Source organism: Eutrigla gurnardus, assembly GCF_963514095.1.
Source record: "Eutrigla gurnardus genome assembly, chromosome: 22".
Lineage (NCBI taxonomy): Eukaryota > Metazoa > Chordata > Actinopteri > Perciformes > Triglidae > Eutrigla > Eutrigla gurnardus.
The window spans coordinates 10,520,967-10,643,955 of record NC_139933.1 but is presented as its reverse complement, the minus strand read 5'-3'; the positions used below and the strand labels follow the sequence as shown (position 1 = coordinate 10,643,955).

At 45.2% G+C, this 122,989-nt stretch overlaps 1 protein-coding gene across 1 annotated transcript; it reads right to left on the bottom strand.

The window, feature by feature from the left end:
• Positions 1 to 15,024: 15,024 nt before the first annotated feature.
• ankfn1b (ankyrin repeat and fibronectin type III domain containing 1b) lies at positions 15,025 to 114,016 on the bottom strand. The gene is made up of 23 exons (XM_084040228.1): positions 113,614 to 114,016; positions 105,472 to 105,653; positions 101,699 to 101,937; positions 62,783 to 62,823; positions 47,495 to 47,617; positions 34,589 to 34,808; positions 34,178 to 34,385; positions 31,024 to 31,221; positions 30,210 to 30,323; positions 29,719 to 29,816; positions 28,588 to 28,678; positions 25,009 to 25,116; positions 22,530 to 22,629; positions 22,221 to 22,353; positions 21,956 to 22,075; positions 21,617 to 21,832; positions 20,410 to 20,576; positions 20,141 to 20,291; positions 19,099 to 19,267; positions 18,829 to 18,995; positions 18,530 to 18,737; positions 17,721 to 18,439; positions 15,025 to 17,634 (listed from the first exon to the last, which is right to left on the bottom strand). Exons 1-23 carry the CDS (start codon positions 113,730 to 113,732, stop codon positions 17,326 to 17,328), a joined length of 4,200 nt encoding a protein of 1,399 aa, XP_083896354.1. The 5' UTR covers positions 113,733 to 114,016; the 3' UTR covers positions 15,025 to 17,325.
• Positions 114,017 to 122,989: the final 8,973 nt, after the last annotated feature.

The following is a 122,989-nucleotide window of genomic DNA, read 5'->3' as shown; positions in this document are numbered from 1 at the left end:
TCTCACGCGCACTTTGAAGGTTGTTTTTTTTCTTCTCCCCCCCAGCAGAGTGTCCGCGATGCACTAATAGGTTCAATACGCTGTCAATATTTAAAAAAAACGTTTCCTCGGCTTGAACTTTCCCATGAAAATTGATGGGAAGCGTTTAGTAGCCTGTCTGCGGGGAAAAAAAGGGGCATCGCATTCCACCTTTGTTCGTCCGCGTTTGGGTCCACACAGGAATTGGCCCGTTGAACTCAGGGGTCACAAAATAGGCGCGTAATTAAGGGGCTATAAATGGCCACGGATCACTAAGCGGTACCTTTCCCATGCTAAGCAGTCATTAGGCCATTGCTGGACTATTCCTCTCATAAACGCCACTTAAAATAATCCAGTCAAGTTTCATTTATTGACAATCAAGTTCACCTATTAAAGGTGTTTAAACAGTCATTTTTTGTGCTTGTGGTGAAGTTGACCCTCAAAAAAATGTAAGTAATGTAAGCTTTTTTTTTTTTTTTAATCATACATTTCATTCATTATTTTAATAAACTCACACTGTGGTTAGACTAAATGGCTCCCATTCATTTTGCCCCAGGCTCTAGGCTGCTCCACTTCTCCTGGCTGACCAGGGTTTGTTGGGGCATTTCGACTTGTCATTGTGCTTGTCTTTTGTAGTGGTCACTAGAGGGCGTCGATCCAGCACGGTGTGGACCTGCAGCGAGGGTGCTCCCCAGACTCTCCCTTACTGTTTGACTACTCATGTTTGAGTGCATGGGGAAGGAATGTGCGCTCATACATAGTTATGGTGCAGCTCCAGTGAAATTGCTCGCCGGCTTCGTGATCAAAGATCTTCAAAAAAAAAGCCAATGCTGGAGCCATTACCGCCCAAAATGAAGTGATTAACCTGAATCAGCCTCAGTGTGAGTATAAAATAAAACCTCTCTCCGGGTGGGAAGATGGAAGAACCTTCATCACAAGAAGTGCTCTGGTTTTGGTGTCTTTTAGGAGATGGCATTAACCAATTTTGATTGCATTAACCGCATCAAAATGGTTGCCAGGAGTCTTTTTTTTGCATCCTATGAGTCAATTCCTGCTGACCCCCTCCCAACATGCACGCACACAGGCAAAGTCATAATGTGGTTAATGATTAGGGTGCCGGTGCAGACGGAGCTCAGTGGGCAGCGGGGACAGTAAGGCTGAGCCGGCTACTGTAGAACCGGCCGTTTCCATTGTCTTCCTCCACAGGTCTCGGGGTGCCGGACTGAGAGAGAAAACCCCATGTGGAGGAGAGACACCTCCCTTCCTCCCCGTCTCAAGCACTAATACCGTTGAGCAACGGGGCAATGGAGTCCAACCCCCCCATCCCTGGCTAATTACTGGAGATAAAGACAAGGAGAGGAGAGAGAGGAGGGAACCGGTGAGCACAGTGGGGAGGGGTGGCGGTGGTGATGATGTTGCGTAAGTGGGGGTGAAGAGGTGGCGGTGGTGGTGGCTTCAGCATAGAGAAGAGGATGGGGTGTGTGTGTGTGTGGGGGGGCGGGGGGGGGGGGGGGGGTAGTGGTGGTGCCGGATGGCAGTTTGCTGTGGAATGGCTAATTAAATAACGCCATAAAAGGACCCGGCTCGCTTTAACGAAGCCCATCAACCTCTGACGAGTGGGGCTGGGGGGGCGGGGGGGGTCTGGGGGTGCCGGGACGGGGGTGGGACGCACCATCAGGAGGAGAGAGGTAGGGCTGGTGCTGATTGGGCTTGTATAACAAGGGGACTTAGCTCTTTGGTTTTGCAGTGATTGTTCACGCTCCCTTAGGTCTCAATAGGGCGCATGGTGAGGGTGCGTTGGGGGGCAGCCCTAGGCACAGATAGGACCCCCTTCTCCCCTTGGGCTGTGAATGCTATACACACATACACACCGACACGTAACACATACACAAACACATGCACACACTATGACACCCCCACGGCTCTGCACAAAAGGCCTCCACCCAAGGTCCAGGCTTATCCAGCGCAGGGGCACAGCAAGGGGTGGGCCCGGCCAGACTGGCTGACTGTGCCCACTGGGGACTGGTAGAATGGCACAGTGGGGGGGGTCGGACGGAGACGGACAGCTTTGAGAGGAGATAGGGGAGTAAACAGGGGAGAGACTCACAGACCAAGATGGAAAACGGCACAGAGCGGGAGCCGGACCGACAAAATCAACATTGTTTTTGCGTTTCATATCTTTGTTTTCTCGCTGCATTAAATGTCAGGTGATAAGGAGAGCGGAGGAATTTGGCAATGTGCTGTGGCCATTTGGAAATAGTCTTGAGTGGCAGAAAAATCCCCCCCTGAGCCCCCCACTCCCTTCAAATCAACAGATATGCCTGGAGCATGTCTCCTAATTAGTTTTGTGTTGTGGCGTCTCCAGCAGAACACTCACTGTTGGATCTTTGGCAGGCTGACAGATTTCAGAACCGACCAGAGGCGTCACACAGGGGGGGGGTCCTGCATACGCCATGCCACAATAACTCATAATGGAGGTTAAAAATGCAGATAAATAGCATTCCATGACTAAATATTGTATTCCCTCTATTCCCGGCTGCCCTCACCATCTTCTCCAGTCTTACTCCCCTCTTCTCTCCTCTCCATATTCGACTCTGTCTCCGAGCCTTAACCCAAAGCAGATGGCTTGGGAAGCATGTCAAAAATCTGTCTCCCGTTAACGCTACTTTTGAAGCCCCCTCTTACACTTTTTTTTTTCTCTCCCCTAAAATTCATCATAAAGTTATTTTTTGCAAAATACCCAGTAAACAGCATCAAAGTGATATCCCCCCCCCCCCCTTCGTCCTCTGATGACAAGAAGAAAAGAACACAACACTTAGCGTTTAGCTTGTCGCCGTTATTGAAAGAACGCCGCGCCGCTCTGATGTGCAATCTGAAGCCAATCTGAGCACGGACCGCGTCCTTTGTTTCTACTACGGCATTCCAGTTGCGACGGAGAAAATGCTGCTTGATGCCGGATCGCAAGCTGTGATTAATGGTAATCATATCGCAGACGCTCTGCGGCTTTGAACTCAGGGTCTGATGAACTCTGGAAAAAAAACACCGCCGTCGCACACTCACACTCTTTAGATTTGGTTTGTATGTTCAGTCACAGCTCAGGCTGGTAGGAATGTCAATTTAGCAAGTATTTAGTCATTAACCAAAGAAGGTAGTGGTGAATTGACATTTAGACTTTACTAAAGTGATAGAATTCATCCCCGTTCACCCTGCTGCCTTCTGGCAAACAGAAGTATGAGCTGCCATACCACCAGACTTCAAACAAGCTTTTGGGTTTTTCCTTAACTGGCCATGTTCGGAGTGTCTAAATGTATACAAGGGGGGAAATAAAGATAACCGAGGGAAGGAACTAACTTAGGGACCAACACTAACACCTGGGGAACACCCAATTTAATAAAGGGCACAGAGTTGAGACTGATGAGGCAGAGAGAGATAAATGGAACAAATGTTTTTTATTATTGCTGTAAAAGAAAACCTAAAAAGGAAAACTGTTGAATTGCAAACAGAGTTCAAGAAAATATAATTTATTAACAGAACACAATCAAAAAGCCAACTACAATTAAATGAGTATAATAAATTAAAATCAGTGGGATGGGGCCTTAATGGGGCCAGACTACTGGAAGGAACCACCATCTCACTACTCTGGAGGAAACACTTCCAACATAACAAAACATGCACTAAAAAAGAGCCTCAGAGCCAACTTGCATGCAACAGGAGTGAGGTTCCCCCACGGTGCCCAGCCTCCCACCTGAGGACACCCAGGCCACCCTGAAAATCAAGGAAACAAGACAAAAATAAAATCAAAAGTTAACGAAAAACCAACAACCCAGGTGATAATTAAACAATCACACGTGCAAAAGATAAAATGTATTCACAGAAAGCAAATTTAATCTGGAAAGAAAAAGTCAAACCTAACAAAGAAATCCGAACAGCAGCAGGTGAACCTAAAACACACAGAGGAACACGTTAGTGGAGGAGACAACTTTAAACCACCTGGAAATAAAACAGAGGCCCTACTCACCACCGTCAGCAAGCAACCACCACCAGGGACCAGCAAGAGGCTGAACTGAGCCAGCCGAGGCCTTTTATACTGCACCTGGGCAGGGGGAGGAGCTAAGGGAGGAGTTTGGCTGGACTACCTGGAAGCACTCACCGTGCTTCACTACACTTATGTGGCCAAATGGGACGATAAACTGCATTTTGTTGCACAACCCTGTTGTACAATGACGATGAATGTACCTTGTACACGTTCTGTCTTTTCTGCTAGATGTTGAGATATTTCACAGGAAACGTGAAAACTGACCTACTGAGTATCCAAGATCAGTAGGATTCCTTCTCTTCGGACCAACAGTCATCCCGAGGTTCATTCTTCCAAAAAAAAAAATCATAATAATCTGGAATTTTCCTTTAAAAATTGTACCACTATTATTGCAAACTACTTCACTACATTGTGCCCCACCTTTGGGGCGAACAACAATCCATCACTGACCCGTCAATTACAAAAGACACCTTTTAAAATAATCAAACCCATAGGATCTAACCACTGCAAATATACAACAACACGAGACAGAACTCCTCAGCTAAGCAGCAGCTAGACCTGCACCAGAGGTGCAGCTCGTTGTAGGATTCAGCTCACCTGTGCAGAGTCACTGGAGGGGAAAAGGGACAGGAGCACAGGGAAACAGGGACCTTTGGTTTCTTTCTTCATGAATCACTTCCATTCTTCTGCCCGGCAACTTTTAATGTTTTAAAGTGTGACCTCTCATTATTATATCCTTACGCAGTTAAACATTTAAAAACAACAGCTTCATCAGCTCGGCCCATCCGGTGCACTCCATTTTTTCCTCTCCTTTCGGTTTATTTGGTCGAGCGCCCAATCCCTTTTCTATTCTCTGCATCTCCTCCTCCTCTCGCTCACCCTCCTCCCCTCCTTACCCCCCCCCCCCCCCTCTCCCTCCCCCTCCCCGTGGCAGGGAGTGATGAGGAATTAAATTGATCACCGCCTTCCGGAAAACAACAGGAAAAAATAGTGCATTCCGAACGCCAGGAGGGCGTTCCCCCACGGTCTTCCCTATGGCAGGATGACATCATTGGCCCGCTGCCCAATTCCCACCGTTCACAATAGGGTCACTGTTGCCTTCTCCACGGTGGCACAACAGCCAAGAGAGGAAGAGAGACAGGGAGAGCAAGACAGAGAGGGAGATAGAGAAAGCAGGGGAAAAAGAAAAAGGATGCCAGCTATGTTAAGACCTAAAGGCCTACGCTTTGCACACTAGAGCACAAACACACAAGCGTCTCCAGAAAGCCATGCTGACCAGCCCTCCACTCCACGCTCTTCTGCACAGATTTGGGCGGATTGAAGACATCGAGCGGCGTTTTTGAATGGAAGTCACAACGGAGTGCACGGCATATCGCCGTTTGTTTGGACGGTTGAGTCATGTGTTTTCACTGCTCGCTGCTCCTCAAAGATCCAATCTGTCATTCTAATCTGCTCTCTCATCAGTGAAATCATCGTTGGCGCGCCGTATCGATCCCACTCGGCATGCCTGTTGTTATGACATTACTTCCAGTTCTCGTGGTTTTTGCACAAGGATGACAAATGGAAAAGTAACTACAATGGAATAAAGACTTCAGACGCAAAAAACACAATTTGGAATGAATACGTTACTTCAAACTCCACGGCTCCACTTGAAACGATTACATTTTCAAACACAAAATGTGTCAAGACAATGTCATTACGCTTTTTTTTTTTCTTTTTTTATATCCCGAACTAAAGAGTGATTTCATGTAAAATGTGACCACATGTCTTTCAGAAGCTCCGTCCAACTTAGGTAAACCCTGACCGCAAGTACTGGCAATTCGGTCGTTCTCCCGAACCACTAAGCCATTGTGTTGCCGCAGGCCATCTTGTCGAAATGAAACAGTTTGCCCGCAGCCACTGACCACAACAGATGTTCCCTTGCCTGACACTCTCCTCAGCATGTGTGTTCTGTTGAGTCTAGAGCCAAGATACTTTCACAGACTGGCACTGCGTAACGAAAACAAAGGGAGGGGAAACTCGACGATGGCGTCTTCATCGGCCTGTGACAGGATTCAGATCGTGGCCCCCGTGTAAAACCTGGCAGCCCTGTTAAAACCGCATTAACCCGCGTCCCGGTATGGAATGCAGTCAAATAAGCACCGCAGGTTGCACAGACACGACGGAGCGTATCGGTGTCGCGACCCGAACGAGGACCCGCCGCCCCTGACCCTCCATCGAGCGTGTCGGCGAACGGGGGGGTCCGGCCCCCGCTGCCCTCTGGTATGTTTGTGGAACACACGGGGAGGGTAGGAAGGTGACGGCCCGCCGAGATGCCAGGAGGACTGGGATGGCTGTGGGGAATGTCTCGCCCGTGTGTGAGCGCACACTGCCGCCCGGGTGGGTGGGTCGGGGGGGGCTGCCTGCTTGGGAACCGGATGGAAAAGGACGGGGGTTTGACAACAGGCCGAGTGTGCGCTCAGAGAGATAGTTTGTCTAAGGGATGTACCAGATGTTGACTCACACTGGTTTGCTAATCGGGAGCCACAAGCCCCTGGAGCCATGAGTAAACAGGAGCGTCTGCCTTTCTCTGTCACCACAGGGAAATAGAACCAGCCTTAAAGGGGAGGGGGGGGGGGGGGGGGGGGGGTACATATGAAAACTGAAGGAGAGTAATGACGTGACAGTGTCATGAGAAATTGAAGTGGTGCTGTGGTTAAAGAGCAGCCGAATAATAAAGGCCTACAGCCCCTTTAGAGCTCGACCTCAAACTGCTCACGTCTCAATCAAGGATTACGGTGGTTTTTTTAACAGTGGGAACAGGGAACACCCATCCCCACCCACCTGTCACTGTGATGCTGTGAGTAAGAATCTCCTCTTAATTGACTGCGATAGACAGAGACAGCGTAATTACAGTGACTAACAGGTTCCTACGAAGCCGAACAGTAGAAAACCATCATAGATTTTCTTTTTCTTCTCAAAGAATTCTCTTTTCTGTGATGCTGGCGTAAAAAAAATGGATGTGAAAGCGTCCAGATTGTTTCTTAAAAATGGTTTGAAATTTCCTCCCAGCATCTTCTCTCAGAGGTCCGCCGCGATCTTATTCGATTAGATCAATTAGAATAATCAGATTACTTAATTGAACTAATCCCTACTTGATTGAACAGGAAACGTACGGCTACTGACACGGATTACTACGAGGCAGGAAGCAAACACAAAGTGCTCTCCGTACGCGGGGCAGTAGACAGAGGCTGTTAAACGCATTTACACTCCAATAACTTTCACAAGTTATAGAGCGAGAGAGAGGGAGCGAGAGAGAGGGAGAGAGAGGAGAGAGAGAGACGGCGAGCTGCCTGGCCAAGTGGATCAACAAGGAGCTATTGATACCAAGAGAGATCTGTGCCGGTGTCAGTCTGAGAGCCAAACAGGTCACAATTGTGGTTTTGTGCCGGTAACCTTGTTGACCTTATTTAACCTTGGATTTGGCCAGATGAGAGCTCAGACGACAAATATCCATTCAAAAGAGAAAATTGGGGGAATCCATGTTTGTGTGAGAGCTCTCTGAATCTAACTATTCAGACACACTTTATCCAGTTTATCATGGTTAGGCCTCCTAGATCCAATTAAGGGCAATCTCATTGTATATAAAACTATTTTAGAAGAACTGTGTGCATCCAATTTTGTTGCCCAAACAAGTTTGGTAAAAAAAAAAAACCTTAACCGGCTGCACATCATCCTGACCTCAGCCTTGTCCAACGCCTTTGGGAGGAAATGGAAGGCCGACTGTGAGCCTTATCATCCAACATCAGTGTGTGACTGAATCCACACCAACAACGATGATCAAACATAAAAAAAAAACACTTTTATTGATCACAATCTGGCTTTTTGCAATAATCGCCCTACATCAATGTTCTGGCCTGGCCGTCGGGCTGAATGGCAGCCAGGTTAGAAATCTCAACACTCACACGTGTGGGCGTACTGTTCGCGTGTGCACATGTTATTTTGGCGGCTTCTTAGCCATTTTTTTTTTTTCCGGGTAACCGATCTGAACCGGCTTGTAAATGTAGTTCTGAGGCGGTTCAGGTATGTGATGGAGGATGTCACAGCGCACATAAAACTATAATGAGACATAGAGACAGAATTCAGGAGCCGGGGCACCTTTTTCTCAGTCTGTCTGCTAACAGTGTGTGTACATGCATGAATGTGTGTGTGTGTGTGTGTGTGTGTGTGTGTGGTGTAATTACAGCCAGGTCCCCGGCGTGGAGCCCAGTAGAAGTATCGTCAGTCTGTCTGTGGCATGCGGTGGTGCTGACCTTCCCTCTCTCCTCTCCTCTCCTCAGGCCTGGTGACTCTCTGACTGGCTCTGGCTCCACCGGTCACCCCCCCACCCCCACCACCCCACCCCACCTCTCACACACAGGTGCCATCAGGACAGCTGGCTGCTCGCTCTGTGCGTAACATGTCCGGTGCACGCATCGGTCATCAATCATACTGACTTGTGTGCAGGCGTTTAGTAAATGACAGTCTGCTCTAGCCTAAACAGAGTGGCTGATACCTTCATTGTTTTGTAAACTTGAAGGCGATCATTTTCCCTTAAAAATGTGTTCATATCAGTTCCCAGACGTGAGCGTCCACCGAGCCGCTATAGCACAATATGAAGCTGGTGATCCGGCTCCAGACGCTGTTTACTTCTCTGTTTGTCTAATATTTGGTCAGTTCGTCCAACTAACTTTACATCTTCATGCTGGGCTGTTGGCACACACACACACACACACACACACACACACACACACACACACACACACACACACACACACGCAGCATCATAATGAGTGAGTCTGACAGTAATCCGTAAGGGTTTGGTCCTCAGCAGGGCAGGGCTCAAGGCCTTGAAGATGAAGCCGAGCTGGACATGTGTGATATAACACCAGAGAAGAAGAATGGGGGAGGATGGCGATGATCAAACACTCGGGTTTGGGGTGAGTCACGAAGATCCCGTAAGGAAAGCCATCAAGTCAGAACTCGCTTGTGCTATATAAGTGTGAGCACGGCGCTCAGAGCCTATCAGTCACCATATCAGAGAGTTCTTGAATGTCTCACGACATTATGAGGCGCAGACTTCTGTGCAGTTGAGATGAGGCCCCAAATACAGCTGTTTACCATTTATTTAGGGAGTATAGTTTGGCTCGTGGCATTAATATTAATTCCTATGTGCCGTTCTGCTAAATGAATAAAATGTCATCACATCAGTGAAGTGAAATTGTTAGCAGCACCGACAGGATTGCAGTGCACATTCAAAACTTGAAGTGTCTATTTGATGAAAAGATGAAAAAACACACACTTTAAAAAAAAAAGCAGACCTGCGGTGTCAGTTGAAACAGAAGCACACGAGGCAACTTGAGTGTCGGTGAAAGTGGAAGTGCTGGAAGCGAAGAGCTGAATGGAGGAGATTCAAAAATAGTTTTAATAGCCAGACAAGGTCACGTAGACAAACTATCTATCCAGCTATCCATCTAAATGCGAACACGAGATAGCTCAGATAAACATGCTCGGAGAGTGTGTGTGAGTGTGTGTGAGTGTGTGTGCCCGCATGTATGCCTGCAACCCCCCCCCGCCTCCTCACTGCATCCAGGGGGATTTATTTGACCCCTTATTGCCAGCGGTGAGCCTGTGGTGGAGATGAAAGCATGCCTTCCCAGTGTGGCCCCAGTTTCTATAGCTATGGACACAGACTCACACTGGTCGGGGACAATAGAGGGGCCCTGCCACTCGCCCCTGCCAGAGCCCTCTCCTCTCCCCACCCCATCCGTCACCGCAATCATATTTTCAAAACAATAACACAGCCGGGGGGGTGGGCATGATTGAAGTGTGTGCGTGTTTGATCTGTTGGTATGCAAGTGTGTGTGTGTGTGTGTGTGTTATTTTTAGGCACACGTTTGTTTCATCTGAGTGTGAACACGCTCGTTTGACTTGTGTCAGAGTGTCTGTAGGTCCGAGCAGTCGGGGAAGCAACTGTGTGCATGCATACCTTTGTGTGTGCAGATGCAAGTGTGTGTGTGTGTGTGTGTGTGTGTGTGTGTGTGAGCCGGGCCTTTGATGGCGTGGCCGGAGCGTGCCTAATGTGACTGCTTGCTGGGGTGGGTGGGTGATGGTTGGGGGGTGGGGGGGTGGCAGCGTTGAGCCTCCTGCCCTCGTACTGTCTACCCCACCGTGGCCCAAGGCTCCCCCTGCAAACTTGAAAGGACCAAAGGAATCCCCCCTAAACCCCCCGACGCTGCCCCCCCCCCCCCCCCCCACATGTTTTCAGAAGGCATGACATCATCCTTTGCACAAAGGGGGCTGGAGGTGGGGGTAATATGGATGTGTGTGTGTGTGTGAGTGTGTGTGTGTGTGTCCCATCAGTCACAGCTTTGGGCTGAAACAGAAGATTTGTCCTTTTTCTTTTATTTCCTCCTGTTTTCTGACTCCACTAGCATTCCGACTCCTTTTCCAAACATTGCCTCCTTTTATTCTGAGGTACCTGAAGTCCACACACACACACACACACACACACACACACACACACACACACACACACACACACACACACACACACACACACACACACACACACACACACACACACACATCAAGCCAAGCTGGTGTTTTTTCCTCCTTCCTCTTTCCTTTCTTTTTCAAGTCCCTTTAATGTCAATGACTAACGTGGATTTGATCCTCAATGTCTGGGGAAGAAAATAAATTGCTTTCAGGTTGTTTGCCAGGCGCAGGAATAGACCGAACACAGAATACCCTCGGCCCGGTCCTTCCTTCTCTCATCTTTGGCTGCTTCTTACGTTTCTTTTTTTTTCTTTCTTTTTGGCATCGGCGTTGGCTCCGTTCGGACCAAAAACCCTCCGGCTCCTCTGCCTGCACCCGACTTTCACTGCAGAACCAAGCTGTTGTTTTGCCCCGGCGTTCACAACACGGGGGGGAGTTTGGAGCACTTTCAAACATTCGGCTTCATAACTGTGCAAGTGGTCGACAAGAAAGGACTCCCTTTCTACTTTATGTGGAAAGTGGACTTTCTGGGTGTTTCGTCAAATGATCAGATAACACATAAATGGGCATAAACCTCAGCAACGGACAGCTGGAATTAATACACAAACAAGCGATTGAATCAGACCCTATTTACTACCTTCTACTCAAGCAAGTAATCAACGGTGGGTTTCCAAACCAGGGCCAGATGACGTGTCAGAAAATAAGATATTTTCCTGCAAGTGTCCTTGATTGGGAGGTGAGAACGCACACCTTCGTGAGTACGGGGGCGAGGCCACCAGCATGGCTAATGTCACGGCCACTGACTTGTAACTGCCCCTCCCAACACACACACACACACACACACACACACACAGAAATCTGCACTCATACTCGCAGGCTTAAGAGTTAAGAAGCCGTCAGCTTTTGCATTCATGAACACATGAATTCCACATTTCTTGATTACTTTTATCTCCTCCCTCCCTCCCTCTCTCTCTCTGCTCCTACAAGTGTTGCTTAGAGGTGAGGGCTCGTCGCCCTCGCCTGTTTAATGGGCCGTCCGTTTGCCAACTGTTCCTTTGAGGGGGCCGGTGTGTCGGGCGTCGGAGCCGGGATTTGGGAGGGAGGGCCGGTGCCGCTGGATCAGACAGATGGAGGGGGGTCCGGCTCCATTCATTTAGCTCCATGAGAACAACAGAGCCCCACTTCAAACAACAAGGACGCAACCTGCTGGCCCCATTGTCTGCGAACGCATACACAGACACACACATGCTACGGCACACGCGTGCTCGTGTTCCAACACATGTGCTTTTTTAAATTTTTTTTATTAGAACTTCTCTTCGCTTCCATTCAAGTCGACGCGTCTTAAATCCACCTCGGGGGGGACGTAAACTCGACACCCGCAGATAAAGTTGTCACCGTTGCTTGTTCACACTGCATCTGCAGCTCATCTGACGCCCCGACACACACACACACACACACACACACACACACATGCATGCGCACATATGCACCACACACACTACACACATATGCACATGGGGGCAAAAAAAAAAAAAAAAAGCACAGGCTCCACAGTGCCCACCCCCATTCCCAGCCCTTCTTTCCCCGGGACTCCCTCTTCTGCTACCACACAGCCCCCCCTCCTGAATTCACTGGCACTTCTAGAAAGCTCTGAGGCGCCAGCGGAGCGGGGCTCATCTCTTGGGAACAATAAAGCCAGATCTTCATAAAAACTTCAAAAAGGCCTCGCCAAGTGTTTTATAGGTGCTTTAAAGGTTTATGGGCCCTGGGGAGGGAGGGAGAGAGAAGGGGAGAGAGAATGAGAGAGAAATGAGTGATGCAGTAGTGGCAGGCTTCACTTTTCCCACCCACTGCACACACACACATACACAGAAACACACACATGTCAGCGTACACACACATGTACGCCACTGCTAATCTGCCAGTAAGAGTCCGGCTGAGATGGGCCGGACGGGTGGAGGGGTTTGGGTGGGGGAGGGGGGGGTAACAGGTGATCAGTCGGTGCAGATATGGAAAGGAAGAGGAAAGAGGGATGTCACCGTGGCTGCTCGCATTTGAACCTGCATGGTGAGACGTTCAAGCACGTGGGGTGCGTGGGCGGCGCATGTGTGCGTGTTTGCAAGGTTATCTGGACCCGCCCTTTAGCCCGTAATCCCAAACGACCTCAGGGAAGGGTCAAGTTGAAGAGCGGCGGAGAGGTGGAGCGCTCCGTGACGGAGGAGATTAGGGCACCGAAGCCTGCTCGCTTACAAGATGCATCGGTTGCTGTTTTGCAGGCGGATCCCGGGGCAGCTTCCTGTTAACAGCCCGCCGCCTCGTTGCCAGGGGGGAGGTGCTGACGAAATCACCTATCAAATGATCCTCCAACGTGCGCCACTTGACTTTGTCGCTGCAGGTATTTTGATGAGTCACACAAGTGGCGGTGCCCGCACGCCCCACTTTTGAGCCTCTTTTAAAGAGCATGAATAGCCACTATTCAGGCGTTTTGGGAATGTTTTCTTTTTAGGCATTCAGATATATGCCAGGGTTTATATTTAGCTCAGGTCCTCCTGGAGTCAGAAGGTTTAAAATTAGGAGGTGTCAGAATTCCAGTACAATTCTTAAGTTACTGTCAATAAACGGTAAAGGGCTGCTCTTAAAGGCGTAGTGTGTTGGCAAGGACGCCTCGCGGCGTGATTTGCGTGCGATAAGCTGCTCGGGAGCGCGTGCGTGAATTTGTCTCGATATAGTACAAAAGTGTAAATCCTCGACATGGTACCGCATGTGCATTTGCACGTCTAAATATCAAGATTCCCGCGCGCGTGTCCCGCCTGCGTGCACGAATGTGTGTTTGCGCGTGTGTTTGTGCGTCCATCTGCACATTAGTGTTTGTAGGATCTGTTGACAGGGAAGCATGCAGCATTTTATTTGCTCAAGGGCTGAAAAAACACATGGCGCTAGCAAGGGAGCGGTGTGATATGAGTCCGCTGAAAGCAACCTGGCCGGCCAGATTTCAACCCCGGGATCACGATTCAACGGAACATAAAATCCATCTGAGTTGTGCAACATGAAGCTTTATTAAGGAAAATGTTTATATATATATATATATATATATATATTTATATATGAACCAGTGAGCGTCTAGCGTTCAACAGTAAATGTACACTGTAAACAGATTAAGTATGTAAACAGGCTGTTATTTTTAATGGTTAATTTAAAACTGGATTAAACACCAGAAATTTTTCAAAGTTATTGAGATATTTTTGTTAATCGTTCTGAAACCCATTACTTCTGATAATTAGGAAAATGAACGTAGTAAGATCTTTATGTCAATGAACGCTGGTTTGTACACCTTGCTGCAATGATGCGCAGGTGTACCCTAGTGCACCGTGACATCACAGCTGGGTGTGGTCACACCCAAACACACACATACTGGCTTAAATCCGAGGGGAAACTTTCACATCTGTCTGTGGATGGAGGCCTAGATTGGCTGAAGATAAACATCTGGAACATCTTCAAGATAATATGATAGTTCGTTCTGACAAGAACATATAATTCATCTGATAAAGGAGTCGGTTTACAACAAACGTGCATTTCTTCAAGCAGAACACATACATCATCTGCCTCTAATTGTATCATTTCATCTTCATGAACAGCTTACAGACGGCGAAGTCTTTGATGACATGGAAACTATATTTCGACATCTAGATCTTATTTTTACGAATGTTGTCCTACAAACATGCACATGTCATGTGGACAGTACTGCATTGAGAAGGTAAAAGTGACGTAACACCCTGAAACTGGTGTAGGGGATGTCATTATGTATATATTTTCCTAATGCTAAACCTATAGCTCTATTCAAACCTGTTACAAAAAAAAAAAAAACACCCCACTCCATCAACATGGGAAATAGTAACATCATTGTTCATCCCTGGCGGGTGAACGCTGCAGGCTTCACGTGGCCGTGCCCTCCACTCACACTGTGAGATTCTGTCTGCAGCTGCCCACCATTCAGTTTTCATCAACTGAGCGGCGAACGCCGATGAGGTCATTGCAATATAGCATCTGTAGGAACAAGTGCCCTCTATTTGTCATTTACTGTCATTCGCATGAGACGAACGAGCAGCTTTTGGCCGTTTATTATACGTGTGGATGGAACTCAACGAATAAGCCCCAAACAAAATACGATCCACACGCACTTGAAATCTAAGCTCGTGACGCTCCTCGCAGCAGATGAGGCATGCCAAAAATATATCATGAATCCCAGGGAAAAATGTTCAGCCCTTGACCGAAGACAATTTTAACGTGTGTTCTATAGCTCTCAAACAGGAAGTGTAAAAAGGTCAATATCACATAAAAGATGTTGTTATTGCTGAGTGGGACTCACATGAAGGTTAGAAAGCTTCCTACACTCGTGTGCAGCGATCTGTTAAAAGAGAAGAAACCCTCATAAACAACCGAGGCTTTTATTTTGTAATATTCATTTATTGTTCAATAAAAATAGATTTTAAAAAAGTGACGTGATGTCTCCTTCATGACTTCGCCTGATGGATCTGCCAACAGCTCCTTGTAAACACGGGGCTTTGCTTTATTTTTCAACTGGAAAGGGAACTCAACCCCCTTTCCCCTTTAGCTTAATCTTACGACAGACTCCTGCCAATAACTTCGCTGACCTTTGACCTCAGTAGTGATGACAGCCCCCACATTCTCTCTGCTTTCACATTTTGGGCAGATACAGTACATTCATCCCCCTGGTCTTTGTCTGTCTATGTACATGTTCAGTTTCTGGTTGTGTGATTTGTTTTTGCAGTTGGCCCTCGTAAAAAAAAAAGGAAAAAAAAAAAACGCTTTTAACAATGTGAATAAAGAAGACATCTAAGCGCTAACACAACAGTTCAAGCCATTAGTAAAACCAATTACAACTTATAACATCAGTTTGTCTTAAGACATCTTTATACAGTAGTTGCACGTAAACACATCTTTGAAAGTGGAAGGAAACTAGTCTGTAAACACTTTGAGAGACGCCGCCGTTCACTCGCCCCGTGACGGGTTCGATCCCGTCCCGTGAACCTGGAATGCTACAGTAACCAGGTCCTGCCGACGCCACCCAGCAAACTCTCCTCTTTTGGACCTTTTTCTGGTGCTACATTTGGAAATGCTGCAAAAAAAAAAAAAAACCCCAGCCGCATCATAATGCTGTTATTATAACAGTTTTGATGTTGCTGAGCCTGTTTGACATTTTTATAGCTGGAAAACAATATTTATCATACACTGAAAAAGAGTCAGTGGGAACAAAAACAGCTCGGAGTTTGAGGGTTCGAGGTAAACAACGCAAAGACGGTTCTGTTTTAAATGTGAAGTTATGAGCTTTCACGGACTGCAGAGACTTGGCACAGCTTCCCCCCAAAAAAAAGAAAGAAAAAAGGATGGTTTGGATTGTTAAGAGGCCTTCATTATTGTGTATTAAGTTACAATGAATGTGGTTTGGTCAAAAAGTATAAAACCTGCATCATCCACATATTAGAGATTCTTGACTGAATGCTTGGGTTTGCAAGGCGAGGGTCCCAAAGACCTTCAGGGGCAGACATGCTAGCACCACCGCTCACGAGCTAATCTGCTAGCATGGCTACTGCAGTTGAGCACAAATTGGCTATAACAGTTTCCTAAACAACCACCGGGCCTCTTAACAAGCGGAGCCATCCCGTTTTCACTAGAATCCCTTTGGGAGACCCCGCTCTAGACTGGCGGGCACCATTTCCTGATGCATCCGGGAACACCACTGAACCACAACGAAACACTGAACTGGTTTTTTTTTTACTTTGAGCACGGCATGAACTACAGTACTTCAGATGCACTCGGCACAACTCTGGAAGGTTAACATGCTTTTTTCGCCATCTATAAGAAAAACAGAAGTCACATATTGCTTGTCTTTTCTCTGCTGTGAAAATCCAAATGAGCTGGTTTCATTTTGTGTTACTTACACGAGATGTGTGTTTGTCAGCTACGCTACGACTGAGTCTACTGTACAGGGAGAAAAAGAGCACCAGAGAGGCAGTGCCAGGTTCTGAAAGATGCAGCCTCCACCCTCCTCCTCCTCTCTCTCTCCTTCCCCATCAACTTCTCCCTCCATTGCTTGGCTGCTTCGCCACCAGACACGTACAGTGGCCAAGAGCTGTTGAGTGACAGGCTGACGGGCCAAATCGTCGGGCCGATTGCGTCCCCAAGCGGAGACGCCAGCCCCCCTCTGTACTTCTTCCCTTCCTTCCTGCCCTCTGGGCCGGGTCCAGAGCCCACATCCTGGGAACATGGGGCCAGGCGGCTGCAGCCGACAGCTCTTTGGGAATGACACAATGAGAGAGTTCATAGGAAAAGCCGTGTCCGCGTGTGGCTCGGGGAGAATGATGCTGCCTATGTCGTTTTGGCAACCGGCGCGGCCCAATGTGCCGGCTTCGATCACGCCAGAAGTCAACGTGACGCTCCATTAATCTCGCCCCTGCATCACAATCCTTTTTCCCCAAATGATTTCGCTCGGCACGAAAAAACATTTTTTCCCCCTTCTTTGTTCCATTTTGTTCATCAGTCATGAGAATCTCTGAAAAAAGTCCTACGTATGGGAGAACACATGAGATGACGAGAACACTGGAAATATGACATAGCTGCAGTGCAGATAACGCAGTCCGTCTGTACAAATGTAACAGTTCCTTCATTTCCTTACACGTTTATCCAAAGATGCACTCTTAAATCATGTCTTTATCCCATTCTCTCCCGTGGAAGTGTCACACCGTGGTTGCCCGGCTGTGTTTGAGCGCTAGCGGCGAGTACTCCTTAATGCGAACGCAGAGTTTCCCCCTGAGCCAGGGGTTTTGGAGCTCCAGGGGACAGAAATCATCCTGAAGCCACTTTTCTCTGTTGTCCACGACCAGCACGAGGCCAAAGTGCTTCAACTGTTCAGGACTGTAGTACACGCAGGGCTCCTGGTCGCCGCCGCCTCCCCCGCTACCAAGCAGGCGGCGCGACAGGACGTTCATCTCCTGGACCACCAGCTGGACCATCTCCCGTGCCGACGTCCCCGGAGTTACGCAAAGCTGAAACACAGGACAAACAGACCAGTGTCACCAACGCCACAACAACTTAAAGGTGAACTGCTTCAAAGGTCAAACTGTGTGGACACCTTAACGCTGGTCTCCTTTGGCAGCCCGGTGTGATACTGCGGGTACACTCGGAGCGTGGCGTGGCAGCCTTTCCTGAGGGCTACGGGTGATGGCGAGGAGAGTCTTTGCGTGCCGCTGTCCTCCGATAACGTACGCGCCGGCGGGAGCTGAGGTAAGCAGCGCTCGGCCGAGCAGCAGCGCTCCACTGACGAGGGCCTGTGCCATCTCCGGCGTGGCGAGGTGGAGAGCGAGGGGCAGGTGGTGTGGTGGGAGTAAGGCTGGTGGGCCGAGGTGTTGGAAGGGAACTCCAGGCTGCTGGTTCTCACGCAAAAGGCCTGCCTCTTCTCTGTGATGTGCAACAACTCGATCTGCCTGCTGGGCAGGATGAAGTCACTGTCAAACAGCTCCGGGCCCCCCCTCCGCCTTTCCCCTCCACACCGGACTCCTCCGCTACACCGCTCGCCTTCCCTCAAGTGCTGCGGCTCGGCGGCCTGGAGGACATCCGGCGTGGAATCCCTTAGTGCGCCGCCCGCGCGACCGCCCCCACCGAGACACATCCCTCCTCCCGAGCTGCCGCCGTCACCGCGCAGGAAACCGCAGGGCTCAAGCGGCGCAGAAGAGGGTGAGGGGGGCAACAGGTCCAGCTCACGGGGACTCTGGGCCCGGCTGGAGTCGTAGTCACTGTCGGTGGTGAGGAAAACCTCGGAGGAGCCCTCCTCGTCTGATAGTCCGGCAAAATCTGCAGAATGTGAGAAAAAATTCAGATACACATGAATTCTACGCTTAACGCAGAATCTGACGTGTTTCTGTCGCGAGCGTCGATTCTGACCTGAGTGCTTGCGGCAGGGTTCGGGTGAAGGCATGGGGGAGGGCATGAAGTCCGGCTGAGAGGAGGTGGAGGGAGGCTTGTCCGGCAACACTTCCTTGGAGAAGTCAATCATGCAGCTAATGGAGATGCCTCCCGTTGGCTGCTTGTAGCGGGCGTACTGCAGGGCGTCCATGATCCACCTCGCGTCACGCCACACCTCCTCCATTTGCTGTCAACAAGACCATAATAGTCAATCTCAGGAACAATCAAATGTATTACTGGGATATATATAGAGAGAGTTTATCTTCCAGGTGCATCACCTGTATGTGATCCTGGACCTGCTGGTGTTTCTTCTTGGCAGCGAGGAGCTCGTCCTCAGAGAAGGCCTCCCTTAAGGCCTGCTGGGACATGAGCGACTCCAGTTCCAGCAAAGCCGATACTCGGCAGTACTGGCCGATGAAACTGGGACAATAGGCATTAAAGTGGACTGTGGGAAGAAAGGGAATCCAACAAGAAAAAAAAATAACATGTAAAATGCTGTGCTAGTTACAGGAGGAACATACAGATTTGGTCAAATGTGATGTACTGACCAAGTTCAAAGATCTGCAGTGGCAGGGTGAGGAAGCCGGAGCGGGGCGAGTATGGGTTATTCTGACCAGGAGCTGTGCACACTTCATCTGAAGGTGGCATGAGGAGCAGGAAGGACACTTTCTCCCCAAACTCCACCACTTCCTGGCTGTAGATACGGAAGTCCTGCACCTAGACACGCGGGGACAGATGATCTCAGTGGGCCTTAGTAGAGTAGTAACTCTCCCTTTAAAGCAGTGACAGAACGCTGACCTTTTTCCGTTTTAAAACATATTCATTTTAAAGGTTGTTTCAGCCTTTCTATGAAAGACAGAAGTGAAGGATGAACCCCTGGTTGCACTCAGCACAGTTACAGGGTATGGATCGCACTGCTAGGCCACCATGAAGCCAATCTTTCACTCATTTAAATATCTTGAAAGTAGAACCAGAGGCTCCAATAGTGGAACGAGAAGTTGGGAATATGGCTACTGCATGGTTTGCTGTAATTAGAGGTTATTTTAGACCACTAAAACACTGTTGGGCTCTCTCGTGGAGCAGGTCAAGGTTAGAACGATCGTATTGCTTGTTGTTTTTAAACACCATCTCCTCTGGAACAAACGTATCTAAGGTTTCAATCTTTCATTCCGATGGTAGTCTAATCTATAGATACATATATTCACAAGCGTATATATTGAAGTGACTTTGAAAAGTGCAGTCGTAGCAGTCTGCACAGTTCTCTCCAGCTGCTGGGAACGGTGGGTGGTAAAAGGTTAAAGTCAAACGGACAATGATTGCCATTGTGCTGGAATTCAAACCATGTTCTTTTACAGAAATCATGTAGAATTAGTGGTCTAACCAGAACTGGCTGAATATCCGTTGGAATCGTGTTCATTGCTTTGAGCTCTTGCTACTGCCTGCCTCTGGAACTTGGCTGGATATCTTTTTCGCAGAGTTTCATCTGGTTCCATGATATCAGTCAAAATCAGTCTTCACAAAATCCTTTTTTTTTGCATCAGGTAAAGAAATGGTTTGTAAAGTCGAACTTATGGACGGATTGACTCTGACCTGATTGCCAGGGACATTTATGTGTGCCATCAGGTCTTTGATTGCGCCACGCAGGTCCTGTAGGAGGCGATGTGGAGCGCTCTGTTCTTCGCTGTCCATTTCCAACGACTCCTCCAGAGAGCTGAGAGCCTGCAGCCACTGCCACTCCTCTCTACAATCAACAGGTAGAACACACACTCACAGTGATGCTGTAAAGGTTGCCTCCATCCGCCTCACAGGTATCTTTGTCATTGTGTTGCCACTATATTCAGGTGGCATATGATCCCTACCTGGACACGTTGCTGTTGTCCCGAATCTTGGTGTGACAGAGGACATTGGGCAGTTTCTGGGGCACCAGCGCTCTGATCTGCTCCACCGACGTACACAGCTTCAAGTAGCCCAGGTACAACCCCGGAGACAACATCTTCCTGCTCCGCCTGTGATACGCCAGCTTCTCCTGGGAACGGCAGGTGGAGAGACAGTCAGAGGTGTGGGTCTCACATTCATTAAAACGATGCTATTTTCATGTTTTGCTGTCGTGAGCCCGATGAGACCTTCAGTCTACAGCTTTAAAGTGGACTTCAGAGTGGCAACAAAAGCCCCGTCAGCACATTTTGATGCATTTCATCATACAATTTGTTCATAACTGGCCACAAGACAAATATTTCAGTCAACTGCGGTTTTGCCAAAGGGAGTCTCCACCATTGTTTCTGGAACCACAAGGCCAAACCGACTCACACTGGAGACGAAACAGAATTGCAACAATGGTATCAAGTTAACAGGGCTGTATAGACAAAATCAACTTGTGGTTTGGTTCCAGATTTGCAGTGGCATTGAACCGAGCAGCCACACAGCGTGAGATACAGAACACAAAACAAATTGAAACAATTACCGAGATCATCATCGTCAAGAAATTCACATTTAACCTTCCAATTTCTTCTAATATCTGTTAAAAATAGTGAACATTCATGTCGGGTTGGCACGGGTCCAAGATTTGACCTGAAATCTGGCTTTTAATGAATTTAAAAGCCAGATTTAAGCCGGTTCAATATATTCACAGAGAAGGCGACAAGTGAAGGAGAGTCATGATGATTAACGTTTGTAGGGATAAAAGTGTCTGCATAAGCAGCGCTCGTAATTGGAAGCACATTTTTAATTTACAGTCCTATTGTTTCAGCCTTGGAGCCTCATGTTTACTGGTTTTGGTGAATGAGAGTTTAAAAAGCATTAGAGCGATACCAATAGATAAATGTTTTCCATTGTTTTTGGGGTCACTTGGTTGTTGACAAAGTGCCTCACACTACTCTATCTTGCTAAATTTCTGGGGCAACAAAGAATGAAAAGTACGAGCCCGATAAAAACCACAACCACAGCTGATGAACCCTCCTCCCATTCCTCGCTGTTTGTGGAAGCAGCCTGTCTCCAAAAACAAACGCAGAAATAACAAATTCCCCCAAATGGACCGATCGCAGGCCCGCCCATTCCCGTGAGACTCACGTGGAGCGTGATGAGGAGCATGTCCAAGGCGGTGGGCTCTTCGGGGGACGAGACGGACTTGCGTTGGAGCTGGAGTTTGCAGAGCTGCGTCCAGCGGACCCCGTCCAGGTTGGGACAGGCGTTCATGTCCTTGAGGAGCACCAGCAGGGCGTTCCCATGCTTGTCTTTGATTGGTTCAAAATACACCTGGCCAAGATCCTGTGTTCCCAGCATTCCCTGATGGAAAAAACACCAGATGATAACTCTACTGCTGTTCAGTGCTTTTTCTCTCTGTTTAGAGCCCCGCCACAGTTAAAGTTAGACAACCATAGTATAATAGAGTAGTGGACATGGCACTACCTGCAGAATGGAGACAGCCTGCAGCATCTTGAGGCGTGTCTGAAGAGTACAGGAACAGGAAGTCTGGGAAGGACTGAGACACTGCTGCAGCCAGGGAATCTCTTCCCATAGATAGGATACCTGGCAGAACATCAGCATACGATTAAGTATTAATAACCAGATAGCCAGACTGGATTATGTAATAATATATATGTTTATGTAAATTAGTAGTTTATTAACAGGTTTGCTATTAATTATCTGAGATCAAAGTTACTTCTTGGTTTACCTTGGTGAACCAGAGGAAGTCCTGCATTAAAGAGCTGGAGTAGGAATCTTCAACCTCCACGATAGGAATCTGGTCCTCTGGAGTCACCAACACATTGTCATCTCTGTAGAATATGGATGTCAGATACAGACCTCTGGAGAGAAACAGAAAAAGCACGTGTGTTATGGAAGAAATAATAGCAAAATGAGATGAAATGCTATTAAACACCAGTGTCATACATACACACTGCTAATTACAAATCCTTTCATATGTAAGATTTATTTTTACGAACCATTTCATGAAGGAAAGCCGGACAAAAAGAGCATCTACCTTTTCAAGCTTTTAACAAATTTGCTGGCGGGTTGGAAGAGGTGGCGCAGGCTTTTGGATACCGAGTGCTTCCTCCCTTGCGGCGGAGCTTTGCACTGTTCTGTGTGTGGAAGAAAGAGACAAGGAAAAAAATGGTTAATTCCACCGCAACAGAACAAATTTGATTACTTTTGAATTGAATATTCCATGATCCCGCTTAATGCTTAAACTGCGGCATGACTGATCGATTGTCTGGTTTTTCTTGTTAACGCCGATGAATACCTCCGTCCTGACAAACTCTAGACACATCTCTTCCAGTGGCAGGCCGTTACCTAATTGACAACAAACCTGACACGTCCAACAACACGGTCAGGAGTGGAATGTTTTTTTCGAGATTTCATGCGCTCCAGCGGCGCGCCACCATTTGACTGGCATGCTGGCTGCCAACAGCAGACTATGGGCCTTGAGGGAACCACTAGCTCTCCGGGTCCCAGAGGGACACTAACTGTGTGTATATGTATGTGTGCGTGTGTTTACCTGCACATACTAAAGCTGCTGGAGCATGGCATGTCTTGAACTACAGCCATACGAGTGGAGCCAAGGAGCTGTAGTAATTTGTGTGTGTGTGTGTGTGTGTCTGTATGTGTCTTAACCCTTTGCCACTCACTGACAGGGAGGTCAGTTAAGTCTGTGGGGACATGTTTATTTTTAGTGGGCCTGGAGGGGGTTAGAGGCGAGAGAGGGAGGTGTGTGTATATATGCATGTGTGTGTGTTTGTGTGGGCGCCTGTTGGTGAGATAACGCACCTCCCAACTCATTAGAAACCCTGAGTCCCAAACCCCTTCACCGAGTCCCTCTCCTCCCCTCCCAGGCGATCTCACTCCAGCCCCAGGCCACTTAAAGTCAATAAATCCCCCCATTCAGGACCCGAAAAGAACTAATTTTCTCTTCAGGTGGACGAGCCGAGGTGGAGTAACGAGAAAAAAAAAAAAAACAGCAACCCCTCGACCCCTCTCACCTCCCCGAAATTTCTCTTTACTCTCGAGCATGTTTGGCCCCTGGTCCCTCCCGGTCTCAGTCCGTGTTTGACACTGAGTAAGACAGACAAGTAGGGCTGACTGCTGGGGTGCCTGTGTTAGTCAAGGCCTCTTTCACAGTTTAATTAATAGTGTTTGGACAAGAGGGAGAATGTGGCGTGGGGCTATAAGCTGGGCTGCGATGGGGGTGCGTACATGGACATGTGGGAGAGTCGGACCGGAGCGAGGGAGAACATGTACTTGAATATTTGTGTCTGTTTCGTGTACATGTGTATCTATGCGTGTGCCTGTCTATCTTGACGTGTGTGTGTGTATATGTATGGACAGTAGACAGGACGACTGGCGGGCTGTGGGGGGTGAAGGGGGGGGGGGGGGGGGGGGGGGCAGCAGTAGTCAGTGTTAATTTATGCCCTCTCCCGACTCCAGCCCAGGACTCGTCTCTTACAGGAATAACAAACATGACCCCGGGACACGCCACCTTGGCTACCGTGCCTGAACCCTCCAGCTCAATCAGTCGCCGTCTGAAGAACCCGAGAGCCACTCAATACTGACTATTATATTGCGTCTCGCCCCGTTGCAAATATGGTCTGGCCCACATTGGACAATGGTAAGTGGGCGAGTGTGTTTAGGCGTGTGCGAGAAAGAAAAAAAAGAGAGAGAGAGACAACTTGCTCGACGCTAAATGCAGTTTGCCGTCGTGTAAAAGAGTCAGTGTGGACAGGTTTTGACACTTATGGGACCGGCTTACAGCCTGCAGTGTTTGGGGATATAAACAGCCTGAGTGTGAGAGAAGTTGATCTGCATTTTGTCACAGAGAGAGAGAGAGGTATTCAGCAGAGGAAGGGCTGAGTCATGGAAAGATGTATAAAGGAGTGAAGGGGGGGTTCGGTCGGTTGTTGAGACAGAGGGGAGGGTATTATTTTTGAGGTGGCAGCCGTTTTAGGGGTGTAAAGGCCCCCAAAGTACTTGTCGTGCCTGAGATTGTAAAGTGTCTGTCAAGGTGAGATGAAACACAGCAGCTCGGCGAGACGTGTTACACCTGCGAGCCGAACCGTTCATTGCTCAAGTTCAGTGTTTGTTTACGCCGAGAATATTTCTGAACCACGGACTACTAGACGGTGGCTGAAAATTCTGATGTGTTTGTTTAAAATACGACGGCCTGCAGTGAAAACGACAGAAGCTCCGGTTAATGTCATAGCATTTCAGCTTCTACTACCATGAACTGGCCTTCCAAGTTGTGTTCTACATGAGAGATTGCTGCGTTTAATTCCACAGACAGTTTAAAACATCCAGTGTGGTATAACATGTGCTCATATGTTGAGTACATCGAGTCGCTATCGCCACCAGGTTTGTGGGTTTGGGTTTCACCAGGGGTCAGCTATGCAAACCGTTAAAGCGCTCATATTACTGTTGGGCCTGTTAGGTGAACACGCCCACCAAATCGATCAAAATGTTGTTGATACCGTGGCAGACACAGTGGCGGTGAGCTTCTTTTATCTGGCCCAGTAGCTGGTCTAGCGCCTCCTTCTGGCCTCTCTGGCGTGGAGCGCGGCCATCGATATCCCTCCAACCTGCAGACAAGAGGTGAGGAAGACAATATGAGAAAAGCGACCACGCCATGTTCTGCATTTGTCGAGAGTCATAGTGCTGATGCAGGATCTCTACACAAGTCTTTCCGTGATATATATACAGTGCATTAATGGTGGAGAAGCAAAGCTGATGAAATGAGGGGGGCTCGTCTTTTAAAGGAATTGTCATAAAACATTTGTAGAAACATTTGTGGTCTCCAGAGAATGAATCAATAACCTGTTTGGCAAACGAAGAAAAGCTCCAGTTCTGATGACAACGCAGCATCTTCACTAACTTCTTTTGGAGCCGCCATTGTTGTTCCCATTGAACAAACAGTCACCTTGTCGCGTCGCAAACACACCCAAGCCTTTGCATACAGGGTCGTCCATAAAGTTGGAATAATTAGCAAATGTCTTGTCTTTTATAGAGCGAAACAAATGTTACGCATGAACTCATTTCACCTGGGTAATTGGGATGTAATCATTGCACCTGGTCAAAAGTGATTACTGATGCATTTAAATAGGAATAAACAGAGGATTGTGTCTGGAAACAAAATATTCCAACTTTATGCTCAAAAGTGTACATGATCCCCTGACTTTTCCTCTCACACCACCATGAGGTTGATCATTTTTGAAAGGTTATTGCGAAATGTCTTGACAACTATTGAATAGATTGTCATGAAATTGGCGACAGACATTCATATTCCCCTCATGTTGAATGGTAATGACTTTGTTAATCCCTTAAATAAGAAAAAAGAAAAATTCAGCAAATCGCTGTAATGACAGCTATGCTTTGTGTTCAGGTTCACGGTGAACATGATAAACAATATACCTGCTAAACGTTTCCTTGTTAACATTGTCATTGTGTTACATGCTGATGTTAGCATTTAGCTCAAAGCACTGCTGTGCCTAAATAAAGCCTGACAGAGCCTCCCGCATGGCTGTAGACTCTTCGTCTACTGCATATGCTGAAAGACATTTTTAACATGGGTTTGCAGAGATGAGCTGACATATAGGATTGCCTGCTGTATATTTGGTTCTGCAAAATAGGTACTTAGGCATATCAGCTACCTTCAGGTATAGTCTTCTAACATTCCCAAATGGTAGTTTGAAGATAAGACATCTGTCTTTGTGGATGTTCTCAGAGAATCTTCATTTACACAACAGTCCAGAAGTCTGTTCTTTTTCTATTAGGATCAAATGTTTACTACTGTCAGTTGTTTCCTTCTTTTTGGTTGCCAGCCTTTTTATTAAGGACAGGTTGATACTGGGGAAGTGTACAGATTTTGTTCACGGTGGAATGTAACTAACATTATTTGGTTTATTTGAAGCAGGTGAACCTGGATCTGCTGACCGTTCCCTATTGTTTGAACATACAGTTCTGACACATACGTCATTAAGACTCTATTCGAAGTCAGTCTGGGAGGGGGGGAGGGTTGATCAAATTCTGCTCAGGACCCCAAAACTCCTTGGGCTGGCCCTGGTCCTGAGGCTTCCAATAGTAGGAGTGTGAGATGGTCTGCCCCTCTAACAGGACTCGTGTGTATGCTATAGGAAACAGCACCCACCCCAGTGTGAGAAAGCTGTGGTTGGCTGACAGACAGACCTACTGAGCCCCGGTGCTACCGGCTGCCCTGCACATATTTGGGCTCAGAACAGTCAGTATGCACACACGATATGAAGAGCGACGCACAAACGTGGTGCGGCTGCCCCAGTGACAGAGAGTTACACACCACACGTCCCGCTATGCCTCCAACAGCAACAGACTCTGAATGTACAGTTATTGTAATACAACTGTTTCTAATGTGTTTTTCTTCCCCAATCATATAGACACACACACACACGCTTTCCCTTCCCTCCTCGTAGATTACCATCTCTGCAGAACACAATCCTTCAGGACCTTCTGCCTACTGTGGTAGTAGGCCAGCATCGTTGCTTGCTCACTGGAGGATGTGTCAGCGATAACCTCCCCCCCCTACCACCATCAACCACCACCCACCTCCCCATCAACCCCACCCCAACTCCCTCTCCCGGAGCCCCCCGGAGGGTGCGTGGGGCTTAAACACGGTGAGCTCTATTCCCGGAAAGGTGCCTGTCCCGGCAGGACAAGCGGGCCCTTTAATGGGCGTCCACGGCCCGGTATAAGGCCCCCACTGTTGGGGCCGCGCCGCGTGCTACAGCACAGACATGCAAATATTTCCAGTGGTAGGCCCAAATGGAAAACACAAACACGCAACATCGAAATTAGCTCCGAGAGAGGGAGGGAGGTGGACAGTAGAAAAAAAAAGGAGAGGGAAAGCCCAGTCTCCTAAAACGAAGACGCACACACACACACACACACACACACGCACGCACACACACACACACACACACACACACACACACACACACACACACACACACACACACACACACGCGCACTTGCTGAAAAACACTGTGTGCTGATGAGGACAAACATGTTCATGTGTTCCCCAGATGTGCCCTTAGTGTGCCAACACACCCACAGTACCTATGTTCACTCTGCTACAGTAGGTGTGTACTGACTGCACAGGTTGTACATGCTGCACTCAAACTACAAGCTACAGTATCAAGAAACTCACCTCAGAAATCAATACCCTGAATTAATCCCTCCACACGGATTCATTAATTCATTTACTGACAAATCAACAAATTATATGTGATATATGATACTATTTGGCCAGACGTAAAGGAGCAAAGAAAACGTTTTAAAGTATAGAATTAGAAAAACAGAAAATAGAGACAGACAGATAGACAGATAGATAGATAGATAGATAGATAGATAGATAGATAGATAGATAGATAGATAGATAGATAGATAGATAGATAGATAAAGATAGATAGATAGATAGAAAGGAAGAAAGAGGGTCCGAGCTGCTCTGGTGAGTCAACACCTCAGCTGTTGTTGCACATGACTTCACGGTTAACTTCTTGGCTGAACCCGGGCAGCTTCTTCTGCCAGCCAGCCCCAAACGCCATCCTGAGGCTATGGTTACACACTCTGACGTCCACAGAGGGGGTCCCAAAACCCGTCCAGCCTGCTGGCCCTGGAGAGTCCAGCTGTCACCCTCCCCCCCCCCCGTCCACCCACCCACACCAATGATGTCAAAGCAATGTCGAAATGACGTAGGAATAACCAAATCAATTTATGTGAAAGGATGCCAAGTCCAAGTCCCTTTATGTGTGGGAAAGCTTTGAAAGATTGTGTCATTCATGCAACACACACACACACACACACACACACACACACACACACACACACACACACACACACACACACACACACACACACACACATCTTGCAGCTAAGTTCTGTGTGAAAACAATTTTTCAGTGGTGGTTAATTTAGCGAGGGCAGCCAAAAGCCTTCAGGGCTCTTGTTTGGAGCCGTTGTTAACTGGAAGTTTTATGTTTTGCTTTATGTAAAACTTAAGACACACAAGTGAACGGACTTACTGGAAGGTGCAGCGCAGGCAGGGGTGGACACCAGTGGAGGCCCCCAGCCCTTCATGTTGTAGGCCGACACCTGGACGTAGTAGTGGGTCCCCTGGAAGGACAGGACACATGACAGTTAAGGCACCGTGTACATATGTATGTGTGGTTCAGTGCATGGGTTTATCTCTTGCTAGGTTGTTCTCTGTATTCATTTCAGTGTGTGTGTGTGTGTGTGTGTGTGTATCGAGAAGCCCTGTCTGTCTCTTTGCCCAGTCTGCAGACAGCAGGCCTCTGTCTCTCCTTTCTCAGCCAGATCAATCAAACCAGCCGCCGACACTTCCTGACCTCGCCTTGACCCCTGTCATGTGACAGGAGTGAGCTTTGGCTGGCAGCAGGGGTCTTAAATGGGGGGTGTGGGGTGGGGGGGGGGACACTTCTCTCACACAATAACAAACAACCAGTGGAGCGTCCATTTGTCTACATGCCCGCTTAAAAATGCCAAACATAAATCAGGTGGCAGGCAACCAAGCTGCTCTTTCCATCATTTTGGAGGCTGTTTTGCAACTGTTGCTTATGAGCGCTCAGGAGCCAAGACTTTCAACAAATAAACTGTGTTTTCCAACTGTGCTTTTAAGCGCGGCCATAAGTCTTTCACCCCCATCGTTTTGGAATTGATGGTGATTGCAACTTGTGTGTGGAGTTTGATGTATGTGATAAAAAGAAGAGCCACTTGGGAAAATGCTTTCAAATGTCACCAAAGCAAAGTTTGCATGTAAATAATATCAGGGGGGGGGGGGCCCTTCGTGTGGAAGAATAGACTCTCAGTGTTCCATCAGTCAGCATCAACAGCTGGAGGAGCGAGAGCTTACTGGTTCTTTGTGTTGCTTTGTGTCACCCATAAACTCCCAGATAATGTGCGATTGCATCCTTCTTATCCGGCAGTTCTTGGGGACTGAGGGTTGGCGCAGAGGAAGTAGGAAAATGGTGCGATGTGCACGACAGATGTTCCGTCCAAACCCTCGCAAAACAGAGCAGCGGCACGCATGATTTAGTTCCGTTATTTTGGATTCGTCCCGATTCCTATCGATTGAGTCATCGCCACGAATAACAGTCGATTGCATTGCGGAGACGGAGAGTCTTGCCGAAACTTACAGAAGTGAGTCCAGTGATGTTGCACTGCAGCAGGGTGGTGTCCTCCACCACCGCCTCACCCAGCAGAGGACTTAATGATGGGGCACTGCTCCAGCTCACTGCAAATACACACAAACACACAATATATACCATGTAGCAGAGGTCTTCAATGTTTTCAGGCCAAGGACCCCCAAGGCTTATAGTGACCCATATTTATACAAAATTACATATCGTATACATTTGATGTTAGGGTGTATTTTTTGGACATATATAAAGTTTTGGAAGAAAAAAAGTTTGGGATCAAATAATTTCAGGGACCCCCTGCAGTAACTCTGCAGGGGGTCTCCCTGTTGAAGATCTCTGCCATATACCATAAGAAAAAAAGACGTATTGAAAATTTTAAAACATTTCTGTATTTACTAACATCTACATCTCCTTTAGAACCAATACGTTACAGGTGAAACTGAGTGGTTGGTTATAAAAGAAGCAGCGGAACGGGCCCGGTGGCTGACCTTTGTACTTGGTAACCACAGCAGAGTTGACACAGAGAGGTTCCTGGAAGTCCACCCTTAGACTGGTGCTGCTGCTGACAGACAGGTGGACGACGCCGGGGGCGTCTGGAGGACCTGGGCAGGCAGACGGAAAGATGCCGAGTAAATAAGTGGAGAGACAGGCAGGTAAACACAATGACTCTTCACTGCATGTCATCACCATTAGAATGGAATACAATTGGCAGCTTATTTAAATGACATCATTTAGTCGTCCCGGTCGGTTGCACGAGGCATTGTTCAGTCTTTAGAAAATGGGAAAAAAGTCAGTACTGGAATCTGTGAGCCGCCGTCTTCACAAACGAACGTTGAAACTGAGAAGAAGCGAGGATGGTCAGGGATGGTGAACGTAACCAAGTAAACATTCGTTTTGATGCGAAGTTACAAAGAGGGAACCATCTTTTTCTGCATCAAAGTGCAGATCCGGGTGGAAGGGAGGAGTGTGCGTGCGTGTGACTGGGTCTGCGTTCGGGGGTGGCTGTCTACTCTGCCACTAAGCGTGTCATGAAATGCCTATAAAAAATTAAAGCAAGAATACAGGCGTGTTATGTTTGCACACACACAAACACACACAAACACACACAGACACACACACACAGTCGTTCGCTGGGCTTTTAGTGTGGAAGCCATTAACTCGGCCCAGACAGAATGCCAGCAGACAGAAAAGTTGCAAGAATGAAAACCAAAAGACGACTTCTTGTATGATCCGAGGGGAAAATGTCCCTCGAACGGTTCAGCGTTTAAAAAGAAATCTCTGTAGCAACAATCAAAGGCTTACTAGCATGCTCGAAGCCTGTCTGCATGCGTCGGAAGAGCCGGAGCCTCCACTCCCAAGCCTTAAGCTGCCTGTCCCGGTCCGATCCCTCCCGATCACCGGGACCCTCGCTTCCCACCTGGGCCTGGAGCTCGGACACCCGCTGCTCAGCCTCCTGCACCAAGGTGGCCAAATGCACCGCTCGGCCCTCCAGGCTCACGACTGAAACATGCGAGAAAAGACAGCGAGAGAGAGAAAAAGTCAAAAACCTGTATAATGTATTAAAGTATTTATAATCACACATAAATAAGACGGTCGGCAAAACAGCTCAAAGCTGAGCAATGGACTATAAATTTAAGAGGGCTTTTTTTTTCTCCAACCAAGATTCCGAGAGCAAATGCAAAATACTGTGAATTGACGATTGTGAAAATTCTTAATTAAAAGCAAATTCTCCCAAAACATCACTTTTTTTTTTCGTAGCTCAACTATACCATTGTGGAAGTTTTCAGGAACAAAACATGTGTTCATCACAAAATTATTTACTAGCTCAATTACAGAAGTAAATTTCGTGTCGGTTTGACTTTGATCAAGTATACTGATATTGCAGTGGCCTGCAAAAGTGGCCTACAAAAGCGACTGAAATTGCTTTTGCGGGAACTCGTTTTTAATGTCTTTGTTTGCCAAAATGCTGCGGCAGATTCCTCAATAAACTTCATTTAACTAAGCAGTCCCTCTTTAGGGATGACATCACCTCCAAAATGACAGAAAATGTGGCAATGAAAAGTGAGAGGGGCAAGAGAGGGAGGAGTATTCTTCTTTTTGCGGTCGCGAGGCAACACAAAATGGTGGGAACGTGCATAGGCAATCGTTTTAAACTGCCATTGTAAAAGTATTTTTCTGCAAAACTTGTGGAAAAATGTGCATAACTCATCTATTTATATCATATACCACAGCCTTGCACAGCCTCCATCGGAGGAATGTTTTTTCTGAGAGGGGGTAGTGTGTTGCTAAAATGTGAACACTGATGGTGGATGCGATGCTCAATTAAAAATATTGGAATTGTGATAGTGGCTGGAACAGATAGAGCAACTTTTGCAATAAAAGTATAGAAGAGGTAATGTAAAGCTGTGGAGGTCACACAGGACAGTAGCACACTGTACTGTACTTCGTCTTTGGTGGCTGGTCATCCTGGGAGTGTTTGGGACTGGTGTGTGTCTGTGTTTAGTCTGTGTGGTCTGTGTTTGTTCGTTGTAGATTCCACTGTTGAGCGTTAGATTCCACTGTTGACAGTAAGTTTAAAGCTCCGTGTCAAAATGTCCATCTGGGTGTTTAATTCTGCAGCTCTCTCTGTGTCTCCTCGGCGGCTGGGAGCTTCTCTTTGAATCCCGGCGTCTCTTCTGGGTGTCAGTTTGGTCGTCCTCTTCAGCCACTCGTGTGAAGACTTAGAGGCCATTTGTCACTTTGACAAAACAGGTAACGAGGACTTTTGGACTCTTGCGGGGATGAAAATAACTGTCAAAGGTCCATTTTGATTTACATTCCCAGCCCTTCTAGTGCTAGAAACAGGTCCAGATGCTGTCGCCAGTGTGTACGTGTGTCTTGATTTGTCCTTACTTCACATCAAGGCCCGGGATCCTTCTAGAGCACATTAAAGTGCCGTCGTCAATATTGAAAGTCACCGAGGGGGATTTATAATGTGAATATGAAGTTGCTTTGGAGAACATGTTTGATTGTCTTCGTCTGCTTTCGTCTCTCTGGTAACCGCACACTGTGAAGTCGAGCGTGTCAATATCAATGAGGATCAGAGTCGATTCCTTTCAAAAGTCGAGGAGAAGTCTGCAGCCTCTTTGATGTCAATTCTCCTCAGATGGAGTTTGATTAGTACGTACGTATAAAAATAGAAACCCTTTACATTCCTTATGTGCTGTATTTCCCTCTCTTTCTTCGTCCTTTGTCTCTCTCTCTCTCTCTCTCTCTCTCACACACACACACACTCTCTCATGAGTTATTTGAGTTCTGCCGTACAATCAAAGAGCACACTTCAGTAAACATCACTTTCCATTCAAGTGTTTTCAATTTAATGATACCTTTATAAGACGCCTGGCTCAGCTCTGGAGTAGTGTGTGTGTGTGTGTGTGTGTGTGTGTGTGTGTGTGTGTGTGTGTGTGTACAAAGTACAAACACAAACAGCCTAGGAGCCGTACTGGCGAGTTCTAATCATTAACAGAGGAAGGGAGCAGAGGCTCAGCAGATCACAGACAGTGAAAAGTGCTTATGAAGATGACTAATATTGCATCATGATTACCACCCCTTCATCCCTTTTAATATGTTTTCACTGCCAGCGCACAACAAAAGGAGATGTGCCGGGTTTGTGTGCCGATGAATGCATTACTGCTAACGCACGCCGTTTTCTTTGGGCGACACCTGCGGTTGCTTTTGGTGGCAGCTGACGTTGCCATGGCAGCGGGATCGGTGTCCACGACGACAGTCGTGTGGCTGTCGAAAGCCCAAACAAACTCGGTCTGGTATCAGTTCTGAGCCACACTAAGGATTGAAATCTACATAGGAAAAAAAAAAAGGAGAACCGATCCGTCAGTGAGTGACAGATGCGGTTCGGGTCCTCGCTGCTTTTCCACATATCGCACAGGATTTGATTGGCGAAGGGATCGGGGTAAATCAACTTGCCTCCTGCTCAAAGCCAAGGAAGCATTTGCTATGGTATGATTCATCTGTACGCCAGCCAAACTCCAAAATAAGTAAAGAGATGTCAGATTTTTACAAGGAAAAAATCTGATTAAATACTGAATAGAAAATAGAAGAACTGCTCTTATCAAAGACATTGTGGTAACCAAAGAAAAGATCATGGGGGTTTTTTTTTGACAGAAAAAGAGAAATAGAGCTACTTTAGTCAATTTACTAGAATTATCTCTGTATGTATGGACTGTAACAGCGGGCTTTGCATTACCTCCCTTTCAATCAGTCACAGTGAATGAACACAATCCAGCGAGTGGGTGTTTGTGATATGCAGTAAAATAAAGAAAAAAACCTGCAGCTGCCATTATTGTGGCATTCGCTGTAGGTGCTGTCTATTGTGCTCCAACGATGGTTCGGTCCCGTTAACATTGAAAAGCTCCACATGTGTCTGGGTGTTACAGGTACGTGGTGTTCCTCTACTCACAGTGGGGACTCTCCTTGGCTCCGGCTCGCAGGAGCAGCTTGGCCATGGGCACGTTGTTGGTCATGATGGCGATATCGAGGGGCAGGAGGCCCTCACTGTTTGGGGTGTTGTGGTCTAGCTCCTCCAGACTGTACTGGGACAGAAGCAGCTGCACCAAGTCCAACTCCTGGTGCTCCACTGCCTCAAACAGCGCTTCGTTACTCTGGAACTGGGAGAAAAATCAGCTAATATCAGTGAATCCCTGCACACAACACCGTCCACATACATAATGTTTCTCGCAATACTACAATACTGAGATGGGTGGGCGTATGATGTTACTATTTGGTGCTCTTACTATCCAATTTTATATCGATATGGCTATTTTTAGACTACAATATTCCTGGGCTTATTATTTTTTCCTCCCCGACTTACTATGGTGGTTTTGCGCTGCCTCTCTTTGTCTCCTCCCCGTCCTGACACCACACTGTCCTCGAGGGCAGGGGGGTTCGTGCCCACACGGAACTTTCCAGACAAGTTGCGGTATAGGCGGCGAGCCGCGCTTGGCGAGGACAGGCTGGCCGACTTGCGGGCTGGGGCCGGCGGGTGGGCCTGGTCCCCCTTCATGGGCTGCGTCATCTTGGCAGAGTCGGCCCTGGAGGAGAGACGGATGGTAAGAGACAGTGGGGGATACTGTGAGCGAGAGAAAAGGGCGGACTACAACAGTACATGGAACGCCGTGAGGCTCGATCGCTTCTGGAATCCAAAGAGCTTTTACACAGACAAAAGGTGCAACAGAGGATGGTTCACACTTAAGTTCAGAAGAAGTCAGCCCTTTCCTCAGCTTTATAGCTTTCCAGTTTATCGCCATAAAACAATTAAATGTGCATTAAATGAATGCAGTTTGTAATCTACAGGAAACAAGTTTAGATTCTGGCTCTGGCTGGAAATTCATCAATTCAATCCCTTCATAACCACAAGCAAAAAATGATTGTCAACCCCCTGGGAGGGGGGTTCCAAACAGCTGGTTCTACAACATGGTGATAAATGACACGATTCTGCCAGATGGGCACAAAGCTGACATTATCATTCGTCTGAGTCATCCTGCACCGGCGACGCCAACCTGGTCGCCGGCTTTCCGGTGCTGCTTCTGTCCCGTCATATCTTTCTGATAGGTTCCAGAAGATCAGCATCTCTTGCCACTGGTGTCTTGGCATCACTGGTATGACGAATATGTCTCCCCCCCCCCCTCCATTCCGCCATGGGAACCGTGGCGATGACAGTGTGTTTCTGGGGTGAGTCTGGTACGTGGTGTTCACACACCCTCGACTGCTGAAGGAAATGTCAGCAGGACCGCACAGGCGATGGTGACAGACTCCGTGACGGGTCCCACCAAACAGAGGCGGGGAGATAAATGAATTCCTCAAGGACGCACTTTCAACAGCTTTCTTTCCTTTTTTTCCTCCTCCCTCGTCTCCTAACTTCTTATGGTTCCCTTCTTAACATCTCTTCCCTTATTTCGCTGCTCCGTTCCGTCCCTTGGCTCTTGACCTTTCGCTCTTTCACCGTATCTCCTTATTGCCTCTCATTTCCCTCCCACCATCTCCCACATTCTCTTCTCCCCCCTTCCCTATCTCCCTAATGCCTCTCCTCTCTCCTTGATTCAACTCTGAATCACCTTTTTATCGCAAAGGCAGTAATTAGCTGTAATTAGGTAATAAGTAAGAAGATTTATGTTCCGAAAGAGCGACATAAAGATGATAACCTACTGGATTTGATTGGGAGCAGTTACATCTATTGGCCGGGCCGAAAAAAAAAGAGTTCATAATTTCAATCTCTGCAGCAGTCAACATGTTTGTCTCGAGCCGCGTGTGCCGTTCAAGTCCTTGAGAAATTGCTTGCTTATTATCAGTCACTCTGGCAAACATCATCAGTTAAACACCGCAAAGGTAAATGTTGTTCTTAAAAAGCAATGGTTTGAACAGGGGCAAGGAGAGGTTGAGGAAAGTAAATAAAGGTTGAGTTACGTTGGTCCATCACGCCATATGCCAAGAAGTATCACCCGGGCCAAGAACAGATTTGTCAAGGTGAGAACATCTGTAGGAAAAATGTTATTTATACTCCCGCTCCGCTATGGACGTGTGAGCCACACACACACACACACACACACACACACACACACACACACGCACATAGACCCTCCCCCAACACATGCAGTTTGTACAACAGCTGACGGCAGCCCACATAGTAGACTTTAAAGCAGCTTCAAGCCCCCGCAACAAGCCCTTTTTCACAGGGCCGATACACCTAAAATACCCACGATCCCCGTCCCTTCCCGCTCCGTCCCATCCATCTCCACTCCATCCCGTAATAGAGGCCTTATTTTAGGCATCCTCGTGTTCCCGGCCGGGCCTAACCTATTCCAGGGTTCCAGATAAAGCGCGGCAGGTATTTGGAATAATTTTTCCATGGGCCTGGCCCGGAAGATAAAACAAGAGATATATTTGTAATGCGTGTGCCGGTATCCCATTTCAAAGAGAAAGCCCGTTGGAATCCGGCCCCGGGCTTATTGTTATTTGCCTGAGATGGAACAGACAACTTTTTTTTGCTGTCGGCAGGACGGTGCCCCATCACTCTCTGACGACATTAGGGAGTGTGTAACGTGGTGTAGGGTGTGTGTGTGTGTGTGTATTTACTGTCAAAGAGATGCTGCATCCTACACGTGATATTAGGGTGTCTTTTCCCAATGACATGCCCCCTACTACCCCAGGGAAAGATGAAAGACAATCATAACACAATAACAAATACAATCCAAAATGTAAAAAAGGATCACATTTGTCCATACTGTTGTTGTGTGTGTCTGCTGTCAATACGTGCTGACACTGACCACGTCTTGTAGTCGCATATTTGGTGAACAACCCGTGGTTAGTGCTTAACCTCAGTAACAAATCCATATGACTCCCTCGTGCTTAGGTAGGACATTTGAATGCAGACAGAGGTTCTTATAGAATATACATTCAATTTGCTATCAAAAATACAAAAACCTGGATAAATGACTAGAGATTCAAAAGCTCAAAGACATCACGCACGCTTTAACCAAGTTTGGGAAACAGGAAGCAGTTCTGGGAAACCAAAGTCTCCACCAAAAGCCAGGCTTCATGTTTGGCCCCCAATCAATCCCACATCAAATACACCCAGTCTGCTACAATGAGACTGCATCAGTGCCGACAAACAATCAACACCCCAAAAACTGCGAGCACACAAACACTCAGCATTGGCTTTATTAGTTGTTTCGGCTTGTTTACACAAACAGCTCAGTCCTCCAGACAGTGAGTCACATGTAAACAAAGACTACATATAAAACACGCAGACGAGAGTCCAGACAATTACTGACTCAACGTCGAGATGGGAAAAACCTGTTATTTAAGAAAACGTAGAAACAAATAAAGGTTAATTCCAGCGTCTTAGAATTTCCAAGATTTTTGGTGCGAGCTCAAATGCAGCCACAAGTATGCACATAACAGCTCATAACAGTTTGCAGAAGGAAATCTCGGAAAACACTTCAAAGCAAATCTGCAACATATAAATGACACTGTCAGCACCGAGCTAGCAATGAATTCCTTCACAGCTACTTGACACGAGTCCCGTTCCATTTGATTGATTTTATTGTCAGGTAAGAATGAGGTTACATCGAACTCAAATCACTGTTTTACAACAAGCCCTACTACGTAATGCTGAAATGGCTCAGACTAATGGGAACCTGAATGTGAGCAAAAAAAAATTTCTTGGCCAGAGCCTATTGCTTATATAAATATAGATAACATTCATCTAAACTATAATAAAATGGAAAATGTCTTCACAACACAGGCACAAAGAGTCTAAAGCAACACATTTTGTTGCGTAGTGGGATACCTCCAGGCGTGGGCTTTTATGTGTGTATGCACGTGTGCACTAGTAAAAAAAATGAAATTCATCAGAGCTACTGACCGCAGCGTATACATGCGCTGTCATTGGCGTAGAAACCAACTGTTAAAAGTAACATAATCACGCAACACCACCTTCAGAAACCTACATGGTTATATTTGTCCCTAAGAGGTTCAAGGAATGGAGCTTTTACAACAATGCTCTCGGCCAAAACGTGTTTAATCAGTTTAATTCTTTATTCCATAACACCTCCCGCCTCCGTCTGGTCTCCCCCACATTTCTCCTTCTACCAGTGCCTCTGATCCACCACCTTCCCCCGACTCCATCCCCTGCCATCCCATCACAGTGTGTCACAAGGTCTTTTACTGGTAGGCTGTGGGACCTGATCTTCAAACTTCTCACCGGTGCTTTAGTTTACTGTCACAAGAACACGTTGGTGTGTCAAATCATGGTTATTACACACAAGTCCCTACAACAACAAACAAAGAACCGGAGGAAGGTTATAGGTGGAGAGAGAGATAGAGAGAGATGAAGAAGAAAAGGCAAAGAGCGGCACCAGAAAGACAGTGCTCGCTGAAAACAGGGTGGTGGGGGTCAGAGAGACAGACAGTGAGAGGAGAAAGTTGCGCACACACACACACACACACACACACACACACACACACACACACACACACACACACACACACAGAGTACGCTGGCTGCTCTAAATGTGGCTTGTAGAAGGAAATTCTGAAATCTGAGTCTTGGCACCAGACAGGCTGGAAGCAGGCAGGCTGAGGGAGAGAGAGAGGGAGAGCAAGGGAGAGAGAGAGAGGGATGGGGGGGGGGGGGGGGGGGTATTACTAGAATTCATATAGCCATCCCCTCTGTTTGGCTCTTATCAGCTTATAGGCAGCATAAGGCCACGCCAACACTGTGACCTACGGCCCCTAATGCACACTAAGTTGGCATGGCAACACAACAAATGCAGACATACACACCCGCGCTCACATATTAAAACATACGCATGCACATGTGCAGCCCTGTGTGTCGAGATCTCCCTGGCTTTTACAGCCGAGGAGACAATCGGAGGGACTCTTACAGGTCTTTGGGGGTAACGTTTTACGGGTGAAATTTTTATGGAGGGATGCATCAGGTGTGTGCATGGATGGAATGATGTTTCAGCAGGACACATTTGCTAAAAAACATCCCCTTTTAGGGGTCTAAAGGGTGAGACGCAGATGGATTATGATACCAGATGTGCATTTTGAAAAGTGGCAGACAGGACACAATACCTGATCATCAGCCAGATTATTATATGATTATTAACATGGACGGTGGTTTTTAAATGGTGTTCTTACATCACCTAGCCTGTTGCTCCACAGACAGCAGACAACATAACTGATAGCAGACAGGACGAAGCCATGGGCCCTTTTGTTTACACCAGGTTTACACCATCATCAATGCGATATTTTCCCACCGTTGACTCATCCACTCTAGACTCAACTTCCTTTCTTTGATGAGCTGTTCTGAGACGGTGGCGTTTCATATCATTTTTCTAAGGTGATATTTATCTTTTGTGAGCTTTAATCATTTGCGTGACACATTCAGCATAATCAAAGAATGTTGCCTGTGATGTCGGAGCTGGGTTTGTTCACATCTGCTGTTAGTCACAGTTAGTCAAAAAAGTTACTGAACTGGAAAACCCTGAAGGCATTCTGTTTTTTTTTTTTTTACGTATGCTTTCAATTCATACGTGACTCACTTTGAAGTGTGAGCTGTGGGCATAATTGGGGAGCAAACTGTGGACGCCAGGTATATACGATACCATGCCGCATGCTCCCACATGAACGTGCTCCCACCGCCCTTTATAGCTCTCCCATTTACACAGTCCCTTTTCTGTCTCCCCTATTATCTTATCCCCTTCTTCTCACTTTCTCTCTCCCTTGGGAGAACGGCAGAGAAAGAGTGAGCGCTCCGCTGTATGTTTAACCTTTGAAGTGGGCCTGCTGTGCCGAGCAAGGCCTGCCACCTGTTGACTGTGTGTGTGTGCATGTGTTGCGTGTGCACGCAGAGGTAAATCTCTCTAATTTTGATGAGCAGAGACAACAGCGGAGTCACCATGGGGATGTGGTGGCGGGCTGCAGCCAGCGTTCTCAGGAGGGGGGAGGTGGGGGGGTGGTGCTTCCAAGGTGGGATCACACACACACACAAACATACACACAACCCCTCCTCTGTCAGAGGCTTGGTGACACCATGTCTCCCATGGCGATCGTGGGCCCAGCCTGGGTGGCTCCAGGCCTTCTGTGTGTCTCTCTCCGAGTGAGTGTGTGTGTGTGTCACACCAAAGGGGTCCCTGCCTGGGCCGCCATATGCCACCCACCCAGCCAGGCAGAGGAGAGGGGCGGGGGCGACCCCTGGCCACTGAAGCCACCAGTTGGCCCATTCTCTCAGTCACACGCCGGCCGGGCGCCATGTTTAAAGTCCCACGGCTGTTTATGTGGGATGGGGATGGAGGGAGGTGCTCGGGGAGGGTTAGTCTCCTGACTATGATAAATCCTTTGTAAAAAGGGATAACGTGAATGCTCACACGCAAATATGTACACTCCTGTTTGAGGATATATGGGTGGATGGAGGGATAATAAAGAGTGTGTGATGCATGATAACAAACTCATGACATCAGTGTGTGTGTACACTGGATGGCAGACATGTAGGAGCTAGTTTCATGTTTGGTCCCCTGACTTCAATCAGGAAAATTAAAGAAAGCTGTAGAAAGTTATTAATAAAATAAACGCACTTGACATCAATGGCGATTAGACCCAGTTAAGACATTGCTGTTTGGAGGGAGTCGCATCACGAGTCTAGGTTTGTGAGGTGGTGATCATTTAAGGTTGAGGCTTCAGATAAAGATTTAGATGCACGAGACCTGGAATGAGTTCCTGTTGGACCCAAATCTGGAAACACTGAGAGTCGTGCAGGTGGAAGTCAACAATTTGATCGTGGCGCCAGGATCAGCTGATTTAAAAAATAAATCATAAATGAGTGAGAGAAAGTGCAATTCCTCTGGATTGTCATCCGAAGGTCGGTAAGTCAAAGTCTTTACCGGCTCTCGCAGTGCTTCTGTTCTATTTGTCGAGCACGCTGACGTGGGTCTGGAGGTCTGTACTACCTGAGCTCCCTATCACAATCTGTAAACCATTTTCTCAAGACTAGTTTCAAACCACAAACCTCTCGGGGTCCCCAACCGATTTTCTTTCTGCCTCTGACCCTGAATACAACCCTCACACAGACACGAACCCTCACACACACACACACACACACACACAGACACACACACACACACACACACACACACACACACACACACACACACACACACACACACACACACACACGTGCAGAAAGTAGGCAGAGGGGTGTAGTTTCCCCGGCTTTGGTTGTCTTTTATCAGCTTATAAGCAACACATGGAGCCACGCTAACCCTCTGACCCACGGGCTGTCTGTCTCTGCACACACACACACACACACACACACACACACACACACACACACACACAGAAAAAAAACACACACAGACACACTACATTAACTGGCTCTTTTTCCCCCATGCTCTTTATTTCGAAACCTCTCTCTTCCCAACTCCACAGTCCCATTTAAAGAGCTCTTCGTCACTCACTCTAGCTGTCGCTCTTCATCATCTTTTCAATCTGCCATTTCATCTACTTCACTCTCAATCATTCTCACTCTCTCCCTCCTCTTCTTACCTATTCCAGTCTTCTCTGACATCCCCCTTTTCCCTCCTCCTCACCACCTACTTCTCTCTTTCAGTCTACCTACCTACCTCCCTCCCTCCCTCCCTCCCGCCCTCCCCACTCTGTCTCTCTGTGTCTGTGTGCTGAGTTGAGGTTTGGAGTGGAAACCAGAGTATCAAGCCGGAGACACACAGGACAAGAGGGAGCCAGCCTCATAAATCTCCCTTAGAGCGGCCCACAGCATCCAGAGTCCAGAAGATGGTGTGTGTACATATTTCAGCGAATGCATTTGTGTGTGAGAGTGCATGCATGTCTGAAGTGTGCATGTAGGTGATTGTACGTATGAGTGTGTGTGTGTGTGTACTTGATGTACTTAATTTGTGTGTATGTAATGTGTCTGTATTTGTTTATGTGTGTGTGTGAGAAAGAATAACCCAGGACTTATCCAAAAGCAGAAACTCTGCTCCCTGGAATCTATAGTCTCTCATCTTGCCAACAACTCAGTCTCAACAAATTAATATTGCAGGCCAAGAAGCCGGAGAAGTCCAAACCCGACAGGACAGCTGACACGGCGCAAATACACAGTTTTTGTTCTGGGAGGAAAATGTTTCCTCATATGCTCGTTGTCAATAAAAACGTGTTTCTATTAGCGTCTTTGTCACGGACGCGTTCAAAATAGTTCTGAAAACAACCTCACCGCAAGGTCCATCTAGTGCTGTAGCTATACGGAGGCTTTCAATCATATTGCATGATCTTCATCTGCTTGCTCAGTTGTTGTGGGATCGCAGAGGTTTCTACTTTTTTTCCTGAGCACTTTGAGGACTCCTCGTCCGTGTGGCCTTAAAAAATAAAAGCATCTCAGGATTGAAGGCCGCAGACAAGAACAAGGTGTATATTTTCTGTGATGAACAGAGTACCACCTGCACACTGACAAAAATATTTTCATTTCTAAAAGCCTACATGTGATGTGTGTATAAATATGTTATTCTTATTGTATTATCAGTAAAGCTGTGGAGAAAAAAATGCTTTCGCAGCACAATATTGCATCCAGTTTATATAATGAATCTATCTCTAACTTGTCTAACCGTGTTACTCTTGTGTGTCGAAGCTTTGAGGGGTCAAAACAATCTAAGAATAATGTTATTTCACTGCAAGTAAGTCGACAACTTAGCAGAACGAGGATCAGTTCCCTCCTGTCACCATCTTTAACAGCGCGTTCTGAGCGGAATTTCTAAAAAAAGAGAAATTATAGGGATCTATAACCTTTTTTGTCCCTCTTGTTTGAACTGACGGCTCTCAGCCACAGAAGAAAGGAGGGAATCTAAAGAGAGGCTGAAAAAGAAAGAGCGGGGGAATATTAAATCAAATTAGAACCAAATGAGGCGAGTGGCACACTGTCTAAAACCACTTTACACCCGGGCCCCTTGAGCATTGCCCTCCTTTTTTCCACTAAGACTTTGGTGATTTCTCTATGTTCTTTTTATTCCCTTTGTGCACAATTCACAAGGATTAGCACTTGGTAACCCCCGTTCCCCCCTTTACACACCAACTCAACACAGTGTTAACTATTACAATGTGTGGTTGCTCATGTATGTGTGTGAGCATGAATATCAAGGAGAAAAATCAGACACGCATGAGTTTCTACCACTGTGTGTGTGTGTGTGTGTGTGTGTTAATATATCGACTACGGGAAGGGGAGGCTGGTTTCTCTCCTGGCATCGAAATTAGGACGTCATCCTAAGAGTGCTGTCAGCTCCGAGTTATTCCTGAAGACAGGGTGGCACCAGGCAGAGCGGAGAGGCCTTCAGGGGATGGTGAGGGTTTTAAACCCTCCGGTGCACACACACTGCACAACCACACACATCACAATAAAACAATAATGGAGTAGTACCAACTTCAAATTTTGTGTTCATTTATGAAGTGAATACGGTTCGAGCACCGAATGCTAGTATACGTTGATGTTTAAGTACTTATGTATAGAGTTTCCTCTCCAGGCGAACTGCGGGGGAACTGCTATGGGAAATAAAAAACTGCTTGGCCGACATACATGGCTGCCTCTCCATTGTACTCAGGGGTTTTGGCAAAGGGCTGGAACTGCCTCTCTGTCACCATGAGAGGATATGGAAATAAAGACTTATTTACTGGCCCTGTGCTGGAACAGAACCAGTGTCCCTTTATAGCCCCAGTATTGACTCTCAGACGCTATTGGATGTCTCCCGGGTCCACGTCATGCACAAGAAACAAGGCAGCAAATACACACGGCAGGGGGAAAGTGTATTAGTTTAGATATTTAACTTAATGTTCGCATAATGCAAACGATCCCCTTCAGTGGCATGCAGTATCAACAGCAGTGTTCAAAATAATTAAGTTCTCACATGGCTTTTAGAGAAACAGAATTAAAATCGTCTTTTTATTCAGAAAAACAAAATAGGAATCTCACAAGGCCACTGTTTTCACCCCGCCAAAAAACTCACGGATCTAGATTGTAATTATTTATACTAATGGTTTCCTGGAAAATACCAAAACTTATCAATATTTTTCCAGAAATCTTAACAGGCAGCCATAACCTCTTATTTCCCCTTCACCACTCGCTCTCACCCCCTCTTTCCCCCCCCACCCATACCCTAGAGGCCATTTACTATGATTACCAATAACAATAACACTCCCATTATCTTTTATTATCGCATTTTCCCAAGGCCCTGCCAGCTCTCATGGACTTTGATAAAGCTACAAAACGGCTCCTGTTTCAGGCGTGTATATGGGCTGCCTTGGCGAAGAATTCCCTTAATAGTCACAGTTTGTTTAGGTATCTGACTTGAATCGACATAAACGGCAATGGTCCACTAAATAGATAGTAAAGTTTTCAGCCACCTGAGACTGCTTTACTGCGGGAGGGCTGCTGGTTTCCAGCATGGTATTTAATATAACCCTCGTGTTACTTTACAGGATTGGATTTACAGAGCGAAAGAAGATAAACATAATTGAATTTTACTTTAAAAGTGTATATAGGTGCATAATGCACCTACATGGTTCTATTACTGGCTCTCTGGTATATTTATTATTTTTGTTGTACCCACAATAAGATCTGGAGCTGGTAAAGGTGCTTTTAGTTACTGTGGACCTGCCCTCTGGAATGCTTTGCCTGATGAGCAATGAACTATAAAAACTGTGTGTGTGTGTGTGTGTGTGTGTGTGTTTATGTGTGTGCGTGTGTGTGTGTGTGTGAGAGAGAGAGGGAGAGAGAGACTAAAGCATGTGTGTGTGCATGTAAGTGTATGTGTAGGTATTGGGTGTATGTATAAATATTTGTATTTCTTTTTCATTGCTTTGTATACCACTGTGATACACATGCTTGATGTTTATTTGATTTTATTTATTATTTATCTCTTTATTCTTTTCTTTTTCATTTAAATGTGAAGCACATTGGGTTCCTTTGTAATGAAATGTGCTGTATAAATAAAGCTGCCTACATGTCAACGTTTCACATTCATACTGGCAAACACATTCCAGTGCTTTTACAGCCTCTTTTATCGAGACACAGAAAACTCACTGAGGCACCATCTGAACTAGGGATGTTGATAAATAACCGTTTAACTGAAAACAAAGACAGATGAATGCTATCAGAAAAGAAATATAAAAAAAATCAGAGGAGAATCTTGTAACTTATTGGCTGGTCCCCCAAAAAGCAGAGATGCACTAATACTGATACTGATATTGGTCCGACACCGAAATTCCTGTATGGAAACAATGGGTTGATCTGGTATCGGATAGCATTATCTAAATAAATATCAATTCAGTCAATTTTTATCTGTTTTAATTTATTTAATTTTGAACTACAAAGTAAGGAACTATCCCGATCTGGATTTCTTTTTCTTCTTTCAAGAATGAGAGGACCACAGAATATTCCTCACAGCTGGATGACTGGGTTTTATTTATGCTTTGTGAATTTTCTCAACGAATATGTATAAAAAACGCATCGGACTCAGTGTGCAAGGTTTCTGTGCATGACAAATTTTCCCGTTACTGGATGCATGTGTCCAAGACAATGCACGCAAAAATGTGTCTTTCTGTCCAGGACAGGTGAGCTGAGGACAGTTGACTGTTTTGCTCTACTAGGCAGATGGCTGTAAATGATGGGTGACCTGTTTCTATCGCTTGCAGTTGGATGGCTTGTTAGCACTTTAACCACAGCACCCCTGCATGCAAGGAACTGTTATCGTCGGTTAATGATTGGTTAACGAGGGTCGGTGATGAGTCATTTACAATTAACAATTACCTGTTAGCCAATCAATTATACAGATTGATTACAGGAAATGCTTTAAGTGTTGAACTATTCCAAAAATGCGACTGATTCATGTTTTTTTTTTAAGACGCTACTAGCACATGTGTTTTCCTTCCGCGTTGATGACTGTGCATTCCAGACGAGCCGTGCCGGTCTCGTCAGGAGCTGGACCGACCTCGTTTCACCTCCCGGTAGCATGACTCAGCCCTCGACCTTGAATCTCTGGGGTCCCTTGTTTATGATGTCAAAAAAAAGACCAGTCACACTCCTGTATCGGCGCCTCGCCCCGGAGAAAGTCAGAATCCAGCTGTAGCCGAGCCCCCCTCATCCCTCTCGTAAATGAGCATGTCCAATCTACCCACTGTGTTTCATTAAAAACAGACTACATCAATCAGGGCCTGAACTTTAAAGGCCAGGTCCCCTCTCCGGCAACATGGGAGAAAAACACGAAGCTGTTAAAGTAAAGGACCTCACACTGCACATACACTCCAAACGCTCGTACACTTAACACCACATTTCTGCCGGCGGACCACACATCGCAGCATCAGTCCGAGACCACACAGCGGGTCTCGTAAGGCCGACAAAAGACCTCGTAAGACCTCACACCGGGCCCGGGCGCGATGCGATAGGACCTCAGAGGATCCCACACCTGCAACTCCGCAAACCGCAAAGTAACTCCATTGAACAGCTACTGTAGTCCCCGCGCAGCAATTAGAAACCTGGAAACTGTTTAGACCCGTGACTGTTTGGACATTTTTTTACTTGATAAAATGAAGTGCAAAGGAAGTGTAAGATCCGCTCTAGCCTGGGGCTATTTCCCCAATGGTGAGAGAAGTATAATGGAAAAGCCAAGAATACATAGCAGGGAGCTCAGGGGGGGGATGCCAGATGGACAGACGGCAGGATGGATGGGTAGATAAATGAGCGGAGGCCGCGCAACAAGAGGGGAAGACTGGGAAGGAGTCCCATGGGTGGGGAAAGGAAAGCAGCTCCGTGATGGAAAGCTTTCAAACTCCTTTCATCGGCTGCCTGAGGACTGGAGCTTTACAAGAGCAAGATGAGCCGGCGCCACTGGAGCTGCTTGGCGCGCTTCAACGAAACCCAGACGCAGAGACGGAGCAAGACCCTATCAGCACTCCGCCCACTCCCTGCCCCCGCCCCCAAACACCATTCGCCCAATTGCAATCGACCTCAGCCTTGATACACACACAGTTGCAGTTGTCTCTTGTTAGTTGTCCTTGGATTTCGGTTGTGAAATCTGCATCTGATACCAGTTTAGGAAGTCTAATTTCATAATCTTCACATTCTGATAACCTAAAAGCCTGAAGCAGTTAAGGCCAATTACTCTATCGCAACCTTAGAATGTGACTAAGCAGATTAAGAGATGGTCTTTGGGCTTACCAGTCCACACTGAGGGATCGTCTCCTGTAGGACGCTGGTCGGTCCGTACAAGTCTTCTCTGCTTTGCCCACACGCTCTTTGAGGGACAGACGATGGGTGAATTTGGAGATCCCAGACTCTGACCTTGGGGACAGAACAAGAATACATGGATCAGGATCAGATCTATGGACTGGTTTAGACATGGCCCCATTGCGTGGATAATCTTTGAGAAACCTCCTGTCTTGCACTACATCCCTTGTCATACATTCTTCACATTCTTTTGCATTCTTGCAGAGAAGTTTAGGAGCAGTTAACATCAGTGCCGTTTTCCTCAGCTCTCAGTATAAAACAATGCAAATAAGAAAAGACAGGAGTGATATTTGTACTGTGGATTTATCGTCTCCACGACTCCAATAAATGATATCTGCCCCAAACAAAGGTTAAATGATGCTGGTGAAAACAAATGGGTTCTCTCATGCCTAAAATTAAACTCCATTTTTTGCAAAAATCACAATACTCAGTGGAAATGTAGTTTGTGAAGTTGATAAACAGCGTAACAAAGACGCAGCTCCCACAGGAAACATTAGGTTTCAGGGAAAGCCGCACACTTCCTGTCTAATTTTCTTCAAATCTTTTTTCATAGAAAAAAAAAGTGAAGTCACACACATTTTAATCTCCTCTACTGGGCAGCCAATGTCCCAGTTCAACCTTTTGTTCAAAATTAAATACAGGAAATGTAATATTTCTTCCATTCCGGCGCAGGATACATTTGATGAGACTCATGCAATATTGCTGCGGTAGCAGTGGGGACTAATCAAAATGTAATAATATTCTCTACCGAAGAGCCGAGCTCACAGAGCCACATTGCCGGAGCACATACAAATATGTGGTGTAAATATTCGCAAGACTTATTAAGCAAAGGTTTATATGAATATAGTGAAAATGAATAAATATCAAAGTACTGTAGGGCAAAAACAAAAAACAAGCATAAATCAAGGAATGTCCTAATGGTATTAGCATTAACACTTTTTTTGTACACACAATCATACATAAAATGATGTATTTTTCACTCACCTAATCTAACACACATGCTGTTTGAATTTCATTATGAAATGATAAAGCATCCCGAACAATGACTCATACGTACTCACTCACACACATACACGGATCTCTCAACCAGAGCCAAAAAGTGTTTTAGTGCTCGCGGTGAGGCTCGCAGGGACGGTTGGATTGAGGAGAGCACAGACTACAGGCTGCATCCTGTCACTCGGAAACCAAGCTCGTATCTGCCATCGCTGTCGTGGGTTTATGTAAGGTGCTGCAGAAATAGCCGTTCACATGAGGCTTTGATAAAAACAGAATTGATGAAATCGCATGCAATAGTTCATGCAGCTCTTTTGATTAAACAGTGACACGGGTGAGTGGCAGTGTGGTGATGCATCCAGTTTTCGCCTAACTCAATTGCCAGATTGGCATAATGTCACATGCTCAGTTTTGGGCATTGATTCATCCCCTTGAATGAGTTCCTCCTGAGAGAGGACAGAAGGTCTGTGAGTGTCCTTTCGAGTCCTTGAGAGACAGATTGAGATCTGAGAATGACTCAAATGGATCAAGACCGTGTAACGTCCCCACAGGTGTGAATGAAAGACCGCTGTGACCTTGGAAATTAGAGTGAGACCCCTTTTTAAAGTTTCACATCCGTGCCAGTTGGGCTTTCTGCTGGCCTGCCCTGCCTGGAACATTCTCTTCTCTTTTCCGAACTGATATAAAAATAAACGTCTCATAATAAGATTGCCTCATTGCCAAAATTCTATTTCATCCCTCTCTCAAAACAGGTCGACTCTGTGTACTTGACAGGCATCATAAATCAACTTTCTCTGAACACAAAGTAAAAAGGACAAACTAGATTTACCACCCTAACAGTTGTGTGCCTCCGCCGAGCCGTCTAGTCGTAATTTACATTCACGTCCGTCCAAGAGCATCATCATCGTCACTTGTTTGATCCTGTTCAACGTTTGTGTGAGATTGTCATAATTAACATAAGAATGTTTGAGTTATGGCTAAAGACGTGTGACCTTTGACCAACAAATTCTTATCAGTTCACCCTTGCATCCAAGTGGACGTTGTGCCAAATTTGCAGACTTTCCTTCCAGATGTTCCAGAGTAATCGCATTCATGACATTGGGATGAGCGTGAGGTCACGGTGACCTCGACCTTTGACTGACTACTAATATCTAATCAGTCCATCCTTGAGTTCAGGTGGACGTTTGTACCAAAATGACGAGGATATTCCCTCCAGGTTTCTATCGCGTTCACAGGGACATATAATGTATATAATATAACCTAATAGAATGAAACTGGCCACAAAAATCAAACACTTTACAATAAATAAGAAAAGATTTTCTATCTGTATAAAAAGGGGAAACGTTTTCTTCCTGGAGCGTATTCTTTCATGCTACAACAACAGACTCCTGGTAAGGCCAGCTGTTGCTCTACAAAGACGTTGCCATAAGCTGAGATGAAAATACACGAGTTCTCATTGAGAATGACCTCATGCTATGGCTTATCTAGGAGAACAACCCCCCGGTCCTACTGCCTTTCGTTCCCACTCCTACACCCTCAACTACTGTTTCCTGACCCCGCGCCAGCGTCTCCAAAGAGTTGGTCGACAAAGAGGCATATTTTCCTGTATGAATCACACGAGCGGGGTGTGGGATTTTAGTCAGATGGCAGAGCAACCCCTAATTGATGGTATTAACTTAGGCCGGTCTTCTTCTTCTTCAAGGGCTTTTAATTGAATTAGTAGCACTGCCCTGTGCATGCCAGCTACTGACAACCATTGATGTTAATGTCCCTTTCCATAAACTGTATTTCACTGGTCTGAGAAACTCTGCTGCATAAATAGACTACAGGGGTGATTGGTCCGGATCATCACTGGTTGTTAATAATTGCCTTGGTTTATATAGATCTAATATGTTTGGCCTATGCCCAATAGTTACATTAAGGGTTCCCTGTAAAACTTCAAACAACCTTCTGGATCAAACACATGACACGACACGGCCGTAGGAAAATGACTTCAATGCCATGAAAACACATAGGATCATGACTTCAAAGACACGGGGGCCAGTGGACATAGAGGAGGACTCAGGGAATCCCTTTGAGGGGTTTAGAGGCAAAATGGACATGCGAAGCAGGTGGGTCTCAGTGGAGGGGATCTGCTGGCAACTGGCTGCCTCTTGGCTCCCTGAGAGCCCCGACCCCTGGCTCCGCCCCATGCAGCTGTCCCCGATAACATCATCACGGCAACACACTGCGGTGATGCAATCCCCTTAGAGGCCCACTCAGGATATCCCGCTCGATTATCCTCTCATCAGAATTATATTTTCTCTTTCATTTTTCCTGGTGTTGATTACGGTTTATAAAAATCAGTGATTGATTGTTTTTTCCAAAAAAGAACTGAGGCTATGATGTGACCTTGAAGCCATGTGACCCTAAACACGCAGAAACAATGAAGCATTTAGCCTATAGCGCCGCCCATGAAAGTGCCTACATTGGCCAGAATTCCCTGTCCTCGTTCAAAGCCAATACAGTCATACCTGTAAATGTTAGTCCTTTGTCATTTCCCATCTCACCACTCAGGCACTTTGCCGTGATCACAATGAACAAAGACACAGGTTATTAAGCAATTTAAGACCACATGCTGAATGGATGCTTGCTGAGCGAAGCTGCACAGCATGATGTAGACACAGTGGACAGCAGCTCTGCAGTGGAAGCTTTGTATTTTCCCATCCTTTTTCAATGTGTTCCTGGTGTATAAAGCTGGCAATTTGAGAAATGCAATCTTTAAAAAGCAACAAAAAGATAAAAAATATATGTATTGTAATGCATTTTTTCCGAGAACTGAGATCTTTATTCTATATCCAGTGAAGCATCTAAACATCTGATGGATTGGCATGACATTTTGTACAGACATTCATGGTTCCTTGACTTTCTGGTTCCAATGACTTTGGTGATCCGTTGACTTTTCCTGTAGCGCCACCATGCGGTTGACATTTGTAGTTTTGAGTGAAATGTCTCAACTAAAGTTGGTCCTAATTACATTCCCGCCTCTGAAATGATTTACGTTTAGTGGAATAAGTAAATGTTTGCATGCTGACACACTAAATCTAGATGGTATGTATGGTAAACATGTTAGCTTGTTGCTGTGAGCATATTAGCATGTTGGCCATAGATGTCAAACAGTAGCTGTATGTTCTAATGACCATGTGGCGGCCATCTTACTTGGGTCCAGTTTAAAACTTGCTGTAATAAGAAACTACGGTGAAAGAGGCATGTTGTCTTTATAAGCCTTTATCTACCAATAAAATAATTGTTTTTAATTCAAAGTAATGTATCAACTGTAAACAAAAAACCCACACAAGATTCTGGTTGAATTTCATTCATTGTTCCAAAAAAACAAATCATGCGTTCAATCATAAAGATAATTTCATGCATTTATGTTGCAGATAATGCTTTTATTTTGAAGATAATGAATTCTTTTTTTATTTATTTATTATAAACTTGTAATTCAGTATAACAGCCCATAGGGTTAGGCCCTAACCTAACATATAAATAGATTGTAGCAGAACCCTTTGGGGTTTCGGAGTATTTTCGATAAGAACAAATGCTCACACTTCCCGCTCTGACCCGTGGATTTTATCAATTTATCCCCCCTTGTACAGTCCCAGTGACTACAAGATACGATAACTGTTCCTAAAATATCCCTCCAATGTGAAAGCCACTGCAATGTGACTTAGATTAGGATCTTGCCAGCATTAGTAACTTTCCCCAATCCTGCAGCACAAGACCGCTTTTGTCAGCGCCGACCGGTTTGTGTGGCGATACGGAGAAAATGTTGACCTACGCTCACACACACACTTACGTAAACACACTTTCACACTGTCACTGCGAAGGATCGCTTTCTCGCAAACAACTCACCTAATGTCACTTTCCCCTCTCTGTTCTGTTGCCATGGCAGCAATTACCTGTTCGGGGGTACTCATGTGCAGAACAAGAATTCTGCTAAAGAACTCATTGTTCTTGCTCACAGTACACAAAGCTATCGCCTGTGCACTTTGACCTCCGCTCATAGGCTCAGTAGCCCACTGCTATTTGAGAGCAGCGTTAAGACTGCGTGGAATTCTGGGGGAAAAAAACAACCTCAAAGACATTTAACAGTGAGCTACAGGGCACCGTTTTATTACTGTGACTACTAAATAACAAATATTCATAAATTAAAATATTAACAAGCCTCATTACAAAATTATTAAAAAGCTATAAATAGTCTTTGATGAATACTATAATTGTTTGGTCCTTCCCTGCTGGATGAAACCATTCACATTAAGATATTTGATTAATCTGAAAAAAATAAATAAAAAGCATGCTCGGCAAAGCTTCTCAGATCATAAAGAGGGTTTTGTATTAGATGGTAGCTATTTATGAAGGCGCCCGGTTGAAACCAGTAGAATGCTATGCATTACACAATCTATGTGGTCTGTCTGAGGCCGGGCTGCCCTGAACCACAGATCTCATTTCAGATTACTACGGCACAGACACAATAGTAAATCATGAGGAGGACAGACAAATACCTTTCCCCTGTTTCAGCAATTATGGCCAATGGCTGCCTACCTAAAACAACGATGTTGGAAAGGAGGGAAAACAACGCTCTATGACTTCTTTCATCTGTCTCTCTCTCCTGCTATGGCTCCTTACCCGTGCCAGTGGAAGTCTAATACGCCAAAAAGAACGTAGGCACCCGCCCATACAACAGATACATGCAAACCAAACAGACACAAGCACACATGGTCTCTGTGCGCATGCACACTTGCACAAACAGTTTAATTCAGGAACATACCCCTCAATGTGTTTCATTAGGCAAACAAAAAGGCTTTCAGTGGTCCAATCATAAAAGAACGCAGCCAAGCTATGAACATTGCTAATTAAAATCTGCTCAAAGAAAGCCTTGTTTTCCACTCACCATCTCCATCCAAACCCATGTCTGTGTGTACGACGGTGGAGGCCGCTTTTATTTCACTTGGACTGAGGGCTCACCAATAAAAACACGCTGATATTTCTTCGGGCTAACAAGCGTTTTCTGTCAGTAGTGATACGATTACAGTACATGATCTGAATCGCTCACAGCGTAATATTAAATCGCCGGTAGCAGCGGGGGTAAATAAATGAGAGGCTATATCATAGCAGTCTATTGCATAATCCCAGATGCATTCTGGAGTCCAGTGAGTCTGGCTTGCCACGTATGGCCATAAAATTGTCTGAAATAATGCATTAAAATTATACAATGCGTAACACAGAGCAAATATGTCGATGAGAAGAGAAATTCTTCCTGTACCCGCATTTAACAGCCGCCTCGCCCCAAAAAAATCTCAGCAATATCTGCCAAAACTTCAAATGCTAATGATCTAATCCAAAGGAGGAGACTGTTATCATCCTACGCACATATCATATGCTGCCCATCCACGCACTACGGTGAACAGAGATGTTTCCATCTCAGCTTTCCCTCCATCCTCTCATTTGCACGTCTCTGAGTCACACTTTCATCTTCTTCTTTTTTTCTTCTTCCTTTTATTACGTCGCCCTTTCTCTCTCCCTAAGTCCCTGTTTTCCACGGAATCGGCACATACAGAATTTGTCAGGGAGACAAAAATGAGGGAGGAATTTGATGCCTTTTTTTTCACTTTAAGTCTGGCTTCCTGTGGCGCTGGGCTTGATACCGTTCCCTCTGTGTCTCCCTCTGCGTTTGATGTGTGCCATAAGGCTGACTCAACACAGCGAGACATATGGATGATGGATCTGCAGTCAAATTAATCTTGAGTCGAGCTGACAAGCGCATGAGAGCCAGCGAACTATTAGAGACTGTTGCTAGAGTACCACACCACTAAGAGGGGAGGAGGGAAGCAAGCGGCACCACAGACAGTTTTCTCTTTCCACTCGCTTTCGGTTTGGTCGGATGAGATAATAATGTGATTTGGAGGAAACTGATCTGGGGGTAATTTAATAGCTATCACATTGGATAGATGTGGTAACACCCAATTGAACGTACACCAGTGCGTACAATATAGTACCAGCAGACATGTATGAGCGCACTAAACAACTGCAGTATTAAGGCACACGCTATCAGTTACTTCCCAAAAATCCAAGATCCACTTTGTTCTTATAGTAACATATGCTCGGGGTCTGGAGAGCCGGACTTCTCTGGTGGGACCCGAAAAGCCTTATCACTGCTGTCAGAAAATCTACAAAAACCCGACAACAGTCACGTAACATCACATGACATTGTAACCCACGAATAATTCAGCACTGAATCTCATAACTCTCCTCATAAAACTCCACATAAGACTCCAGCTGGTCTCCTCTAGGACACAGAAAAGCTGATAAAACCCCGTGGAGCCTGGATCTTAACCCCCTGTATTGGTGCACTAAGTATCGCGGCACGGCTGCTGGCATGTAAGGGTTCATGGCCCACTGCCTCGGGTAGCTAAATGGTGAATAAAAACGCTAAGGAGTAAATATGAGCGTGCGTGTATTCCAGTAGGAGTTCATCTCTTTACAATTTGCAGTAAATACGCCATCGTTTAAAGTGAACGAGCCTGGCTGGCTGATGGGAGTCTATCGTTGTGCATCTGTGTGCCAGCCTGAGTTCTAAATTGAGGTCTTTAAAGGCCCGGCCTGACAGAGGTGGACACCCCTCTGGTATTATGTTTACGGCCTTGAAGCAGATTTAAACATACGCACACGTGCAGGGCACCCACATTCCCCCCGTCAACCCACAATTGAGCACGGCGTTGAGATACCAATCAGGCCTGTGCCAGCAGACTGACGGGATTATTTATGCTGGAAAGGAGAAGGGGAACCTCGAGGAGGGAGACAGTTGTGTGTGGGTTTTAGTGCGTTTCTAGACTTGCGAGAACCAAAGGTTCGATCTAAAGGGAGTTGAGAGTTGAGAGAAATCCTCGAAAGTAAACATTTGTCCAGATAAGGAGCTAATTGTACATTTGTAGCCTGGGTTTAGTAGCTGGGCAACAAACAATGCCCCTTAGAGACAGACAGAGTGACGTGGGTTAAAGCGGCGTTAGTGATTGATCTGAATGAGTCATCATCCTGCCTGGCTTCCCACCAAATCTTAAGCTATGAGGTTCAAAACAACATTTGAGTACTTATGAGGTCTAAAAATGTTTCTCAGCCTCCAGTCTTATAAATTCGTAGGCCATACCTGACGTAGGAAGGGGCTCCTGTAAAGGGAATTCAGAAATTCGGGGAATGCAGAACCTTCAGCTGATCACCATTACGGTTCATACTGAGCAGGAATGCCAGTAACATTTGTTGTGAGGTTAAGTGAAGGACAATTCTGTGTGGGTCGCCCCCCCGGGCAAACTTGAATTGTCTATGAGTGACCTTAAAATGGTGCTTGTGGTTGAAATGCTGTGTTGGCATGTTTAATCCTGAAATCATATTTGTGCAATTGTGAGCCAGCTAGAAACTCTGAGCATCCAAAGTGTTGAGATGTTTTTGGGAAAGCTGATCAAATTGTGATGTGTGGTTTTTCGAATGCGGGGAGGGAGAGGTTTGGTAAAGGATCGACTTGTTGTGCAACATAATAGAAAGGGCTTTTTTTTTCTCTCTTTGTGAACTGTGGTCGCGAGGATGGAGTGTTTGTATGTTACGTTGTTACATGGATGTGCTTGTGTGTGTGCGTGCTGTTGTGCTTGAAGCCGGAGTGGAAAAGGCTATGCACTGCTAGAATAGCAGTGAGCATAGCAAGTTCTATAATTAAGCTTGCTTTCTCCCTTTGAATCTCTCTTTCTCTCTCCCTCTCTCTCTCTCTCACACACACACACACACACACACACACACACACACACACACACACACACACACACACACACACACACACACACACACAAATCATGGCCAAGATGCCTTACCAAAACAATGGCTGTCTCTGCCCGCTCAGTTCTTTGGCCTGGCAGAGTTCTCAAACAAACCAACGACACTGCAGCCAAGCCACATTAAATAAGCACACACACACACACACACACACACACACACACACACACACACACACACACACACACACACACACACACACACACACACACACACACACACACACTCAGAAAGAGGGATAGATGCTACTAATATTCACACAAGTATACACTCTTCATTTGTGAAAGGCCTGCTGGATCAACAGCGTGCGCACAAACACACTTTGCTGTTGTGAACATGTGGGCACACACACACACACACACACACACACACACACACACACACACACACACACACACACACACACACACACACACACACACACACACGAGATCAACTGTGCAAATAGTCGCACACTCAGATAGTCAGCCAGCGGCAGTCTCTTATGGCCCGCTGAGTTAGCTCCCTCTCCTACCGCCGTTACCACTATTCTAAATACTCCTCAATATGTATTTACACTGGGATTTCAAAACCCTGGAAAAAATGAGGTGAAAAGAAAAAAAAAAACGGGCTGGAAAAATGAAAGAATGTGTTTCACGTCGGTCAGACGGCGGGAACCCTCAGTCCTTATTATCGCTCTGCCAGAATTAAACTTGGATTGTCCCTCTGGGGGACAATCCCCCCCCCCCCCCTACTTGTAACAAATAAAAGCTGAGCTGAGATTAATCACAAATCTTTACTGTCAAAAATGAACATCAGTTATAATTGTTTCCATTCTTATAAACGTTGACTTCGGTGACTGTCTCTTTTACACACACACACACACACACACACACACCATTACCAAAACAATTGAGCTTAATAAATCCGTGACCTTGATCACCTGAAATAAGGGCATCTGTTGCATATTCACTTAACAGCTATATAATATGTGTTAATTTGGCTCTATAACTAACAAACAAAAAATCTTCTCTACATTTCTTTACTGCGTATCCTCATCTTCCTCTTTATTCATAAACTAATGACCTCCTTGGACTTGCTTACCTCAGACCAATGTCAGCTGTGATGCCAGAGACAGCCATCCTGATGGACATCGGGCCTTTAAGGTTGTTTTTTTTTTGTTACAAGGAAGCAGAGAGCTGTCTGAGACAGGTACGTAGTGCTGAACGGAAGAATAATCCTGGGTATAACTGCATGTCCTTCTATCCTTTTGAACTACACCTCCAACGCTGAATCGGCTTGAAGGTCAGCAATCTCATCTTCACAGCCAAGTTATTCCACGTCCTCGGGGGAAATGTAGGGGTCGATCAGCTGCGATTCCTTTGATTGGCACTTGTGAACATCAGCAAAATGGGACTTGATTTCCTCCTGGAGCGAGTTCATGTGCCGGGTAAACTCAGTGTATAAAGTCGCATCTACAGTCCCACCAGACTTGTTGTAGCTCTCTTTTTTGACATTTTCCCAACTCAACAAAAGCATCGGACGTGTCTTTGTACTGCGTGACTCAGGGCCCTTCGTCCACTTTGTTCGTCCCATTGTAGAGAGTGAATGTGCCTCCTGGGTGCCCGCTTTGATCCAAAACACATCAGTCAATATGTCGGTTGATTGTGATCTTGCAAAGAATCCCATTATTTTGTCTTTACACAGCTGGGCAAATATTCTCTTGTTAGTAGGAAGAGCCTTAATTTACTGCTTTAAACATTGGCCAAGGTGGTATTAAGGTCTTCCAAAAGTGTTCTGCAGGTTTGCCCTGCAGTGGAAAACTGCCCAACACGGTTTTCTCCTACAATCGGCTGTTAAAACCTTTGTTGTCGCCCATCAGATCGGTGGCCCCGTCACTGCAGCGTGCAATGAGATTCAGGCACGGCAGGTTGTTGATGGGAAGTCAGATTTCATAGTCCACGTGTTAACAACGAGACTCCAGTCTGCTAGTGAACCCGAAGCACAACTCCATTGTCAAATTGAAAAGTTCAATCGTGCTGAACCCGTGCTCTTTAAGTGTCCCTTGAAGGAGGCGTGGCCCCTATGTTGGGAACCAACAAGATAGAGAAATGTGTATCTGTATATATGCATTTGCCACTTTCTTATTTCCAACCCATGCAAAATGCAGAGATGTTGCCTGTTCTATAATGATAATGCTCATTAGCATCTTTACTTGTAAGATATCACCCATTGGTGATAACGGATTTTTGCTTCTCTCCCTCTCTCATCTCACGCCCTCTCATCTGCAGCGGAGACTTGTTTTTACAGACTCCGTGCCCTGTACGCTGAATGAGATGCATACAGCCTATGATGTTGCTGTTAATCAAACGCTGCGGCGCTTTGGCTCTTGTGTCACCCATATCCATGGCAACAAGCAGCTACTGCTGGGGGGAAAAGTCCTTCAACTGTATAGGGGAACACTGGGGTCAAATGTCAACAGGTTCGGAGACGCAGAGTGAAAAGACTGACCTAGAGACCTAAGAGAGACAACGCTGTCACTTTTAAGTCTAAGCTGTCCTCCAAGGAGACTCCCATGAAGATGGCAGAAACATTTGCAAACAATGTCTGGTATTAGATTTATTTTTTCTCAAATGTTGTATTTCAAGTGGTGTACATTTTTTTCCTCTTGGGTTCTGGGAACGTTATATGCAACATTTTCCATACGCCTGTGCTGTTTCTCAGAAAAGAGGATCTTTTCAGTTATATAACTGTGGAGCTGAGAAATTACATCCAAGTAGAATATGGTTTTATTATCGAAACAAAACTATGTCAGGCGCATTGCTAGAGACCAAAACTCCCTCCAACACACACACACACACACACACACACACACACACACACACACACACACACACACCTACAGTACGTCACCCCCATATGAGAGCAATTACATGGCCTGCTCCTGTGAATAAATTAGTCTAATCAAGTTCTCTCTTCGCTGACATCCGTGCCTAAATCCCTTGCTCCATGAAAAACGCAAAGCACCCCCCGCCTCCAGGACACCCCCGTGCCCCATTCGCCCATTATTCCTTCCTTCCTGTACTGTCTGCACCCGGCATAAGTAGGTAAGAAAAGTTGAGTCAAGACAGTAAAGGTTTCTTGCAAGCGTTCGTAGTCCAAGTGCAATTTTTAGAGGTAAAGTGAACCAGAATTACCACCTTGTGGTTTGAGCCAATTTGCAGTTTACACCCATGTCCGTCCAAAATGTCATCATTTTGATTTTTCCCACATCATTTAATACTATTTAACATGTATGTGAAATTGCCATCATTAGCATATGAATCATGAAGTTATGGCGAGGTCACAATGGTACAGACGGACAGACGTGCACACTCCACTCACACAGCAGAGAGAGCACATTCATAAATCCATGGTGCTGTCTGTGTTGCTGAAGTCACCACTTCAGTCCCACCCTTCTAGTAATACTAAGAAGCCCAAAGTCCAAGAATCCCAGTTACTGGCTGAGGTTAATTAAGGTTTAACATGCAATAACATTTAATTTAATACATTCTTCAACACCAACAATAAAGAGATAAAAAGGCAATTTGAGAAATAAAACTTCTACAAAATGTTTAATGTCTTGCCGAAAATGCGTTGACACATGCACAGTAACGATGCCTCAAAATAATTGATTGAGCAGAATATATTTGTGGTGGCTTTGTGCAGGGATGAGCCTCGGAGTTTGGTGTTCATAAAGATATCCAAATAGTAATGTGAGACCTTTTAGTCCACCTGGTAATAAGCCTTGCAGAGGGAGTCTGAACCACTTGTAATGATCCAGTGATTACCTGTACGTAAGAAGAGCGTTGCAGTGGTTCAAGGAGGACAAAATAAAGGCATGAATGATTGTCTCCATCTGGAGCAACGACGAGGAAGATTTTAGTCATATTTACTCAAATCCTTGACACGCTGGTTAAGAGTATGAGGGTGAATCCACATAAATTGAATCTTCTCCTTGTGGGACAGTAATAAGACCAAATGTTATTGTCACAGTAATGATAGGATGTACCTTCAAAACTAATATTTGCCTTCCCAATGGAAAGCTGAGCAGGAGGCCCAAAGGCGTCAGAAAGGAGAGGAAGTGATTATTAATATGGTGGAGGTAAAAGTAATACAGATGGGATTTTAAAGAACACAGACTAAAACTTGTTGCTGTGTGACGGCCGTGAAAAGTTCTACTTTTTTGCAGTTCTTCAATGACGCAGCAAAGCATCAACCAATCACATGATTTTGTTTCAACCTGTTCTGTTCCTCCAATTTAGTGATATAAGTATGTCAATGAGCAACTTGCTGACAATTTGCTGGTTTTGTTGCTGATAGCGTGAACACAGCATTACTTCACATCCCATGCTGGCTATACTGGTTCTTGAATATAACTGCTTGTCTCCTGGCAACAGATGTCTCCTATTGTGGCATACTGAGTACTGTGCAAGAACACCTGGCACATCAGACACATCTGATATGACAAACAACTAAAGTATACAGTACTTCTACAGATGCACACACATGTTTTCACACTCAAATCCTCCATGTTTAGACAGAAAAGGCATGTTGCTATGAAACCGTGCACGCATTGACAGTTCTAAAGCTCAGCTGAAAGGAATGTTTTACTCCAAAAACACCTGATCACACCTGAGCCTGCGTGCACACTGATATATATTCCATACTCCATAGTACTACTGAATGTACTGCTTCAATTCAAAGCAATGGGACAGCTGAGAGCTTTTTACCTTATCTTACCAACTCTACCTATCATTTCTCTTGCTCTGTTGATGTGTATATATGCACTTTGTGAACTGCTGTTTTTAAAGGTGCTATTTAAATAAAGTTATTATTACTACCCTGAAATATCTTAGACTGGGATAAAGAGAAAAAGAAAGTCTAACCATTTAAAGTGCCCATTCACATAGACAGACTCTAGGTGCACAGCTGGCTGGAGGAAGAAACAGACAAGAGAGAGATATGTTGTGAAGATAAGCATGGGTGTCCATGGCTTTGGTTGCTGGGCAACTAAAATGTACTGCAAATGCTAGATTTAAGTTCCCACCCCACTTGCCTTTCCCAATGTACCAATTGTCGATTGCCAGTGATCCACAGTGCACACTAATGTTGAATTAGTTTGCATATTTTCAGGAAGTGATCTCAGACAGGCTAATTGTCCATTAAAATGTCATATTACAGGCAACAACGTTAGGAAATGTCATTGGAAAGCATAAAAGGAGTAATTAGCAAAGCCAAACGTTATTGAGTGACAGAGAGAATATATTCAGAGAAGTGGCTTGTTTGTTGGAACAGAGTGTTGAATTTGCAATAACGGGCAAATGTAATAGATTAGAAAACAGAGTGAACTAAGACAAAATATAAAACTGGGGAAATAAAGGTCTTTCTCAAAGAAATGGGTAGTTTTCCCTTATTATTGGCAGGAGTTGAAAAAAGACAGAGGCTGTCATGTGATGCACAGTTTGTAAAACGTCCTGAGGCAAATTTGTGATATAGATCTTTATGATTAAAACAGACGTGACTTGATTTGACCTCATCCTCTCTTATTTTGTTGATATCAGTTTAGATACGAGCTGACGTGTCGTCTGGCAGCCAAAAGGTCCGACAGTAGGTGTGAATGACGAAGATGTCATTATGAAGATATCACTTGGCAGAGGCACTCTCAGTTACTGCAAAAAAAAAAAAAAAAAAAAAACGCAGCACAACACACTCAACTAACTCAATTTCTTTTCAACTGTGGCAAATTGAAGCACATTCCTACTCTGATCGATCCAAACTGTGCCGTGCTGAAAAAAATGGAAGTAACTGAGAGGCATTACTGCTACGGATTGGATTATGGGTCAGGCTTATGCTGCATTCACGTGGAATCAGGCGAATGGGAAACAGCAGTCGGGACAAAACCTTCTGCATGTCGTGGGAAAAACAAACAAAAGGTCTGATGCAGCGTCAGGACGGCGAATCAAAACCTGAATGAAGATATGCTCTTTGTTCTATTCTCTGCTGGCCGTAGCTAATTTTACTGTCCTGCTCACGCCCATGAAAACCATATCCTGATATTCCTGATTCCACTTGAATGCAGCATTAGACATACTTAGCTTACTTTTCAACCACACACACACACAGGTTTGTCTTACCTTGAAAAAACATTTAAAATTGATCTGACATAATCAGTTATAGTCATTAAGTAAGCAAATGAGTGTATTCTATTTTGATGGCAACATGAGACGTACATAACTCAAGCTTATGAAGTATTAGGAAATGCATATGTATCGGAGTGAGTCTTTGGTTTCTAGAGAGGAATGCACGGATGGATTGAGGGATGCACAGTGAATGGATGAGACTTACTTCTTGTGCTGATTTTCCTTTCTGTCAGCTGAGCCCAGACTCTGGAAAGAAGAGAAGAAGAAGAAAAAAGACATTACAATCACCATCTCCCTAAGGGAAACTTTTTTCTGGCTTTGTATGTTTTGCAATGTGTGCCTATACCACCCACACTGCAACGATACAAAGCCCGTTGAAAATCAGGAATTAGTTCCACTTTAAATACTCTCTTATAGAGCGCATGGTGCAACACCTTGGGGTGAGTAAGAGGGCATATTTAGCATACTGTATGTGGAGACAGTATTATGAACTGGTATAATACCAGCAATTACCTTTGCATTTTGTTTTTATTATATAATATATTCACTATTTCATTCATGTAGGCTCCGCTGTCCTGAAAAAATCAACAAAAATCAACATTTATTCAATGAACTTGAATGTACTTAATGTAATTAATGTAATTCCATCAATCAAAACACAAACAAAAAGAGAAATAGATAACCTGTTTTCCCACACAGTTGCGTTTATTATAATCGAGGTGACCTACGGTGATGCATGTCTCAACCCTCCCATCTGGCAACACCAATCAAATGATCAATACCGCCCTGCGAGAGCCAATTAAATGGGTAATGATCCCCGTCTCCTGTGAAAAATAATTAGCTCCCTGGCTACAATCACAAACACTGATCCAGTGGATTTACTTTATTCACAGGCCTTTAGCGTGTGAGAGCGAGTGAGAGACAAGTTTAAAAGCCATTTCCCATATGATGAAGGCAACGGGGTTCAGAAACTCCAGGTTCCAAAATGAGACTACCTTCCAGGTCTGCACAACAGGGGCCGACTAAATTAGACAAACGTAGTATCCCCCTGCTGTCCACATCTTCTGGGGGAGAACAACCCTTTGAGGTGTCACATGCTGAGACAGACAGTAGGACACACACAAGACACTCAACACATACATGCACAACTGGCCTTCGGCTGGAGAGAGGAATTCTATTGCTGTTCTGTTTTCATCCTTGGCAAGGAGATGAATTCAAAATACAATACAAATATGAGGATAGTTCAAAGAAAACCCCCATTTTCACATTTGAAGATGGTTCCAGATGCATAAGGTCAGTGGCAGAGGTTATCAATTGTACATAGAAAGACCCAGCTCAGACACATAAACACATTGTAATGGTGGTACAGGCATGAGTGGCAACCCATTCCTCCTTTTACAGTTCGTAATTAGTAAGGATTGTGTATGGAAAATGAGCCATCACAACTTCAGCCACAAACAATATGCCTGTCGCTCGGGTGCACGCAGCATCTTCTAACCGTATCTCATGTTATAAAGTACAAAGGTCTTGGGCGCACCGACTGTGTGGGCGTCCCCATGCAGCGCAACGGGCAAAAGGGCTGGCTGGAGTTGACTATAGAGGATGCGGTGATTAATAGATATATTGACTGTCCATCTCATCAATGCTCCCTTCGCTCAGAAACAGCGGTGCCGACCACGATGACGCATGGCGACGGTAGCTCAACAGATCATGTTGTTGGATAGTACAGAATGGTGCGGCCGATGCTGTGGGCTTATACAGTTAATAAGCACAATGATGATAGAAATAATAAGAAAAAATACCCCGAAGCAGTTGCTATAATTCTATTTATTTCACGTTGTAAATGGTCATATCATATTTTAAAATGTGATGAGATGAAGTGCTTTTTTTTTTTTTAAAGGAGGCTTAATGAGCTCCAGTAATCCGATGTCTCCCGCATGGACAGCAGAAGGTGTTAGAGGTCAATGTCTTTAAGTTTATCAGTGGAGCCATTAATAGACAACGTGTTTTAAAGGGTACTGTACAGTGTTTTTAGCCTTAAGAAGTGAGGAAAAGGCAATCCCTCCCTTTGAATCTAAAACTGAACATCAGAGAAAGAAGTTGTTTTGAGTGTGAACGTGTGCATGTGTGTGTGTTTGTGTGTGTGCCCTTTAATGTGAGCCGTGCAATGACATTTTGACCAACAAGTCACTCTGGTGTTTGGAGTGTGTGTGTGTGTGCTTTCATGTGTGCACTGCAGTGACATTTTGACCATCGTTTAAGTCTTCAGGTGAGATTCATCCCCCTGGTGGGGACAGGACGGGCCATACAGAGTGACTGACCTTTCACCTCTCGGCTCCCCACGCTGCCCTCAGGCCGCGCCGCTCTGCCACGGCTTGAGGGCAGCTGGGCATCCGTTTTGAATTCATATTTGAAATATAGGTCTGTGGGTGGTGAAGGAGTGCTATTTTAGAGCCACCTCTCCGGATGAACTAATGACCGCATCGGCACATGAATGAGCCAGCTGGGATTTCCTGAGGCAGAGAGTTCAAAATCGACTTTAAAGGAATATCATTACTACGGAATTACAAGCAATTGCAGCACCATAAGTTGTTATTTCATAACTGTTTTTTTTTTGAGCCACATAAATATTCAACAAGTATTCAGAACAACTATTGAATCATGCAATAAAGATGGCTTGCAGATTCTATTTTCAAGAACCCGAATTGTATTACATGAAGAAATGGAAGCAAATTCAAATTTCAAATTTCTGCAAACCGCCATCTACATCCTCTAACATCCACTTGTGTCCACAGAATCATCAAAGCAGGACCGGCAGCTCATGTGCAATCTCAGCTCAGACTTATCCCTCCCCATGCATCTTTTATTAGTCACTACTCAGTCCTTAAATCCCCTTGAGGCTAAAAAAAAAGAAAAGAAAAAACACTTTTCCACACTAATGTCAGCAGGAGACATCACACCTGACAACTATTAGAGCTCTTAACACCTCTGTCAATTATCTTAATGATAGAGGGGAACTTATGAGAGACAATTACAATGATTCACACATCAAGTGTTGGATGTATTTGCAAATTGTGTGCCAAGATATTTTAAAAATCACAAAAGAAACTACACATGGAAGGGATTATGGCTCTAATGAAATAAATACATCAATGAGTCAATCCTAAAATCATTAATCGCATTCCAATTTTACCCACAGCCTTAACTTTACATGCATGGAAGCAGGTGTGTATGCATACCTTTACAGTAGGTAACAAAAAATAAACCTCGACATCCCCTCATAGCTGTGAAAATACAATATTGGATTCGTGCCGCAAGAGCAAAATCCTCTTAACATGTTTCTTCAAATACCGACTAATCAGCAAACACAATTACACAAGCAGCAATAACAGCACCGTAGTATTTGCCGAATACCTTCACTTAGTGTCCATTCATTCCAGCAGTGACACACATACCTGCCGGGTCCAATTCAGTGAACCTCGCCGGAGAACGTAACACCACTCTCCCTTGTCTTCTCTTTCTATCTCGTTCACAAAAACCCAAAGTCCTCACCGCGGCGCTCTAATTGCTGGTTCACCTGTCTGACTTCCACTCTTCAGCTCCGTTTTTCCTTCCCTCCTCATCGGACTTCATTTCCTTCTCTTTCGCTCTAAAGCTGTTGGCCACACGAAAGGTTTGTTAAGCTTGCTCTAACGGCGGCTGCTACCGCCACTGACTTGTTGTACTTTAATTGTGGTTGCTAGGCGATAAGCTTCTCCAATTCTGCACACAGTGAGAAGGGGAGGACAGGAAAGGAGGGGGGAGAAAGTGAGAGAATAGGTGGTGGGGGGGTTAGGAGGAAAGGCTCATTATAGACACAGTAGCCTGAGGAGAATGATCGGCGGGGAGGAGGGGAAAGGTTTACGGGAGGCGATGAAGTTGTGCAGATGAGAGACAAGTGTCGATGGCCAAGAGGGACCAAAACACAGCAGGTGCACCTCCTTGTTTTTTACCTCGAGACCTTGTGCAGCCTGGAGCGCTCGAACCAAGCAGCACACTTGGAGTATTTGTTATTACACTTTAAATGGACGAGCATTTTCGAGGATTTCTCAACACACACTTATTGAAAGCCCTGTCAGGTTTTCTGACATTTTTAATTGGGATGGTATTAGCTTTACGCTCATTAAAAGCAAGAAAAGATTGAGACTACAGCGTTGTTCTCCAATTATGTTTGGAAGTCAGATGTAGAGTCAGCAGCAAATAACCAATTAGTTAATTATCAGTGTGAGCCCACGAGTATGTGGGGCTAATTATTGTCTTTGATGTATACAGGTGTCTAAAGCTCAAATTAATTGAATGTGTGTGTGTACTATGTATTGAATTTACTAGAACATGTACTTGAAATGGAATCACACACCATTGTTGCTGTTGTGGGATTGAAGTTAGCAAGGACAAAATTATGGTATATGATGTGATTTCGATAACGTCACGATATGGATGTTAGAACAAGATTCCAATATGTCCTATTATAAATATAGAGTGATCCCTTTCTTATTAAAAAAATGATACAGTCATTCTAACCTTTGATATTTTTGAGACAAGCCTTTTACATATGACGTGGCATGTGTCTGTGATTAAAATGTTTCTTTTAATATAATGGATCTCCAAATAATCTCTTCAAACTGAAATAAGGACATGCATGTACACATAAACTAAATGTATTTTTGTATTCTGGTCTGTATAATTTTAGCACAGTCTTGCGATGGTGGGAAACTTTTGTTTCAACTTTATTACCTGAGTTTAGTCAGTTGTTTAAGTGGAATTTTGGTTCATATATATATTATTGTTAACTATTGGACAACCAACAATTGGGGGGTTTTCATTCAATAGATAGTACATTTTTGGCAGACTGTCAGCAAATAAACAGCATAGATCAGTCAGAAGTTTGAGCTATGGGCTACGAATGACTGTAATCCATCAAGCAACAGAGTGGAAGAAGCACCGCCAATCCAACTCAACTACGAAAAATGGAGCGTTTTTTAGGAATTAATTTCAATTGTTCTTTCATGTCAGCTCGTATCGGCAATGTTTCATCAGCCAATCATTCGTCCATTATAGGAATATCAGGGAAGACCAAAATAATCGGTAAGAATCTATTTGGCAAATTTCCATAACCCATTAGCACACAATAACAGAAGGCTAAAAAGCATCTCAAACGACCATTTTTTGAGGATGTTTTATTACAACTTTTCTAACGGATGCTTCAAAATGCGCTAACAAACTTTTAGCATCGGTGGACGTCAATACAAATAAATTTAGTCACGGAATCCTAGTTGTGCTTAGCGGTTAGCGACCTTTAGTGCGACTGTCAGTAAGTGCTGCGGGCGAGCCTCTGTGTGCCTATGTATGTGCATGTATGTGAGTTGGCAATGGCGCATCATGATTCACTGTGTGTTTTCAGTGTCTGTGGGCACACACGAATCTCTGCCACCTCTTTGTCCAGAGAACGACGCAGCACAGAGTGGTATAGGAAACATTACTCATAGCTGGTGGGAAATGTCAAAACGTGCAGGCATTGCTCCGAAAGGCGACACAGGAAATCCTGTCACACTCGTGTCTGTCCCTGCCTCCCATCCTTCCTCGCTCTCCGCCTAACATTAAAATCCACCTGCCAATTTTTCTCCGGCTGAGACTGAGTGGAGATTCGGGCAACCCAGCATGCACCACTGAGGCGCCGCAGCAGGTCGTCCCAACACCTGTCAGTCAGGAGAAGCTTTTCTAATTATAGCTTCAGCACAATTACGCACACATCCTGATACATCCACACACACACACACACACACACACACAGACACAGCCACACACACGTTTAGCAACTTCCTTGAAGGGCTCTCAATGGGTTCCCGGTGGCCTTTCAATGGATCCTTCCTATGCGGGCTCCTGGGAGCAGATTGTGACAGCTGGCTTCAAGATACACTCTATGCACCGCAAAGCCTCCCCCAAACAACGATGCAATGACACTTATAATAATAATAATTCATAACATAATCATAGGACGAACATTAAACTTTCTATTCACTGGAATAGAACAATGTTCCATCTATTTGCTGTTGGTGGAGGAGCAAAGCAATAAAAGCAATAAAAAAATGCAAATCTGTCTCCAAGTATGAGTAAAGGAATATAGAGTAATATAAAATGCAGATATGGCAGTTCTAATGTTTCACAGTGCCACTTTGACAAAACATTACAACACATTTGAGATACGACCGCCGTGTCAAACTGGCAACAGTCGGTTGGCCACATTTGCCAAATTGTGAGTTTCATGACATTTACAGCTATCTGCTATCCTTCTTTGCTCGTTCTTGCATCAGCCTTCTTAGCGCATGTTCACCGCTTAATCAGTTGCCAGATTTGTTTGGACCGAGGGCAACATTCTGTGTGCCGTGGTAACAAAGCACAACACAATTATGAACAACAGCTCATAGCAGTCAACTGGGGGCCTCCCACGCATCTGTGTTGGCAGAGAGAAAAGGAAGGGTGAGGAGGTGAAAGGCAGGGAGGGATGTAAAGAAAAGGAAGCATTTAGATAGAAAAAAAAATCTTCTTTTTGTTATTCTGAAAGTTGAGAAAAACTTACACTCAGTATAGAGCGTGATTACCCATCATAAGCCAAAGGTGTGTTATTTTGTTTTTACATAATACAGACAGTAATATGCTCTATAAATTAAGAAGAAAAAACGAATGCAAGAATGATGTGGAGGTTCCACACTGTAGGATGTGAACAGTGTGTTTTTCTTTCTTGTGCTAATCCATTTTCCACTGTGGCGTTGGACAGAATTAATAGGGCTCTTAAAAAACTCAAACACTTCTGAGGCAAAGAGAAAAGAGGGAAAGAAAACAGATGACAAAGGAGAGCGGACAAACAGATACATGACATCAGAAGGAAAACAAGAACGACCAGCCGGCTGGGAAGAAAGTGAGCACGGCGTGGGCGCGTTTACAGGTGAGCAGGTGTATGCGAAGATGCGTCGCACACGCGTGTGTCCCCAGCTTCCTGTCTTCACGGACCAATGACAACGCGTCAACGCCGTTGTGTGATGAGAGAGTGACAGGGCGGGTCTTCTCTCCCTCTGTCTCAGCCTCTCCACTTTTACAATGTAATTATTTGTACATGATTCCCCCTCCCAAGTCTTGTGGTCTGGGGACCAAAGGGACCAAAACATGGCTTATAAATCAACACAGCGGAGAGAGACTATGGATATTTACCCATAAATCACTGCGGCGGAGCCACCTACAATCAGACTAATGGGCCTGGAAGACGTGCTGTCATCCAAGCCATGATGTCACCAAACCCTGAGCCTGTGGGTGTTGATATTGGTGGTGGGTCTCTGGTTCTGTGTGTGTGAGTGTGTGTGTGTGTGTGTGTGTGGGGGGGTGCCTGCATATGTGGCTGCGGGTCTCTAGCTATGTGCGTGTGTAGGGGGGTTGTCTGAGTATGTGGTGGTAGGTCTACGGCTTTGCTTGTGTAAGTGTCTGTGGCGAGTGTGTGTGTGGTGTATGTGGGAGGCGGAATGTCTGTTTATATGGGTTTGTGTGTATTGGGGTGGTCAGTATATACTTTCATCATGTCTCTGCATTTCTGTACATTACACACACTCACACTGGTATTCAACATCTTAGACTGGACTTAACGCATACGTATAAAATGCATACTGACACACACACACACACGTTGGTCGTGCGGTTGGTGCTGGCTTACAATGGGTGTGGGATTCCATAGAGAAAATCTAAACAAGTCGAGCGGTTAGCACGGGTCTGCCACGTTTCCACACAATGGCACTCATTGACATAAATAACTGGGGACTTTGTGAAATGGGACACCCATTAACTTCTCCTCCACAGATAATTGCCCATTAGATCTTGGAAGAGCGGCGGATTGAGAAATAACTCAACTCCGACACTGACATTGTGAAAGGGGGCCTGGAATCCTTTAAGATGGGTTGGCTTTTTGGTACTATCACCCAGCCAAGCGCTTGGATGATCAACAAAGAAAAACGATGGCTTGTTGTCGGAGCTGCGCAGTATGGGCCTTTTTTTGCTCTTGCTGTGCTTTGAACATGGAAGGACTGCATAAGAGTAGAAAAACTACATTGGTTAAGTAATTGAAGATCTTAGCACTTTGTTTCGAGAGTTTGAGCTACATTTAGAAATATACACGTGGGCAATTATGATGACTCATAAACAGCCAATGCATCCGGGGCTGATGTCACTCTTGACGTCCGCAATGCACTTATAGACAACCTTCCCCCTTTGGTGAATCAGAACTCGTGGCTTTGTTGTCCGGGCTCACAGAGTCTCCTTCAATTGACGTGGCCGCGTCACCACTTCACTTCCACTTACTCGTCTTCCGGCTCAGGCGGTGCGCGTGTCCCCATCCGTGTGTGTCACAACAGCGTGACGAAGGGGCGATTCAGGAGTAACGTGACTCATCCGTAAGGAAATGAAACGCCTCCTGCCTACATGTTCAGAGCGTACCACGCTGCAATACTGTAAACACGACACCGGGTTCAGCCAGTTTTGATGTAAAATATGACGCAGAACAGATCAATTCTAGAGCTGCAGGCGATGACACATCAGTGAGGGGGAATTATAGATGATACCTGTGGATATTCTACCGTGCGTCACATGATTCACACACGAAGCTCACGAAGATGTGACCTGCCACAGGAGAATTTCAAATTCAAGGCTTTTGCACACACACACACGTTTGTGTCTCAGCGATAGTCCGACTGACATGGAAACATATTCACTCCACCTACACATGCCAATAGCCATGCCTCTATTTATTTTCCCTCATTAGTTTTAAATGGCCCATCCAGACGTTACTGCGGCCCCTGCTTTTAATCATTGGAGAGAGCCTCGGCTCGGCACTGGCCCTCGTCCTCTTTGATGTCCCCCAGGCAGTTGCAAGCCAACCGGCGAGCTGATGTCTCTCCGTTTCTGCTACTGCAGGCAGCTGCACTTTGCAAAAAGCTCTTTTCAGATTGAGTCATGCACCTATCTAAGTGAGTATTCAGATCTCTGGTAATTACTGGAGGTTAAGTGCACGGATGGAAAGGACGACAACATGCACATAGAACTGTGTGTGTCTACGTGCCCTGAAGAGAGAAAGACAGTCACAGGTGTAATAGCACATATAAAACCATAAAAACAGGCCTAAGGTGGCTAAAGTAAGCTAAGTAAGCCTTGTTTATTTTCAATTCTGTGTGAATAAAACATTGATTCAAATGTTTTATGTGTTGGCTGATCTAGTGGGACAGCGCCATAGCAAGGATCTACTGCGTGAGTTGGAGTAATAAGAGAAAGCTCCCATCAGCTTCTCATTTACCAACGCCGGCCTCTCATTTGAGACGGCCCGGTTTATCAGTTGCTAGATTAGTCGCCTCTCAGCAGTCTTATTTTTAGGACTTCCGCGATGCAGTAATATTATTAAACTGTAAGCATTGAGACTGAGCCTCGGTATCGGTATCAGTACAGTTATCATCTGGCAACAGAAGCCGTCACAGAAGAGAGGTCAAGAGGTCAAACGGAAGTATTTATCACACAGTAGTGTCATTTATAGCACTGGATTGAATTCGGCAGCTACGGCAACAGAGACAGATAACCGATTATTGACCTCTGTGGTCTTTGTATGACAGTAAATGATTCTTTATATATATCATGGATCTAGATGCCAAGAAGGTGTATCAAAGATCCAACCTATCCCAACATCCAGGGGATTAGCATTGGCCAAAAGGGTGTGCTGAGAAGACCACCTGACTGCAAGAAAAGTTCAAATCGTTATTCGAAATGCAGGCTTTCTCCCGCTGAATATGAAACTAGAAAGGCGCCTAACAGGGTGGCAGCCATGATATGCAGACATGTGTTGCTACTCTGGAATATGTTGCAAGTTTGAGGTTCACTGCAATTACAAAAAGGACATTTTATCCACTAATCTTGGTTTGGACGGACAAAAAACACAGATTAGATTTAGATACGAAGGAATAACCATCAGGGTTAACACACACACACACACACACGCAGACACACACACACCTACACACACATACACCAAAACAACAAAAACAAACATAATCATGAAATGTTTTCTCATGAAATATTGTAATATTATTGCACTGCACAGCACTTATAGGCTTACATGAAATAAATGTCAGTCTGTACAATGTCTTCATGCGTATGTCAAAGCTAAATACCACCATGAAATGTGAGAGTATGTGTGTGTGTGTGCGACCTACATGATAGTGGATCGGACACGAGGCTGCTGTCTAATAAGAAATGAAAAATAAACCTTTGATATGAATGAAATCATCACATCCTGACCTGTTTTGAATTTCTGACTGGGGGGGGGGGGGGGGGGCTAAATATACACTGTTAGCAAGGCTAGCACTTCATTGTGGTGGATAACTGGACGCATGCCTTATGCCTGGAAATGTTGTAATAAAGAGAAACAACTGGTGACTAATGGGAAATCACAGTCCAAACGGTCTGAAAATCAAAAAACAATTCATTTCAATTAAGCTTCATGTCATCGCCGCATTTACTTTACTCCTCAAATTCGCAGCGAAAAGAGAAATATTATTTCTAAAGCACCGTAATAATGTTTGGCCTGTCTTTTCAAATCAGGTGTTGAGAAATATGGGGTATAAGGGGTAGGAGTCAAAACAGCAGGTACGGTCGCTGCGATACTACTGGGTGGCAGCGCCTTGTACCAGGGAGTGTGTGTTCTCTCTCCTGATCCCAAAGTGATTTATTTCATTTTAATACAGCATGTTTGCTTTGGAGCATTATATGTATTTAGTCATGAGACATTAATAGAGTAGAAAACATGTTGAAAAATGAGCTCGCTGATGTGTGCGTTCGAGTACTGTATGTTCTTGAGTGTGTGTGTGTGTGTGTGTGTGTGTACTGCATGAGGCCCATGCTGTCACTCAGCCCAGCTCTCAGGGTGGTCCAAACACTGAGCCCTCTTTACTAAATCACACACACACACATAAGCGCACACACACACACACGCACACACACACACATGCACGCAAACAAACAAACACTCACTGGTGTACATGTAATGACATACATAACAAAGTATACATAAATATATGACCATATATATGACCATAATGAAGCAATCAAATAACCTCAGCGCTTCCCCTCTTCCTGTCCCAAACCGTACACCTAAATATACCGCCACAGGCCGCCACAGACTCCCATCACACGGCGGCATAAACGGAGAGTCCGGAGGGAAAGGAACGCCGCTACACAGCAACCCTTTCATGCTTCACATTTGGTGTGGCAAACGTTTTTCACTGGAGGGATGCTGGAGTTTGACAGCATGGCGTATTAGCTAGTAAGTGACAGTGTCATTTTTTTTACGGGAGGGGGAGGTACTTTGCTCCTGATAAAGCTCCTTAATATTAAGGGTTCTGGTCAGTGGAAGAAATCTGTCTCCAATCCCTCTCGGTACCCAAACTTTCCAAAAGCCACTTAACACTTGCTCCGAGGCTGTTTTTGTTTTTCAGTAAATTGGATGAGAGCGACATTGATTTTGGCCCGCTCACGCTACACTGGGCAAGCGACGGAGCTCGTCCCCGCAGCCAGATATTTAACATTTAATTATTCAGCACTTTGATTGGTGTGAAGATTTCACATATGTTAATATCTACGATGACAGCATCTGCTGTATAAATATCACACCGCCGTGTCAGCTTAAAATCTAAATATTGACCTCACTTAGCCCCGCCGCTACGAAGACATACAGCGCTAGGATTGCTTGCAGAATCGCTGCACTGAAACAAAAAGAGTCCGATGTGATAGGGTGAAGAAGAAGGGAGGTTTGAGCAATCTTCGACTTATAGAGAGACAGTTGAAAAGAGGTTCAAATGCTCCTTTCATGAAGACCGTGGCTCGATTTTCCATATCCGTTCCTCCAAAAGACAACAAGGCACAACATGAGCTCTCGAGTGATTTATTTGGGCCATTAGTGCCGACGTATCTGGATTAGCTCCACTTTCGTCTTCCAGGTGAGCGGGAAATGAGTCGTTAATATTTTGCGCCATGCTACGGTTCCTCTGCAGCATCGCAGCTCGCGCAGCAGGAAGAAAGTGGCTCCCCTCCCCCCTTTCCCCGCTATTAGACATTCGCTGAACAAATACTGCAAATGAGCCCCGCATCCCCCACAAAATGGTAATAAGCCGTAATTGCCTGTAATCTGAATACATTAGCCCTGAGATGGTCCTGTTGCTTTTGTGTGCAATCACGGCAGAGCTCGAGGACTCAAATACGATGGTAAGAGAAGGTTTGGACTCTCTTATTCTTATGAAATATATATTATGTTGCAATTCACTAAACAATCACACTTGTACATACGATATAAGTGTATGCTTATGTTGCTTAATTAGACTCTCATGCGAATGGTTCACTTATAAGAAAGTGTTGCGGACCACAGCGAAGCCAACACAATTGCAGTGCATTGTAAAACCTCAAAATACACGCACATCAACTTCAAAAATGGCACTGGCACTGACATGACACCCAGAGGCCCGACTGATGGATGGGAGTCAGGATCAATTACAATCCCCCCGTAATCCTCTTGACGACAGCGTCTTTATTTATTTGCCATCTTATTTATTTTTGTTTTTTTCTGCTGAGTGTGTTCGCCTCAACGGCATGTCTCAAAAGTTGGCATGTCTTCACCCTGTCACTCTTCTTCTTTTATGTTCTCATTTTCTTTTCTCTCTGACTCTCCAGAGTTGGAGGCGCCATTGTGTGCTTGCGGCTTGTTTACGAGGAACACTGATTCACCCAGTGAGGTTTGGCTGGCTCGTACAGGGAGGGGGGGAGAAATATGAATGAATTCACAACACCCCAACCCTCTGCTTCTACCCTCTTTCCCCAAATTCTCCCATCATCTTTCTTCCTCTCTACATGCTCCTCAGCCACCTCAAGGCACACTTTTCCACTAGTGTGTGTGTGTGTCAGTGAGAGTGTATTTGTGTAAAGCCAGAGGGGCGGCCAACACTGGCCAGAGGCTCATTTTTGTGGCCAGGCCAGTGTGTATCCCGACGGCTTGCAGGCGTCTCGGGGGCCAGCTCCTCCTTCCAAGCTCCATTCCCTCACCCTAGGGCCTCTCCGCAGAGTCTTTGCAACCAGCCGTTGCTTAGTCATTTCTTGATCTACCAGGACAAAAAACAGTGCTTACTTTTTAAGCGTTGATTAAAAATGACAGGCTATGTTTGTGGGACCTGTCTTGGAGGAGAGGGGGGGACGTGTAGGCAAAACTGGAAAGAACATTGCGAGACGGTTTCATGGCTGGGTTGGTGATGGGAAGTCATCGACTTGTTATGGTATTGCTCCAGAAATGTCAAGGTTTAATCTGCCTGCCTGGCTGCTGATGGCCATGTTCTCTATCTGTCCTTTGCAAAGCCTGTGGTTGCCATAGAAACGTGGTTATGGTACACTAGATTCTTTTTTTTTTTCTTCAAACAAACTAGCTGGAACTCTCAAATTAAAAAATGCCGACCCAACAACAGAAATGTACATTTACCCCCAGCACGAAAGATAACATTTAAAACTACGGGCCATGCAGTGAAATGTTGGACATTACGGAAACTATCTCAGTTCACAGTCCACAGAATGCGTCATTAAGGGAATGGCACTCAGGATCAGGCTCTTTTTGTGTGGTTAATGAGCTCTTGAATTGAAGAGTCTCTTTCAGACATGAAGAGCCGAGCTCCGGCTTTTGGCTCGCCTCAACAGTTCACGTGGTAAACAAATAAAACGGCGCACGGTTTTTCAGAAGGTTCACGGGTAGGAGACATCAGCGAATGAAGGGGATTTGATTTCTCGCTGACACAAGAGGAAAAAAAGTCGGGGGTTGATGAGCGAGAGCAAGATGGAGCAAGAGACAGGGCGTGGAGACGGCAGCCTCCTCCGCTTCGCACCTCATCTTTCCCACGGTATTTGGTTTGTTTACAAGCAGGACTCGGTGACAGGTTCATTTCTTGTATCCTGGCCCCGACCGGTGCCAGGTAGGAGGCAGCCAGACGAGACTCTGAGGCCTTCCTGCGGCTCAAAGCCCCACACAGGCCAGCATGACCAACAGGCTGGGATTTCCATGTCATAACATACCCCTCCCCAACTCCCGACTGACGCCAAGGCTTTCTCCTTCCTCTTTGCTGTCTCATACTCCGGCCCCCCTTTCTGTTCCCTTTCTGCCATGTCTCCATCTCTCCAGGGGGCTACAGTAGCCGTGAAACAGCTTGACCCACACTGGAGGTCTCTCCGTCTCTCCCTTTCGTCTAATCGTTTCTCCAGTTTGTGCTGTTTTGGCGTCAGTGTCCGGATGCTGATACCCAAGACTGCAAACCTGACCCCTGCTGACTCCACACTGCCTCACACTGCCCAGAAACAACCCCCACCCCACAGCCTCCCTCAAATCCCATCAACCCTCTCCCTCCCAACCCTGGGGTTCACTCCCCCCCTACAAACCCATTCCCTTCATGGCCCTTTTTGCCACCTGCAGGCCTCTAATTTACAATGTTTGTGCGTACTGAGATATCCGTGAACGGCTGGCTATTCTGGGCATGTGGAACATGGCATCAATGCCGGATCGCATCCATGCAATTTCCCCTATCTGCACCCCCTCTGCCATACCACGCTCACCATCCCCTGCATAGCATTTGTGCAGGCTGGCTCAGGTGTCTTGCCGGGTAGCGGTCACAGAGCCTGGAGAACATTTTGCTATGTCACAAAAGGCTAAAGAGGTGATACCAGGAGCTTTAGGGAGGATTGATGGCCTACATGTGTTTCAGAGACAGAGAAACTGCAAAATCTTACTGCCAAACTTTTGAATATGCTCCTTTTTGCAGTTGTGTGTTTTAATACAAACTGTTTTTCATGATTACAAGCATATGACATTGCATGAGTGACTCAGACTGTGTCTGCAGAGTAACAGAGAGAAGGAGGAGAGAAAGAGTAGGAGAGAGGAACTGGCCGTAGAGGTTCTGCGTTCCCCCATAGCATGCCTTTCCATCCCAGGCATTTGAAAGAAGAAATACCACAGTCTCTGCAGCGCTACAGCTCTTGTAAATAATCCGAGTCTGGGCGCCACCTCAGAATCCCCAGCCTGGTCCCCGGCCTGGTGGGTGCCATGTCAGTTCAGGAGGAGGGGTTTTAGGTTGGGGTGGGGGGGGTTCTTGAGAGAGAAAGAGTGGGGAGAAGAGGGGAGGAGGGAAAGGGTATCCAAGCCTGTTCTTGCATCATCACCAGAGTGCAACTTGCTGCATTGCCTGGGTGAGTGAATGGGGTACATTCCACATACATCCAGGCAACTCACTGCATATCTTGATCTTGTTCATTCCCCGTGCAGCACTTTTTGAGTGTGACAACATGTTCCATTGCTGTTTCTGGGGTGGCGTGTATGTGAGCAAACTCCTGCTTCAGTTCTAAAGTCTCATCTTAAGGTTTGGAGGGAATCAAAAAAATGGCAAGACATTTCTCATTATATGGATTATATGGGATGTAAGTGCTTTCATTTATTCATGCCTGGTCCATGACTTCCAAAACAAGGAATGTTTATAGGTCCTGGTTTAAACAGGCCTGGTACAATAGAAAAAAAGAGAGACGTACTACACTGTATAGTACATAAAGAAACCTCTTTAACTACAAATACAGCCTGCAAAAGACTTCAATGTGTGTAGAGCACTTGAACTCAGTGACACACGCTCTTGTCCTATGATAGCACAGTGGTTGTTCCACACACACACACCTACATGTACCCATCAAATGCAGCCTCTGGAATGAGACAGCAATGACAACTGTGCATAAGTGCATTCCACAAGGCTTGCAGCAGCAATCAGAAAGGCCAGACAAATACAGTACATAATGCAGGGGGGGCTAAATGAGCTCCAGGGCTGCAAAGGCAGTGGAGCTAAACTTGACCTGCCCCTTGGCCCCAACATGAACACAGCTGCCAGGCATCCAGATTTCCACCACACGGACAAGCGGGCAAAATATTCTGTTACTGTGGGATACATCCCCCGTATATTCATTAAAATTAATAAAACGCGCATACGTACAGAGTGACAGTGGCATCGGTCAAATATGTGCATTTTTCGCATGGACGGGAAACCAAAACAGAAGGTGGATAAAGCCAGACACGTATCAACTTCTGTTTTATTTCTATATTAAATTCAGGCCTGTATCAAGGCCAGTTTAGCAAGCTGTTACCTAATTAAGTACCTGAGAACCTACTTATTTCCCCCCAAATGAATACTGTATGGAAGTATGTCCTATGACTTCACAAAGTGAGTGAAAAGATCTTTTAACAGAAAACTGGTAGTCCATTAAATCTTTAGTATATTGTTGGATTTTAATAGTTGGCACCGAATACTAAACTATTTAAGTACATAATGCAGTCAAGCGAGCGTATCGAATTTGGGTTACAGAGGTAATAACCCAGAGACTTGTTCTCTACACGACTCACCGATGTATGGTGAGTTTGATGGAAAAAAGAAAAGCAGAACATTTCCTGCACCGAGGTAGCTGGAAATGAGAATGGCTGAATTGTTCCAGACACCAGTACCTCAGGTCTCCTGCTTGGCTCATGGGCACGGTGGCAGGTGAAAGCCCCAGATGGCTGGCAGTGCCACTGTCCCCTGCACCGCATCCAGCTTTCTCAAATTCCACACTGGGCAAGAGGTAGACACAACAACAATTATCCATTCATACCAGCATGATGCTGGCACTTCTGTGGCTCCGCAGACATAAATGGAGAGACAAAACTGAAACGGAGCTACCGAGGATAAGGTCGATATGATGAATGCAATCACCTTACATCATCCCTTTTTACATAAATCATGTTAGTAAAATAGTTTCAGTTCCTGACCCTTATTTAGCAGCGCACTCTCAACTACAGAGCTACACACTGTGATTCTTTTCCTCTTAACAAATGAATGAAGAGTCTTTCCTTTCAACAAATCTGAGACATGCTAAGAATATAAAAGTTAGATAAATAGACTGCCAAACAAGCCAGAGATTGTTAAGTGAAAATAAAAAAAACATATATAAGGCCCTCCTCCTGCTTGAAGCTGGTGAGTGGTTTGCTTGCATGAGAGTGGATGTTGAATATTAAAAGTGTTTGTTGCCTTTCAAATTATGTGGCATTGCAACGCAGTAGTCTGTGGCTGGTCACAGCTGTTTGTCAGCCTCTAGTGGTTACCTGTAGAACTACAGCAGGAACAACTAACACTGGAGCAGCAATCCCATTTCTACTGGTTACACAATAATGCTAGTTATTAACTCAATCACAGAAGTGCTTCATTCCAATTAGATAGCCAGCCGAGCACCAATATCACTATGGTACATGAGAACTTAGAGGTCCCAGGTACCGTAACACTACGGTACCTGGGGACTCAAGAGTTCAGTGACATTCTTTCCCGGCGGCGACTTCAATAAGTGAAAATGTGTTATCGATTAACACAATGCCCGTTGTGATGCGTGACATCTGAGTCGTGCATTGTGCACAATGAAAGGCCGAAATGGTGAGATGCTGTTGCCGTTCACATTGTTTCATGCATCGACTTCCATTCATCAAGCCATTCATCTCTCACACTCATCCCTCCTTCTGTTTCATACTTCTGTGTCACTGTCCCCAGTGGGTTCGTGTCTCGAAGTTCCATCTGTCAGCGCCATCCAGGGGGGGGGGGGGGTGACAGAGCGGATGAGGCCCAGGGGAGAGACATCAAACGTGGGATGCTGGCCTTGGTCCCCCCCCCCCCCCCCCCCCCCCATCCCATCTCTATTTGAGTTGCTGGCCCCTCCATCTGTCTGCGCATGATTTGGAGCTAGCTGTCGTAGGAGGGAAAGAAAGGCACTCCACCAATGACAAATGACAATCTCAGAATAAACACACAAGTTAGGGAGGGGAGGAGAAAAAGAGCTGAATCACTCTTTCATCATCCATCAGCCTCTGTTGGTCTTCTCATTAACCTCTGGTCTCTGGCCCTCACTCTCTTCTGGTGCCTGTCACTCACTTTCTTTCCTTTCACCCACTCTCTAAAAGAATTTACGGAAATATAACTTATTTACCCTTCCCTGCATGCAATAACTAAAGTCCCAGTTCACTTTTATACTTTAATCACAAGTTAATAACGTCGCTGAATGCTTATAATCACACACTTGTGAGGCTGAGACACAAAGAATGTTAGTCACGGCTCTGCCGAGCTGCACGTTAAACTGCAACACGCATGCACGTTAATGCCGGACACATGGATCCCACCAGCAGCGCAAATTGTGAATGCAACACTAAAGGTATGCCGACTCATTCCCCGCTCTAGCTCTCAGCACCGGCTAAAACCTGCAGCCAACATGCCGAGCCCCCCTGATCCCAGCGCCGGCTCAACCAAACACACACATGACAGATGCCTCCTCTGCTGCAGCGCAGGCATTCAGAGCATCTCCTCCGCCACCAAAGGCATATTCCTTTTATAACCAGCAGGGATTAGGACCCATTGGAGGAAGCTAGCATGTGCGCTGGCCTTAGGCGGCTTGCAGATAAAAAAGCATCTCAAATTGAATCAATAACCACCAGCCGCCAACTAATCCTGGCTAGCCCCCATAAACACCACTACAGCAGTCCCCCCCCCCCCCCCCCCCCCCCCACCACAAGCCTCTGCCAATGCCCTAGTCCAGCCCCACCCGACCCAAGCTCCAGACCCCTTCATCTTTTTATAACTGCACCCCAGGGCCATGCAGGGGTGCTCAGGTGAGGGCTTTCAGGCGGGGTGGGGTGAGCTGTATATTCAGAGCAAAAGGGGATGAAGGGGTACACTCGTTCGCCCAGGTAATCCATCAGCAGACAGGCCAGCTTTGGACTGCACGGCGACTGGCAGCCGGAGAAAAGTGGACAGCTGATGCGGGTCGAGCCCAGCCACAGCACGCCAGACGGGATAAAGAGATATAAGCCCCCACCCCCCCTGTGCTCAGAGCTCCCCCTCGTCCCCCCGACCATAGACCCATGTCATCCCAAAGCTCTTTCATCTTCAAACCCAGCGGGTGCTAAAGCAAACTTTCCACTTTGGCTCTCTAGGGGCTGGGCATTGTGGAATTGCAGAGAGACATGCACTCTTTGCTCGGTGCCTCAAAGAAGGGTTACCACACCCCTTGGCTGATTGGTGGACTCAGAGACCAGTGACAGCTTAGCAGCATCAACAGGAGGCCGGAAGATCCTTCCTATATGATGACTGTATAAAACTCGCCGGGATAAAAGGACCAGAACAGAGTTGGATTTTACTATTGACGAGCGATCGATCAGAGGCTTTAGAAAGTTATTACAAGAACTTCTAACCACTCGTCCCTCTTAAGATTCTCTGGTGTGTGTAAAATACAGAGTCTGTACAAAAATATCACAATTATAAGCATGTTTATACAGTGAAATCGAGCTGTCAACACGTCCCACAGCCTTTAAATTCTCCACGTCTCTGCAGCGCACACAAATTCCTTGCAGCCCTCTACTGGCTCTCCTCTTAATGAATATCATTTTCAATCTTTAAATGTTGGGTTGGGACAGAAGATGCAAGCTGAGACGAGGATCAAGCCATGGAGTGGTGGGATTTCCAAGCTGTCAGGAAAACGGAGCAAATCCTATCCCCAGGCCACTGGCTCCACGCAGGAATGTGGGGCGTCCACTTTAATTGTGCTTTTCTCCCGATCCCCATCTCGCAAAATCAAATTTCCCTTTTCCCACTTGCGGATTCCCTGAAGAGCTTGGTGCAACATCTTTAAATGCAACTCAATGCCACATATAAAAGTCACAGTGTGTAAAAGAAGAGGCTCCAATGGTTAGATAACTGAACGCTTCAAAGTCAAAAGGACTATAAGAGACAGCCGGACAGTAAATCAGGGAGACACTTCAAAGCAAGCTATGGAGACAGCCGTGCAGATACACGGATGGCAACGGAAGACAGACGCTCCGACTCAAAGGAAAAGGATCACGGAGCAAATCAAAGACGGCAGACAAAACAAGCAAACATCACCGTGCAAGGACAAAACAGTCCGACAATAAGCTGTACAAACAAACTATCAAAGTAGACAAAATATGACCAACAGTCACACACACACAGCTGTTGTTAGCAGCCAGTCAGGCAGGCTGACAGAAAGGCAGACAGACAAATAGAGTGAGAGATCCCCGTGTGAAAGACAAAGGAGGGTACAGTAGTGGGTAGCAGCAGCCAAGGGAGACTTCATTAGTGAGGTCAGTGCCCCAGGGTACTTAGTGTAACACTGGAGGCCTATGCAGCCGCCCCCCCGGCCCTGTGCCGAGGTGGATATTGCATCTTTGCGATAACATCTCCCTACATAGGAGGGGGCCCCAGCATCACAGCATAAAGACCCCTGTTTTCGGCAAGTTTGAAATAAGGCTTTGTTCCCCCAAGGCCTCGGTCCCCTCCCCCCCCCCCTACCCCACCGCCTCCTCCTCCTACTCTTTCCTCTTGGGTGGGCCAGAGACTTTTCCAAAAAACTGAGCAACTTGTGTCTGGGGATAGACCCCCCTTCTGCGCACACACACACACACAAAAACACACTCCCGCATGCACGTATGCAGGCACACTTAGACACACATGCGTTGACACACATATCTTCCACCACCCTCAACCCCTGATCCCGACAGTGGTGTCCCCTGGCTTTTGGCCACATCTGTGTGGAGCGGTTGGTAAGAGAGAGATCCAGGGCTGCTGGGGGAACAGCTCCAGGAGGGGCCTTGGTGGGCTCATCTCACCCCAGGGAGAGTGGGGGGCCCACAGAGGCGTGTGTGTGTGTGTGTGCGTGTGTGTGTGTGAAGGCCTGAGGGGGCCTAGTCCTGGTCAAAGGTGCCTGGCTGCCTGGGCACTCCAGGGAGCTCCAGAGACAGGCAACCTTTACATGGAGCCTCCCTCGGTACAGACGCTCCACAGTCAGTTACATACAGTTTACTGTAAAAGCCCTAGCCACTCATCAATAGCCACACTCAAACACACAGACAATAATAGTAACATTCATGAATCAGAACATTAATCTTCACCAACAAACATGCTTCATATCGACTCACAAAGCGCCAAGAACTTGGAACATAGCTGTGGCTATGGAAGTAAGAAAGAGTCCTTGTCCATTCCTGACGGGTAAGGGGTTTGTCAAGGTCTTACAGTAGGATGGACAGTATAAATATCCCTGTTGTGATGCTGATATGGGTTGCCAGGTAGGAAAGACATGCATGCCCCCCATTTATACCCACATCAGCTGGTGGATTTATAGGACCCTTAAAACGGATCAATCATTTTCCACTCCCAGGTCTCTACACCCCTCGCCCCCCCCCCCCTCTCTCCACACTTTCCTTTTTCATTCTACACTCGGAGTGTGTATGCAGAATGGGGAGTGGGGTCAGGTGGGTGTTACTGTGTGGACATTGTGTATGAGTGCACCTGTGTGTGTGTACCTTAAATGTATCTCTGTGTACGTACATGTTACACTGAATGTGTGTGTGTGTGTGTGCGCACGGCTGCATGTGCTTAGTGGCTCAGTCGACTACCAGCGCTGGGTGCTTTTCATGTTCATTATCACTTGTTTTATAGTGGAATATTTAAGTCGGGTGGCCTTGGCACGGCTGTGGCTATAGTTAGAGAACAAAGGGGAGCGCTGGGGGTGTCAGGAGGGTGTGGCATGCTGGAGCGCCGCGTAGAGCTTTTCAGTAAGTGTTGCGCCCCACACTTCATGGAAAGCCAGGGGGCCAGCCGTGTAGGCAGACGGAGCTAAATTCAACTCATTCCTGTATTAATGGGAGCTTATGTGCCATTCCACCTCACTGAAGAGGGCATTAGCCAGAGCCAGACAGCCAGGATACACCTCAAAATATCTACTCTCTCTGGCCTTCTCTGTCTCTCTTGCATTATGTAATTTTTGTCATACATGTGGGTTTGGCAGTATGAACGGTGAGGCTGCAGGGGGGGGGCAGCCGCAATTCAAATGTACAAATGTATCTGCTTGGTATGTAAGTGTTTGGCAACTTTGTAGCACTAAATACATTAAACCCCATACTTGACTGGTTTCTCAAGAGGAGTGGATCGATAATGCAAGAAGTTTTCCCACCTGGTGGGCAATTCAATAATATCTTACAATAATCTCTGTTTTGCTCTTCTGTTTTTGATATGAGAGAGCGTAATATAACCTGTGGCTCCTAATAGGTAGGGGGTAGCTAGTAGGGGTCATATATCAGAAAAGGTGCAACATAATGATCATATTTACAATAACGAGAAGCTATAATGGAAGCAGGGGAATAGCATTTAGAGTAGATAAAACGTCACCTTTTCAGTGGTGACAATGGATTTTAAACAATATTTAGCATAACAATACATACAATATATAACAGTTTTAACAATCACAACTTTTGAAAAAACATACACAGGTATGCACATGGCAAACATTCATTGTATAACAGGGGATTTTGGGTGCTGTGCGATGGAACGGGCTGAGCACTTATTAGTTGGCAGGCATAATTGGACTCTATGTAGGTGGCATGACCCGGCTGGCTGCAGCAGGAAGGCCCAGCGCTGAGCGCGACCTCAACTGCTGACCTTACAAATGCAATACAGTGACCTCTGACCCTGCCCACATTATAGAGACAGTGTTGTCTTTCTGCAGTCAGCCAGTAAATGAGAGCACAAGGGGCCAAAGAATCCTCACCTATTCTTTTTGGTCGGATTGGTGTTGCATCCTGTTGTATTGTCATTAAACCGCTACAAGAAATAGGGGGTGCCTTTGAGTAGCGGCAGGGAGCTGTGAGGTGTGCTTTAACTTCCTCTCTCTCCTCCCTCATAGCTGTCTCATAGACACACACTTAAATAGACATTTCTAATACAGCTCTTGTCCCAGGTACAGCAAAGGAAATATTTTAAATATAAGGTATTAAAAATCCATGGCAGGCATTGCCTTACTCCTGCTGCTCACTTTTCAGAAGCTTAATAAGCCATTACATTTTATAGAAATAATTTCTTCTGACATGCTCAATGGTATTCTGTGTTTCGGGGGAGGCGGGATGCTTCCACTATTAAAGAAACCCCTGACAATCATTACAAGCCGTTTATACAGTATTCTGGTGATGGGGCAATAAACGAACCATGGCTGTTTCTTCGGGGCCAAACTAAGTGTGAGGTCAACAAAAGTGTAACTCCACTTGCAAGTCATAGATACACAAGGAGGTACACACACACACACAAAGACGGAAGGATACCCTTACAAACTACATGACTACCTTGAATTTATGGTACAATCTTTCAGGAGATCCCCTAATGTCCCTCTTGTCTCCCTCTGTGCATCAGTCACCAAGGAGGGCGGGTAGGCCTCTCCAGGGGGACATTAGAGGAGAGATATCTGTCAAGAAGGACGCGGTGCTCCCCGAGGCTGCCACTGAGCGACAAGCGTGTCCCCTTGCCTGCTCTCCTGTATCACAATACTGCTGTTGAGTGACTGGAAAGCCCTAATGGATGCAGGTATCTGCTGTTAGTCTGATCTTCTATAAAAGCCCTTGGCGGGGAAAAAAAAAAGAGAACAAAAAAAGACAAGGGGAAAACCGATGGGAGGGAGAGAATGTGTGTGGGTTTAATGTGTTTATATGTTGGAACTCCTTTGATGGGGAAGTGCGTCTGATTTGGTCGCTCACGCATTGGTGTGAAGAAAAATATAATGAGGACATGTGCGGGTGTGTGTTTGGAGAAAGAGAGAAAGTGTGCCCACGCATAAGTAAATACAGGTGTGTGTGTGTGTTGTTCAGTGAGTGTCCAGCATACACGTACATGTGTGTGTTAGGTCATTAGTGCAGCTTTAAAGGCTTGGCATCCCTGCAGAAATCTGCAATAAACCGGAGGAATTCAGCATCTCACAAAGTCATCAGGGGGAAAAGAGTTTACCAGCCAATCCGTCATCTAGACGAGTGTTTCGCAACCTTTTCAGGAAATTACGCACAGAGTGGTGAACTTTGACAGCAGAGGATGGATTTCATATCCTCTCGCAGAATATTTGACTTGATTATTTCGTAAATACGAGATAAAAAACAGGCGTAATCTTTTGAAGTGGCATCTCTGCACGTAATAATTTGATAATAAATTGTCTTTTCTACAGCGACACATTTCCCATCAGTCTCTGTGTGTTGCCGCCCACAGATTCCACCAAAAGGATTATTCTCTGGAACCAAATTCACCTCTGAACATGTGAGCTAAAATATTCTTATTTATTTTGTCTAAAGCTATAATCAATGGATCACCACCAAGACAATCGTGAGGAAACGTAAGGGCTTTAACTTGTACTGTTTTTTCAAAGAGTCTGGTGAACTTGAGGTGCAAACTGTAAAGAGAACACACTGCTTCCCCTCAAAAAAAATACCCTTTTATCACACATTTGACAATAGCTAAAAATAGCTTTAGTGTCTTACTCTCTGGGTCTCACATGCTCACATGGACCACCCTGACTCATCCCACCCCATCTTTCATTTTGCACCCCAAATCCCTCTTTCCTCTTTGCTTCATCCTCTCCATATCCTCCCTCATCCCCGGTGCTCTTCTCTTTCTTACCCAGCATTTTTTTTTATCCTAACCTCCACTCACCTCCTCCTCTCCCTGTTGTCTTTTTCTTGTTTACCCCACTCCATCCATCTGACCTCCTGACCTGCGTGTTGTCTGCAGACTGAATGAGCTATTGCCTAGCAACCGTACAGTACAGGGTATTTTCCGTAAAATGAAACAAAAATAAAGAAGGTGACTGATTATTTAACATAGAAAAAGTTGAATGATGGTGCAGAAATGGGCTTTACACTCATCCTTGCTATCTGAAGACAAATCACAGTGTGATACAATAATAATCGTAGTATAGAGTATTGGAGAAAGGATGCGTTTGGAGAGAGATTATGAATAGGACATGGAGAAAGGGTCAAGTGGAGGATGAAGAGGTGACAAACGGAAAGTAATGGTGGGTATGAAAAGACGCGGAGGGACAAAGAGAACTGACAGACGGAGGCGGAGTGGATGGCTCGGCCCTATTGTTTCAAGCTAATTTCATGGGATCAAACCAAAGCGCGGACCCAGACACAGACGGAGCTACAGCAATCTGTTGGGAAATCTCCCCTCTAATTGGCCCCGCGGAAAAAAAAGGCCACCGCCAAGCGCACTGCAACTTGCTCTTGATTGCTTTACTTCCCCCGCATAACCGGCTGTACAAGTAGCTGGGCCTGCCAATCAATCACCGCAATGATGGCTTGCTGCAGCCAACACCAAGTCACACGGGGTTAACAGTGATTATTTAATGGTGTTGGAACAAAGTCTGTCAGTTTGGAACTTTGAAAAACGTCATAAACAGGGGCTTTCACTGTCAATCAGTTAGTCTGAGGCGGCGAAAACACTCCCAAATTGGGGGGGTGGGGTGAAAATTTGACAGGGCTTGACTGTGTGTTGGTATGTATGTGTGTGTGTGTGTGTGTGTGTGTGTGTGTGTGTGTGTGTGTGTGTGTGTGTGTGTGTGTGCGTGTGTGTGTGTGTGTGTGTGCAGGACAATAAGGGAGAGTGAGAGGCTTTGTTTTGAAATGCTTGATAATGAAAGAGTGCAGCAGCTGAAGGAGGAGAGAACAGACAACGCCATACAATGGGTTTGCAAGCATCCTCCCGATTTATTCGACTCCCACCTGCCCATCTATACATCAGTGGCTGTCACTGCAGTGCACTCCGCCTCTCCGCCTCTCCACACCTTCAGCCTCACACACACACACACAAACACACACTCTCACTCAGTATCCCATGAGATGAGGTCACGGAGTATCTCTACTATGCAGCAGAAGAATGCGGATTACACAATGATTGTTAAGATCAGTGTGTTTGTTTATATATATATACAAAGCAGCAAGAAAAACACTCTCGCCACCGATCCTTTATCGTCCCATTCTGTGATTCTGTCGAAATGAAAACAATGCAAATTCGCCGTATCACAGGGGACATGTCAGTGGCTAAAATGAAAAGCGCCGACATAATCGTCCTGCGCAGAGTGGCGACAGTCCCGTTCTGGGGGTGACTCATTGTTTCCGAGGCCCCTCATATGTGTTGCATTAGGAGGAGACGACAGACAAAACCGAGCCCTCCGCTCTCCTCCTCCATAGCTCCTCTATCCCCGTCTCCTCATCTCCCTCACCCTCTGTTCCTCACTGTCAGTTTACTTTTACCCTTTGGACAAACTTCATCATGTCTCCTCTTTCATCATCCTCGCCTTGCTCTCATTGACATTCCCCACGTTCTTTATTTGGTGTCTTTATATTTCAGTCTGCTCTTTTTTCTTCCCCTCGCCTTGATGTTTCCCTATTTTTCACATCTCATGACAATATAGGGAACGAATGAAATGGGTTGTTTTTTTATCTCATCTGCATCAGATCTATCAATTGCACCCGTCACTCTGCTTTCACACATCATTGATTTCCTATTTCCTATTTTTCTCTGCATAATTCACTCACATTGTGACTATTATGGCAGCAATAGGGTGTGGGCAACCCCGTTAGATCACTAAAACGGACACACATTTCGTTGTCACCTGTCACTTTATCTTTTTTTGGTCTGTGCCGAGACATATTGCATTGTTTAAACCTCACGCCTATTCCTTCTGGCAAGTGATCACATCTCCCCCTTGTCTTATCAACACCAATACTGTAAAGATGCAAGTTAAGAAAATGAAGAAAGGAGCAAGAAAGAGGTGAGATTGGACAGCCAATAACAAGAAGCTTTCCAACAAGTCTGCCTCAGTGTGTGTGTGTGTGTGTGTGTGTGTAATGATGCGTGTGTCCCTGGTGACAGGCACTCTTAGTGACTTACAGTATGTGTATGTGTGTGTTATGAGAGTGTATGGGAGATGGGAGGAGAAGGAGGGGGAAGGGAGGGGGGGTAAGTCCTTCTAAATATGCATCTTAATGGCTGCTCTGTTCCCACCATTCACACCGAGTGATGGAGAGAGGGAGACGGAGGGAGGCAGGGGACGAGGAGAAGTGGTGCTGCGTGTTTTCAAGTGGGCAGCTGAGACGGCGACGCGGACGCAGAGACAGCGGGGCTGAGAAGACAGAAAGGTGCAACCAAAACGTCAACGAGAGGAAAAGCTATGGAAGGAGCCGCCATACCTGACTCCTTCAACCGTGGCCCCATTCCACAGTGACACACACACACACACACAAACACACAGGCCTCAGCAGCAGTAGCATTGAGGAGCAGAGTGGAGAACTAGCCTCCTCAGGCAGGAGCTGTTTGTCGCTAAATGAAGGCCGGCATTCTTTGGTTTCCCAGGGAGCTGGGTGCCTGCCAGTCCCCCAGCCACTGAGTGCCATTTTATTAAGAACAAAATGGAGCCCCTATGAAAGGAGCCCAGCACTGAGCCTGCACAGGTCTCACTGAGCTGAGTCTCGGCATAAACAAACACCACCTTAAAGAGACAGGCTGGCAGAAACCGAGGGACGGCAGGGGCCCCTCAAGAGCCCTCTAAGAGATACAAACTGCTTTGGGGATTGGCAGTCGCTGTTATTGATGAGTGAGAATCACCTTACAGGGGCAAGGCGAGGGGCTGAGCTGAAGAATGCAATGACAAGCAAGCTAGTTCTCCATTCAATAACCAACTCAGCATTTTGTCCCACAAACCAATAATATTAGTAATTACCAGCAAATGGTGAGATGCGATCGGCAAGATAATACAGATGTCATCTTCAGTAAAGACAAGTGCTGGTAAATTATCAAAGTCCACCTTAAACCGGCCGAAGACAAGCCACGTTAGCAGTGTACCAACTACTCGCACACTAGAGCTTCAGTTTTAATAATATTTCAAGCAAGAACGTCGCCATTCCCATAAATGATCAGTTTATCCAAATAAAATCCATTTGAAAATGAAGTTTTTGGAGCTGTGAGGAGCTGCTGGCTGTGTGAGACCAAAGCGAAGCTAATTTTGTAACAGCGTTTTTGTAATTATTCTCACAGCCAGAAGGAGTAGATATGCACTGCATGTTTAACCATGGGGCATTAAAAAAAAATATGCAGGAATTAAATCAAGAACCTGCTGGTAGCTAGCTACTGCCTAGCAGATGAGTTTTATTCTCTGTAGATGATGTTATATTTAAGTATTTCAACTCTCTGCGTGAACCTTTTTCTCTACCCTGCTGGCAGTGAGAGTAATTACACAAACGCTGACAACATGTGACTTCATAACCTGAGTCTGACCAGCAGGTGTACTGATATGCTTCTGCTCTTTTGTAGTTCCTCATAGCGGAGCGAACTACACCAAGAGGCAATACAAGGTAAGCAGAGATGTCCTCATATGTGATTTCAGGCCATTTTTCCATACGTCGTCCTCTCAACCACTGCTGGCTGATGGATGTGGTGCTGTAAAACCATTTGATCGCCCGCAGCGTTGCTGCTGAATGTTCCCAAATGTCAACATTTTTTACAACGCTGCTAGCGCCAAACCGAAAGGACGAATACAGGCCCAGTTATTGGAGGTGGTTAATCAAATGTTGGATGAATGGATGGATGGAGGAATGAACTGACAGAGACAGTCTAGTGTAGTGAGTAGCACTGTTGCCTCACAGCGAGAGGGTCCCGGGTTCGATTCCTTCTGTGTGGAGTTTGTTCTCCCCGTGTGGGTTCTCTCAGGTTCTCCGGCTTCCTCCCACAGAATCCTAAATTGCCCATATGTGTGAATGTGCGTGTGAATGGTTGTCTGTCTCTACATGTCAGCCCTGCAATACATTCACGACCTGTCCAGGGTGTACCTGCCTTCGCCCAATGACAGCCCCCCCCCCTGAATAAAGGATAAGCGGTAGACGATGGGTGGATGGACACTGTACTATTGGTTTGTATGAAGGTCTCCTCCCCCTCCACTCCTGTCAGTTTCCATCATACACAGTATATTCTACTGGTATGTGGATTTCGACTCGCATCTCATTAGAGGAAAACTGTATTAGAGATGATTGTAAACATACACATGCCTTGCCAAATGTCCAATTCACGGTGTAGCCAGGAGGGGTCAGTAATTCAGAGTATCTGCTAAAGCTCACTGTCAATGTGCATGTGTGTGTGTGTGAGAGAGAGAGAGAGAGAGAGAGAGAGAGAGAGAGAGAGAGAGAGCGAGAGAGAGAGACCTCTCTGGTTTGTGTATATGAGTACACCAGAGACAGTCTTTTTTTCTACAGAATGTGTGCATGCATGGATATATGTCTGTGTGTGTGTGTGTGTGTGTGTGTGTGTGTGTGTGTGTGTGTGTGTGTGTGTGAAGATATAGTTCAAGGAAATGATCTTTTCTTTACTTTGTTGATTGATGATTTTTACATAAAGCTTATCAGATAGTACAATCATCTATTGTTTGTGAGAGGTATGAACCCTGCAAATAATAACATTTAACATTTCTATATTTTATTTCGTCTTATTTCTTACAATGCAAACATTTGCAACACTTTTAAAAGAGAGAACAATATCTTGTTTGGGTGATAAAAGAAATAACAAAGAAACATGCATATTTACTTTAGCCACATGCTAAAACCGTTGACGTTATTTGTATTTTCCATACATTTTTTTTAATACTACAAATGAGACAATTATCTCCAAACATGTAATAATTTCCAAGGAAACATGTGTTCCCAAGAGTCTGCGTATCAGTATTCCCCTTCTCAATCACACACACACACACACACACACACAAAGTATGATGGGACCGCAGCCAACATCTGTCTTTGATATTATTTAACTAACCGCTTATTGTGGGAGCCCACCAGCACCACGGATGGCGTCTAGCGCTGTGTGTGTGTTAGTCTACGAGTGCGCCTCGGCGTCCATTCAGACACTTTGGCAAGCCGCTGTTGTGTTGTTACATCCTTCGGGGGTTTGAGCCGTGTGCATGTGTGCGTTTGTTCAGTATGTGCGTCGGCATTTCTGAGAATGTGACTGCATACCAGCGCGCAATGTGTGTTTCCACAGACATGTGAGAACAGTGTGAGTGTGTGCGGTGGCTATCCCCCTCCATAGTGAAAGCCGCAGCCTCAAACCACATCAGAGAGCGTGTGGGAGACAGAATGACAAGGCCAGGAACCAGCCAGCGTCTGCCTGCAGCCACACACAGGCACGGACACACGCTCACACGCTGACACACACACACACACATTCACTTGCGTACACATTTATCACATTTACTCATCTACTTATTGACACACGCTGTCTGTTACGCTCTCTCCCTGCCTCTCTCTCTCCCCCCTCACACACACACACACACATGTTTAACACCAACCGTCATTACACCACAAGTCCTATCCAGTGGTCACCGTTTAGGCCAAGGATGCAGTCTGCAGTAGAGGGAGATGTTTGTGTTTGCATACTTTCTCACAGACAGACATTGACTGAGCGGGAGGGCAAAATAGGCTTTCTACTGTGGATTTGTTTTAGCATTTTGACGCGGTGCAACTGTCACTCATTGGCGTGTGGGAGAAATGAAAATGAAAATATTTGAATTATTTATTTATGTCCACCTCAGTGGGTACAGAAATATAGGGCACGCAAGCAATAACCAGGCTAACAAAAGCTCTGAAAACAAGATCGTTACAGACATGTACACAGCAAGCACAGCTCCACATAATCTCTTCTGTACATGCATGTGTGTGAGTTCACGGCTGAGAACCATCAATACACAGCCAAGAGATGCAAAACATTCACATTAACAAACACACTGACAAACGCATCAGAGCAGCAGAGACTGTAGTGTGAGTATGATGTGTGCTCGCCTTGCTACACACACACACAAACATGCTGCTATTGCCAACGGAAGACCATTCATGCAATTTCTCACGCTGACGCACGCACGCACACACACACACACACACACACACACACACACACAAACAAAGACACAGCGCAAGTGTGGATCATCCATGGGTCAGTGAAAGCTAGAAGCAGTGTTTTTCCTTGCGGTGGACACACATCAATTTCAAGGAAATTGCTCGCCCCATTATTGGAAAGTGTTACCGGAATGTCAATTAAGGGGGAAGTTTTTAACCTCGCACCACACAAATAAACAGTGCACCCCACTCCCCCCTTATTAAAGGCGGTGTCAGTGCAGACAGAGAGTCTGGAAGGGGTAGAGGGGAGGGAAGGAGGGATGGAGGGATGGAGGAAGGGAGGCCCGGGGAAAGGGAGAAGAGGAGACAGGAGATTTGGTGCTCTCAAAGAAGTGCTTTTGGCCCTCCTTTTGTGCCCGAGGCCCTAGACCCTGAGAACCACTCAAAACCCGGGCTCTGGCCCCGACTCAGGGCCCACTTAAGGTTAACCTCAACAGGCGGCGATCTGTTTGACAGCTGGTTGGATCCTGTAGGTGCAACTGCAGCAGACCAATTAAGGGGCAGGTCAGCGGAGGGGAGGAAGGAGAGAACGAGGGGGCCACGGAGGAGATAGAGGTGGAGATGGCGAGAGTGGGAGGGGAAGAAGCATGAAAGGGTAGAGGCGGAGGAGAGAGGTGAAAGAGTGTGGGAGGAAGGATGGAGGTGAGAGGACAGGAGGAGGAGGTATGAACCGATATGCAGGTGGAGTATGCAAAGTGGTAGGCGAGATCGATGGTGTTTGTTTAATGCTAAGTGCTAAGAAAACATTGTGGGCAAATGAGGAAACGGCCGAAAGACAAAATATACACAAAGGCCAAGACGACTTCAAGCAGGTATCAACTAATGATGCCTGACTGAAGAGAACCTCCAAAGATGGGTGGAGTGTGCTCTCATGGATCCGGAGGTTTAAGTCTGTGAGCTCATATGCCAGTGTGAGCCCTCTGTTTGGAAACAAGCTTGCCAACAGCCCCGTCACCATAACAGACAAACAGCTGTAGTTTGCTGGAGCACATGAGAGACAAGCCGTGGAAATCCTCCGATCGCTAAGGATGAAAAAGGTAGAGAGAGAAAAGGGCACGAGTCTCCGATCAGAACTTTAGAAAGCTTTGAAATGCCAAGATGAATTTATGATAAGTGCATTTCTAATCGATACACAGCAGCAATAAACTATGAAGTCCCGAGCTTTAATATTAAACGCAGTGAAAGCATTTATGGTGATGTCATTTAGCGAGGAAAACCTCTCCCTCAATTTTAGAAAAGACACATTTCAAGGGAAAATTTTCGTGGTTTAAAACAGGGCTCCAGGGAGAGCTCGGAGTGCCACTGTGAGGGCGTTCAGTCAGCCTCTGCCACCTCACACCCTACACAAAGCCTTTAAGGAGATCGTACACTGGAAAGTGGTGAGGTGAGAGAGCCGCGCTCCAGGTCATCCTCACCTCATGACAACTGGAGGGTGTTTAAGGCAAAGCCCGTCATCCAGGTTCACAGAAATTGGAGTGCTATTGGAGGAAAGACTAGGCACGTCCTAGACGGCCTCATGTAAATCTCCATGCATTTCTCTGAAGACGACAGTGGTCAAGCCTGTTGCAGGCTGTCAGAGGTCGAAGCCAGGGTAAGAAGAGAATTGTAATTCCACTGACCCCAAATATGTCCTGTGGTTAAAGAAAGTCTGACTTTTCAGTTGAAACACAACGTGGAGAGTAGAGGAGATTATTATATATCATCATTAGTGTAATACTGACTCCATAGTAATCCTCTGCAAGAGCTCCCATGTCAGTAAAAAAGCCCAGGCTGCAGGGTGAAAAGGCGCAAAAGAGTGGAGAAAGAAAGAGAAGGGGAGGGGTAGAGAGAGAGTGATGGAGAGCTAGAAAAGGGGGACAGGTCGGGAGAGGAGCAATTCTGAATCAACATAGTTAATGAACACCATTTCACTGGTTACCAGCGGCAACCAAAGTGGCTGCAGAAAACATTCCCATGCCATTCTCGGTCCGTTGGATGAACGTGTGTGTGCGTGCATCAAAGAGAGGTTTAACTGGACGAGCACATTCAAATGAGTGTTATTTTTTTTTCCCCCTCAGGTTTTTGAGTACAATAACCAGAATGTGGTTCTCTCCTCTTTGGCCTAAACTTGCATGAATTAAAAGCAGAGATTCAGAAACACAGAAAGATAAAACGGGAATGGATGGAAAATTGAACACTGCACAGAGAAGGGAGAGGGTGGCTGAGATCGGTGATGAATTATGTGTGATGATGTGAGTTGTGTGTATGGGTATTCGAGTAAGTGCATGAGTGTGTACAAAAAAAGCCAACCGTAACCAACCTAACCATAAAGGCCCCTTTCCAAACCAGACCATTAGAGTTGTGCATAGCTTTGATTCTGGAGTACAACTAACTCCCACCGCTGCCTTTGGTGTCCTAAATTAATTTTAGCCACTGATGCAGTTGATTGAAAATTATGTGTTGGGATCAGTATCAATCAAAATCTAATTTTAGTGTGGTTTTCTTTGTTTTTTTCACAATAATATTTATTTTACAGCATTATTCAGCCACTTGGACAGAAAAGATGGAGGATGAGCAGCACAGGAGCCTGCTGAGCCACCGGTCCTGTCTGTCAAGCTGGTGTTCCACGTAGGAATGCTGAGCAAACAAAAACACCACTGTTTTATATTCACAAAGTAGCCAAGGGTCTGGCTTCTCTCTCTTCTTTTTTTTTTTTGCCTGCTGCTGTGCATTCCAATAAAAGTCTCCAGAGATAATGAATGCTAGTAGGCCGTCCGCAGCCAAACCTTAGCTCCGATGGCAGCTATGACTGTCCACTGTGGTGTCTGTGTGTGTTAGTCATCTCAGAATGAATGAGTCACCGGACAGAAACCTCAAGCACCACCCAGGTAACAGCTCTGACTTGAACGCACACACACACACACACACAAACCACGCAGCACCGAGATGAGCGGGGAGGGGGGATCGGGAGACGGGACTTGGATTGTGTGGCATTATGCTGACACCATGTGGTCAGTGTGAGAACGGCATGCTGCTGCAAAGCATAAAGCATGGCAGTATTATCCAGGAGTTTGGAGATAAATTACAAAAATGCAATGAATATGTAGAACATATAATCAAGACCCAGATCACAGATTTTAGGCTGGATTGCTTCTGGTAAGTAAGCCCCTACATTGATGTGTAACGTTATTATTAAGGCGCACCCCCTATCATGCTCATTAGTAGTATTATATTGTATTGTATTCAACCTGAGTTGATGATTGATCAGCTAGAATGAGTGTAAAAGTTAAGTTTGTTGGTTTATCAATGAGGACATCAAATATTAATAACCAGACCCCATACATCTACCCAAACAAATATAGCTATTTGCGTTACAGCTAATGATCCCACTTAGTGCTCTGTTAGGTAAATTTGAAAAGAATAGGTACACCAAAAATTCAACTGACCCTGAGACACACAATCTTCCTGCAACACAGTGGAGTTACAAAGGTGCCCGAAGGTGTAATTGAAAAGGCCGTTATTCAGACAGAAAGGTGTGACCTAAAGAGAGCAACTCCTTTCATCTTCACCTGGCAATTCATCAGTACTGACAGAGCACATCGCCTTCGATCCTCGTCACAGTCCTCACAGCCGCTTCATTTCTCATCCTGGCATTTTACCTAAGCTTATATGCGTGTTACACAAATAAGAATGAGCTACATGTCAATGAGAAAAATCCAAGCAGAGCTCATCGTCTGATCTTGAGCAGCTGAGTCTAGATGCTACACGATACCAACGCTGTTGAATATGAGCACAATTCCTGTTTGACAAGGGAACACATGAAGCTAATTTGCTTGCACCGTAGAAGATAAAACAACGGTGGTTATAGTGTAGCAATATCACATATTCAATATTTTCAAAGAGGTAATATCCATGTAAGAAACACGTGTCATGTCAGCAGAGATACATACTTAGTGAAGTAGTTGGTACATGTACTATGAGTTCATCAGGCTAATGAGGAGTCTATTCAACACCAAAACTGCTGTTGTTCCTCATTATATTTATGGAGAGTGGGAAAACAGAAAGTCACTGAATGGGAAAGACACAAAAGGCTGATAATGAAGAAAGACAGATAAAAACCAGTAAGGGTGATAAGAGAAGGAGGAGCCTCCCATCCCCATGCCCTCCCCTGACTCCACATGAGCCACATCATCTGGCTAATTACTCCAGTAATCACTGTACTAATGCTGCAAAGGCCTCGAGGCTTCCTGTTCTGATTGAGGCCACTGGAAGTTGGGCAGCTCAAGGGAATAGTGAAGCTGCCATTCGCTATCTGCCATCGATAACAATGCCATTTTCATAATGAAAACACCCCACACACCCCCACACTGGACGCCCGGCACAGCATTACACTGGTGTGTCGCCACCAACAACCACTTCACCTTTGAATCACTGTAATCAGAGAATGAAGTGCCTGTGCACACTGAGGCTCTCCACTGCACCTCCCCGCTGTTATCCAACAGCATGACAGCAGCAACACGAATACACGCCGCTGCTCTTCATAAGAATAGCCGTCCGAGTTGAGTATCCATGTTATCGCCTCCTTTAGTCTGTACATGCTCATTTTTAGACAAGAAAAACAAAGTCATTTCATTTTCAACATCCTCGACTAGCTAAAGCTCCATTGTGTTGTTCCTGTATCAATATTGAATGTAATACATTCCTGTAATCTAAAGGATTAGTCATACAGACAACGCAGCAGAGAATAAACACCCGTCAACAGTGACGGTTGGTGAACCAAACCCCATCTATCACATCCATGTCACTCATTGGACTTAGCTACTTATGACTTTGGTTTTGCATGCCATCTGAGGATGTATCAGATGGTGACTTAGCCCGTGACAACAAATGGAACCCACGGCGTCCAAAAAGAGGTTTAATCTGTCGCACTAAACTGGTGGAAACAGACGGGAATAAATAACTCAACAGCTGTCGAACATAGAGCCCATCCCAAACTGTAAAGATGCTCCTCTTTTGCTCTCTAAGTGGATCTTGGTGCACAGTGACTCGATAGATTCTGTATATTTGGATATCGGAATCATTAGAGGTAATTTGCGAGCAGGTGGTCAGGCAGGGCGGAAAAAGCAATTGCTTTGCAGGAGCCTTATTGCTGCTCGTGGAAGTCTCTGAATAGCTCCACACAGTCCCTCTACCTCAGGTGATTGCTTTCTGTTCCAGAAAGCAAAAGTGCTTGTTTACAAACAGATCCAGCGGTGAGAGCTGACAGTTGGGCATCGCTTCTAATTCTCTCCATCAAAACCTCGTCAAATTCAAGTAGCGGTATACGACATCTGCATACACGCACGATGTTCTCTGGCCATCTTTCATGTGATGCGCATGCTTGATGATTATGTGTGAGCACACTCTTTTTCCTGCTTCCCGACAGCAGAATTCAAACAGAGACTTAACCACAGGGAACAGTTACATATCTCTTAAACCAATCCAGACGGCCCGCAGCCCTCTTGTCCAAAGCAACATGCTGAATATCAATCGCCTTATTGGACAAACTGGGCACCACTGAGTTTCCAGCCAGTGTTGTATAAAGTCTGCGTGTATTTGTGTCCTGTACACAATCTGTTTGAGATTCATCGTGTGTGTTTCCTGTGGGTTTCCGGTAAATCAGGAACTTGTGACACTGTGACAACTATTAGTATTCCCTGGTTTATGAAAAACAATGACGGAGCATTGACTCCCCCTTGTTTAATTAAATAGAGAAACTTTGTGCGTCATCAAAGTTTGTCAGACTGAAGTGCTGCAAATCAGCAGGAACAAAGCATCATGTAGTTACAGCCATCCAATCAACAAGAATGATACGGTCTGCGCATTCATTATGTGGTTACTCAAGCCCCCAGCTGCATTCGCACGCCCAGACACATTCATACATTAACTAAAACTCAGATTGTACATACGAGGCACATCGCCTGAGAAAAGGCTCCTTCAGATTTGTCCACAAGTTTTGACCTTTCTAAAAACGGATACCTCCTTCAGGTATAATTTGTCATCGTCCCAAGATGCTTCCAGGAGCATGAAGGTGACTTCAGATCAGATGCCCAGATGTCAAAGCAATGCTGCGAGGCGGTGAGAGGACTCGGCGCGGGACGTTATCAACTGGAAATGTTTCAGCGTGTCACACCGGGCGACAGCGCTGGCTGGGATGTACGTGAGAGTTAAGTCAGATGTACATCTGTACGTATACGCAGACGAGATTTTTGTCTGTGAGAAAGTGATAATTTATTTTGTTTGTTTCTAGATCAAGCAGTTCCATACCCTACAAATATTCTAGTGTTTTACAGGGAGAGGGGTGACCTTCAACACAGACGATGTGTTGAAAAAGAAAGGTTGCTGTCTCGCGGTGTATTGAACAACCTCCAGGGTAAAACGTCATTAAAACGACAGTGAGCCATTCTGAATGTATTATCCTTGAATCCATAACCAATAAACCAACACGGCTACTTTGAAATTTCCCTCTGGATCTATCTATCTGTCTATCTTTTGTACAGAGAAAAGGGAAAGAGAAAGGAGACTGACGGTCTGAAACAAAGGGAAAACAAGCAGCGTAAATGACGACATGAAAAAATGGCCCTACGGTTTAAACAATGACATCTGCATTTGATAGGGGGAGATGAATGAAAACAAGGTGCTGTTAGGGGGAAGAAAACAATGCTCCCTTATATAACCCGTCTGCTTGACGATCTGTTAATGTGTTTTTATTTCTGTCCGTTTTCCATCAGGCTGGCAAAATTGCCGTCCCTCCGGAGCTGCACAAAATAAAAGTATCCACCAAATGTATCACATTGTGTAAATGTGATACATTTGATAAAATGCTATGTTGTGATTTCGAATGAATAATACTTAATACCGCCGCTAACGGCGTATGCTAGTGCGAGACAAGATTGCGTGACATCTCACCCCAAAGCAAATGCGACAGGTCATCAGATCCAACGCTGTCCCCATTGCACCGACAGACAAAAAAATATCTATAACGTGCTTCTTCCCTTTCTTTTCAGTCGTGGGATGGAGCTCCACCTGCAGCTCTGACATGTGAATTCAAACTTAAATCCAAATGATTATTTCAACTGTTTGTGTCTAAAGATCACACATCAAAATATGATTCCCTCAACCGTGCAACGTCTCCTCTCCAGCTCCATTTCAGACAGAATGCATCCACATCCAGCACTATGCCACACAACTTCTCCCACCAGTCTATTCCCTGCCTGTACTGGTGTCCTCTTACACTTGTGACACTGGAGAACCAATTACTAAGTTCAGGCTGGTAATGAGGTCTCCAGTTACCTGATCCAGTGACCAAGCGACAATACGGGGGTCTTCAATCTTTAATGTATATTCAGCAAGCCTGCTGCCCATGCCCCCCGAAAGATCAAAAGGAACACACACTGAGGGGCAAACTCAGAAAAGGTTTTGCAGGCACTAAACTTCTGCAAATAAGATACAAAGAAATCAGGTAATTCTCAAAGCACTCGGGGAAAAGATGAAATGCGCCCCTATTCGCGCTTAGCGTCTCCTTGTCCCTGTGCTATTTGCATGTGTATCAAATTAGGTTGTATGCACACATTTTGGCCCTTTCTATGCAAATGAGCCTCATTGCAATAACACGCCAATTCAACAGACCAGTGCTAATAGCCACATGCAGTTATAGTGAAAGTATAAACGTCTTCGGAGAGTTGGTGGTAACTCAAGCGCGTTTATAAGGGGAGTCCGCTCAAACTCATTTATTTTGGGGATGCAGTCACTGCACTGAAATTCTTGAGACATACAATTGCGTTGACTAATCAATTAGTTGACTTAATCGACAAAATGTGAAAAACTGAGTTTCCCCCCAAAGAATCACACAAAACTTGTGCTCATACATTTCTAGGAAATAAGAAAAAAAAGGAATCGAAAGCAACTTGATAAAATGCCGACTAATCGATTAAGAGGCAGTGATGCTGCTGTGCCTCATGGGTAAAAGCGCAACAGGCCTCTCTTAATGGGAAAACACAGTTATAATTTCTGATGTGATGGGATCGTTGCAGGTAGGCCTATTAAATATCTCCAAAAACTCTTCAAATTAGAGAATGTAATTAAGGCTTTCTTCATTAAAGGTGTATTATTTTGCCCACCCGTGTACAAGAACCAAGGGATCAAACTTACAAACTTCCTCTTCAGCTTGCCCTTGCCGCCACGACTTGGCTTGCTCTCCACTACGGTGGCGGAGTTGTAGTCCGAGCCTATGTCCAGGTGGTCATCTGCTGAGACGCTCTTGCGGAGGTACGCGGCTCGCGCCCGGAAGTGGGAGAAGGGCGACTGGGAGCGAGGGCGGGCCTCGGTGCAGCCACCGTGCTCGGGCTCGTCATCGCCCTCCATGTCATCCTCCAAACGCCACAGCTCCCCTGGAGGAGCGGAGATGAGGGAAGAAGGACAAAGGATGAGATTATAGGAGCAGTCAGGAGGGAAACCAGAGAAGAAGAAAGAAAGAGGAAGGAGTAGGCTTGGAGATATATGTGAGCGAGACAGATTGGACAGATAATAGACATTTATTTCGACAACGTAATTAAAGCAAACATACTCCATAAATTGTGATTATGTCCTCCACTGATTGCTTTCATAAAAATATTTCCGGGATGTAATCAAGCGTCCTTTTAAGGTGGCATATTTTATACCCAAACAAACCAACAGCCTGTCTCCTTAACAACTTGATTATGACTCCTATGCGCTGGAGAGAATGATTGCTGGTGTAAAATGAAAGGGAAGGAACAGATTTGCAGTGGTGTGTTTCTGTAGCTCTGACATGATGGCTGAGCCACGCAAGATGGATGTGTTCTGTCAGGATGTAGTGACGCTGCAACCAATCACCACAGCCGACTGCTATCACTCTGCATTTGATGTTCGTCAGACGCCTGTTTTCTGTAAATATACTGACAGAATACATTTACAGTCAGTCGACTGAAAGTTTCTTTTCTTGTTTAAAAGTTACAGATTTCATGTATTATTTTTCCTGCTTAAGGTTTTGGTTTTACATGGTTAGAAATCTCATATACAGAAATTATTCATTTTTTTTATTTAACCTAGACCAGCATATAAAAAAATATATTGTAGTTTCCGACAGGGTGTCAAGCCACTAAGAGGATTTAGAGCCTTAATAAGACTCTTTATGTTGTGTCTAATTTGTGGACTAAAACTTGTGTCATACAGATTTATAGTAAATCTTAGAAATTGCCTTGTAATGACATCCTTTATTAAAATATTTCAACAACAGGCTTTTGGCAGTGACCTCCTTTGTGATTGCTTTGAATGATTTTTGGAGTGAAATATTACAGCATCAGTTCCCCTCCATGAGCAGCATCCAAAAACGCATCTGGCTCCAAAAGCTGAGCCAAATAACACTGCAAACAAAAGAACTAGGAAACAACTCCCAATGCAGGTTACTTAAACCCATGAATGAAGTGCAGCTAGGTTATTAAACTATATGAATTTAAAAAGAAAAAAGTTTTCGCTGCACGCCTAGAGAGACGAAGAGAGAGCGAGAGCGGCAGACAGTGGGAGGCAGCATCGTGGTCGATGACAGCGGTTGCTAGGCAACAAGGGGCCACGTGAGACCGTCTCTCTCAATTTGATATTTGCAACAGAGCAGCAGTAGGGCACGGAAAAAACAGACGGGGAGACAGACACAGACGGGTAAAGTGAGGACATAAAATGGATGCACTTGGGCTAAATAAATCATTCACAGGGGACGTCATTCAGTCCAGGATCATAACGAGTAGTAATAGTAAAGATTTATTGGTGAGGAGCGATGGGGGCTTTGGTTTGCTTAATGTTCCCCTACCTAAGTGCTGTTGAGGACATAACATTGTCAAAGCCGAAAACAAGAGAGAGGTTGGAACTGTGGAAGGTAACAACAGTTGGCGGGAGGGAGGGAGGGAGGGAGGGAGGGAGAGAGGGAGGGAGGGAGAGAAAATGAATGCTTTTTGCACCATTCAATAAAGTGCTGAATGTTAAAGGTGCTAACTTCATAGATTAGCCATCACAATCTCAGGCGCCGTGACTGAAGCGTAGCACCCACCCTCCGGTTCCCTCTCTCAGCTAAACTTAAACCCTGTCAGCACTGTTAACCTTATTAGCACTGTTAGCTGAAAGCCACCAGCTCAGCCATCTCCATGTTGAAAGCCACGTGGAAGCAACACATATGCTATAAATAATAATTCAAAGAATATAATGAGCACCTTTAACTGAATTAAAACAAAGACATATTTGATCTCAGATTTTTTGGCACAAACATGTTAAATTTGGAATAAACATGTTCATATTCCAATTATGGGAAGTTCCCATGGAAGCTGTCTGGAAGATTTCTAGGTTCATCTGCTAATCTATAGTTTAATTATGGTCAAATGTAATTTTAGGGCAGCATAGTGGCTCTGGGGTTAGCATAAGAAGACGTTTCTGAGTGACTGTGTTGTGTTGTTACATCGTGAAATCTGCTTGTCTGGATTGGTACCTCCTGTGTTGCTGCCTGTCTCTCTGTGAATCCTGTGGGACTTTGGATCACTTCAAGTGGAAAGACTTCGCCTCATTTTAATAAGTTCCTATTCTCTGATGTTTGCCGTTTCTTTGCTGTCTTTGTAAAGTTGCACATTTCTTTTCTCGCTAAAGTTAAAAAGAGGACAGAGGGTGCAGTTTCAGGAAGAGGAGGGCTGAGGAGGGTTTGTGTGCCTCCTGTGGAAGCGTCTCTTGTATTAAACATCACAATTATGTATCATCGCAACGCATCATTTTTTTCTTAATCGGACATATGTGTATTTCAGTGCATTTCAATGTGGAGACGGTTGTGTAAGGATGTTTGCTGTGGCGGCTGTTGGCTTGCAGACAGTGGTGGAGTCTGTCTATGTGTTGGATGGTGTCAGAAAGAAGATTTTTTTACAGATGACCCACTTTGGAAAAGTTTGAGATCCGCTTGAAGCAGAATCTACTGCTGTTTAACCACTGAGAAATGATGAACTAAAACATGTTGTAAACAGTTTGAAAGCAAGCTCAAGCATAGGTTTTAATTGACAAACATTTAGCTCTATTTATTTATTTTTATTTATTTTTTTTATAGAAAATCTCTTTTTGTATGAATCAAAGTGTTACCAAGGCATGATGTACGGTTTCCTTTCATTTAAAATCATCCCCACCTGTAAATGTTTTCGTCCTTAAAAAAAACAACTCATCCATCCTTTGTATTAAAGCCATCTCTTTCAGCAGGTTACAGCTTCAAGATTCTCCACGAGCGTTTTCCCTCTCAGCTGAGAGAATTGTGTTTGATATATTAGCAAGACAGAGAGAAAAGAGAAGAGGATATATCTTCTAAGCACACACTTCTTAAGAGACACCTAGCTGCCGTGTGCTCTCCATCAGGCGGGGCAAATATCAAAGCAACAAAGCGCTGGTGGATGTTTAAAGGGAAATGAAATGGGATATGTTTGACATATCTAAGAATTTATTTTGTTTGAGCTTTAGTAGCCTCTTTCATCTTGCTTCTCCGGCATGAATCGCTTATCTGATCCATAGTTCAACAGGCACAGTCTCTGACCTGTTAATCATAATATATATATATATATACTTACATTACACCATCTACCTGAAACCAAGTATGCTATACAAGAGCAAGCCATGAATGTCATTGATAAGAATAAATTGCTAAAGGTAAACAGTCCCATTTCCCACAACATGACTCAGGATGAAACGACATGTTTTGGGGGTGAACTCAATAATTGTGTGATGTGCATTTGGGGGAGAATTTACTCAGAATTGGATAAGAGATTTGTTAGAGACATTATGTGGGGAAAAAAAGGGATAAATTAAAGCCAGATGCAGTCGATTCTACAAAGTCACCTGGTGCTGTAAACTCATCTTTCCCAATGAAAAAAATACTGTTGTTTTCTCTTTACCTGCAGGGGGCAGAGTGCAGGCCTTTGGGTGGCTGGCGACGGCGGGCGGGTTCTTCCTGCGAGGAGGACTCCCGCCGATGAGATCAGAGTGATGGACCCTGGAGACCGTAGGAGACTGGGGGATGCTGGGGAGGGTACGGGACTTCGCCAGTATGGGTCTCTGCAGCTTCCTTTCCAGGGACCTGGTTGGATCGCATAAATAGTCAATTACACGGAGCATTTTGTTTCCAGTAATTATCTTAATAACAGCTCATGAAAATGTCTATGAAAAATACCCCCAATCACTGGAAGCACATTAAGGGATCTTTTAATGGTCAGTGTGAGCAGAAGGAATGATTAGAGAGTCAACCAGATGAATCCGTTTCCATGTTCGTGGAGCATCTGGTTGAAGACAGTTCATCGCCCTGTCCTTTGAGCGATTGCAGTGGAATACAATACCAGCACATGAACTGTATACACACTTGGACACACACGGTTACACACACACACACACACACACAGCTTAATGAGCAACAAGAGAGCAGCTGCACTGATCAATAGTGAAATTGCCTCCACCTCAGTATAATCAAGCTGGGGGACATTTTGGAAGGCGTACAATAGAAATAGCTTTCTTTTATATCGGTTGAGTCCACGCGCTCGCTGGCGGGACTCCAATCGATCGCCACAATCACAAGATCGGCTAAACGGCAAATTGGTGACAACTTACAAGTGAAAACACAGTCAAATAATCCGCATGTATCAACGATGAGACGTGAGGTGGTTTTTGTTTGTCGCCGTGAAAGAAGACACAGATGGGTGTTTTTATCCCCATTAATGGAAGTATAAATAGAAGAGACACCCCTTGTTTCCCTGCAGTGTCCACCTTGTTGTTTCTCTAAAACACATTGTTCAAACCTTCAGGCAAAGGATGGTTTCCTTTCTTAGTATTACATTACACAACAGGAGATTACATGAAATCATGTACAATGAGACGTGAAAAAAACAACACTGTGATGCTGCAGCGAATCCCCCCTCCGACGCAACCTCTGATCATCTCGATGTGATCAAAATTCAGTGAAACGCGGCCAGCGTTTCAGACATCAGAGTCTGGCAGGAGTGGAATGTGTCAGACCTCGAGACTCTTCAGTGAAAAGTTTGGGTGCAGATCACACAGGGCCAGGATGAAAAAGCAGTCGAGGGCATTCGAGCTCCCCGAGGCTGATGTGTCCTGCACGTTTTCAGTGAGATGGAGCGATATTAAGGTGCGAGGTCTATTTGTATCGTATTGATTTTAACACAAGCACCGTTGACAGATAAGGACCCTGTATAAAAACGTGCGATTGCAGCAGTGTATGTATGAGGATGCATGTCTTTTATTCTACATGCATTCATGCATAGCTTTCATTTTTAAGGAATGCTTGTCCATTAAATGTGAAGCTGGAGACAAATAGCTTAGAGTAGCAAGAAGAGTGGAAACAGAAAACATTCTGTTAAAGTCAACTTTTAGATAAATGACATCTAATTTAGCTTAAATGCAACACAAACCATGATTAATGGCTCATATGGCCATAGTGACAAACACATTCATGTATCATCAACCTTAATGTAAGAAAGCCAATTATATTAGTCTTTCATCTATGCATGGGATTGCATCTAATCCATTAAATGCTTGACTTCACAATAGCAGATTATCAGCCACTAATTAATTAATGAGAGGATCAAATAATGCAGCCTCATCCAGTTGTGTATGCACTATTGAATGGATGGCCTTTATACTGCCAACGTGTTTTACAAGCTACTTTTTTTGGCATCATTTTAGAGACAAGTGCTCTCGAGTAAAACTCTAAATGTGCCGGGTGTTTGCGTGAAAATACTTCAGCTCTCTTTTAACTCCCTTAGATGTCTGGCTCAGGATGTATTTCCAGGCTTTGAGCTATTTATCACTTGGGAGCTATCAGGTAAACCGACAGCCGGCTTCGAAGTCAGCACATCCGCAAGGCTCGAGAAGTAAAGTACTGACATTTGCCCGCTGTCAGCTAGTAAACTACTCCCCCGATAGAGAAGGTGGGTGTTGCGGTTGTGAATATTTGACCTGGGACCAGAGAATCCCTGGATGAGATTCAAAGACTGGAGGACTTGGCATGGTCTGATGATGACTGCTGCTTTTTGTATCGCTGAATATCAGAGGAAGAGCTGATAGTGACTGTACACGTGCAAGCATAGCGCACACACACACACACACACACACACACACACTTGGATGGTAATAGAAACAGGCAGGTCTCTCACTCCTCAGAAATCCATACTGACTTGCATGAAAAATCATTTGCCTGAAGCACGCACACACACACACGCACACACACACACACACACACACACACACACACACACACACACACACACACACAAACACACACACACATTTGGCATGAGATGAAATAACTAGGGGTCCACCGGTAAACACATGCACACACGTACAACACAGTTGTTGGCCTCCCACCAGCACATCATGATGACAACACACCGGGCTAAACAGCCAGCCTAGGCCACTCTGACAATTTGGGCCTACAAACCTGTTGCTAAGCGACCATGTCTACAAAGAAAGGGGGGGAGAGGCGAGGAAAGACTTTTTTTTTTTTTTTTGCACTGGAGGAGCAATCTGCATTTTCACAAAAAAACAATGTCTTGCCCTGAGTTGTAAGCGCCAAGAGTGCCATTTCTCTGTTGACAAATGTATTATCTCTGGTGCTGCAGTCAAGGGAGAAAACTCACTTTCTTTGTTAGAGCCTGTGTCTGTGCAACGGCATTAAATATGACGGGAAATTAATGTCAATGTTTGTTTTTTTAAATAAGAATGGCAACATGATGTGCTTAAGAGTAGGAAGAGGAGAGATAGCAAAATAATTACAGGATGACTAAGTGATACTGACGTGTGAAAATACACTCTGTATGAAAGTACACGGTGTGGAAATACTCGTGTTTATTTGTTTTTAAATCCCACATGCCAGCAAACCACAACCACGTTCTGCACATCCTGCTCCTCTCTGTTTCCCCTCCATCTCTTTCTGTATTTGACTGACAAGCTCAGAATACTTCTGTTCTCTTTCTTTCTGCAGGTTCTAACAGATAGACATCAATTTGTATTAGTGACCTATTTTGATTCTAAAAGTAGCACATGCAACCCCTCGACTCTTTTCAGCTGTGTGATTAAACTGCAACAACTGAAGTATTTTCCCAACCCTGAAACTAAAAGCTATTTCTGAACAGTTGAGCAGAGTAATTCGCAGTGAGTGTAATCCTCAGCCTTGACCCGGGCTGCTGTAGAGGCTGCGACTTCACCGTCAAGGCTCGACTAAATGGGAATCTGCCATTTGAAGCTGTGAGAACTATCCATGGTACTGTAACACACACAACACCAACCCATGATATCAGCATTTATGGCTGAGTAGGGAAGACTGAAACAGGACTGACTCAATGAAGCAAAAGGGTATGGTTGGATTAACCTCTGTCTTTATCGTTCAGTGATTCAGTAGACATCGGTTGAGGAGTCAATAAAGAACTGAATGAACAGCAGCTTAAGTGACAGGCAGGAGCACAGGCATCTAGGGCTTGCAGGCTTGTCCCTCCACATAACAGAATGATGAACATTAACTTTTATTACATTACATTACATTGCAAGATCATCATCATCACTCATCATTCATTATGGACTGACTGACTTGTCACCATGCATTATGGCTCTATCCCAGAGAGGGCAGTTAGTGCTACCTTATGCAAAAAAAAAAAAAAGTGCTGAAACTACAGTATCGCTCTCGGAAATACATTTGCATCAAATCTATAATATATGAATGTCCAATCAGTGGGGATAGAGGGAGAGTAACTGAAATGGAAGAATCCGTTGAGAACATGAGAACATGAGTATAGCCGGGAGGTTGAAAGCAAGGACGTGGAAAAACATGCCATATCAAACTATGAAAACATAATGGGAATTCCAAGCACTAAGTCGTTAAGGTTGAGAACACGAAATGTGTCAACGGAAACTAGCATGAGTGAAAGTGTGATGGCTCTAAGGCCAATGGGGGCTGAAGTGCAGCAGCTCGTGCGCGAGTTCTTGGCAAAACCTAAATTTAGATCATTAATTAGTCTCAGAAGAGCTGTAGGTGACACGCTCGACATTGGTCAAGTCAAGCCCGTTTATTTAAATAGCGCATTTAAAAACAACACCCACAAGTACCCTATTATTGGCAGTGTTCAGTCACAAAACAGAGGGGTCAGAGAATGATAAAAAAGATATAAAAGTTATTTAAAAAAAACGAGACTGAAGGAAGAGCGTAGAGATGGGAAGAGATGGACGAGTGTGGGAAGGGGGTGACTTGTGAGAAAGAGACAGAGAGTGGGAGAGTCGGAGACAAAGAGGCTGTGGGGATGAGAGAGATGCTGGATTTGTGATGGCAGCCAATCTGAGAGCTTTTTTTGTATCACACGTCCGTCTGTCTGTCCGCCCGCCCACTCACAACACTTGTGCTGTGAGTGAATGATATGAGATTTTGATGGGCATTATTTCAAAGTCTAGTGGCAGTGTTTTTTTTTTTATTTTACATTAGCATTCTGATTTGTACTTTCATCCTGGTTATGTAATTGAACGCAGATGCGCTCGCGAGTGATTTAACAGGATTCTTGTTCAAGTTGAAATGTTTCTTTTTAGAAGGACGCTGCAGACAGACTCTCCCCCCTTGGGTCCAACTTTAACAACAAACAAAGCAAATTATATTCTCTGTCTGAATTCAGGGCACTAATTGCAGCGCTGTGATACAAAACAAGAATAACGAACTTAGCAAAGCCGTGCAAATTATGTTTGGTTGTGAACAGCTTCTGTGTGACCTGAAATCAACTGCGTATAAACAGTGTTGCGGTGGAAGTAAAAGGTGCATTAGCCCAGGGCCGGGGAATCCATGAATATTATATTGATATTGTGATAGGAGACTAAATGTCACAGTAGGGGCAAGCGCAAATCGTGGCAGCGGCAGCTAGCCGTGGCACTTCCGGTGGCACCGCGAGGTGCCGCGGCAGCTGTCGCTGTTTGGTGGCATCTTCCGGTGGCATCTTCAGGTGCCACCGACATGCCATGGCACCTGAGGCTGTTTGAGGCACTTGCCACTGACATGCCGCGGCATTTACCGACATGCCACGGCACCTGAGGCTGTTTGAGGCACTTGCCACTGACCTGCCGCGGCATTTACCGACATGCCACGGCAACTACAGCTTTTTGAAGCAGCTGCCACAGGATGAAGTGGCTGTGGGATATTTTTTAATAAAAAAATAATGATGATAAAAATGTAACCGTAAATTCTTGGCAGATAAGAATGTAGCATTATCAGAGCACTAAATATTTGTTGAATGCCAAAATCGGCCTGCCACTCACCTACCACGGCATTTACCGACAGCTACAGCTGTTTGAGGCAGTTGCCACTCACCGGCCGCAGAAATGAAGTTACTGTCAGTCAAACTATGTCAAATCTGCCTGTATTTGTCTTCAAGACACTGACACTGCTTTCATATATGAAATACATTTTACATGATTAATCTCCAGTGTGTGTGTGTGTATGGGGTCAGTTCAGTCTCATTAATAATGAATGCACAGCGAAGGATTCACAAATGTATTTTCTGATTTATATATACGGTAAATGACTCTCTTCTCACAAAGACTTTTCTTTGTCAGCGTACAGCCTACTTACCACTTTGAATGATGTTTTTATATTTATTTGATTTGCTCCCATAAGAGACATCATAAGAGTTAAAGGGACGAGAGAGAGAGCGACGACATGATTTAAAAGACGGCCGAAGGGCGGATTCGAACCGGGGCCGCTGCAAGGAGCTTCATTACATGGGGCAGTAACTCTACCACTAAGCTATCAGCAAAGTTAAAGTGACCATGACAGTCAGATCTTGTAGTGTCCTTATGATGGGGCAGTCATATACTATTAATACGACTCCCGCATTCACACAGTCGGCGAGTTTTTGCCAGCTGTCCTTCCTGCATGTTACAGATGAAACGGTTTCCTTTTGCCTGCATTATATGTTAAACTTCTTCGTATTTCTGTAAGATTATGGTTCGCTCCTCGTACGTGAAATACGCCGCTCCGCTGCCGTAGACTGATCCATGTTTGTGATTGGTCAAATGCTGCAAACGCCGCCTCTTTCATGTGCACGCGCTCATAGCTGGACAGGTAAACCCTGGGTTGACTTAACGAGTTGATAACCAGCTTCGTGTGACCGCTTATCTCCGATTGCCTTTGTTAGGGTAACTTATGCTGGATCTCTGTACGATACCGTGGGTATGTTGAACTCGCTTCGTAGTACAGGCCCCAGGAGAGTCTCAAAAATCCACAAATAAATACAGACCAGTTCACGAACAAATGCAAACAAGTTCACAAATGAAAAGCGTCTTTTAAATTCAAGTTTAACAGTTTGTATATAAATGTAACAACATACAAATACATTTTTGATGAAAATTGCAAATATTTTTTGATTCATATATTTATGGATTTCTATTACATTTATTTAAAACGAAATGTATTTGTGAGCAGAAAGTCATTTATATATAAATCACAAATACATTTGTGAATCCTTCTCTGTGCATTCATTATTAATGAGACTGAACTGACCCCATAGTGTGTGTGTGAGAGAGAGAGCGAGAGAGAGAGCGAGAGAAAATATACATCGCCCCCCCACCCCCGTGATTTTCGCATTCATAAATTCAACAAATATTTAGTGCTCTGATAATGCTACAGTCTTATGTGCCAAGTCTTTATGGTTAAATCACTTTTTATTATCTTTTTTTTTTTTTTAATATCATTTAACAGCCACTTCATCCTGTGGCAGCTGCTTCAAAAAGCTGTAGTTGCCGTGGCATGTCGGTAAATGCCGCGGCATGTCAGTGGTAAGTGCCTCAAACAGCCTCAGGTGCCGTGGCATGTCGGTGGCACCTGAAGATGCCACCGGAAGATGCCACCAAACAGCGACAGCTGCCGCGGCACCTCGCGGTGCCACCGGAAGTGCCACGGCTAGCTGCCGCTGCCACGATTTGCGCTTGCTCTTACTCAAATGTCATCTTGGATTTGAGGTATTGTAATAAGGCATCATGTTATCTTTTCCTTTTAAAGGCTGCGTTACACAAAAGCAATGCACTTTTCAGAGCTTACCAGACTCCTCAAGCTGAGCATCATCTATATTACTCGTAAATATATTGTCAACGCACCAATGGTCAAACCTATAATATCATCGTAACATCAATATAGGTATTTAGTCACAAAATAGTATGATATTTGACTTTCTCCAGGCCTACATCAGACACTGTCTCATTGCACGGTCCTATTTGGAGGTGAGTGTGACTTACAAATCTAGGACAGGAGGAGACAGGAGATTAAACGTGGTCAGACACACACACACTTCAGAAGTCATTTCAAAGGGGTGGTGGTAAAGTCGACCGTGGACATGTGATATCAAGATTGCTGCTTCAAACCCCCAAATTGTGGATGAGAAGCCTGAATGCTAAACCTTCAACACCCTGCTTTTCGTCTGCCCTTGAACGAGTTAGTCCTTCCATTCTCTGTTGGAGTCCTCACCAGTGGAGAGTTGCTGGGAAGCTCCCGACTGTAGGACACTACGATATATGACACTAGAGAAGCCTTCTCCTTCATTCCGTCTCCTTCGACTTCGACAGGCGTCTTATTGACTTCATCCTGTCTGTTTCTATCTATAGAAGAACCTCAGTGTTCAATGGTGCGTCAGTGGAAAGAATCCATAGTAGCCAGCAGCGCACATCCAATGCACCTCCACACTTATGTAACATAACGGTTGCTCACACATGCACACATGCACACATGCACAAACACCTGTAGTCCCACATGAATGCACCGATAGATCGACTTTTTCTAAAACTTCCCCTGATAGCAACGACGTTACATTCAGGCCAAATGTATCTAATGAGTAAACCACTACATTGTGTGTGACGTAGAATGAATGTCTTCAGGAGACGCGGCATGTAAACAAGCACGTACGGACGTGACGGTGTATGTTTACAGTCGCGGCGTGCCGTGCCTCCATGTGGCCGGGCGTACCTGTGCAACAACTCAGACGCACACAGACATACACACAGGTTACCTGGCCTCTGCCACAGTGCAGCAGTAACTGCCGCTGCGCTGCGAGCTCCTGCCCATCCGCAGCTCCTCTTGAGACTTGCGGCGATTAAAGTAGTCTGTGAGTTTCCCGAAACTGGCCATCTTTCCTCTCTCTGCTCACTTCCACCTCCCTTGCTCCCTTTGCCTTCTTTCCCTTTGGATCCGTGAGGAAAAGATGTTTTTCCTGGCACTGTTCTGTGAAGCTCCTCGTCACACGACCCCCTGACTTGTCTTGCCTCCTTCTGGCTTCTACCTGGATTCGGTTTGCGCGGCTCGCCGTCAGCCGCAGGTCCGAGTGTCCCTGCGCTCGCTCATCCTCTTGTGCACGGCACTTAATGTGCAGGAGAACGAGCCAAACCCCACTCTGCCTCTCTCTGCCTCCCTCCTCCTTTGATCGTTTGCTACAGTGCGCAGAGCGCATACGCTGACTCTCTCGAAATAGTAACGTTTGTAACTGCCTACCAATCGAAGAGTGAGAGAGAGAGAGGGAGAGAGAGAGAGAGAGAGAGAGAGAGAGAGAGAGAGAGAGAGAGAGAGAGAGAGAGAGAGAGAGGTGGTGGCTCGGCGTCTGTGGTCTCCTTGTGCTGCTGGAGAAAGCAGGGCTGGTGGGAGAATATGAGCTGCTATGATGCTAGAACCCAACCCCCCACTTTCTCCCTCCATCTCCCGTGTTTTTTTTAACGCGCATTGTCTCTCTCTCTCTCTCTCTCTCTTTCTCTCTCTCTCTCTCTCTCTCTCTCTCTCTCTCCCCCTCATGCATGAATTCTTTCACATGACCATTTGACTCTTGGTGAGCTCACACGCAGACCTTCGATCAAGGCTGAAGAGCAGGTGGTAATGTTTGAGCTGTGTGTGTGTGTGTGTGTGTGTGTGTGTGTGTGTGTGTGTGTGTGTGTGTGTGTGTGTGTGTGTGTGTGTGTGTGTGTGTGTGTGTGCCACTCTGTCGCACTCTCCATCTCTCTTTCTCTCTCTCTCTCTCTCACACACACACGCACATTCAAACTGAAGTGCACCTGCTCGGCGATCATAACTTCCCCTGCTTGTTTGTCTGCGTGTGCTTGGTACCAGGATCGCTCTCTTTATCTCTATTTCATCAATAATGGAGAACTAGCAGACGTCTTTGTAGAGAATGACCGTCCGGTGGCCCCGTGCATTTATCTGAAATCCACTCAGAATAGGGACAAAAAAGGGATGATGGGAAGCAACAAGGGAGCGAGGAATATGTGAGGAAGGAGGGGAAGGAGGTATTGAGGGAGGGCTTTTTGTGAAGAGCTCGTTAGTGAGTGTGTGTGTGTGTGTGTGTGTGTGTGTGTTCACATCCAGACACCATACCTAAAGGCATTCCTGTCTATTCACTGTCTCTTTCTCACTGTGGGTTTTTTTTTTTTTTGGAATAGGTGTCTTCTTCTTCTCTCTCTCTATCTCTTTCTGCTTTCACTGTCAAATTCTCGTTTGCATCCTCCATTTACCTCTCCGTTGCCTCTAGCTGTCTGCCCCTCCTTCCTTTCATCCGTCTCCCTTCACATGCCTCCCTTTTCTACACCTCTCTCATCCTCCCTCTCTCCCCCGCTCCCACTCCCCTTCCCTCTTTTTTCTCTCTATTCAAACAGCCAGAGGGTGTAGCTTCAGAAATGATGTGACATGAACATCACGCTGACTTGAGATGCATACACATGTATGAAGTACATATATATGTATACACTACTGGAATGATCACGTACAATTATATTACAATCAAGGTGTAGCCAAGGTTTACTCACTTTTATACATCACGCTGAATATGCACCGTATTTGTAGCATGAGTGGAACCACCAGGGAGCCAACTGTCCAAATATATTATATCAAAATATATTAAATTTACCAAACTGTAAAAATCAGAAAACAATCATTAAGAGACAGTATTCTGAGAGTATCCCCCATAACGTGATGTATTTCACGTTATGGGGGATTATGGGGGATATAGTCAAACAGGAGAGGCAGGCGGGACATAACGTCGGGAGGAATTTAATCTCATTGTTCAAAAGATTAGCTCACGACCTTCTCTAGGTCGCTCTAGGATGGATGTCATGATATTAGTGGTTGAAATTGGTTGGTACTGGCTGATGTAAGCACGTGTCATATCTTGAGGATTTTGAGTTAAAAATGCAACAAATGACATGTTATTGTCATTTTTTCAGCATATGTTGTTATAGGTGCACAATATGATGGGGATTTTTTTTTATCTACAAGACATTTTTCAACTGGACTTTAAACTGATTAAATTAATTAGACGTTGCCAGTTGGTTGTTAGTTGCCAATTAGCAGCTGCCCAATGAGATAGATTGCGGAACACTCCAGTAATGATCAGATAATGTGTAGTTAAAATAAAAATCAGTTCTGACCTCCAAACTATTCATCAAGGCATAATTACACTGCCAAGAAAAAGCATCTTCCACTTATCAAAGTCGTATCAAATTCAGAATTTGTCTAAACATACATCTTGACCATTTATAGACTGATGTGTTTCTCTGTGTTTGTGTGTGTGTGTGTTCTGTGTGTGTGTTTGTGTGTGTGTGTGTGTGTGTCTGGTTGCTGTGCTGAGATCCCACGCTGCAGTTAATGGTTTGTGAAAGGTGTGGGCTGTGTGAGCTTTGCCAGTTCCTGCGCTAAAGAGTTCAGCTTATCGATCCGGCTCCCTCCACCTAGATCAGAATTCTCTTCTTTACCTCCCTCATGGTATGTACTCCCCCTCCCCTCACTGCCCATTGATCTGAGAAGTGTGATTCTCTGACAAAATGCCCAGGAGGCATAGTAATATTTTAAATTGTCTGTATGGGGAGAGACAGAGAATATCCAAGAAACAGAAATTATTAGACAAACAACATACTGTGGTATTTACGACTCTTAAAGCGCTGACACGACAATGTGGTTGATCCATAAATGTGCAGTGTTACAGCGGGTGAGTACATATTTCCAAAACAGATCAATCAACATTATGTTTGCACGCACTGTGCCGCTGCACTTGAATTCTCCGTACCAAAACTTCCTTCCTGCACATTTATTGGAGTTGTATTTTTGTTCTGAAAAGACATCGACTGCACCCCATTGTTGCCTTTTTTTTCATGTGGGAGACAACATCGGAATGCTTGAGATGGCTGTTTTGTCTGCAACACTGCTGTTACCCATAACTGGCAGTAAGAGAGGTGGATAGAGGACTCCATACCCCTAGGCCAAAGACAGTGTTTATTCGTTAAATATACTATATAGGACAAATTATAATATTTCTGTAAATCTTATTTTGAAAGTATTTTATCACTGCTGGCAATCCTTTGTTTTGGGGGGAAATTATATTTATAAATGAGGTTCCCTGTTTCAAGTAGCTGAAAGAGGAAGAGTTGGGAGACAGAGAGGGCTAGAGTTCAGAAGATTGTGGGAGATACGGGGAAAGAGAGTGAATCTTGACAACAACAAAAAAAAGGATACGGCAGCAAAGCCTCTGAGGGGAATTTACCACCACGGCGAGGAAGAGCGGAGCTCAAACTATTGACAGCTCAGGCTTCTTTTTGCCTTTAGTCCACATTTGGCTCTAAAATGGTTTTGACTGATGAATAAATCATGCACTGCTATTTTCTAGGGCTGTTTGCTATTTTCATAGAAAACACAAAAACATCTCCACTTTGGCATCATCCACTTGGGAAGGCTTGGAAAAGTAGCTTCCACTGAGCTAAAAACGGAGATGAGGTCATGTGTGGACAACTTTTAATGTAAACGCTGAATAATTCAACCGTGCTTTTCATATTAATAAATAATTATCCATGACTTATTAAGTCACCTGTCAAAACACACAGTGTGAGGCAGCTTATTTCATTCAGCTTTCACCTGAGCCACAGAAAAGAGATAACACTGAAACTGTTAACAGACACATTATGTTCCCTTTTAACTTGTTTAAATGCAGCGTTCGGGGTTTCCTCATTTGGGCAACAATCTGCTTCCTTCTATACACATCTATACACATGCCACCGGCTGTTTGTGTTTTCGTACGACAGACAGGGATTTCACAGAAGTGGAGCTGCTGATACAGTCACCTGAATGCAACACTGAGACACTTTCAGGGACAGAACTGGGTCCCTCCGGTGGCAGGCAAGTGTTTTACGTTTGCCCAACTCAAAATATTATTTTCTGTTTTTCATCAGAAGATATTTAGACGTGTCATTGGAAGAGAAGCACGGGTGTATTTAATAACATTAATGATGGCTGCACCTGGGGAGGTCCAGGACTCAATGATCATTCATTTTTACATTGGTAAATATTCAGTACATGTTCTCACTCAAAATTGTCAGGATATTTATAAAAAAATGTGCGTTTATGTAAAAAAATATATAAATAAAACAAATCTTATTTTATCTATATTATCCTCAAATACCCTTTATCTGTCGTAGGACGTGGCTGCATAGTAGAGCCCGACCGATATACCGGTGGGCCGATATTATCGGCCGATATTAGGCATTTTCCATTGGCCGATAAATGAATATTTAAAAAATAAAATAAAAACAGACGAAACACCCTGATAGAACTTAACAGAATTTGTCTCTCGTTCGAAGTTATATTTATGAAGCTTACCAAGTCTTTTAATTCTGGTAACTTTGTGTTTGGTTGTTGTTGTTATTGTGTTTTTGTTCAAAGGACTTTAAATTTTATATCTTAAGTTTGTATTTTTATACATTTTATTTATCAGAACTTTAATATGTTTTGATGGTCCTCTGTTCCGTTGTGACAATAAAATAAACAAGTGTGTTTTTAAACTGCATTCTCATATTATTTTAGTGAAGACGCATAAATAACTACAAATAACTAATGTTAAGGAAATCTGTTTCTGAAATAAAAATAAACATATCGGCCGATATATCGGAATATCGGATTTTTAAATCAACAACCATTTGTATTGGTATCGGCCTTCAAAATCCTTTATTGGTCGGGCTCTACTATATAGGCCAAAAATCGGTCATTGAAAGATAATAAATGATCAAACTGAAATATCAGTATTATTAGCATACACGTAATCCTGATTGATGATCAATTTTGACGTCTGGCACACTGAAGAGGCATAATAAATATTCACTGCAGACACCTTGAAACATCAGTCCCCTCCACAGCTCATTGGACAAGAGAGAGAGAGAGAGAGAGAGAGACAGTAATGGAGAAAGTAGTAGACAGTTTAAGAAAGCTTCCTCCTGTAATTACTGTGGCAGCCTTCCCAATCCCTACTGGGATTAGTCAGACAGGAGCATTCACAAGATGAGCCCCACACAGAGAATCTAAGATATCCACAGTAAAATCCATCATTTTTAGAGCACACTGGAAGAATCTTAAATATCCTCATGGAATAATAATCACCCGCTATAGAACCAGACACACTCACACTCACACACACACACACTGCATGCTGAGAAGGAGCGCTGCCACCCTCTTTATGAGTCATCAGTTAAAGGCCCTGCAAAGCAGCCCCAGGATTAGCTCCCTCTCCCTCTGTGCAGTGAGTTACGGCCCTTGACGTCCCTGCCTCTACTTCTGCCTGTGAACAAGCCATCGACTCTTTCAACTTTGCTTTCTACAGTTTTTTTTTGGTCATGTGTTCCTTTAGCTCTAGGTTCTCTCTTTCTTAGTCTATCCTCGACCTCAGAATCTGTTTGATGATAAGAATCCAGCGTTATTACTCCTTTATGAGTTGTACATAGTGCCTACAATATGTCAAGTAATTCAGACAGGTTGGTACCACACATCAGCTTAGTTCTACAGCTAATTACAGTTATACCTGTACATGCTATGGGAGAAAAATCAACCAATACACCCGTTAAGTCAATGGTTCTCAATACTATGATCTTCAAACTGACCTGCAATGTCACACATCACAGTGTTATTATATGCATTACAATAGTGCACGTCCTTGCTTAATTTGTCTGCAGCTCATCCATCCTACACATACAACTTGACATTTCACCGTCTTCCAACTCAAGTTCAAAGAGACGTTTTAAGAAGTATTGACGTGCATCACTCTTTAAAGCTAATGGCGCATTAGCCTGACAACTGCTATATTATACAGAGGACAATGTTAGAAATCGTGTTTGCCATTGAGCACTGAGTCAGAGGGCTTTCATTCAGTGCTTCTCCTGCAATAGTGAGTCAAAACATGAAAAAGGACAAAAGTCAAACACTGAAGAATTTCAATTAATTCCACTTTAAGTTATTCCTCATGAGATATGTTTCAGCTTTTAGTGGAATAAATCAAGCAAATATTGCCATAATTATGACATCATACTCAGAGCTCTTAGTGTAGGTCTTAGGATGAAAAATGGCTTACTTAACAAAACACACTGCTTCAAGATCACGGAGGGATCCATTGGGAAATGGTTGCATTCATGTATAAACAATTTGAAGGAAATCTGCAGGCCGGTCGTTTTAAATGTTCTTTAAAAGTTCTGAATAATGTAAGAAATGATGCTCATCCACGAGAGAGAGAGAGAGAGAGAGAGAGAGAGAGAGAGAGAGAGAGAGAGAGAGAGAGAGAGAGAGAGAGAGTCACACCACAGTGAAATGGCATATTTCTTATTTCTCTGAATGAATCATCCTCAGAGAGAAAAATGGAAATGCACTGCCTGAAGGACTTGGAAATAAATGCCTATTCTCTCTTTCTCTTTCCTACCTGTCTATCCATCTCTTCCTCCCCCACTTTACAACACCACCCTGCCCCTCCCAGCCTGAGTAATGCCAGTCAAACGTACTGCAATTTAGAGAGCTTCTGGTCCTGAAGGCCAGACTGAATAAAAGATGAAGCAAGGTAAGTATTGGTTGCTTACTTCGAACTTCTCTTTAACTCCATTCACCTCCCAAAACCCTTGGACAAGAATACCAATGGTTTGATGATTTTTGTTTAGCTATAGAGACGCAAGCAAACATAAACCTGGCGGGTTGGGGAGTGTAAATATTTCCAAATAATAACATCCTATTTCCTTTCCAATCTTACCACCCTCTTCCTGAGAGGATCTGTTTTCTGAGTTCTTCTCTTCAATTCCTCTATGGGCACAATCTTTTTGGCAATAACGTGTTGCAATGAGTAAAAGTACAAAACCCCGTCTTCTACTGGGTTCTGGCAGAACTGCATCAGGAAAAAGGCTATACACAATAATGCTATTGCTATGGTATTGACGTTAAACATGCATGCTCCGCTGAGAGAAAAACTACGGATCATATCAAATAAAGCGCTTCCTAAGGTAACACTCAGCCACCAGGGGGCACACTATTTGATCATTTTAACAAGCAATAAAATTAACAGAGTTAGGATAGGTTAGGATAGGTATTATTATAATCTTCCCCAACAAATACATTTTTGGAAAATGTAAGGAAAATGCAACATTTTCTGAGAGAGAAACAGCACCACTGGAGGGAAACTATTCCTGCCCCGAATCTACAATGTCTCTTTCTTATTTCTCTCCTGGTACACTCACACAGCCACGCTGTGTTTGCTTTTCTCTCATATAAACACCTCAGAAGATAATTTTACCTCACTCCAGTCAGACACACACACACACACGCACACACACAGTATTGATGGAAGCCGACTGCTGTTTCTGTTTTTGCTAATGTCTGATGTCCAGCCGGCTGCCCTCCATGATTCATTATGCGGCGGTTCACTTGAATTAGAACTGCGCGGTGTGCCACTCGTCATTGTTGTCTGGAGAGTGATTAAGCTTCTGCTGCTGTATGTATTTGTGTGTGTGTGTGTGTGTGTGTGTGTGTGTGTGTGTGTGTGTGTGTGTGTGTGTGTGTGTGTGAAGACGTGGAGGCGGAGGGTTCTGACGTGAGATGAGTGCTCCTCCAGAGGTGGCTGCAACACCTCAACACAATCAGGATCTCTTTTGGATGGGTGTCTCTGAACAAAGCTCTGATTCATCTGACACTAGCTTCACACACATGCACACACACACACACACACATACACACGCACACACGCACACACACACACCGACACAAAACAACGTGAAAGAGATAACATAAAAAAGGTGTTCATAGGTTTTGACAGTGCTGACATCATGTCTATCTGCAGTCATTTACAAACACACACACACACACACACACACACAAACAAACACACTACCCTTATGATGCAGTAATAATGTGTCTTCTCAACTTGAATGCATGCAGCAGCCTTCCACTCAGCATGAATGCATAGTGATGAGTGTAACATAAATATGCACCACAAGCACTGACTTGTGAAGCTCAGACAAAGCCCAGCTCGGTCCAAACAAACCCTGAACCTGTGGCTTGACAAGGAAGCTTTAAGTGTGTCTCTCAGACGTCTACTTTGTGAATGACGTGTGTGTTTCACACTGAGCCTGTGTAATTTTGCAGGACTAGAGGAGAGGTGTGTACAAGTGTACAGTTTTATGTCTGAGGTTAAAGTAGGTAAAAAGTGAGATGGCACTGTGATAAACCGAAATGTGCCATATGTTTTTGTTACTAGTGGGAAATGGGTAAAAACATCGTAGCGCGTGAGTCATGAATCATCTTTAAAGGAGCATTATACGGCATTCAGAGCAATAACATAGCAGTAAACAGCTATTTGCCGTGTGCTTTTAGTGCACGCCTCACTGGCTAGCTCACGGTCGCCACTCTGCACTGCTGGCACTTATGACAGTTTCCCGTATTATGCACCTTTAAAAAAAATAAATCCATACAAACTACTGCAGTGCAATCATCAACTTGTCCGATCATCCCCATGCATTCTCTCAGTCTGACGGCTCGGGGCCCCAAATGACCAATTAGGGCCCTTCTGGTTGCCTGCTCACTGTTTACTCAGCACGTCAGAGTGTCATGCGACATCTTACTCACAAACCAGCAGCCTATGTGAGTTTCACTGCCTTTTTCTGTATGTATTCTCCATTGCTTCTTCATCCTCATCAAAACACTCAGTGATCCCTGCGAATCACACGTTCCTTGAAATACTGTGTATACTGCCCTAATAGACCGTGGCCATTACCTCTTCAAATAGCTTAGACCTCAATTTCCCTCCGCTGATTTCTGTGTGAATGAATCTGAAGCCAGAGCGCCTCATCAGATTTCTGCCAGCTTAACCTCAGTTAAAGTAATCCAATCCCTTGAAAAGGGGACTGGTACATTTGTTCTGGCCAGCTGTTCCAGACAAATGACTGCAATGTGAGCAGAGACGAAGAGGGACATTAATGAACTATTAAAGGCTTCCAAACGCTGCGGTACGGCGGCCATCTCCTTAACTTGGATTAAGCCCTAAAGACGGACAGTTTATAAGATGCATTGAGTTGAAAGTTTGACCCCGAACCGCGAACCGTGATCACACAACAGCTTCA

Bases quoted from the DNA above. Each gene is read 5' to 3' on its own strand.
- ankfn1b (XM_084040228.1), bottom strand. From the start codon at position 113,732: ATGGCCAGTTTCGGGAAACTCACAGACTACTTTAATCGCCGCAAGTCT. The intron at 105,654-113,613 runs GTAACCTGTGTG...CGATCCAACCAG, and splicing joins TGCACTGTGGCAGAGGCCAG to GTCCCTGGAAAGGAAGCTGC. The intron at 47,618-62,782 runs GTAAGTCTCATC...TCTGTCCCCAAG, and splicing joins AAGGAAAATCAGCACAAGAA to GTCAGAGTCTGGGATCTCCA.